Source organism: Eschrichtius robustus, chromosome 5 (genome assembly GCF_028021215.1).
Source record: "Eschrichtius robustus isolate mEscRob2 chromosome 5, mEscRob2.pri, whole genome shotgun sequence".
Lineage (NCBI taxonomy): Eukaryota > Metazoa > Chordata > Mammalia > Artiodactyla > Eschrichtiidae > Eschrichtius > Eschrichtius robustus.
The window spans coordinates 283031-411168 of NC_090828.1; the positions used below are offsets into that span (position 1 = coordinate 283031).

The following is a 128138-nucleotide window of genomic DNA, read 5'->3' on the forward strand; positions in this document are numbered from 1 at the left end:
AGCAGCCAAATCCAGACTCCAACTTCCTCCCCCTACCCCGCCCGCCCCCCCCCCCCCGCCCCCCGCCGACTTAGGGATGGCAGCTGCTTCCTCCAATTACTGTTACCTCAGTGCTCCCTTTTTGCTTTTTCAGCCCTGGAATGCCCTCAATTAAATTGTTACAATAACTAACAGTGGTTTCTACTTTGCTGGCTAACACAGTCCCTAGTACCCAGAGTAGAGTTCTCTTGCCACCCTCTGGCCCCCACGTGTCCTACCAAGGCGTCTCCAGTATGTGTCTGGCTCATCAGTTGCAGAGGTCTTGGTGAGGCAGACAGGAGGGATGTTCCGTGGGATGCTAGGATGACGATCCCTGGCCCGGGGACTGCGGAGAGCGAGCGTGTGTACATGGCCCAAGGCAGGGCCGGGACGGTGTGCTGCCAGCTCGGCCAAGTACCAACAGAACAAAGATTCTGGTGGTCCCTGCAGATTGGCACTGGCCAGATCAACAACTGCCTGCCACCTGCCAAGAGTGTACGTTCTGCTCTGGTAACCATGCCTTATTAGGAACAGCGGCTGCAGCGGGGGTCTCACCCACATCTTCAGTAAACCATACTCCTTAAGCCCGCCCACCTCTTCACAGGTATGTTAATGGGGTGTGCTAGGAACATCACCCCTGACCTTCCCGTCAAGGAGACATCCTGCCATTCGATTATGCCCTGGCAGGGAGAGGACACTCCAAGCCTTCCACCTGGCCCTTCCTACCGTGACGACCCTCACTCCACAGGTCAACGTGGCCATCCTGCCAGCCATTACGTCTGCCTATTTCAATGACACACTCAGGCACTGGGAAGATAACCACAGAGGGGCCTGTGGACCCATCCAGACAAATGTTACCTAAGCACCTGATTGCCGTGGGCCTTCGCTTTGACCAGACCAGTGGCATCCTGGACCTCTGGGAATCAGCAACAGTGCAGACTAGCACCCCACCCCCGAAACAAAGAGCTGGTGCCTCCTTTTCCCAGGCAGGCAGCCCTGGTGTGCGTGGGGCAAGATGGTGCAGGGAGAGGCAGGTCACAGGCCTTCCTCCAGAGCCGAAGGCGCCCCTCCAGCCAAGGACCCGAGTCTGTGCTTCATCTGGAAAATGGTTGCCCCGCTGTGCTCTCCCAACCCACCGTGACCAGGTTGGGTTTCTGGACCCTGACTGTTAACACTCATCAAGGGAACATCCTAAGAGCTGTTTAGTTCCCACAGGGCCTTGGCGCCCAAGCAGGCCTAGAGGGTGAAACTTCTGTTCCAAAGGAAGCGCCTTAAGCCTCTAGAAAGTGGCCCACAGCACTCTAACCACTTATCTTTCTTGTGAGCTTGGGGACCAACTTGTGATGCCATGACACAGCTGAGGCCCAAGGCTGTCCACCGACCAAGGTGTGGCAGGATCCCCAGGCCCGTGGCAGTGACACACCCCCTCTGGTCCACTGCACGTCCCCTTCAAAAGGCCACACAGGATGTACTTCTCATCTCCGGACATGATGTTGAAGTTCTATCGTTTCCCGAAAGGATGCATTCTCAAATGTTTGTTCCAAAAAATACTTTATTCATTAAACAATATATCCATAATCTATAACATGATCCAAAAATACAGATATACATCTTTACATTATTTAATAAAAAGATTTACAATATTATCTTTCCTTTACAAAGAGAACATCAATAATAATTCCTTGAAAATACAATGTAACATTCATGTTAAAGCTGCATCGTTTTGGATGAGATGTGGTATGATGAACACCACGAATACACACTAGGAAGGAACTTCACAGAACTCTCTCCTGAACGAGAACATTTTTCTTAGACGTCCCATTTTAAAATTCCTCTCGACACAGGTAATGAAGCCCAACCACTGTTCACTAGAACTTGAGGAAAGCCTGAAACCTTCCACGCCGTGACAAGCGTCCCAGCCCCGCACCGGGGCAGGCCCTGGCTGTGGCCACACGGGGAAGCTGCTCTTCAGACAGCGTTACTGCTCGACGCAGTCCCCGCCAAGGGCTGCCAGTGACGGGTCAGGAGGCAGGGCTGACACGCAGCCGGCCACTGTCCCCACACACCCCTGCAACCCCCTCACGCCCACCCCCGTCACTGCTGCTCGGGGCCGCGTCCGGCATCTGCTGCTCTGAGCACATGGGAAGCCACCCGGCTCACGTGGCCCTGCCAGCACCAGGTTCACGGCCACCTGCTCGGGGGCCCAGCCTGCAGTGGGGACAGTCACACAGGCCTCGGTGTCTGCGTCCCAGCCACGAGCCCCACGAGCTTGGCCACAGAGGCTGGGGGCTCAGTTTAACACCTGCTTTTACTGGTGCAGCATGTGTTCTCCTGCAGGAAAACGAGAGGATGTTTCTCCAACGGCCGACAGATAAGACAGCACTGGACACAAGGGAACGACTGTGCTTCTCCTCTGCACTAGAAACCTCTTCCCTCACAAGCCAGCCCCACAGCCACACAGCGCCGGTGCTCTCGCTCGCTCAGAAATGCTGCGATGGCCCAGGGCAGCCTCCTCCTTGGCGAGGGCCGGGCGGGGCTCCAGAGCGGCCTCCGGCATCAGCCCCGGACCCCGGCGAGCATCCCGATGAAGGCGGTGGGCCTCAGACGACGGCGCGAGCGGCGTGGGCTCCACCCGACCCCTCGGGCCAGGACGTTCCCGACCACGTGGCCACCACCTTCTGTCACAGGCAGCACTGGAGTTCGGGAAGGCCAAACGATGCTCTGGGGACTCTTTCTACTCTGCTCGTGTTTTCCGTTTTCTCCTAGGCTACGTGCATATTATTTTGGTGATATTATTGTAACCAGCAAAAAGTAAACACTAGAAACATACAAGCACAGAAACTTCAACAAGAAAAAAAAGGTCCACACGTGGGATGTTACACAGTGACAAGCAGGATGGTACCATCGGACTTTAAACAAAAGCTTAAGACAGAGAAGTCGGTCATCCTTCCTGGGAAACGACCGCGGCCTCAGGAAACCAGGTGACAATCCCAACTGAATCAGCCAGCAACCCGCATCCACAAACACCATCGCTTTCCCGCAGTAACAGCGGGGTGAAGTATTCACAGATGAAGTGCAAATATTAAATTAGCTTCTAAAGAATCACCACAAGCTTACTGTACTTACCTATCTTCTCCACAAAAACTGGTAAAAGAGTGAAGAAAAAGTTTTTTTCCACATTTATTCCCCACAATCCTTAAACACCTGTGTTAACAAAAACCTAAGTTATTAAATACCAACGCCCCTGGGTTTCCAGCCAATGCTGAGACTGAGGGTGCTGACAGCACTCGTCCGGACACAGCCCCCCTTCTCTGGGGCAGCAGAAGGGCATCGGTTCTAGAAAGCCGTGTGGCTCCGGGATCCTCCAGGGACAAGCTACAGCAGCGGCCGACCCCCTACCCCACCCCCAGCCCGAGACCGGACAGGCCACACGTGCTGAACCCAACTGCCCGCGGTCATCTGGGATCAAGTGCCACTCCGTCAGCTCCCTCCAGACAGGACAGAGTCGGACACGGGGCGCAGGCGACGCCCCACTGGGAAGCTGAGACGCAGACCTCGGCCACAGCCCGCTTTCATCTGCTGAATATTAACTAACTCTGCGGGGAGTGGCCCGGTCTAGGACACAGCCTCACAGGCTCCCTTCTGCTTTCTTTCCTCTCCTTGGTGAGTATTAGAAAATAGGAGGAGCATCTACAGTAACAAGGCCTCAGGAGGAAGCGGGTGTATCATTCCAGATGGCCTTCCTTATAAAGAAAACAAGGTTCTTCGAAATTGGGAATCTCAGCCCCAAGTCTGTCTCACGGACTTCCGGCCTGAAGACAGAAGCAGGTTTCCCCCTCCGTAAACGCACGCCGGAGGCTCTCAAGTCCAAGGACACCTGCAGAAGCCACGCTTTATGCACCATCATCACACACAGAATCCACACACCAAAGGTATGCAATCTCCCCCAACTACTACCAAAGAGACGGTTCAGAGTCGGTTTGGTGAACGCTGTTTAAAAAGGACGGACACTCTAGTTTCCTAGATTCATCCAGAACTGCTATTGTGGCACAAGAAATTCACAGACCACATCACATAATTGTCTCCTGATCTAAGCTGCTCCTCTGCTGTGCAAATGAACAGGTTTCAGATCAGCCCCTAGTGGCCTGGACTCACTTCATATTCACACAGACCACTATCTTCATGCTACCACGATAATTCACCTTCACAGTAAAAACGCCAGGAATTCCCAGGGAAGCAGAACACCAGCCCGTCTGCGGGGCCATCTCTTATCGTTCGCTAATGGAGAGCCGTTTACTCCAGAAAGTAAACCCCTCACAGAGGGAAGCGGGAGTCCAGGCGAAAAGGCAGCGCACAGCGAGGCTGAGACCCCTGCCCGCCCCGGGGAGAGCCGGCCCTTCCCAGGCCCGTCACCAGGCTCCACGTGCACCGCTCTCAGTGAGGGTCAGAGGTGCCTGTAGTGGCGCCGGGCTCTCGGGGAGCAGCCCCAGGAAACCACAGACAGATGACCAGGGCTCACACCTCCAGCTGCAAAGCGATGGCAGTGTACCAGGCACGCACACCCCTCGAAGTCCTGGGGCCACTCGCTGTGACCGCCATGCTTGGGGCCACGGGTCCGTACGAAAAGTCATGAGAATGGAGTCACTGTGGTAAGTCCCCTAGGGTCACTCCTCTGGGCAACAGGGCTCAGGTGGCTTCTTGTTTGTTTTAGGAAATATCCAGAATTACAACTGGCCATTGAGTTATTAAATATCATTGGAAACAAGGTCGTTTTAAAATGAAGATAAAATATTGCGACGTGAATGAAGGGATGTGTTAACGTGCTCTTCTGGTCCGGGCGTCCGCCTCTTCCTTACTTCTTCTTCCTCCTTTCCTGAACGCACCGTGGACAGAACCTGTGATGAGAAAGGCACAGTGAGGGGCCCTTTGCACGTGGGCGGCCAGACCCCGTCTCCAGGATGGCTGGACGCTGCTGAAACGGCACCAGGACAGAGACCCACAAACGCAGAGAGTGCAGCCTTCCCATCGGGGAAAACCCCCCACGCGGGCCATTCCATCCAGCACGTCTGTTCTGAAGTCGGTGGATAAGATACGGGTCGGCGAGCAGAATGGTGTTTACACACGAGCATTCCTCTCGACCAAGCTCATGGGTCCTCCCTGCGCGATGACAGCGCCACTGGGACTGAACGGGAGGCAAGCAGTCGAGCGGGACCCCTTAACCGGGCAGGAGCAGACCCCCGCCCGCCCCGCGGGGCTGAGCGGGCGCTGGTGACCCTGGGCAAGCAGGTTCCAGAGCCAGAGACACAGGGGGCTGCTCTTGGTCCCTCCTGGGCCCTGGCAGCCCCGTAACAGAAGGGAGGCAGCTGATCCCGTGTGATGCAGCTGCCCCGGCCCCGGCCACCAGCACCTGGTCCAGGCCAGCGAGTGAGCCCGGTCCTGCCGGGCCCCGGGGCGGAGGGCAACGCTGCACCAGCGCGCACAGCGTGCAGACTCCCAGACACGGGCTCAGGTCTCGGACCTAGGCGGGAAGCAGCCTGCTCTCTGCCATCTCCCAGGGGAGCCCAGGGGAGCCCAGGGGAGCCGGGAGTTAGACAGCGGCAGGCTGGGGCCGCGCCCCGGCTGCCTGGCTGGCTCTGCGCGTCCCGCCCTGTTCCCAGCAAGTGGTGGGCAGACCCTCTCCTCCCAGAAGGAAATGATTTTCCAGTGCCTACTAGACTCTTCCACCCAGAAGTCCCACAAACAACTCGAACCCACCACGTCCAAGTCAAACTCAAATCGCCCTCCCCGCCTCCTGTTCCCGGGACTTCACTTCAGCGCAGGTCAGCAAAACCAGACTTCTATGCACACCAAAGCTGCTGCTGCCCACTGAACACAGGACGGAACAGATGGAGCCACGACCCACGGCATGTCTTCTCGGTGGAACAGAAAGCCCGCGGCGCTGAGGGTGCCTGGCCTGCGCCCGGCCAAGGCCTGGCTAACGTTCTTCGTCTTTCGTCAGAGCTCCCCGGGAGGACTCCCCATTCCCTGTCTGCATCTGCGATCATCTCTGCCTCGCTCAAGAGTCAGAATGGCCGTGGTTTGGGGGAACAGGAAGTGCAGGTCACCCTTGATCAAGGCAGGGGTTGGAGCACCAACTCTTTGCACAGTTGAAAATCACATATAACTTACAGTAGGCCGTCCACACCCGCGGTTCCTCCACACCCGCAGATCCAACCCACGGGGGATCACGGAGCACGGCAGTATTTACCATTGAAAAATATCCGCATCTAAGTGGTTCAAACCCATGTTGCTCACGGGTCCCTACATTATGCAAACGTAATAAAAGCCGCGACCCCGCGTGAGGTGGGTGGGTGTCCCCTGCAGCTCGGCGCCGGGGACCAGGACCAGCCGCTCACCCAGTTCTCCAGGAAAGCCGGCGCCCATACTGACCATTTTCCTTTGGGCTTCGTGGTCAGGTCCACACAGGCGAAGTGAAACCACTCGATGGGGCACTGCAAGGCGAGGGAGGAGGTAGTCAGCCCCGCGCTCCGGGTGCCACCCTCCCCGAGGGCGCCACCCCAGGCCCCAGCGAGGCCCCACTCACGTCCGGGTTGTCACAGCCGATCATCTCCCCGTAGGACACCTGGTGGCACAGGCAGTAGGTGGGCTCGTTCGGGTCCACGGGCATGTCCAGCACGTCAGAGGGATGCACCGACAGGATGGTATCAGTGAACTCGGACCTGCGGGGAAACGACAGCGGTGAGCGGGGGGGTACGGGGACAAGCTGCCCCGGATGACGCCAGACAAGGCCGTGCACGAAGGCGTGGGAGGGTGTCGGGGGCAGGCGCTCACCACTTAGCGTCCAGACCAGTCGCCCCGGGGACCGGAACCATGCCCGGCCCCCGCCCAGCCCCCGCCCGACGGGGCCTGCTCCCCAAGCTCCGCCCCCAGCCTGGGTCAGCGCCCCCAGCCTCCCGTGGCCTCTCCCCGGCCGGGGCAGGCACACGTCACCACCACCAGTGGACACCTGGCAACGTCCGAGAACCCACCTGAGCCCATCCAGGCAGCCCAGGGGTCTAAGCGGCCCTGACCCCGCCAGCTCGCCCTGCACCTCCCCCACAGGAAGGGCCACCGCCTCGCCGCCAAAGCCACGGGAGCCCCTGCTCCCCTCGCCCGGCCCTGGCTCTAACCCCCAGGAGCCCACCACCACCTACCCAGCTGCCCACTGTCAGCAGGGCCGCCCTCACCTGCCCACGCCAGGGAAGCGGCCTGTCGCCCTGCACCCCCCAGCTGCCCTCTGGGCTCCACCCACAGCCCAGCCAGACCCCTGCACCATCCACACCGCCCTCCGATCCACTGCCTGCGGCTCGGCAGCTGCACACAGGGAAGGGCTCGTGGAATCGACTCTCATGTGTTTCGTTATTTAAAACAAAAGCCGCGAGCTCAGGCTGGTGTAGACAGACAGTACGTTCCCAACAGTACAGAAAGAAAACCCTCCCTCCCCCACCCCCAAAATGAAAAGTACAGGCGCAGATTCAAATGCGTACTTGCTAACCAAACACAGCAAGTCACACGAGGAACACGGCAAAGGGAAAGCTAAGACACGGCGGCCGCCGGGCGATCTGAATATACTGACCGGGGTGAAACGAAGAAAATCTGGTCCCCAAAGGGATTCACTGCTCACGTGCTCCCTGTGCACCAGAGTCTAGAAACACGCTGTGCCTTTGCGATCTGCCTCCCGGCCCAGCGAGGGCCCCGGCCGCACACCGTCCCTGACACAAGTACGCTCGGTGCCCGCGCAGCTGCCCCCCGGGACCCTCCCTCTGTGTGGGCCCTGCTCTCCGTCTCTGGGGATGTCGCGGAAACGCGTCCTGGCCCCTGTGCTTTCAAACTGCTTCAGGCGCAGCCGCGAGCAGGCCTTCGGGCTGGGGTGCTGTGTCACCATCCACGGGGTCCTGTCCTGCCGCCAGGGGCCTCCCTCCCAGGCGCCCCCCGGGGAATCAGTGCAAACCCTCACGGCAGGCACCCACCAGCGGACTCGCGCCTCTCCTGCGGTGCTTCCCGCCTCCGGCACAGACCTCGCCTCGCCTGCTGCATGCGTCTGCTTAAGGCTCGACCGCGCTGCACAGTTCCAGCTGCCGCGCAACCTGCGCCCATCACCCCGGGTTCAAGGGCACTGGCCGGGTGCGTGGCAGTAGGAGAGGCTGCAGGGCTTGTGGGGAACCCCCAACGAGGACACCCCCAGCCAGCGAGCAGGCCCGGGACCCCGCACCGCCGCCCCTCCAGTCTGACCTGGAGGGGGCTCCGGGGTGGGAGGGTGGAGGGAGCGGCCAGGAGGTCACGGGGGACGAGCCCACGAGGGCCCTTCTTGCTGGCCGAGCCCATCCCTGGGGCAGGCCAGGGTGACGCCCCAGGCAGCAGTGCTGCCCGTCTCTCCGGACCCCGGGATGTGGTGGGCACCCTTCAGCAGCCACCCCAGGGAGCCCCACACGCTTCGCCCCCCACGCGCGTCCCAGGCGCTTCAGGACACGCCCCCCAACAGGCACGGCTACTCATCCTCAGAAGGAACGGCCCCCACATCCACATGCAGATCCTGCCTGGCTCACGGGCCGTACAGACGGCAAGGACGCACCCGAGGTCTGGCGCTCGCCATTCGGGTGGCCCCCCTGTCTGGCCCCGCAGGGCGACAGGACCTGCCACTGACCCTGGAACTGCAGCAACACCCCAAGGCAGGCTGTGAAGCCACAGCGCCGGCAGACGGAGGACACTGGCCCGCACCCAGCCTGCGGGTGTCCTGTCCTCTCCAGACACCGCCCAGCCCCGTCCTGCCCCAATGGCCCCTGGGGACAGGGCGCTCCCGGTCACATGGCAGGGCGGGACTTCAGGGCGGGCCTCAGCACCCCCGGCCCCCTCTGTGTCACGGCACCGCCGCCCAGGGTGGCCATGGAGAGGAAACGGTTCACGCGGAAGCGCCGGGTCCAGCCTGACTTACCGAGGGCTCTGCCAACGTCGCCGCCCCTGACCAGCCCTTCTCACCTGCCGCCGCTGCGGCCAGTGCTACGAACAGCAGCCAGCGACACGCATGCCAGCCCTCGCAGTGAGGGGAAAGCTACGGGCCCGGCCGGGCTCCAGCGCGCCCGCAGAGACAGGGTCAGACACCCGGGTCACCCCCGAGGTCTGCGCCGCGGCCAGGCACGCGCCCGTCGGGGAGGCTCCCACTGCACCGGGGAGCCAGCGTCTTGTCCCTCCAAGGGGACTCATGGAGAGGAAGGGACACAGGAGGACACCTGCTCGTCCCCAGAGGAGGGCGGCATGACTCTGGGCCCTAAGCAGGAAGGAGCAGGAAGGCGCGGAACACTGCTGCCACCACGAGGTGAAAGACAAACCCGACAGACTGCTAAGGTCATACTTTAAAGACCCTGGACAGCTGTGGAGTGACACAGGCCAGATGCCCGAGGGCTGAGGAAGGGGCAGCAGCCGAGGGAGCAGGCCATCCACCTCCCGTGCTCGGCCGAGGCCCAGATGCCCACCGGGGACCACACCGACACTGCAGGACCCTGCACACACGGCCGTGACCCTACAGTCCGCTTCCTGACCCTGGGGCCATGCAGAGGCTGCAGAGTGACATCCCTGGTCTCTGAGCAGCCAGCCTCCTCCTCCAGAGCTCCGCAGGAAGGCCTCCACAGGGAGGAAAGCCAAGCACCGCCCACAGACGGCCATTGGGGCAGCAAAACAGACGCTCCGGCTTCTCCGTCAGGAGCCGGGAGGCCCCCTGCCACCTTCGCCACCCCGCCCCAAGCCTGCTCCATCTGCCTGGACCAAAGAAGGGCAAGCCATTCTGGGGGAGCGCAGAACTTTCCTCTCCACATGCCTCCAAGGCCAGACGACGAGACAAGCACATGACGTGAAAAAGCAGGAGTGGTAACCAGAGGAAAGCGGGCAGACAGAAGCAGATGCAGAGACGACCCAGATGTTAAAATTAGCAGAGAAGGGCTTTAAACACACATTATGAAGAAAATGTAAATAAGAGAGATGCAAATATGGAGACTTTTCAAAAAGGAACTAAAATCCGCAAAAAAAGGAATCAAATGGGTGCTCCAGAATGAAGACTACAGCACGCGGACTTACAGTTGACCCTTGACCAGGGCGGGTTTGAAGTGCGCGAACCCACTAACACACAGGTTTTCTTCAGTGGGTACATGGTACAGTGCTACGTGGCCCGTGGTTGGATGAACCCTCGGATGTGGCACCTCAGGCTCAGAGGGCTGACTGTAAGGTGATACACGGACTTCCAACTGCACGGAGGGCTGGTGCCCCCAGCCCCACATTGTTCAAGGGTCACCTGTAACGTTTATGGTCTCATCCATCTACAACAGACACAGCCTAACTGTTCCCACACAGTCAACAAACATCCCCCATAAGGCAGATGCTTTCAATCACCTCTGACACAGGTCTCATGGCCCAGCATTAAATGTCCTGCCAGATCTATAAAACCGGCTTCAGTAAGAACACACACAGGTCGATGCATTCCCCAGGGTCACCCTGCAGAGCAAACAAGAAGGAAATGCGCTGTCTAAATGCTCAACAAAGAAGCTCTCACAAGGGTTCACATCTCGTCAGCAACATCCAGACTCTGGAGAATGCTACAAGCCAAACAGCGCAGGTCCTTCAAGAAGGAAAATTATGAAGAAAAGAAAGGGATGGAGAAAAACTTACACATTAAAGAAACTTTACCTAAAAAAAGACCCTGACGAAATAACAGGTACTGAGCTGCCCTCCTACTATGAACAAGTAGAAAACTGGACAAGATACCTGAAGTAGAAGTTTCCAGACACTACACAGAAGGCAGCACAGGATAGCGTTCCTGAGAAGGTAAACAAGCCAGGTGAGACCTATGACCTTCTCAGCTTTCTGCATGGAGGCACTTTCCACACGCCAGTCCTTAGAGAGGAGCAAAGCCTGCATGTCTAGAAGGAGGGAAAAACCAAAGCTCAGGGAGGGTGAGGCTGCTGGAACCTGGGGGCAGGTGCTGGAAAGGAGGAAGCTACAGAGAGTGCACTCCGGAAACCTGCAAACAGATCCATTTGAGTTTTTAGCTAAAAATTAAGCTGCCTGTGCACAGAGTGACAATCCACAAGGCCAGGCAGAGAATACCAGGGACCCGTGAGCTGAACAATTCCCAGAGCTCACAGGCAGCCTGGGCGACATTCAAGTTCCAACCAGCCAGAATGGAAAGACCTCGTCAAACACCAAATACATTCAGAGGAGAACCCAGAAGGGTCACACCTTAGCAGGAGGGTTTAACCAAGCCTAGAGTAAAGGCTACTCTAACCTAGGGGTTGGCAAAATACAGCCTGCACTTGGCTGCCTTTTCTACAAATAAAGTGTTAATGAAACACAGTCACATCATTCATCTACATATTTTCTGTGGATGCTTTCAATATTCAACAGCAGAGTTGAGTGGTCACAACAGAGACAATATGGCCTACAAGCCTAAAATATTTACTATCTGGCATATTAAGAAAAAGGTTTTTTTTAACCAACGTTAAAAACGTGCCTACAGGGCTCCTCTGGTGGCGCAGTGGTTGAGAGTCCACCTGCCAATGCAGGGGACATGGGTTTGAGCCCTGGTCCGGGAGGATCCCACATGCCGCAGAGCAACTAAGCCCGTGCGCCACAACTACTGAGCCTGCGCTCTGGAGCCTGCGAACCACAACTACTGAGTGCACGTGCCACAACTACTGAAGCCCATGCGCCTAGAGCCCGTGCTCCACAGCAAGAGAAGCCACCACAGTGAGAGGCCTGTGCACCGCAACGAGGGGTAACCCCCGCTCACCGCAACTAGAGAGAGCCTGTGCGCAGCGGTGAAGACCCAACACAGCCAAAAATAAATTAAAAAAAAAAAAATGTGCCTACAAAGGATCAAGCTGCTCCACAGGTGATTAAACTGGTGACAAAAATTTAAATGAATTTTTTTTAATTAATTAATTTATTTATTTATGGCTGTGTTGTGTCTTCGTTTCTGTGCGAGGGCTTTCTCTAGTTGTGGAAAGCGGGGGCCACTCTTCATCGCGGTGCGTGGGCCTCTCACTATCGCGGCCTCTCTTGTTGAGGAGCACAGGCTCCAGACGCGCAGGCTCAGTAATTGTGGCTCATGGGCCCAGTTGCTCCGCGGCATGTGGGATCGTCCCAGACCAGGGCTCGAACCCGTGTCCCCTGCATTGGTAGGCAGATTCTCAACCACTGCGCCACCAGGGAAGCCCCTAAATGATTTTTTAAAATTCAACACCCATTAAACGAAGACAACAAAATCCTGATATTCAACCACATAACACTGACACTGTCTTAACATCGAGTCAAAAATTACTAGATGGGGGCTTCCCTGGTGTTGCAGTGGTTAAGAATCTGCCTGCCAATGCAGGGGACACGGCTTCAAGCCCTGGTCCGGGAAGATCCCACACGCCGCAGAGCAACTAAGCCAATGCGCCACAACGACTGAGCCCACGCACCACAACTACTGAAGCTTGTGCGCCTAGAGCCCATGCTCTGCAACGAGAAGCCACCACAATGAGAAGCCCATGCGCCGCAACGAAGAGCAGCTCCCGCTCGCCGCAACAAGAGAAAGCCCGTGTGCAGCAACAAAGACCCAATGCAGCCAAAAATAAATTAATTTTTAAAAAAATTACTAGACATGTGAAGGAGGAAGAAAATGTGATTTACAACCAGAGAAAAAGCAGTCAACAGAAACAGACCTGCCAAACTCATCAAAATGTATGCATTATATACTGTTCTTTGTATATCAATCATATCTTAATAAAGCGGCTTTAAAAAAAAAATGCAATAGACTTGGAAATGACACAGAATCAGAAGAGAAAGTTTTTTAAAAAGCTGTTGTAAAATGATATATTTGAAGACATAAAGGAAAGTATATGTGTAATAATAGACAGGGCAGGTATATAAAAAAAGAAACAAACAGAACTTCCTGAGAAGAAAATTTCTTAAATGAAAGATTCACTAAAGGAGATTAAGATTAAATTAGACAACAAGGAAGAAAAGACTTGAAGATAAAGTAATAGAAACTATCCAAATGGAAGCGTAGAAAGAAAATTTCTGACAAAATAATAAGCAGAGCCTCAGTGGTCTGTAGGAAAATATCAAGCTAACACACATATATGATTGGAGTCCCATAAAAAGGACAAAAGAGAGCAGAAAAAAAAATCTGAAAAACTGGCTGAAAAATTACAAATTTGATGCAAACTATAAACTAACAGTTCCCAGAAGCTCAATGAGCTCCAAACAGAAAACACACAAAAAACCCACACGAGGACACATCATAATTAAGTTGTTAAAAATCAAGTTGCTGTGGACTTCCCTGGTGGAGCAGTGGTTGAGAATCCGCCTGCCAATGCAGGGGACACGGGTTCGAGCCCTGGTCCGGGAAGATCTACATGCCGCGTGGAGCAACTAAGCCCATGCGCCACAACTACTGAGCCTGCACTCTGGAGCCTGCGAGCCGCAACTACTGAGCCTGCGTGCTGCCACTACTGAAGCCCGTGCGCCTAGAGCCCCTGCTCCACAACAAGAGAAGCCACCACAGTAAGAAGCTGCGCACCGCAACGAAGAGCAGCCCCTGCTCGCCACAACTAGAAAAAGCCCACGTGCAGCAATGAAGACCCAACACAACCAAAAATAATTAAATAAAACAAATAAATTTTTTAAAAAATCAAGTTGCTAAATGGAAACCTTAGAAACAGCAAAAATAAATAAAGCCACTTATATACAGAAGAACAAAGATAAGAATTACCACTAATTTCTCATCAGTATCAACGCAAGATGGAAAACAACAGGACATCTTTAGTGATGAAAGAAAAAAAGAAGTCAACCTAAAACTTTATATCCAACAAGAATATCCTTCAAAGATGGAAGTGAAATAAAGGTATTTTCAGAGAAACAAAACCAGAAAATTAATCACCATCAGCAAACCTGCACTGTAAAAAATGTTAAAGAAAGTTCTTCAGGCAGAAGAGAAATAATACCAGATGGAAATCTGCATCTACACATAGTGAAGGGCATTGGAAATGGTAAATATATGGACTAACTATAAAACTTTTTCTCATATTTTAAAATGTGTTTAAGATAAGCAATGATTTAGACCTAAAACAATAACAACAATATATTCAGAGACTTATGTCATATGTAGGAGTAAAATTTTTGATAATAGCAGAAACGACAAAAGGCAGAAAACAAAAGAATACCCATGTAGGCTCTTACATTAAACATGAAATAGTATAGTATTATTTGAAATTCTTTGTGATAAGTTAATGAAACAGGGTGTACACACTGGAATAGTCCTTAAAATGGAATACTGAGGAAATTCCCTGGTGGTCCAATGGTTAGGACACAGCACTTTCACTGCTGGGGACCTGGTTAGATCAGGGAACTAAGATCCCGCAAGCCATGCTGCACAGCCAAAAAACAAACAAACAAAAAACAAAAAAATAAAAAATAAATAAAATGAAAACCAAGACTTCTTTGAGATGCCATTGACACCCACTTAAAAAAAATGGAATACTGAAAAAATACACGATTAATCCAAAAGAAGACAGGAAAAGAACAGATGGGACAAGGAGACGACTAATAGCAAGATACTAAATTTAAAGCCAACCATATCACTAATTACATTAAATCTGGTCTAAATAGTGCAATGAAAAGGGAGAAATTTTCCGACTAGATAAAAAAGCAACACTCAATTATTTGCTGCTTTCAAGAAACTCACTCTAAATACAAAAACACAAATGTGGTGAAAGTAAAAGAATGAAAAAGGGAAAAAACACACCATGTAAAAACTCACTGCAAGACACCTGGAATGGCTATAGTAATATTAGACAAAACAGACTTCAAAACAAAGAATATTATGAAGGACAACAAAATAAATAATGATAAAGGAGTCAATTATTTTTAAAAAACCTAAATGTGTATGTACCTCCAAATAACAGAGCTTCAAAATACGTGAAGCAGAAACCCACACAGCAGGAGGAGAAATAGACAAATCCATGTCTAGAGTTGGTGATCTCAACACTCTTCTCTCAGTTAATTTATACAAGTAAACAGAGTATCTGTCAGGATACATAAAACTTGAACAGTGCTGTCAACCAAGTTATATAATTGACATCTACCCAACAACAGTAAGATACACATTGCTTTCAAGTATATATGGAACATTCAGAAAAACAGACCATAAACCATAACCCAAAACTTAATCACTTTCAGATGATTTCAATTACAGAAGTTCTCTGATCACAGCAAAATTAAATTAGAAATTGAAATTAGAAAGTTAGCTGGAAAATCTCAAACTATTTGGAAGCTGAGAAGCATACTTCTACATAAGCTATGGGTCAAAGAAAAATCACGAAAGAAAATTCTAAATATTCTGAATGGAATAAAAACATATCAAAATTTGTGTGATGCAGCTAAAACAGTAATTAGAAGAAAATTTATAGCTTTAAATATTTATATTAGAAAAGAAGGGAAGTATGAAAATCAATGATCTAAGCTACTTCCACCTTAAAAAGCTAGAAAAAGAAAAGCAAAGTAAATCCAAGCCAAGCAGAAGGACAGAAAGAATAAAGATATTAGCAGAAATAAGTGAAATAGAAAACAAACAGTAGAGAAAAAAATTAAAATCAATGAAACCAAAAGCTAGTTTTCTGAAAAGATCAAGGCAAAATGAGAGAAGACATAAATCATCAATTTCAGGTCTGAAAGATCGAGCATCAGTACAGAACCTACAACATCAGAAGAAAAATAAAGTAATATTATGAATAACCTGATGTCAATAAATGTGACAACTTATATGAAACAACAAATTCCTTGAAAGATGTAGATTACCAAAACTGACTCAAGAAGAAATAGAAAGGTTGACTAGTTCTATAATTTTAAAGAAGTTGAATACAGCATCAAACTGTACACTTAAAATGAGAACATTTTATTGTTATGTAAATTATTCCTTAATGAAGTTAATCTAAAACTTTAAAAAAAAAAAAGCAACAAGACTAAACTATAGGGTCCAGGAGTGCACGTGTCGGGGACAAAACTACAAAGAAAGAATGGAAGTGAACACCCTGTCTGTCTGGGTCTTGTGTGTCTGGGGCTGAGAAGTGGTGATTCTGACAGGGCACAGGGAAGGGCCCCCCAGGGAGCATTAGTCACCGACCAGGCAATGATTACAAGGATGTGCCTCTTACAGTAATTCGTTAAACTACACGTGTGTTGTGTGGTCTTCTGCATCTGTGCATTACTTTACAAAGACACTATTTGGATTTGTTTGTTTTTTTTTAAAGATAAAAGTTTAAACACCAGGTTTAAGAACCAAAACTTCTCTTTTGTCAAAAACTAACTCTTCTGAGCTCTCCCCATAACCATCAGAATCATCTCCACAGAAGCCACTTGGCATTTCAGCATCTTCTATGAAGCAATGTTACACTATCTTGGAGGACGAAGCAATCACATTCATATTCTATGAAGCTATCTTGGGGGGTAGGGAGTAGCAAGTGAGAGAGTGCTTTAAATGAAATATTCTGAAGTTCAAGTTAAATGACATGGATATTTAATAAATGCAGTCACACAATTTAAAAATGAATACATCTAAAACATGTATTTATATATAAAATGATCAACTGATGTGTATTCAACTACTAGGAAGTGGCTTAGCTTGAACCGCACCAAACATCACCGTGTCCCTTAAGAGGCAGGGCACGCAGTGGCTAAGAGAATGGGTTCTGGAGTCAGACCGCCTGGTGCAAACCCAACAGCTCCGAAGCCTCGGTCTCCACGACTGCAACACTGCTCCCTCAGGTTGCTGTGAGGACCAACTGACCCGACACGGGCAAAGCAGGAAGAGCTACAGCACACCTGGCACGGGCAAAGCAGGAGGAGATACAGCACACCCGGCACAGGTAAAGGAGGAAGAGCTACAGCACACCCGGCACGGGCAAAGCAGGAGGAGCTACGGCACACCCGGCGCGGGCAAAGCAGGAGGAGCTACGGCACACCCGGCGCGGGCAAAGCAGGAGGAGCTACGGCACACCCGGCGCGGGCAAAGCAGGAGGAGCTACGGCACACCCGGCACGGGTAAAGCAGGAGGAGCTACAGCACACCTCGCATAGGTAAGCACTTCCTCAGCCTAAGCAGTCACCGGTGCTTCCATCCTGAGCAAATACCAATGGTGTTCTTCAGGGAAAAAGAGAAAAAAAGCACCTCTCACCCTCCTTTATGCTTCTTCTTCTTTGGGGTGTCTTCTTCTGAGGTCCTCCTGCCACGACCCCGGGAGCCCCTCTTTTCTTTCTGACCTCGACCTTCTGAAACAACAAAGACCACAACTTTGTTCACAGATTTCATTGAAGCAGGACAAGATTTATCCAAATATGATATTTACCATAATGTTCCTAACACACTTATCAGACAAAATTCTTCAAAACTCCATAGTTAACAATAACAAAATGAAGACAAATTAACAGACTTGCTTTTTAGCCCCCGTCCTCCAGAGCTTTCGAAGTCGCTGCCCTCCATCTTGTCCTTCAGGTCCGCCTCGAAGCGAGCCAGGTCCGCATCAAGCCTCCGGATGTGCTTATCCACCTACACAGAAGGATGCTCACACATTCCGTTCGAAACTCAGAGCAAAACGCCTCAGGGTCACAAATGCTCCTGACGTCAAGCAGAAAGCAGCGTCTGGCCCTTAAATTGAGTCTAGAAGTAACAACACTCTGCTAGAACAAGGCCTGCTATTTCCAACTTGATGCAAGGGTCTTTTTTCCCCACATTCTGTTCCCCATCAACAGAATAAATCCTACTCAGGGAAAAAAACTTGAAGGCAGGCAACAATGAGAAACAGAGCCGTAGGATGCAATGAAGTAAAGGGCTGAGGACCTTGGATACTAGATCCTGACGTAAAATGTGAAGAGCTATGGGTTCGTCAACAGAAAATGACTGTTGAAGACGGAGTTCAGGACGGAGCTGGAAGGAAGGACCGCACAGGACAACTGCCCGTGACAGAGGGGCTCCTGTAGCGACAAGGACGTCACGAGACACAGCACCAGCTGGCTGGTGACAGCCGTCCAACACCGTCCATCACGGCCCCCGACTGGACATGAACCACAGTCCTAAGCTTCATTACACGTCAGAGAGAAAACGGACTGCCTTAAGGACGTTGATCACACCTAACTCCTTGGAAGACAGGCTGATTACTCAAAGGATTTAGCACTTTGGAGCATCAAAGTCCCACACACAGGCATTAAGCTCTCCTCCTAGAGGATTCTTTCTCAAACAAGACTGATTTCAGGCTTTAAGAAATCACTGTTTGTTTTATCGGGGGAGGCAAGGACGGGAGCCGCACTACAAGACCTCAGGTGCGTCGCAGAACGGCTTTGTGCCACCTTGCAAACCCCAAGAGAAGCGGACTTGAGAGGAAACTGGACAAAACCAATTCTAGGACTTTACCTAAAGCTGACAAAAACAAGCATTAAAAGTGTATATAAACGAACAAGCAAAACGGGCACAGGACACAAGCCCGCAGTAACGGTCCCAGGACGAGGCCTCCTCCAACGTGCACCTTCTCCGGCAGCATCGCTCTGCCGCAGCCCAGCCGCCACCTCGACGCCCCCTCGCTGCGTGAAAGGGAGGCGCGTGCGGGCGGGGAGGCCCCGCCCCCGCCCCCCCTCCCGCTCACCATCTCATAGGTCTGCATGGCCAGCTGCACCTTGTCGTCGCTGTACTCCCTGCACTTGCTGTAGGCGCTCTGGATCTTCTGCAGGTGCTCCACGCGCTGATCCGCGGACAGAGACTTCACCGTGGAGATATACTCTGCGGCCAGGATGTCGATCTCGGCTTTCTTGTCTGAGAGAGTAACGGGCGAAAAGCCAGGACACGCTCACCAGACTGGCAACCAATAAAGCCTGACAATGACAAGGGCCAGCAAAGAAGTGGCTGGCCCAAACTGGCCGCCGGTGGCGGGCACAGCCTTCCCAAACACTTTGGATCAGGGAGACAAGCAGACACCCCGACCAGGGCAGTGCGCCCATGACAGTCCCAACGTATGACACTGCCCCAGCAAGGGTTCATCGTGCCCTCTTGGACTCTCAAGTCTGAAGAGTCCATTTATTATTGTTTGAATAATGATGTGCTCACCTTACCTATGACCCGGCAGGCTACTCTCAGGTACATACCCTAAAGATTTAGAGGCCAGGGTACACATGGGAAAACATTCATAACTGCAGATAATAGAAAGCAACCCAAACGTCCCATCTACAGTAAAACAGATAAATAAGCTGTGGTCCATTCACACAACAGAACGCTACCCAGCAACAAAAAAAACATAACAACATCGGTTAATCCCACAAAAGGTGACACTGAGCAAGAAAAGCAAGACACAAAGGAAGACACACTGTATGATTCCATTGATGTTAAAGGCAAAGACAGACGCAACTCTTAACTCTTTGGTTTAGAGAGGTGAGAAAACCATTCTTGCAGGTGAAAACTCAGGGTGTACCCCTTGGGGAAGGGGGGCCTGCTCATGAGGATCACACAGGCCCCCAGGCACTAGAGGCTCCATTTCTCCATCTGGGGAGAGGTTCTCCGGGGGCTATTTGCTAAGCAATCTACAAATGTTTATGCTTATTTCTGAATATAAATGCTTTATCTCACCATAAAAGAAATCTCTGTATTCACTAGTCAGGAAGCTGTTCCTTAGTGAAAAACCACAGCTCTTCCAATCTTGCAAAACATGTGCCTAGCACAATGAGTGAAAAAGTGCCCATACCCAAGCACATCACCATGAAATGTAAAACCTCAGGGATAAAGAGAAAAGCCTAAAAGCTTCTAAATAGGAAAGGGAAAAAAAGATCACATATTCAAAGGATGAGAAATCCAAATGACATCAGACTTCTCAACAGCAACACAGAAGCTGGGAGACAATGCAGCAACGCCTGCCACATTCTGGGGGAAATGCCTGTCAATCTGGAATTCTATACCCAGCCAAACCATTCACTGCTGCATTTTCAGACATGCAATGGTATAAGAAATTTACCCTGCCGTAAATTTCTTCCTGGAAGCTCCCAGAGAAAAGGCTCCTCTGAAACAAACGGGCATATCAAGAAGTAGTATGTTTACAATCTGGGAAACAGGGCTCCATGCCGAAGAGGAACAAAGGGAGAGCCTAAGAATACCTAGGGCAAGGCGTGCGTGGCAGGCCCGGAAACAGTCGGCCCGGACAGGACCGCAGGACAGAGGCTCCAGGAGAGAGGTCTCCATGGAGAGCACACACAGAACTGGCAGGTAACCTGGTGCAGCAGGCACACTGAAAACGAGGAAAATAAAACCAACAAGCAAAGCATTAAGAACTCCAAGAAAAAGACAGTTACTCCAACAGGGCATGTGAGCACAACGTACGGTAAACCACCGACACAGCAGCCCAGGAAAGAAACAGCACCGCCGGACAGCCCAGCACCACCACAATTCAAATTCCAGTCCATTCCACCCAGGAGACGGGGGGAGGGAGCCGTGTGCGCATGAACCGAGCAGGGCACAACTGGAGACGTAAATCTTCACTTTTTGTAATAACTGAATAAATAAAGTCTAAAACCAAAAGGAAATAAAGTAAGAAACAGCAGCAAAAATGAACTGTTTGGAAATAGGGAGTTAAATACCAAAAGATCTAAAAGGACTAACTGTTTAAACTATGTACACATAGTTTGAAAATAGAAAATCTTTTAAAGGAGAGAAAAGGTAACAAATATTTTGACTGCGGGAGGGGATGACGATTATAAAGATGTGACATGGAGACGTGTAGGGACACAAGGGACTAAGTTTGACTTTAAAGACTCAGCACTAGGGGCTTCCCTGGTGGCGCAGTCGTTAAGAATCCACCTGCCAGTGCAGGGGACAGGGGTTCGAGCCCTGGTCCAGGAAGATCCCACATGCCACGGAGCAACTAAGCCCATGTGCCACGACTACTGAGCCTGCGCTCTAGAGCCCGTGAGCCACAACTACTGAGCCCACAAGCCACAACTACTGAAGCCCGTGTGCTGCAACTACTGAAGCCCGTGTGCCTAGAGCCCGTGCTCCACAACAAGAGAAGCCACCACAATAAGAAGCCCGCACTCCGCAACGAAGAGTAGCCCCCGCTTGCCGCAACTAGAGAAAAGCCCGCGCCCAGCAACGAAGACCCAACGCAGCTAAAAATAAATTAAAAAAAAAAAAAAAAAGACTCATCACTCTCTCTGACACACTACCCAACACCTGCGGCCCAGGGCTGGACAGCAGCCCCACTGCCCCAGGTGCCTGGAAGACCAGTGCGCCACCCCCAGGACCCTGGTGCTCCGCTCCTGGCCTTGGGGAGCTGCTCCCCACACCCTGGCTGTTCTGAAAGGTCTGAACCCACCTTCTGTCCTCTGGTCCAGCTCTCGCATCAGCTGGAAGTTCCTCTGAAGCTCACAGGGAAGGTTCTCGATACCTGAAACACAGACACACGCTTCTCAACAGCAGGGCAAAAACCCGCCTTCCAAGCTTCATACTTCAAGGCTACAAACAAGAAGCCCACTCTGGCTTCTGTTTCTGTTAGGGTTTGGAGAGAAGAAGAATCAAGGTATCTTTTTTCAGGGACGCGAGCCAAACATCGAAGACAGTGGGGAATCCAGTCCTCCCCTATTTCACACTGGTAACAGGCTGATGCGCTTCAGAACTTGTCAGAAACTCGAGAAATCTGAGGCGAACAGAGGGCAGAGGGGGGAAGATGCCTGTGCGACTCTCCCACTGCAGACCGCAGGCCACTCCTCCCCTGCAGACGCCCCGCCACAGAGAACAAGCCCAGACCCCGGGGTCCTCCTTGCTCTCCCCCCACTCTACTCTGAACTCAGGGCATTGGCTGGTGCCCACCAGGGCTGTGCGGTAGAACTTTATGCCAAGACAGAGCTTCCCGACACAGCAGGCACTGGCCACACGGGGCTACTGAGCACCTGAAATGGGGCCAGTACAACTGAGGGACTCAACTTCTCATTTTACTTGAATTTATTTAAAATCAAACAGACCTTGCGGGACAGCACAGGTAAGGACCCTGCCCCACACTGCTCTGCTGTCCGCATGGCCAGGCTCCTGGTCCAGGCCAAGCTCCCCACCTGCCCGCAGCCAGGACGGGCCCCCTCCACAGATGACCGCTCTAAGAGCCCTGTCTAATTGTACAAAGCTGCTGCTTAAGCCCCAGTGTTTCCCAGCTCATGCGGAGAGCAGCACAGACCCACCCACGGCCTCCAGGCCCACCACGCCCTCCCCGTGGGCTCCCCTGCTGTCCTACCAGGGCTCTCAAGACAGTGCCACCCCTGCACTCTCAGACCTGCTGGGCTCCTCCGTGACCTTTAAACTTCTGTGAACTTTTAAAAATTCGGTCTCTCCCATCTGAGAGCCAGTTCCAGGAAAACAGGGATCATGTCTGCTTTCTTGGCACACAGCAGGTGCTCAGGGAGTGAGCAGTGACCTCCGTCCGCAAGCCTGCACGTGGGTGTCCCGCACGGGACAGGAGTTGTGTTCCTCAGACCCTCCTCCTGGGGCCCCCTGGGCAGGCACCGGTCAGAGGAGGGTGAGCCGCAGCACCCCGAACAGGCACCTGGGTGTAGGCCTCTCCAGTGACGATGGTGCGGAAGCTCCTCCCTCCACGGTGCTCTCCGGCCCAGGACGCTGTGCTCAGGTTGGGCCACGCCTGGGAGACCCCCTTGGGGAGGGCTGGATCCCCACTGCCTTCCCTGGAGCCGGGGTTCACTCCCTACTCTCAGCAACCTCGGGTGGGGGGTCTGGGCGCCCAGGCCCGGATGACTGAAAATCGCCAGTGCAGCACAGGGCTCCAGAGCTACCAGGCAAAATCCCCACCAGCCCGCATCCCCAGGCCACGTCCCCGCCAGGGTCAGACTGGAGTCGGACCACAGGGCTCAAACGTGGGATCGCCACTCTCCAGCGAGTGACCTTGACAAGCAACTTAGCCTCTGACGCAGCGTCACCCCCGCTGTGAAATGCGGCCAATAACCACCTGCTCAGGAGTCCTCCAGAGGGTGCAACCTGTGTGACGCCTCGGGACGTTGGCCCACTGTGATGACCACTGCCTTGAACACCCTACCCACACGTCTAAGTAGCGCCCCCAACCCCCTGCGCAAAGACAGGTGCCCTCAGAGACCCTCCGCGCCATCATGCCTTGCAGATGCACGAACTGAGGCTTGGAAGCGACTCCCAGGTCACAGCACAAGCAGGCACAGAACCCAGAACCCTCAGGCCCTGGGCACCCCCAAACCCGGCCCAGAGTCCCAGGGGACTGGGACTCGACCACCTTAGTGGGTCCCCACGGTGGGGGCGGGTCCGGGAATGGGCGGGACGGGACTCGGAGGGGCGGGGCCTAGGCGGAGAGGGCGGGGCCGGGGCGGAGAGGGCGGGCCCGACGACGAAGTTGGCGGGGCCTAGTGAATGAGGGGCGGGGCCCAGCCAAGGAAAACGGGTCCTAGGTAGGAAAGAGTGAGGCCTATGGCGAAAGTGGGCGGGGCTGAGCCTGGGAGGGTGGAGCCGAGACGCGCGGGCCCCGCCCAGCACCCGCCGGCCCCGCCCCGCCGTGACGCACCTGGAATTGGCGCGGCCGTGACGGCGGGACCCCGCGCCGCACCTCCCGCGCCCCTCCCTCGTGGGCCCTCCCGCCCCGCGCGTGCCTCAGCCGCTCCCGCCGCCTCCGGGCCGTCCCGCCGCCCCCACGTGCCCCGGGGTCCGCGCGCGGAGCCTAGTGCGCGGGGGGCGGGCGCGGCGGGGGCGGCCCGGCCAGGGCGGTGGGCCTAGGGGGCGCGAGGGGCGCTTACTGTCCAGGTAGTGCTCCAAGTACATGGCAGTCGCCATCTTCGTCCGCGGCCGCGCTCTGGGTCTGCGCGGGCGGTGGCCCCGCGAGAGGCGGAGGCGGGGCCGGCGTGGTCACTATTAATGAGCCCCGCGCGCTGATTGGTCGTCTTCCGGGGCGGGGCGCCGTTTGAACCCGCCCCACGGCTTCCGGTCGGGGCCGCGCGAGGTGTCGCGCGGGAGCTGGGCGGTCCCGGCGGGGCGGGTGGAGCAGGTGTTGGGCAGCGGGGAGCTCGAGCGCGTCGCGACCCCAGGAGGAGCGGCCTCCGGGGCCCCGCGGACTCAGACCCCTGCGATTCCGGGGGTCGGCCGGGGGCAGTCGTTCATCACTGAAAATGCACGCTTAAAGGTACACCCTCCTCCGTGAACTCTTCACTAAACCCCAGGCAGATATTTAAGAGTGGAAACACGTTCATTGTTTTGGCAATTTTATCTTCATTGTAGAAATTCAAACTGTACAGGAATTTACAGTTTCCCAACCTCCCGAAGTTACAGGACTGTGATTATCTTGCTCACCTTTCAATCTAAATGATAGAAGTTTCGGTGCAACCTTTCTGGCCCCATTTAATGCTTGATGTGAAAATGCACACACGCGCGCTCGCGTACATAATTGCACTCTACCCACCTTTTTATTGTTTTAAGTAGATAAGTGTTTTTATTAATAGACTTTATCTTTAGAGCAGTTTATGGTTTTCAGAAAAATCGAGAAGGAAATAATAGAGTTCTTATACACCCCCTCCACACATACACACGGTTTCATTTGTTATAAACATTTTCCATGGGTGGGGTACATTTATTAAAATTGATGAAGCAATACTGATACATTATTATTCACTAAAGTCCATGGTTTACATTACGAATTATTGTGTTGTACAATTATGTTAAGTATCCACCATTACAGTATCATACAGAGTATTTGCACTGCCCTAAAACTCGTCTGCTTCTCCTATTCATCCCTCTCCCTGCCCCCGAACCCCTGGCAAATACTGATCTTTTCACTGTCTCTAGTTCTGCATTTTCCAGAATGTCATATAGTTGAAATCATACAGTATATAGCCCTTTCAGATTGGCTTCTTTCACTTAGTAATAGGCATTTTAAGTTTTCTCCATTCCTTTTCGTGGCTGGATGGCTCATTTCTTCTTAATGCTAAAGAATATTTCATTGTCTATATGTTCCACAATTTATCCATTCACCTATTATTTAGTTACCTGTTTTTGGCCATGCCGCGCAGCACACAGGATCTTAGGTCCCCAACCAGGGATTGAACCCACGCCCCCTGCAGTGGAAGCAGAGTCTTAACCACTGGACCACCAGGGAAGTCCCGCCATTAACCTACTGAAGACATGTTGGTTGCATCCAAGTTTTGTCAATTATGAATAAAGCTGCTATTATCATTCATGTTTTGGTTTTCATGTGGACATTTTTTTTAAACTCCTTTGGGTAAATACCAAGAACTGTAATTGCTGGGTCACACTGTAAGATTATGTTTAGTTTTGTAAAAAACCGCCAAACTGGGACTTCCCTGGTGGCGCAGTGGTTAAGAATACGCCTGCCAATGCAGGGGACACGGGTTCGAGCCCTGGTCCAGGAAGATCCCACATGCTGCGGAGCATCTAAGCCCCTGTGCCACTACTGAGCCTGCGCTCGAGGGCCCGCGAGCCACAACTACTGAAGCCTGCTCGCCTAGAGCCCATGATCTGCAACAAGAGAAGCCACCGCAATGAGAAGTCTGTGCACCACAACGAAGAGTAGCCCCCGCTCGCCACAACTAGAGAAAAGCCCGAGCATAGCAACAAAGACCCAATGCAGCCAAAAATAAAAACTAATTAATTAAAAAAAAAAAAGAACCCACTAAACTGTCTTCCAGAATGAGCTGTACTATTTTGCACTTCCACCAGCAATGAATGAGAGTTCCTGTTGCTCCACATCCTTGCCAGCATTTCGTGTTGTCAGTGTTTTGGATTTTGGCCATGCTAATAGATGTGTAGAGGTATCTCATTTTATTTCCAATTCCCTAATGACAAATGATGTTGGGCACCTTTTCACATGCATATTTGCTGCCTGTACATCTCTTTGGTGAGGTGTCTGTTCAGATCTTTTGCCCAGTTTTTAAATTGAGCTGTTGGTTTTCTTAATTGGTGTCACACTATCCACTTTTCTACCATTTACATTTTTAACTTAATACTCTTCATAAATTCTGGCCATGTTTTACTCAATTTTATGTCATTCTGTTTATTAGATATATTTCACAGTGTTAGTGTACCATACTTTAACAGACTCCTAATAGATGAACAATATTTTGATTGTTCCCAATCTTTCATTACCATAAATAGTGCTCTTGTGAACATTTGTTCATACACCTGTATGTATCTGTTCCAGTTATCTACTGCTGCAAAATAAAATACCTGAAAACTTCGTGGTTTAAAAGAAGCATTTTATTAGAGCTGACAATTTTTGTAGGTCAGGCACTCCAGCAAGGCTCAGTTAGATGATTCTTCTGTTCTGTGTGATGCGGTAGAGATCGCTGGTGTGGCTGGAAGGCTGCATTCAACTGGCCCAGGGACCAGAGCACCTACACGTTGCCTCTCCAGCCCAGTTGTGCTTCTTATGTGGCTGCTCAGGGCCTCTGGAGATTTCCAGGAGGCCCTGGTGGAAGCTGCCAGACTCTTGTGACCTCACCTTGGTCATCCCAGGACATCACCTCACCACATTCTATTGGTTGAGTCTGGGGCCAACCCAGACTCGAGGGGAAGGGAAAGTGGACCCCCACCTCTCAATGGGAGGAGTAGCGCAGTTGTGGCCATCTTAATCTGCCACATTGTCTTATTAGTTCTTTTTTTTTTTTTAATATTTATTTATTTATTTGGCTGTGCCGGTTCTTAGTTGCGGCATGCAGGTTCTTTGTTGCAGCGTGTGGGATCTAGTTTCCTGACCAGGGATTGAACCCGGGCCCCCTGCATTGGGAGCGTGCAGTCTTAACCACTGCACCTCCAGGAAAGTCCCGTCTTATTAGTTCTTCAAGATAGATTCTTAGAAATTGTATTGCTGGCTCAAAGGGTGTGTTCTAAGTGCTGATATTTCTAAATGCATTGCCCGAGGGGAAGGTTATACTGACACTCCTTTGAGTATGTTTCTACTTTTGTTAACCCTAGATTTCACCAGGCTTTATTATCTTTGCTTAACATGATAGGGAAAAAAAAAAAAAAAAAACCTCAGTGTTTTGTGTTTCTTTGATTTCAAGTGAGGCTAAACAGATTTTCACACATTTGTTGGCTGTTTGTAGTTCTTCTATCATTTTATGTCCTTTACTGTTATCGATGGGGAAATTGGTCTTCATGCCTTTCATCTAAAAAAAAATTCTTTATTATGAAGGGTAGTGGTCTTCCTGTATCATATAATGAAAATAACTCCTCCCAGATAGTGATGAATTCTCTTACAAAGACCGTTTTAGAAACTGCAAAAATGAGAGATGATTCCCTAACTATTGTCGACTGAAAAAAAACGCACAACCTAAAAGTTGAGAATTCAGCTTTATTTGTCAGACTTTCTGAGAGACTGCTCTGAGGAGGTAAGAGAGGAGCGAGGATATATGAGAGTTTTTGCAACAAAAACCGCGCAGTCGGAACATCAAAAGAGTACTGTAAATTAAAGGAAACCAGACACCTCAAGTTAATGGATTTAACACTTTTCTATGTATGGGAAAATTCAAGAGTCTGGGCTCACTGAAATCATTCCTCTGATGTGCACCTTAACTATCTAGGGCCAGGATCCGGCTTTTCTCCCTCCTGAATCCCCTCAGGGTGCACCGTCAAGGGTGTCTGCAGTAGCTGCCGGCTTGATGGCTGCAACATCCTTTGTTTACTAATGCGGCAGAGACTATTTTTCATCCATGCTTTTTCTTTCAGTATGTTGCAATACTTTAGATAAATCTTTGATAACAAATTTCAACCTTGGGACTATTGACAGTTTGGGACCAGTAAGTCTTTCCTGGAGTGGGGGGCGCCTCTCCTGTGCTTGGATGGCCGGCAACATCCCTGGCCTCCCCCACTAGATGCTTTTAGACCCCCCCCCCAAGCTGTGACAGTCAAAATGTCCCCCAGTCAAGAGCCAGTGCTTTGGGGGAAGGCTAAGCTACTCTAACAAAGAAACCCAACCAAAACCCACTAGCACAGAAGGAATTTTATTTCTTATGTAACAGTCCAGGGGCCAGGCAGCCATGCTCCGTGGGGTTCCTCAGGGACCCAGATTCCTTCCAGCGTGGCGTCTGCCCCCAAAGGGCCTTGCCATTGTCTTCATGGTCAAGGCTGGATTGCAAGAAGGTGGTGGGGGGGTTGGGGGAGAGGGAAAGTGCTCCGCCCACTGTCTGAAGGAGCACACACCACTGCTGCTCACATCTCATTGGCAGTAACGTAGCCACCTGGCCCCATCTACCTGCAGGGAGGGCTGAGCGATGGCATCTAACAGGGCAGTGATGTGCCCAGCACAATCTTATTCTTCTGGAAGTAGATGAGTGCTATGGACTGAATATCCCCCCCAAAAGTCATAGGCTGAATCCCTAAACCAACAATGTGACTGTATTTGAGAGATCATTAAGAGGAAGAGAAACCAGACCTCTCTCTCTCTGTCCACAGCTGTACGGTGTGAAGGCCATGTGAGGACACAGTGAGAAGGTGGCAACCTGCAACCCAGAGGGAGAACATCAACCCTCCTGGCACCTTGAACTTGGCCCTCCAGCCTCCAAAACCGTGAGGAAGATGTTCTGCTGTTTAAGCCACTCAGCCTGTGGCATTTTGCTCTTGCAACCCGGCTAAGACAGGGAGAGAGTCTTTGATGGGTAGTAGCAAAGTCTGACCAATTCCTGTGATGGAAGTTGCAGTAGGACAGTAAGAGAGCTATGGGGCCTCTTTTTTAATGGCAAGTCTCAAACTCACAAAAGCAGAGAGGACCTAACAAACTCCACATGCCCATCAGCCAGCTTCAGCAATTCCGGCCAGCTTCTGGCCCTTCACCGGCCCCAAGCACACTCAGGCCCAGCGCCCTAGCTGGCATTGCCTCCATGAAGCAGATGCCCTTGTGCCCGCTACCAGGCCTCCGTGGCAGTGGAGACTCGCACTGCTCAGGGCAGACTGTGCGGAGACGGTTCTCAGCATAGCAAGCACAGAGACGGATGTACAGATGCAAGGACTCTCCTGTACCTGCGTCAGGGATGTGAGGTCACGACTGCATGCATGGAGGTGCTGCAGTCACCCTGTGACCACGAGGGACAAGCTAAGAGAACTGGTAAGTTGTTGACCCAACATCTGACATCACTGAGTAGCAGAAACAGTTCTTGGCTGCCTAACTCTGGACTTTGTGTTATGTGAGATGATTAGATATCCTGGTGATTTAAGCCAGTTAGGCTGGCATTCTGGTACCTGCAGTCAAAGGCATGTTGGAAGAGGTGGAAGCAAAATTGCTTCCTGTATCTTTAATAAGAAATTTCACTGTACTTGTGCCAGTTTAGCAATTTCTGCCATCAAAAGGGCATCCCCCGCATACAAGGACCCAGCAGCCAGGCTCCCCGCATTTCCATGGGTGACCAGGAAGGCTATGTGGTCACAAGCTGAGGTATTGCACGTGTTCCTGCCTGTCTGCCTGGTAAGTTCATCCTACAGATGTGGTACAAGGCTGTCCTGGGACTTGCCCAACCCCAGGAGGGTTCTCTTGTGTACTGTAATCCCTAATCCCTTCATCCTTTTGAAGGCAAGGAGATGAAAATTTCAGAACAAGACTGATTATTCAAAGGCAATGTTAAGTACTAGTGTTTGTATCAATGACCTTTCACTAGGTTGTACCGCAGTAACAAAGGACCCCAAAGTCTCGGTGGACCCGGCATCACAACTGTTTATTTCTTGCTGGTGCCACCTGTCAGCTGCAGTGGCTGTAGCTTGGCTGTGGCTGTTTGTTCATTCCAAGGTCCAGGGTGAAAAAGCAGCCCTAATCGTGCACATGCTGTTCTCACACTGGCGGCAGGAAGGGGAGGGGTGACCCGCACAACAGCTTTTAAAGTTTCTTCCTGAAAGTCAGCTCTGGTTACTTTACAGATGCCTTGGAAGTCACAGGGCCAAGCTCAACATCAAGGAAAAAAGCCAATAATTGGGAATGATAGAATCTACCACCCTTCTGGAACCCACAACCAAATCAAGCAACGGTCCATCAGGAAAACGTCAAGCGACCATAGGTGTCTGGGGTCACGGGAAATCAGGGGCTTGCACCGAATGAGGTGGGGGAGGAAAGTCAGGGAAACTGTTGCCACGACCTCAGCCCAAGCACCGAGGTGGACGGTCTGGAGCTCGCGGGGGTCCGCTGCCGTCCCCAGCCCTGGAGAGCCCTCGCCCGTCTCTCGTCTGCAGCAGGGAAGCAGGTGCTTCACGAAGGCTCCCTGGAGAGCAGCCCTGAAGTTCACGGCCACGCTGCCGGCTGCCTCCGGATTTCTCCTCGGCAAACTCGAACGTTCCAGAGGCAGTTCTGGGAAACGCGGCTCCCAGCTTGGCACGGGCCGAACGCTGGTGTCCGCCCCAACCCCCTAGGTTGAGGTCTGACCCCACCGTTGACAGTACTTGGGGACAGGCCTCCGGGGCCATGAGGCCCAGAGGGCGGGACCCCTCGACGAGAAGGCGGCGGACGTGGTCTCACCTGGAACCGCCCCTAAGACGACAGCGGCCAACCTGACTGAGCGCTTCCCGGTGCCGGGGCGCCCGCCCTCAAGGCCCCCGCCGTCGGGAGTCGGCGGCGGGTGGGCCCCGAGGCCGCAGCCCCGAACTTTAGGAGCAGGGACGGGCGCCCGCGCCCATGACAGCGGCCCGCGCGGCAGAAGGCGCGCCCGGCTTCCGGCCCGCAAGAGGCGGTGCGACCGAGGCCCCGTCGGGCCCGTCGCGCCGCTTCCGCCGGACTAGTCCCAGCCAATCCGGCCCATCTGAGCCAATCCCGGCGCGCGCCGTGGGCGCCGGCCCATTGCAGCCAATGAGAGGTCCGGGCGGCCCGGCTGCGCTGGGGGCGGAGGCGGGAAGCGCGGCGATGGCGGGCAGGCGCGGCGCTCTCATTGTGCTGGAGGGTGTGGACCGCGCGGGGAAGAGCACGCAGAGCCGCAAGCTGGTAGACGCGCTGTGCGCCGCGGGCCACTGCGCCGAGCTGCTGCGCTTCCCGGGTGGGCGAGGCGGGCGCGGGGTTCCGGGATGTCGGGGGCCGGGGAGGGGATCCGGGGGCTACGGGGGCCTCGCCGGCTCCTGAGGACGAGAAGCGAAGGCCTCCTGCGCTGGACTCGCCCTCGTTTGTCCGCGGGTCGGAGCGCGGGGACTGGGCCCCCTGTGGTCCCCGAGCCTCAGTGGGACTAGTCTGTGGTTCTGTTTTTGCGCAGCTGCCCCGCGGCTGATGTGCATAAAGTCACGTGTTTAGTGAGTCTTGACGCATGTACACCCAGGAAAGCGTCTTCACAACCAAGAGAATGAGTGTATATGTGACCCCTGAAAGTTTCCTGGTGCTGCTTTGTAATCCAAGTCTCCGTTTTGTCTTGGGTTTCCCGCCCCCCGCCCTTGCATGGTTGTTTACCCTGTGAAGGGTTTTGTGTCATATTTTTAATTTTTTAAGGTAGAACATTGATCTTGAAAATGCTGTAAAAATATCAATACTTAATCAAGAGAAGTTCAAGGTTTACAAACAGGGGTAGGGGGATGGGGGGATGCTTTTTTAAATTTTCTTTTTTTTTTTTTTTTTTTTTGGCCACACTGTGGCATGTGGAACTTCACTGACCAGGGATTGAACCCGTGCCCCCTGCGAGTCTCAACCACCAGGAAGTCCGAAAGTGCTTTTTTTGAATATTTATCATTTTAATCTTTAAGCCAGCCAGTCTACAAATCTTACACAGTTGATCCTTGAACAACATGGGTTTGAACTGCAGTGGTCCACTTACATGCATATTCTTTTCAATAAACACCTACAGTACCACGCAGTCCTGGGTTGGTGGAATGCAAGAATGCAGAACCTCAGATATGGAGGGCCGACTCTGGGAGTTGAATACCCTTCTTTTGGTATCAAGGTGGCTCCTGGTGCCGGTCCCCCTGGGTTGGCAGTGCCTTTGCAGTTGCTGCTTCCTACCTGAGTTCCTTCTTCCTGAAGCGTTTTTCATCCCAGAGTGTCTGCACACTGCTGCCCTTTCTCAGGAAAAGGTGAACCTGTCTAAAGTTGTAAAATAAAACTCAAAGTTAGACTTGGGTCAGGGCCTGGAAATCTGGCACAAACTGTTAATGTGGATGGAGAGCCTGACGTCACTCTTGTGTGTTGCTCTCTTTTTTAGAAAGATCAACTGAAATTGGCAAGCTTCTGAGTTCCTACCTGGAAAAGAAGAGCGAGGTGGAGGACCACTCGGTGCACCTGCTCTTCTCTGCGAACCGCTGGGAACACGTGTAAACAACCTTGTCCTTCTGCCGCCCACCCCCCCCACCCCGCTTCTGTGCCTCCCCCTGGGACTCTGAGTGCAGCTCTTGCTTCTGAGTGGTTGAGAGTCATGCTGGAGACTGTACCTTTACAAGGTTCTTTTATGCACAGATCCCAAAGAGCACTAGTTAATGCTTTTTTTTCTCCCCCCCCCCCCCGCCCCTGGCTTTTTGTAATTAATAGACTGTAGGTAGTTTTAGATACACAGAAAAGAGTCCCCCATACCCCTGTCCCTTCCTCCTCGCCCAGAGCTGCTCTTATTTATGTCTTTGATGAACCAGTGTTGACACATCATTAAGTGAAGTTGAGTTTGTGTTGGGGTGTGCCCTCTCACGCCCTCTTTTTGATTTACATCATCTTGGTGGATTCCCTCTTCACCCAGCACAACTGTTGACGAAGTGCCTGTGGGGTACACTCTCAGGTGCTTCTGTTTCCATTTACACACGTATGTAGGTAACATATGTCATCGGAGGTGTTTTGTTTTAACGTGAACGAATGGGATCCTACCGTACAGATTCCCTCACGGCTGGCTTCCTAAGTCCGCCTCACGATCTCCACTCTTCCTCTTCTCTCCCGTCCCGGCGGCCTGCTCTCCGGAAAGGCTGCTCCACCTTGGATTAAGTGATGCCAGTGGACGGACGTTCAGGTGGTTGTGCCTTGTTCCCTCTCACAAGCAAGCTTGCACTACTCTCCTCTGGCTTTGGCTTAGCTGGTAGTCTAGTCTGGAAAGGCCTCCTCCTCCGTGTATTAGATGAAAATGAGGGCAGATTTACAATCTTTAACACATCTGGGGTTTATTGACGTAAATGTTGTGCTTTTCGCTTTTTGTGGATTTGTAGAAAAGTAACGTCAGAGCAACTGAAAATGAAAAACGGTTCTGACTCCATTCCCTAACTGCTGTCTGCTTCCAGGACACAGGCCTGCAAGTCTCTGGGCCATTTGTTCTGCCACAGCTCCCCCTTCTGATTATTCCAGCCACTGCCATCAGATCAGGTTTGCTGACACTTGAAAGTCGTTGGCTGACAGGTTGGATGCCGGGCAGCGCTGTGGCCCCTAGTACCCCTCAGGTCTGGTGTGCAGGGCGGGCCTGGGAATGGGTGCTCAGTTAACCTGGGCTGTTTTGAGTCCACCCTGGTGCTTGGAGCACTTTCTGAGGGAACTCTGGTTACTTCCTCAGCCCCTGGTTTTCTGCTCTTTTGCTGTGCTGCGTCTTTACTAGGTCAGCTGCTGGTCGTGGAAGTCATCTCCCCTCCCAGCTGCTGTGCGGTTTCCCTGGCACCGATTCCGGTAACGGCCTCCGCTTCCCTCCCCGGCTGTTTGCCAAAACCTACTGATCCTCTAGGGCCATCCAGGAATTAAATTCCTGGAAATGAGCAATATCTCTTACTTCCCATAGCAATTTAGCAATGTTCTTCTCTACCTATTTTTAAACTTTTTATTCTGAAATAGTTTCAATCAGACAGGAAAGCTGCGGGAGTAGCACCGAGAATTCCCGGTGCCCTTCCCCAAGCTTCACCCGTTAATAACATTTTGCCACATTTGCTTTACCATTTGCTCACTCTTTAAAAATCAAGGGCTATTTTATGAAATGCTGGGTTTACCTGATGTTTCCTCACGAGTAGATTTGGGTTTGCATTTTTGGTAGGAATACCGCAGAAGTGCCATTGGGTCCTCTTGAGGGCATCGTGGCAGGATGCGAGGCCACTTGGGTTTCCCCTGATGAGTGAGGGGGCTGCTGGCCAGGCTCTTCCACTAAGTGACTCTCTTTCCTGTTGTAAATAGTCAAAAGGGGAACTCATAAACCCATAAATATCCCCTTTCTATGAAACTCACCTCCTAGTTTGTGTTGGTTAGTCATCCTGCTGGAGTCCGTTATTGTGATTTTCTGATTCTGTCATTCCCTCCACACTGATCAGCTGGCATTCTGCGTAAGGAAGAGCTTTCCTGCCTTCCCCGTCCGTCCATCTGTCCGTCCATCGTCAGTACGGACTCTGAGTCATAAGCACTAGTGGTCGTCATTCTGCTGTTCGGATTGTCCCAGCCTTGGCCTGTGGGAATCCCTTCAGGCTGGCTCCTTCGTCCCTTGGACGTGTTCTTGGCATGGCAAGGTGTTCCGGCTCTCTGTGCCTTCTCCTGCGTTAGCCGGGGCCAGCTGTTCTCTCCGCTTTGTGGAGGGTGGACTTCAGAGACCGACGTCTGCTCCTCAGCGTCTGCACGTGTTCACGTCCCCCGCATCTGTCTGACCCCTGCCATCTCGTCCAGCACCCGGGCTCCTCTGCCCCGCCTGCCCTCCACGGGCTGGTTTTAGGATCACCGCCCCCACCTATGTAAAGCCTGCCTGGGGCTCACGGGTGGTTGCAGCTCTGTCGTTAGAACGAGGGCACATGGTGCTGTGTCCAAACATCTCAAGCACGCCTTTGCCCTTCCACTGTGTTCATTTGGGATATGGGTAGGTTCATTTGACTTTGCATACAATTTTAGGGGTTTTTTTCTTTTTTTTTTCCCCATTCTTGTTGAGTTCAGTTTTTGAATACGTAAAACATGAAATGGTTCTAAGGGTCAGAATCATACAGAAAGGTCACTGCCCTGCCCATCCCCTTTCCATCCAAGCCCTGCCCTCCCCTGTCGGTAAGCAGGCCCATTCACTTCTAAACAAAGTCAGCAGATACCTGTTGTCTTGACTCACCTTCTGTCGGATATAAAGGCAGCCACCTGTGTGCTCAGTGTGCTTTGCTTTGTGAGCAACGTGTCAGGAGGGCGTTTATGGGGCATCTTTCTCGTTCTCTGTACAGTTGCATCTTCTGTGCTCGTGCCGTATTCTACCAGCGCTCTGTTCACAAGATGAGGTAGTTTTAAGTGTTGATAATTTGCACTTAGGAATGACGCTGTGGTGGGAATCGCGTCTCACTGTCGGAGGCGCCCCTGCCGTGCTGTTCTGTGAGCTTCTCACCGTGACAGTAGCAGACGCCTTTTGTTCCCCGAGTACAAGCAGTGCTTCTGGCCGATGCCAAGCCTCTGTCTGCACCCACCTTGCTAAGGTCTCGGGGCCGGAGGGTGGTGGGGACCTGCTGCCTCCTGCTGGAGGGTGTCCTGGCTCCCAGGTGGACGCACGAGCATCCTTCATCACCTCCGGGCCACGTCCAGCCTTCCCTCCTGTTGGCCCGGCCCCTGCTCTCCCCGCAGGGCCCGGCCCCTCCTCTCCCCGCAGGGCCCAGCCCCTCCGCTCCCGGACAGCCGAGCTGCCTCTGGACAGCTGCCAATGCCAGTTGTATTTATCCCCTTTAGTGGAGTTGTCTTTTCGTGCTGGGCTTTGGTAGGAGTGAAGAGTCAGAGCCTTGGGGGATGGAAGTCAGGCTACAGATTGCTACCCGTGCATGATTCCTTCATCATGTTGGCTTCTGAATTGAATTGTGTCGTCAGGGTGATTTGAGCATGAGACTTCAGGGCCCACGAAGCCAGGACCATGGCTCACAGTAATTCTCTTTTTTGTAGGCCGCTAATTAAGGAGAAGCTGAGCCAGGGCGTCACCCTGGTCGTGGACAGGTACGCCTTTTCCGGGGTCGCCTTCACCAGCGCCAAGGAGGTGAGTGCAGCTCAGCCCCAGCGCGTGGTTTGTGCCTGGTGTGGACTCAGTGTGGTCCCTGTGGGCACAGAGCAGTCGCAGCACGAGTCTCTTCATGTCACTGCCTCCAGGGGTTTGAGATCCCCGTGTTCACCAGGTTAATTTGGTCTTTATTGACGAGAAGAGAGACCTTTTTTGTAGCTACAGGTTGTTTTCACAGATACAACTGCGTTTTTCATTTGGCCGATACATTTCACATGATACATTTACACAGATGGTCCATTGGCAGACCTGTTTCATCCAGCGTCTTGTTTTCGGAAAAGACGGTGAGAGTGTCTGGGTTGCTTTCATGCTGTGTTCCTGACCCCCTGTTCCAGGGAGCTGCTGTTTCACAGGCATAATGGCAGTGACTACACTGCCCTTTTTTCCTGCTTTTTATTTAAAAATTTTCAAACATACACCAGCAGAGAAAAGAAGCCACCCAGCACCGTCACCTGCCTCAGAACCTTCTGGTCTCTGTGACCCCCAGACACATCATCAGTCCCTTCATAAACATGTCGGTGCACATCCCCAAAGCAACTTTTCAGAACCCTCGTCTCACCCCATTCCGGAATGTCATCATTCAGTCAGTGCAGAGGTCCCAGCGCTCTCAGGAGCCGGGTGATCCGGCTTGTGTTTTTACAGCTCGATTGAATCAGAACCCAGCCAGTTAAGGTCCATTCTTTTTTTTTTTTTTTTTTTTTTTAATTATTTTATTTCATTTATTTTTGGCTGCATTGGGTCCTCGCCACTGTGCGCAGGCCTTCCCTAGTTGTGGCGAGTGGGGGCTGCTCTTCGCCACGGTGCACGGGCCTCTCACTGCAGTGGCCTCCCCTGTTGTGGAGCACGGGCTCCAGGCATGTGGGCCTCAGCAGCTGTGGCACGTGGGCTCAGTAGTTGTGGCTCGCAGGCTCTAGAGCGCAGGCTCAGCAGTTGTGGCACACGGGCCTAGTTGCTCCGTGGCATGTAGGATCTTCCCGGACCAGGGCTCGAACCCGTGTCCCCTGCATTGGCAGGCGGACTCCTAACCACTGCGCCACCAGGGAAGTCCACAAGGTCCATTCTTGAAACGTCTCTTGAATCTCTCGATACGTAGGTTCCTGCATCTCTTTTCTTCCTTCCGCTAAAATGTTTGAATTGTTTATTTTCCCAAGTCGCCCATCAAGAGGCCCAGCGTGCCTGGTTGTCTGCGTTTTGTGCTAACAGTCTTTATCGCGGTTAGTTCACGAAGCGCTGCACAATGGCAGCCTTCTAGCCCCGCCAGTCCTCCCGCACTAGCGAGCTGGGTCCTCCTTTAGGGCGGTCCCCCGAGGCACCGGCCACACGGCTCCGTCTGTGAAAAGCACGCGGGCTCGGGCAGGGCCGACGGGCCCCCTTCTCCCGTCAGGGCGTCCTGGCAGCACAAGGCTCTGGGCCCACAGCTGGGTTCTAACCCTAAATCTTCAGAGCTGTGTGGCTCTCTCTTCCTCTAGAAGTGGGGACACTATTTTTAGAGTCGCGAGGATGAATGAGATGGGACGTGCAGGAGACAGCACACGGGGCGCTGGCGAGCGTCTCCAGGATTGGGGTCCTCCCCTCTCTGTGGAAGGGGGTGACGCCCTGGCCCGTCTGCTGCCGCTGCTTGGCCAGAGGGTGTGGGGCGCACGCACGATGCCCTCGGTCCCGGGCCCTGAGTGACGCGTCCTGGGCCCCGGGGTGTTCTGTCCACTGTGTACGTATTCACACGTCAAAACACAGGAAGGTGATGGGAGAGAAAGCAAAACGCTGGAGACCTAAGGACAGAGCTGCTGCTGTGTAAGAACTCTCCCCTCAAACGTCAGCTCGCCTCTCCCCCTTTTTGATGAATTTTGAAACCAGGAGTGAGAGCGTGTTAGGCTGGCTCCGTAACGGTTGGGTTCTTCGTCGCCAGAATTTCTCTCTGGACTGGTGCAAGCAGGCGGACGTGGGCCTCCCCAAGCCGGACCTGGTCGTGTTCCTGCAGCTGCAGCTGCCGGAGGCCGCCGCGAGGGGCGAGTTCGGCCGTGAGCGCTACGAGAGCAGCCCTTTCCAGCAGCGGGCCCTGCAGCGCTTCCAGCAGCTCCTGGGAGACTCCAGTCTGCCGTGGAAGGTGGGCGCGGTGCCCGGGCCCTCCTGGGGGCGGCGCTTTCTGGTCCTGGGGTTGGTGCAGGACGTGGGTCGGTGCCCTGATGCTGGCCCAGGGCAGGGCTGCACGGGCAGCGGCTCCAGAGCAGCTGTCCCGTGCGGGGGACCCTGTGCCGAGCCGGCCGTCCAGCGGGCTCCCGTCCCCTGCTGGACGTCAGCTGTGCAAGGCCAGCGTCCAGAACGCCGAGTCCGTGGGGGTCAGGCGGCGGCACTTTCGCTCCCGTGTAACCGGCTCGAGCGTGGGGCCTCCCAGCCCCTCCACGTTGACTCCAGGCGCCAGGCAGCCCGCACCCGCCACAGCTGCCACCTCCCTGCTCTCCGTCCCCGCAGCCTGGCGCCCGCCCACCTCAGGGCACGTGCCCCGGCGCCCCGGCCCATCCTCCCTGCACGCGCCCGCCTGGCACGGCCGCTGCTCTCTCACTGCTGGCGGTGTCCTCGCCACTTGGGCAGGTTCCGGGGTTTGGGTTCTTGGCTCTGGCACCTCGTGCTTCTCCCTCGCCCTCCGGCTGTGCCTCCCCGCTGTCCTGCCCTGGGTGGTGCTGGTCTGTGGCCAGGGCCGGGGCTCCTCTGTGTGCAGGTGCGAAGTACGCCCTTGACCTTTCCGTTTGTCTCCTGTGTGCTCAGGGGGATGGAAGGAAGGGCGTGTCTTTCCCCAGAGGGAGGCTGCAGTGCGGTGCCTCAAATCCCCGTCACCTCTCTGCTGGCTGCTTCTATCAGCTACTGAATTCCAGAGCTTTCCTCTGTTTCTCGGGTTTTTTTTTTTTGGCTGTGCCATGCGGCCTGTGTGTGGGATTAGTTCCCCGACCAGGGATCGAACCCCTGCCCCCTGCATTGAGAGCACTGGACCGCCAGGGAAGTCCCTCTCTGTTTTTTTTTAACTAGTTCTACATGGTGTGAGTTCCTCTTGATTTATACTAGATTTCAGCACCTGCTAGGAACACGACAAGACTTAACAGCATCGGGAACGTGAAAGGGGAAGGCCAGCCGGCGCTCTCCTCTTCTTCCTGCACTGAGTTTTCGTCTTGTCTCGTTTCCCACAGCTCTAAGAACTTCCTTTAATGTTTCCTGTAGGGCAGGTCTCCTGGCATAGCATTCTCAGCTTTTGTTTATCTGAAAACTTATTTTTCAAATTTTTTTTTTAACAGTCACAAACTTACAGAAAAGTTTTAAGTACGATACAAGGAATTCTTCCCCAGGACCATTTGAGAATAAATTAGTAGCTGACACCCCCTCCCTGTCACAATGGGGCCAGTCACGTGGATCCGCTCCTAGTGCCTGACCCCCCTGGTCCCGCTAGTGACCCTTGTAACAAAGGACGTAGTTCACAGGCACACTCTCTGGCCTCCAGCCTGTGACTTTCTCAACCTTGACTTTTTTGAAGGTCGCAACAGTCGCTTTGTAGCCGAACCTCAGAATGACTTTGTGATTGGATCAGGTTGTGTGTCCTTGGTGGGCTGTCGCTGCCCCGTCACGGGCTGCGCGCCTTCGGTGTGTCGCGCTCCAGCGACGCTCCCCTTGACCTCTGGGTTAAGCGGTTCACGGTGAGGTCGCTCCGCGTCCCTCTGCGAGGTGGTGCTTTGAAGCCACGTAAAAACCTCGCTGCTCATAGATTTGCAGTTCGTTTATATGTTTACACTTGCACGGACTCATGTTTGTACGGCTTACTCACCAGCAACCCGTTTTCCTCGCAATTGGAGGCGCAGATGGCCCCAGGTCTGGCCCCTGGGTGACCCCCACCCCAGCCCCGGGGCCTTCTGATCAGTTCCCTTCACTTCCGGGCCCTTCCCGCTCCCGGCCCATTACGATCGAGCCCATTAGGCTCACCCTGTGCCTTCCCGGCCCAGCGTCCCGAGTTGTTCCTGGTTCCATTTTATGGAGAAAGAGATAGAGACGGTTATTTGGGCCCCCAGAGGACGAGGGGTATCCACGTACAGGTTCACACGGGAGGTGCCACGCACCGTGAGCTGCCTGGGTTGGTTCTGTACCAGAGCTCTGCCGCTGGGGCTGTGGACGGTAGGGTGACCTTCAGGCGGGGCAGGGGGGCCCGTGGGGAGGCGGTGTCGCTCCTGATAGACTTCGTGCAGCGGTTACAGCTGTCTGAGCATATCTACACCCTGGAGCTTTTCCAGAGTTTGCTGCCCCAGAGGCTGCCTAGAGGCTCTTGGCGCCCAGGGCCGAGCCTTGGCTGAGGAGGGGGCTCCCAGGCACGCCCACCCTCATGTGGCCCAGTACGTGTCCCTCCCTCCGGTGGAGAGTCGCTCCTCTCGTGGGCTGGCTCCCCGGTGACCGAAGGTCCACGGGTCGGCAAGGTGGGGCAGCCAGCTGTCGGGACGAAGCCCATCGTACCAGGGAGAGGAGTCGGACCCGAATTGGGCTCCCGGCAGAACTTGGGGTCCAGGCAGGTCCGGGCGCAGCCGTGGAGGGGCGGGAATGGGCGCTGCCCTCGCCGCCTCTGCTGGTGGCACCGGGGTCCCCTGGGGGTGAGCGTCTGGCCGGGGCTGCAGCCAGGGGGCCGGGCGGCTTGGTCCCAAGGACCCATCCAGCTCACTGTCCCCAGGGGAGGCCGGGGGTCAAGGACCCCGGAGGAGCGGAAGCCGTGCCCTCCGGAACCTGACCCGCCCGCTGAGAACATTAACCTGTCTCTCCCCCGCCCCTGTCCCCCCCCCCCCGCCCCGGCCCAGACAGTGGACGCCTCCAGGAGCATCGAGGACGTCCACCGGGAAATCCGCGTGCTGTCTGAGGGCGCCATGCGGGCCGCTGCACACAGGCCGCTGGGGCAGCTGTGGACGTAGAGGGACAGAACCCCCGTCTGCCATCCGCAAGGCAGGAGCCGCGTGTGCACAGCGACCGGGGGGCGAAGCAGGGCTCCCCGTGGAGCGGCCTGCGGGGCGGCCTTCTCCTGCCCTCACCTGTGCCCCGAAGATACTAATAAATTAGTTATTGTGTTCTGCTTACTGAAGTTTCACAGTGACTGTGTCCAGGCAGTTCCATCGGGGTCGCTGATCTCCTTGTGGACATCTTCAGACACCCGTAAAGATGAAATGAAAACGGCTGTGGGCAGCCCCGGGCCTGGCATGCATCAGCTGTGCCTGGGCTCTGAGCGCCGGCCTAACGTGCCGACCTCACAAGGCCTGACCGGGCTGCGTCCGAGCGGCGGCGCCCGTCTCCTCGGAGCACGCCCAGTGCTCGCTTTGCTCTTCCCTCTGTTAAGGTCTGAAATGCAGGCGTGTAGTCGCTGCATCCTGTGAAGTTACTCCAGGATGCAGTGGCCCTGCAGTGGACGGTGGGCAGAGCCCCCGTCTGCAGGGCACCACAGGTCTCAGCGCCCTTCTGTGCGTGCCAGGAGACTGGATTCCGAGCAGAACAAGAGGATGTGACAGTTTAAAGTGTCACAAGACAGTCTGACCAGGGCTTGGGGAAAACCCGCATGTGGCCAAGCGGGTCCCAGCTCAGCGGTGGCGCCCGCTCCCCGCACCGGGCAGGGTCCCTTCTCGTCCAGGTTGAATAGATGAGGCTGCCCATCCACAGGTGCTTGGCAGGTGGGGGCAGCCCAGCCCTCAAGGGAGGACAGAGGACACAAGCGCTGGGGGTGGCTGGAGCTGTGCACGCGGACGGCTGTGCGGTCAGTTCACAGCGGGTCCTGCTGATGGCACCAGGCTGGCCTCGGGCGTCTGTCCGTCTGAAGGGCCTGGCTGTGTCCACCCCGACGTGCAGCACATGCTCGAGGTCAGAACTCGGGGCCCGTGACCCAGTGACAGAAACAGTTGGGAACCGCTCGCAGAGTCAGACCACTTTCGTTCCGGAGTCCCAGGGTCACCCGTGGGCGTGGCCTGGCAACCCTCCCATCCACCTGCCTTTTGATCTTTCACACGACCAAGGCCACATCCTAGGTGAAGAAAACGAAACGTGGGGCGGGGGTCTTGAGAGTACCGGGCCGTCAGGGAGGCTGCATCGGCTGTGGACCTGGGTGGGATGCCCGGAGTGCGCCGGGCGGGCCCCCGAGTGGGAGCTGGGCACCAGACGAGAGTTCTCTGGCCCAGGCCAGGAGCGGGGCCACGGAGGCCCAACGCAGACCCTCTCAGGGCTCAGCCGTGCGGGCGGGGGCGGGCCGGAGCCCAGGGGAGGAGAGGCCAGAGCTGAGTGGGGCCCACGGGCAGCTGGATGGTGTGAAGACAGAAATGGTCCCGGAGGCCGCAAAATTAACGGGCCACTTAAACTTTCTTCAGTACGCCCAGCACGGGTTTTAAAACATCTCGCCAGGGCTGCGGCAGCCGGCACTGCCGAGGGGGCCGCGTGTCCAGAGGCGCCCTGACCCTCTGGCTTCCCCTAAAGAAGTCTGTTGGGCCCCACGGCCGGCAGAATGACAGCCCCCAGAGACATCCTCGTCCTGACCCCCGGAGCCTGTGAGTAGGGCGCCCACCTGGCCAAAGGGACCAGGAGGTGGGAGGCCACCCTGGATCGCCCGGGAGGTGGGAGGGGCCCACTCAGAGGAGACAATGCCGGCTCTGCGGGGGGTGCGGGGGGGGGGGGCAGGTGTTGATCCAGGGGACGCGGGGGCTTCTAGGAGCCGGAAAGGACAGGTAGCCAGTTCCCTGGGGCCCCAGGGGGACAGCCCTGCTGACCTCTGCCCGCCAGGGCCCTGGGAGGTAAGTGTTGTCTCTGGCCCCTGCGTGTGGAGGGCGTCGCAGCTCAAGAAGCCAACGCGGCCATTTCTAGAGGCCAGGACTCAGGTTCTGAGCCATGGCGCTTCCTGCTGTCCTGTCTGGCCTTGGTCCCCTTGCACCAGACTGGAGGGTGGGCGGGCAGGCGGAAGCGGGGAGCCGAGTGGGCCGGGGTCGCTCCGAGCGTCCCACCAGGACTTCCTGGCAGGGCGAGAGGCCCTTGTTCACATCCTTGGTGACCCGCTCGGGGGTGACCGGCTGAGGCACGGGGCGCCTACAGGGACACTGCCCAGGGAGCCAACACGCCTCCCGGCACCGCAGCTACTCCCTCCCGTCTATGAAAGAAGGAGAGCGTCTTCCCAAAACCAAGCTCCCCCGCAAACCACAGGAGCCAGAGAGAGTTGAGAGTCAGCGTGGCGGAACCAGGTCCGAACAGGAGGGCGCCGCTCGCTCAGGTCTGGGAACGAACGAGCTCAGCGCGTCCATCCACCAAGTCCTTCCTCAGACCCCTCGTGAGCTCAGAAAACACTTGTTCTCGCTCTTACCATGTCCAACTACAGCTCCGAGAAAATCAAGACACAGACGAACCTTGTTTTCTATTGAAACTGTTATTATTTGCCGTTAAGAATTGCGCACTATACAGCTAAGAGTGAATGCTCCTCAGTGAGCCTTTCCCGACGCACACAAGACAGAGCCCCCGCTGCTCAGGGGGGCCCCCACCTCCGCCGTCTGTGCCGCCAGCAGGAGCTGCAGCGAGACCCCCGGCCCCGCCAGCAGTGGCACAGCAGAAGGAATGGAAACCTTCCCACCCAACTCGACCTGAGGGATGACGGGGGATGAGGGGGAGACAGAATGGGAGACGGAGGGAAGAACTCACGGGGAGTGAGCCGGGGCTCTGCAAGGAAGGTCCCCGGGAAGAAGGCTGCCACCTCCTGGGCTCCCAAACCCCCGTCTGCTCTCCCTGGTGGGATGAAAGCCACTGCGCGGGGCGGTGCCCGGGGCCCAGAACACAGGTTTAAGGAGGCAGGTGCTGGCGTCCATCTGGAAGGTCTCCAGCGGCGCGAGGGGCAGAGGCACAAAGCTGAGGTTTGACCCTCCTGCCCCAAACCATCCGAAGCCTCGCTGACCGGGAGGTGGAGGAAGGCCCCGGGGAAGCTGGAGCAACAGGCAAGCAGCAGCTCGGGGGCCCCGCGGCCTCACCTGTGGCTCTGGCGGCGCGTCTGTCCCGGCGCCACCTGCACGGCGACGTCTTTGGGCCTCACCGCCCCCACCCCTTGCTCCTCTCCTCCCAACGCGAGGAGACCCGGGCCGTGGTTCCTCGGCCCCTTCTCCCGCCGCGATGGCCCTGGAGGCCGTGTCTTCGGAGCCTGGGCTCAGGACACGCCCAACAGAAGCCAGGTCCGTCACGAAACTTCAAACAGGACTTTAATTCCAAAGCGAACCCGGGCCTGGAGCCCAGGAGGAAGCGGGGCCGGGCAGGGCTGGCAGTGTGGCGGGAGAGCCCCTCGTGGGTGCCTGGCGCTTGGGTCTCCGGTGGCGCGGGCCTCTGTGTGGGCGGCGGACGGCGGGCGGGATGAGATGCGGCGGCCGAGCGCCCCTGCAGGGCCAGTGAGACCGTCCCCTAGCTGCAGGATCCTCAGAGGGACAAGATTTCAAAGTCTTCATCTTCTGAGTCGAAGAATCTTTCCAGTCGCTCTACGTCAGAAGAATCTAGAAGGAACATGACAAAACCTCACCAGGTGCCAGGCGTGGGTCAGTCTGGGGTGTGGGCCGAGGGACAAGGGCCCGTGTGAGCACACCCGCCCCACGAAGGAGCAGGTCCTGCCCAGCGCCTGACCGTCCAGGGTGGCCAGGGCGCGGAGGGAGGTCGGAGGATGCCAGGACTGCCCGGCTGAGGCGCCCTCCTCCCGGGCGGTGGGTCTGAGCAGGTGGGAGAGGGGTTCCTGCCCTGTGAGCATGGGGACGACGGCCTGGGTGGGTGAGGGCATGTGCGGCTGGGGGCAGACACGTCCCTCACCAGAGCCCAGAGGGAAGCAACGGGGGCCAGGAGGGCAAGAGTCCCATCCCAGGAGGGGTGCCCGCCCCCTGCACCAGCCAGGTCTGGTGGGGCATCTGTCCTGAGTCTGGCACTGGCACCCCGACCCCCGTGGTTCCCGTGAGGCCGCGGGCTGTGGTCCTCCCCAGGGTGGTCTCTACGTGCTCAGGGCCCCCCGGCGGGTCCCCTTTCCCCACGTGCCACGTGCTCGATGCACTCTGGGCGAGGCGCCCCCAAGCCCAGAGCCACCAGGCAGTGGGGACAGAGCTACCTATGCCACATCAGCACAGGAAGCCTGGCCTGTTCCAGCTCTCAGAACCAGGGGCCACGGGAGGAGCGCGGAGGGGCCGGGCGGGCTTGCAGGCGTGCTGCCCCACGCAGGTGGGAGGAGGGAGGGAGGCACCGGCAGCGTCCCTGGTCCCACTCACAAGGGGCCGCCGAGGGGCCGTGCAACGTGAAAAGCCAAAGGTGACTGGGACGGGACCTGGGGAGGCGGAGGGCAGGGCAGAAGCATCACGCAGGCAGCACCCCCAGCCTCAAGACAGGGGACGCCCCCGTCCCCACCTGAGACGGGGCCCTGGGGCGTCCGGACTCACCTAAGGACAAGTTCAGGACGTCAGGACAGGCCAGGTGGGAAGGCTGCCGCTCTACCAGCTCGAACATCGGCAGGGCGCCTCCAAGGAGGGACAGCTGTCAGCGGGGCACAGCGCGTCAGGGGCCCCGCGGGCGGAGCGAGGCGCCGTGCGCAGGCAGGAACCCCGCCGCCCCTCACCACCCCGACTCGGGACCGAAAGTCCCAGGGAGCCTCCAGCAGAGTCCGGCCCCGCGCCCTGATCCCAGCAGGGACGCACCTGGCGTCCAAGGGCCAGGCAAGGCGCGCAAGACGCTGTGCAGCCGAGCGCCAGCGGAGCAGGGGAGGAAGGACCCCCAGACCCGCACAGGGGCGGGGCCCCACCGACCTTTCTCACTTGCTGGCACCAGTCGTTAAAGTCGTCCTCGGTCCCACAGAAAAACCCCTGAAACCAAAGCCAGCGGTAAGCGGAGAGCGGCACACACGTCCAACCCGCCGGCCCCCGTGTGCGTCCTGGACGTGGTGGCCACCGCGCACCCGGCCCCCTTCGCCTCTCCAGCCCCTACGCCCCTCCGTGGGCTGCGTCCACGGCTCCACCCTCGCCCTCTGCCTGGACTAACCGGGCAGCGAGCCGGTCACGACGACAAGTCAGGGCAAAGCAGGGAGCTCGCTCCTCCCGTGCCGCTGGGGCTGGGCCGCAGGCCTCAGTGGCCCACAGCACGCACGGGGCACAACGGGATCAGTGGACCCCTCCCGAGGGGACACCAGGCGTGCGGACCCCGTCCCCCCTGGAGCTACCGTCTGCAGGACTCCAGGGTTGGGATGAGCTACTGGGAACGCTCAACCCGCCACGTGGAGAAAAAGAAACCGGGGAACCGCAGAGAGGCACTCGGGGCTCTGCTCAGGGCCCTGGTGCGAGGACACGCGGGTTGCGGCCGGAAGACGGAGGCCTGTTTCCCCAGAGCAGCCGTCCTCCGCAGCCCCGAGAGCTGGGATGCGTGCTCCCACCTGACCTGATGTTCACGAGCTCACGGGGGGGGGCTCCTGTGACAGCAGAGCCCCCACGCGCCAGCCCGCCGCCACCGACCTCAGGGCACGGCCGAGACCCATGGGCAGTGCGTCTGGGGTCATCCCTTCTCAGGACCAAGTGCCTCGTCGTGTCCACAACTCAGTTAATCACTCCCCTAGGGGTGTTATGATTCCTAGGTGTTTTTGGCCTCCTTCAAACATATTTTGAGAACAACCAACAATTCCAGCCTTGTAATCAAAAGAGAGAGAGCAAGGAGGTTCATTCTTAGGGACCACCTTGCAGATGCAGCTACTCTAAAAAGTAAAGGCGAACCGAGAAGCCCCGCGGGGGGTGTGCAGGGCAGCGACGCGGGACACTCACTCGCGCACACACGCCTGCCTGGGCCACACCTGAGGCTGCCAGCCCTTTGTGCTCTTTTGAGTTCTAAGCCACGTGATCACAATACTTATTCCAAGACGCTGAGATTACAGAAACGGGGATGCTCTCCTTCTCATCCTAAAGCAGCAGCAGGACTGGGCACAGATGCCTCGGGGCGCCCGGGCACAAGCGCGTGCAGCTGGCGGCAGCGGGACCAAGCGGCGGACGCACCACGGCGATGGACGGGTCGAGCTCCGCGATGCTCATCCTGCTGGGCGGGTGCTGGCAGTGGAAGCTCTCGTCCGGGATCGGGCAGTGCTCAGCGGCCTGCAGGGCTGGCTGCGTGGTGTGAGGGTCCAGGTAGATGAGTTCCTCACCTGGGCGGGCAGCAGGCAGGTCAGCGGGAGGCGGGCAGAGCTGCCTCACCACAGCCACCAGCGCCACGCGGCTGGACGGGAAAAGGGCACACGTCGCACCGGCCAGGTGGGGGCACGCTGCCTGTCAAGTGGGGGGGGGGGCTGCCCGAGAGACCACGCCCCTTCCTCCGACGTCACTGCAGACCCCACTCACCCACGTAGCCGATGAAGTAGCGGGCACTGTTGGGCTTCCCTCCAATCACGCCCAGGGACTGGGGCATCATGAAGCAGTGCTGCGGGGAGGAAGACAGGCCGGGCCGCTGAGCAAGGGGCTCCCCGCTCCCCCTGCAGCGCCAGGCATGGGCAACCGCAGACGGAAGACCAGACCCACAGGGTGCGGGTTCCGGACACCGAGGCTGCAGGTCCTCAGGAAAGCCCCGGGCAGCCGGAAGGGACAAGGGGAGGCTGGGGGGGCGGACAGGGTCGGCCCAGCCTGCATGCCGGGCGGACAGGAGTGGGGAGGGGCCGGCACCCCGCGGGGGCGGGGGGCAGAGATGGAGATGGGAGGCCAGCAGCACCACGTCAGCAAGACGAGCAAGGGCCCCAGGAGGTGGCAGCAGGGAAGAGCGAGCTGGTGGGGGCACGGGGGCCAGCGGGAGGGGTGGGGGCCGGGAGCCCACAGGGTGGTCAGAGGGCTGGACTGGGCAAGACGGTGACAACTGGGGCTTTCAGTAGGAAGCGGGGTCTCAGCCCCCCCGGTGGGCAGGGATGACAGGCGGGAGGGCACGGGCCAGCACAGACCCACCTTCAGTGTCTCCGCGTAGGCTGCGTTGATGTCCGTGAGCCCCAGGCGCAGCGGGATGAGCAGCACCAGGGGTCTCCATGGCGACGGCCTGCTGCTGACCTCGGCCCCAGCCGGGAACCCGTTACACTGTCGGTCAGAATCTGCAGGAAACGCTGCGGCCCCGGCACAAGGAAGGCTGCTCCTGCACAACCTTCCTGAAAAAGGGAGACGTGCTTTTATGGGCTAAACGAAGTAGGCAGAAGTTCACCCAAGAGAAACAGGTACAGAATTTACACTGTTAACAGGAAACGAGTATAAAAAAGTCAAGTACTTAAAGTACACCTCAAACTTGGAAAATAAAGTATAACACTAACCCTGCCGCCCAGAGGGAAAAAAATAAATTTGCACATTTTCTATGCGTTTAACTTAAATTTTTTATTGTGAAATAAAGCATACACACAAAATAATGCAAGAAAACATTTACGTGCACCTTAGAAGCAATAATAAAACAAGCACCACGGAGCCACCAGCCTAGTGGATGCAGCACTGACCCAGGGCCCCTCTGGTCCCCCCTAAGCAAGGAGAGCATCGAGCGATAACTTTTCTCCTTCCTTTTTCTTCTGTCTAAACACACTGGGTAATCCTTCAATAATCGGATTAACTACGGGGTTTAGTGGTAGGAGAGAGCCACTCCCGTACCCCAAGCACACCAGGCACCCCGTCCGTGGTTCCTAAACACCTTTCCCCACTAAAAGGAACCAAGGGGAAAATGGCTGATTCCAGGGATGGGGCAGGGAATGTACCAGGTGAGCCTGAGTCTAGTTAATGCCAGAAAGAGAACGCTGAACAACAAAAACGACAGGACTCTGTCAAACAGCCAGCCAAATTTGGGACAAGGAGTAAGTAATGACCATAAGGGGTAAAACACCTTGAATTAAAAATAGAATCCATGAAGCTGCTGACTCTAAAAATAGGTCTTCCAAATGTAAATAAGGAGAGGGAAGAGGGGAGAAAAGAGGGCTCTTCCCAAGAAGAGTGCCAACAGATAAATGTGGAAGGGATACATGCCCTAGAGAGACCACTGTTCCAGACCCGACGTAGTAAACCCTCAGTGCGCGTAACGTATCCCCTCCAGACCACTTGCGAGCCGCTAGGCACCAGGGGCGCGTCCTAAGCAGGTGACCGAGGCAGCGCTACTGACAGGGAGCAAGCCGTTTCCCGTGTCGCTCTGCCGCGGACACCACCACCAGGCATGCTCTTGGTCAACACGCCCGATCCAAACCTAAATGGGCCTGTGTCACGAAGCCTCCATAAACTCCAGGAGGCCCAGGCACATACATCTCCTCAATCGGCCTGCTCCTGAGGTGTGTCCTTGAACACATCTGTGGCCTAGTGAGTGACGTGCTCCTGAGTTCTCCCAGCCGCTCCAGCAAAGTAACGGAGCCAAGGAGAGGGTCGTGGGAACCTCCAATCCATAGCCAGTCTGTCGGAAGCACAGGTGACCACCTGGACTTGCCACTGGGGTCTTAAGTTGGGGGTGAGAGGGCAGTCTTGTGGGTCTGATGCCATCTCCAGGTGTGCAGACAGGGCCAGAACTGAGCTGAACTGCAGGATGCCCATTCATCTTCACTTCTTATGATCTGGTCACCAGTATTAAAGGTATGTGTTTTCTCCTGAGTTCAGTACACATCAGATTCTGATATGTAGTCTGTAAACTTGACTCTTTTTGACCCAAAAGCTAAGACAGAAGTTTGACATTTCTAGGTAATAAGAGTTTGTCCTTTTTTCTATCTATTCTTGCATTAATTTATATAAATGTCCCATGGACATTTTTGAAAAGGTATGCTCTGCCACCAGAATCTAGGGTTTGACACATGTTCTACTAAGCTCTCTTACTGTATTATTCAGATCCTTGTAACTTTATTTTTATATATTCGATCTGCCATACAGTCTCTCTTAATTTACTGTAAGTTTCGCTTCGCTGATTCTGAGGCTCTTTTGTGATGAGAACATTTTCCTTGCTGACTAGATGGTCACCACTAGCGCGGCCCCTCTGGTGTCTCTGGAACAAGAGCAGAGAAGTGGGGCTGTCGTTGCTGAGCTCGGGGCTCACTGCGTCCTCGCGTGGCCTGTCCCCTACAAACGCCCTGTTAGTAAGGGGTGGGTTTCCGGCTGCACCAGGCCCCCACTTGTAGTTTTCTAGCCCCATTAGCATTGTCAACGTGTCTAAATTCTCTGCTTTTCCATCAGGAGACCTCATGAACCCAGGTGCCCCTCAGAATTCTCAACACTTCCGGTAGCGCCTGGCGTGGCCAGAAGACAAGATGGCCAGGGCCAGTTTGAATCGCCCTTCTTCGTGGCGCATCAGGGCACACACCGGGCCTTGCAGCTGAACCCAGCACACGGGCGTCAATTATTTGTAAGGAAGACGCAGAAGCAGGGTGGGGCACCAAGTGGCCTTCTGCTCAGCCTGGCCGGCACCGCCCTCGAGGGCCCGCGGGCCAGGCAGGGAAGCGAGCTGCCCTGGTCCCGTCTGCCACGACACCGCGCTCTGGCTCACTTACTGATGTCCTCCATCACCACCGTGTTGTCCATCGCTACGTGAACGGCCAGGGCGCTCCACGTGTCGAAGACGGCGAGCTTCCTACCAGAGAGGGCAGAACACACTGAGGAGCCTTCACAGCTCGACCTGTGGCCTCTGCCGGCCGCTTCTTCTCGCCCGGGCCCCACGCTTGCCACACCCAGCCGCCACCGTGCAGGGAAGGTCCTGCGCAGGAGCCTGCCGGGGTGTCACTTCCCGATCAGGCTGGACACGGGCAGGAACCAGAACGTGAGCCCAGGTCTCGGACGCTGCCCGAGGCAGGCCCAGCCCCGCCTTATCCCCCAGGCCCCCTGAGCCAACGGCCGGCTTGAGTTCTCACAGAGAACCTGCGGGTGACGGAGAGCCCAGCAGGGAGTCCCCGTGCTGGGTGGGCCAATGTGGCCGAGGAATTACGGTTCTGAAAGAGGAGCAGACCGTGACCGAAGGCACGACGGGAGGGCCTCTGAGCTCACCTCGGGGGCTGCAGAGGGGCCCCCCAGGTGGGAGAGCACCCAGCGCACCTGGGGACACGGGTGGAGGGCGGAGGCCCCTGGTCTCCTGGTGGGAAGGCCAGAGCGGACGCCACCTGCAGGGCTCCACCGGCTACCTCCCTCCCCTCCCTCCCGGGCTCACCGAGGGCCAGGTGGGCCCCCCGTGCTGAGAGACACGGACACACAGGAGACCAGGTCCCAGGAGAGGCTGGCGCTCCAGGGGAGCTAAGTGCCTGGGGAAAGCACAGAGCCGGGGCAGAGGGGAGGGCGCTCCTCTGACGCAAGCGCAGGGAGGCCTGGGTGGGAGCGGCCTCGGCGCGGAGGCCCGGGGAGCAACGCGGCAGGCCTTGGGGGGGCTCCAGGCGAAGGGCAAAGCACCGCGGGGGGAGGACAGGGCCGGCACGCTGGCCTGTGCCTGCCGCCCTCCCGGGCGCAGTGGGGAACCCCGGGACAGCTGAGAGAGGAGGAACAGATGGCCACCGTCTGTTTCTTGAGGGTGACTCTGCTGCAGTTTGGAGGGAGGCGCCAGGATGGCAGAGAGAGGAGGCGGCGAGGGGGGGGGGCCTGGGCGGGGGCAAGGAGCACTGCTCAGAGCTCGGGCACATGCAGGCGGGGTGTGCTGAAGGGAAGAGGGGTCTGGCGTGACCCCAGCTTTTGGCCTGAGCCCCCAGAAGGGCGGTGCTGCGTCCCGTAGGGGCAGTGGGCTGCGCTGGAGGAGAGGGCGGGGCCAGCTCTGGGTCTGGGCTATTAGGTCAACGTGCCCCTCGGGCAGCCGAGGGGCACTGCCGAATGAGCGTCTGGATGTGAGTCTGGAGTTGGGACAAATCAGGAGCTGCGCGTGCGCAAACAGGAGCTGAAAAGCCGCAACCAAAGGCGCGAGACAAGCCCGCAGGGCTCAGCAGAGCAGGCGCCCAGATGGACAGAGGAGGACGGCTGAGCAGCCCAAGTTTCCAAGGAGCGCGGCAAGCACCCACACCAGGGGCTGCCTGCAGACGGCTGAGTACGTCGGGGCTGAAACTCAGCCCTGGGACGTGATGACGGAACTGACTGTGACCTCGACCGGGCTGCTTCAGGGCAGCGGGGCTGGGCCAGGACGCCAAAGGGCAGTGGGGGCTGGAAATCCCAGGGGCTGGGCAAGGAGACACAAAAGACAGTGGGCTTGGGGGTCAGCTGGAAGCTGCACAGGAAGCGGAGCCAGTGTCCTGGACCCCAGGAACGGACCCCAGCAGCAGGCGAGCAGGACGAGCAGGCTGGGCCCAGGGGCCAAGGGAGGCGCCCCCGGGGACTCCTGCAGGGCGGGAGTGGGCAGCAGGGGCGCGAGGCGGCTGCCCGGGGAGCCACGGCCCAGGACAGCGGTCTCAAGGGAGGGGGATGGGCGGGAACAGAGGCGGAGGCCCACGGCGGCCACGGGCTGCCTGCCTGAATGCTGTCGCCCCACGACCACTTCCCACTTCCCAGGCCACCAGACACCACGGCACAGGAGGGGACGCGGCACACAAGGAGCAAAGGCCCGATCCAGTGGCTGCATCCGGATGAAGGCATTCAGCCTCACTAGGAAGGGAAGTTCCAGTTCACAAGACCACCGGCACGGTCACCTCTGAGGACCCTCCTGAGGGTCCTGAAACGAGGACGAGACCCCTGTTTCCTTCAGCAGCACAGACTCAGGCGAGGCTGGGCGCCCAGGTACCCGTGCTGCCCCGGAGGGGGGGGGGGGGGCGCTCAGCACGTACTTGAGGACTTGGGCGACGGTGTTGGGCCCGTACCACTGGCCGATGGACTTGCCCTCGCCGACTCCCATTTGTGCTGCGGGAGACAGAGCCAGTCAGCGGCACGCGCACCCCGCCAACCCCACACCCCTCCCCGCGCCTCGCAGAGGCCCATCCCAGCACGTGCGGCGTGAGCAGCGCATCACAGGAAGCCTGCCTTGGGCACGAGCTCCTGACGGGCACAGGACGCTTCCTCCCCAAGGGAGAGGCTCCTCCTCAAGGTGCTCCCTCCCCACAGACCTCCACCGAGCAGCAGCCCTGGGGACACGGCTCAGGTGAGCGAGTTCAGGGCTCTACCCGCACCTCCGTCTACAGGTGGAAACACGACGCTCAGAAGCTGGATTAAGACAGAGGAGCGCCCGGACTCCCGGCCGGAGCCCGAGAGGACCGGCCTCCAAGGCCACCAAGTTGGTGTCCAGAGACGGGGCGCAGAGCAGCACTTCACCATGGGCCCAGGGCCGTCCCCACCCCGCTGGCCTGCGCCTCACGGCACAGCAGAGCTCTCGGGGACCCGACACCGCAGCGCCCCAAGGCACGGGGCCGGCGCGCCGCGACCCCCCACCTATCTGGTGGATGGAGTAGCAGCTGTCTTTCCTGTCCAGGAACGCGCGCAGGACGCTGAAGTAGCTGTCCGGCTGCCTCGCCCGCCGCGTCCACCTCCAGTCTACGGGAGACACGTGCGCAAGTTCAGTTTCACCAAAATACAGGCAAGAAGCCTTCAGTCTTCTAAGGCGCTCGTGGTATCCAAACCTCTTGCGAACCTTTCTAAATTTAAGAACCGAGTTCTCCGGGATTTCAAATACACAGATGCCAACACATCAAGACAAATCCATACAGAAAGGAGAGAATGGTTCAGTAGTTTAAAAATAATTTCTACAAGACAAACGTTTATCAGCATTTCTTTAAAGCCACTTTCTTCAATCAACGAGAACCACTGGGTCATCGCTGAAGAAAACCCCAAATCCTAAAGCGTCTCGTGGTGATCCACTTCCGCTGACCTCGCCCCACCATCCTCCTCGCTTCCTGAGGACGTGGCCGCCCCAGCGCTGACTCACCTCGGCCCAGGTGCCGGCACACCAGGGCTTGGGCAAAGATCATCTGTCCACACCGCAGCATACAGCCCCAGCCCGTATCCGAGGTGGGGCCGGTGCCCCCTGCCATGGACAGAGAGAGAGAGGCACTCACCGTCAGACCGAGGCCAAGAGCCCACGCACGGGTCACCTCCGTGTCAGGCGACACACGCCATTTGAACCTGCTCACGCCAAGGCTGCGTTTGCTGGGAAGTGAAACATCTTAACAACCCCCTCAAAATGGGCCAAGACGTGAACAAGTCACAGAGAGAAAAGAATGTCTGGAAGCATGGAAAGATGCTCAGCCTCATGAGAAACAGAGAACACGCCGTCCGCCGGCCAGGGCACAGGGAGACGCTGACGCCGGGCACCACGGTACCAGGTGTGCGTGAGACAGGCCCAAAGATGACAGGAAACAGGGCTGAGACCACGCGGGCCGCCGTGGGGGGGCTGCATCCTTTGCCCGTCCCTCCAGCAGCCCCTCCCGCACACAGGCGCAGGGGACAAGGCCCGCCTCCCGGGGCAGCAGCGGGATCGGGGTAGGCAGAGCCGGGTGCGCAGAAACAGCCCCCGCCCACGTGGACTCAGCCCCGCCCACCCACCCACGCCCCATACGGTGGGCTCCACGCGGCCAAGGCCGACACAGGCCACACGGCCGGCCGGGAGAGCCACCGCGCTCCACCCGATGGCTTTTCCAAACACAGGGCTGCCCTCCAGCCCGTCCTGCCCCTGTGCGTTCAGAGCCCTGTGGGTTCAGGACGCTGTAGGTCAGGGGTCCGTCCTCCTGACAGCACAGTGAGTGCGCCTCACAGGCCAGGCGACCCCGGCCCTGCGTCCAGGGCCAAGTAGGGGTGAAAGGACAACTTGCTGGATGAACCAACATTCCCCGAGCATGTCTGACAAGCCCTGTCGCTAGACACTAACCCTGGTGACAGTGGCCACATCCCCTAACTTCCAGCGTTCCCGGACGTCGAGCTCTGGGGGACGGATGGAAGCACATCTAGGAGTGGGACCAACTGAGACAGGCCACCAAGGCAGGGCCGTCTCCTGGTCCCGAACCTCCGGCCTGGGGTTCTCCGACTGGCAGAGGCCAGGCGCGGAGCCGGGCCCCATCTGTCTACCTCCAGGGGTACCACGAGGAGAACCACTTCAATGGAACATGCTTTCGTATTATGTGAAACCCGTCACATCCACCTTCAGCTCCCACCACAACTAGGTGTGGGAGATACTAGAAAAGGCAGCAGGTACAGAGCAAGGGCGTCCCAACATCCTGGCCCAACAGCAAGAAGCACGCTGTACAGCGACGACCCAGGCAACGCCAGATGCACAGGCATACGAGCCCCCCGGGAGCAGCAAACTGCAGCGCCACCGTGACGTGCCACACCGCCTCCCACCCCGTTCTGCTCTACGTTTCAAATGCCAGTCGTGACCCATTATCCAGATTTTAGGCCCCAGTAATAGAGTGTGGCCTACAGTCAGAAACATCACTGCCTCAGCAGAATCAGGAGCCCTGGGTTTGGAATCCAGCTCTACCACCACCAGGCACAAGACCTCAGCCGGTTTATTTAACTAGGGTTGCCTCAGGATGACACCAAGTGACAAGTACTTGACACAATGAAGTCAAAGCTAGAAACCTAAGTTTTCTGCTTGAACCACATGCACTTCACCCCACGTTGTAGCAGACAGTACTCACCGATGGCCGGGAAGTTCTTCCTGTATGTAAACCAAAGTCTCGACGCCACGTCGGCCAAGATCTCGTCCTTCTCTAGAGAGCGTTCGAGAGAAGAAACATGCACACACAGCCGTAAGTTTCTAGGGCACATGGTACAGAGAGATAGCAGATAACTAGCATCACCAAACAGTTCTTTCTGCAGACTGAGCACGCAGAGCACAGCAGGCTCCGGCAGGGCTGGTACCTGTGAAGATGCTGTACTTTCTACCCAGGATCCAAAGAGGCTCCGAGGTTTCGGGGAAATCTTCAAACTCGGCAAATCGGAGAGTGTCGTAGGTCAGAGTAGCTATGGAAACCAAAGACACACTCTGATGACAGTTCTATGATTTCATAAAACAATATCAGAGATCATTTATAGCATCTCCGTACACAGAGACCACGTGGAATTGTGCACCTCAGTGCACCAGCCACACCACTACACTGAGAAATCAAACACTCACGACCCGGCAGCGGCCCTGCACCCACTTCTTGAGCCTCTCAAATTCAAGACAGAGTCATTGTCTGGCAGACCCAAGGGTGAGAGACCAGCTGGGGGCCAGGCCCAGGGCACAGAAAGGAGGGGAAAAAAAGGCACCTGGTTTAAGCCCTTAGCTGTTTTAGATTTAACTCTAAAAAGATAAAAACACAAGAGCCCAAACCTTTATCTCTGTACATGAGGGCGGCCCCAGATGGCACAGAAGGTCGAGCAAGCTCTCCTGGCCGCCCCAGGGCTCCGAGGCCATCCTGACTTCTGGGTTAGGAGCCATAACGCAGTGAGCGGCAGAGGGGCAGAGCGCTACTCCTGGGAGGGACACTGACCTCCCGAAACCAGTGCAAAGCCCTCCAGGGCCCCGGGCGCCGCGAGGCCTGGAACCTGGGGGGGCGCACCCCGACTTCCTAAGGAGGTGCCGTGCTCACAGCCGCAGCCACCTGCTGTGCCTCCAAGCCCTGAGCGCCCCCTCTGTGAGCACCCCCTTCTGTGGGGCTTCCTCAAAGAAGCTCGAGAGGCCGCCTCCCTCCCGCCCCGGAGCTCCGGTGGAGGACACCCTCCCTCTGCACACGGCCCCGGAGGCGACAGAGCTCAGCCACTGCCCGCGAGGTGAGCGGCACACGGTGTGTCCCGGGTACCCCCATCTCCCCAGCTGCTGCCTCGCCAGCTCCACAGTGCTCTCTTACCCTTCACCTGCAACTCCATTCAACTCTTTGGAAAATCAAAGATATTAAATGCGTTTCCCCCACACCTGAGTTTATTTTTCAACAGCCCTACCTTTTGGTAAAAATGACATATGCTATTTATAAAAAAACAAACAAACAAACTCTGAAGACTACAAAATGTAAAAAATCACTCTCAGGGCTTCCCTGGTGGCGCGGTGGTTGAGAGTCTGCCTGCCAATGCAGGGGACATGGGTTCGAGCCCTGGTCTGGGGGGATCCCACGTGCCGCGGGGCGGCTGGGCCCGTGAGCCACAACTACTGAGCCTGCGCGTCTGGAGCCTGTGCTCCGCAACGAGAGAGGCCACGATAGTGAGAGGCCCGCGCACCGCGATGAGGAGTGGCCCCCGCTTGCCGCAACTAGAGGAAGCCCTCGCACAGAAACGAAGACCCAACACAGCCATAAATAAATAAATAAGTAAAAAATTTAAAAAAAAAAATGCCACCTTTCTCAATCTTCTATTTAAAAAAAAAAAAAAAATCGCTCTCAGCTTCATGCCCAGTACTGACTCTCCTTCCAGAAGCCTGTATGTGTAGATCCATAAATGAAGCCACGCCACACCTGTGGTTTCTTCGTCATCCTTTTCCACGCGGTGGTCACAGCGCCCCACCCAGACGTCTCAGGGCCTCACAATGTCCTGCTGCACGCACATCCCTGCCAGCCCACATCCCACAACCTCCCAGCTCCGGCCTTCACGGGCTGCAGTTCTCGAGCAGGCACTTAGCCCCTCGGTGTGGAAAGCCCCTCACCCATAAAACGGAACATGTAACAGGATGCCCTTGCAGCGCAGCGCTGAAGTGTCCCTGAAACCCTTCCCATGAGGGGCTCACGAGGAGGCTGGCAGACAAAAGGCTCCAAGGTCAGCTGGTATCACTAACATCAAGGACGAAGACAAGCAATTTTACTACACCCAAAAGGATTAACTGGATGCACAGCTAATTCACAGTCACAGGGTTGGGAAAGCAGCGCTCACTAAACGAACAAATCCGCATCAACAGAAGGCCCTGTGTTCACCGCTTCAAAAATGCTCAAACTGGGACTTCCCTGGTGGTCCAGTGGTTAAGAATATGCCTTCCAATACAGGGGACACGGGTTCGATCCCTGGTCGGGGTACTAAGATGTCATATGCCGCGGGGCAACTAAGCCTGCGCACCGCAACTACTGAGCCCGCGCGCTGCAACGAAAGATTCCCCGTACCGCAACTAAGACCCAACGCAGCCAGAAATAATTAATTAATTATTTTAAAAAAGGGATCTTCCCCCATGCAAAAAAAAAAAAATAGAATTCTCGAACGTTGGGAACCCAGACCCAGCTCTGCCTTTTTTCTTTTCACCGGAACTCCTACAGGGTCAGAGGAGTCGCGTGCTTCCAGAGCGAGCTCTGCCGCCCAGAGGGCGGGTGCAAGGCAGGGGCCCTGCTCTGATGTGTCTGCTTCTCCACACTTCCCCAGACGCTGTCGGCCAGGCCGCTTTGGGATCAGGAGTAAACAATTTAATGTCCAAGTTTCTCTCTCCCCTTTTTTACATAAGATTACTTGTTTCTGCAGGTGATTATAAAAACCGAGCTGAGATGAATTAAAGTTCTACCTTTTCAAGGAGCTGAAAACATCACGTGTCTCTGCTGCCCCTCGAAAGCCACCCCACATCTTCAGAAAGCACGGCCTTCTCTGACCTCGAGGCTTAAACGATACGTACACTCAAAACCCACAAAGGTTACTCCAAGGAAAAAGCACGCAAGCAAGACCTGATTTCAACGGACAGCACTGTGGGACAGCAACTCTCCCCCTGCTGGACCGAGACCCCACCCAGACTGCAGCCTTGAACTGAAGGCAGACATGCCTTCTAAACGCTGGAGGCTCTGGGCGACAGAGGGACGCGGCACGCATCAAAGGACCGTTGAGACACTCCTGAGAAACCTAGCTTCCCACAGTGAGGAAACTACCACCACGAGGGAGACAAGCAGATAAGGAAGAGAAGGAAACAAGGCTCGTTCTGAAAGCCAGGTGACGACGGCCGGCCGTCCTGCAGTAGAGGGGTTTTTTCATACCCAAAGACACCACATGCAAAGCAGGCACATTTCTCAGGGTACCGAGCCAACATTATAGGCAACAAAGCCAACTTCCAAGGGAAGGTAGCAACAGGTATCCTACCCATTAAGTTAGAACACATCACTGAGCTTCCTGCTGTAACTAACAAAATAACGGGCGGTGCAGTCTCAGCCTCAGCGTCTTCACTGCGTGAGGCACCTGAAGGGAAAAAATGGGCAGGTGGCAGCCGCAGGGCCCGGCAGCTCAGGCGCAGCCGGGAGGTGACAGTGCAGGTGGTCCCCGAGTCCCCTGGGCCCACACCTCCCTGCGCCTCCTGACGGCAGGACCACCCGAGTCCTGCCCCGTCGGGTGCGGGTCACACCTGCCTCTTGAACCAGCCGCAGACACCCCGCAGGCCCCGCTCCCGCTCTACGTGCCACACGGGGCACCGGGCGGAGCGTCCGAACAGCGCGCCCTGAACTTGACCGCGTACAGGGCCAGAAGTCCGATGCTCCCTCCTTGGGAACCCTCCGCGCCCGTTTCCTCGCTGGCAAAGCAGGAGCGGTGCTGCTTTCCTCGAGGCTCACGGGAGGAAGAAACACGTCAACACACACGAGGAGCTCTGATCCTCACTGGGTGGCGACGGGCAGCGCACGCGGGGCATCACTGAAGCGGGTAGGAGACCTCGTCTCCACAGCCCGCGACCACAGGGAGGTGCAACACGCGGGACGACGTCCACCGCCTGAGTGACTTTACCAGACCTGGACCCGGTAACGGAGCCCGCTCCCAAGGGCAGGGCCGCCGGCCACTTCCCGGGCTGCTTCACTGTCCTCAGGCTTCCACCCCGGAAACCAGCACAGAGTCCACGGACCTGCGGCGGCTTCAACCAGAAGAGCAGCGAGCGGAGGGCCTCATTCCTGGGCCGCTGTCAGAAAGTCCCCACGGGCCTGCGCAGAGGACGGGACCATCCCTCCCTCCCGACACCCAGCCGCGAGGCCACGGGCTGGGGCACCTGGACCGGACCCCCAGCTCCCTGACCTTCGGCTCAGCCTCTGTAACGGAGAAAGGAAAGACTTTTCTGAATTCCATTCACCTCCAGTGTTCAACTTTCTAATTTGTATTAAGATTTGATTTTGGAGACAGAGAACCCACACGCTAGCTGTATGACACCCGACTCAAATCTCTAAGCCTCAGTTTCCTCACCTACGAAATGGGGAGAAGCTGCCAGCTCTGCCCAGTGTGGTGAGAACACAGGACGGGCTCCAGCACCGTGGGCAACCCCCAACCATGGCTCTGAGCACCTCCTGTGCCTCTTCCTCGTGTGATCTCAGACCTCATTACTTACAAGATGAAATTAAATTCCCCCTTCCGTGAACCAAACAACACTTTTGTTTTATCACCGGTATTAATTTAGGCACAAATATGTATTCATGTTTGTGCAGAACAGAAAACATTACAGAACACCAGTCCACAAAAGACTCCAACAGAAAAACTGATATTTTCCATTTTAAAACTAAAGTTCACACTCACTAAGCTTCACAGAGACCGACCAACACGAGGAGCCCCCCCTCGAAGGTTCCTTCATCGACTCTGTTCTCAGACTGACCAGCTCCACTGGGGACTGAGGCCAGCAGCCTCTGCACTCCGCCCAGAAGGCTCCCTCGTCTCACACCCCAGCCCTGTGATAACCTCAGCACCTTCACATCCCACATCATTTCATTTGAAGTTCACACACCTCCTGAGTTAAAAGGAGCCCAACTTCCCAAAGAATGCCAGTCTCCAGATGCCCAGGTAATGATTTTAATTTTTTTTAATCTTTTTTTTAACTTAATTATTTTTTGTTATTAATTAATTAATTTTGGGCTGCACTGGGTCTTTGTCGCTGTGCACGGGCTTTCTCTAGTTGCGGCGAGCTGGGGCTACTTTTCGTTGCAGTACGCGGGCTTCTCATTGCGGTGGCTTCTCTTGTTGCAGAGGACGGGCTCTAGGCGCGCGGGCTCAGTAGTTGTGGCGCACGGGCTTAGTTGCCCCGCGGCATGTGGGATCTTCCCGGACCAGGGCTTGAACCCGTGTCCCCGGCACTGACAGGCGGATTCTTAACCACTGCGCCACCGGGGAAGTCCCATGATTTTAATTTGAAATAAGATGACACACAGAAGAAGCAAGACAGGTACCATCCACCTTGAGAAAGAAGCCTTTCAGAAACACTTTTCCCACCTGGTCACCTGGGTCCCAGACGCCTGATTTTCCACCTCTTCCTCCCTAGGGTGTCCCTGATCACACCCAGAAGAGGAAGTGGAAAGCCTTTTAACAGAATGGCAATTCCATTTTTAAAATGTTTCAATTTAATGTTATTAATGTGGTAGAAAATAGCAAACTGTGCTCAATAAATGTAACCAGAAGACTTAGTCCCAATTACATAACTCAACCAGGGAGAACCACAAAAATTATGCACCATTACTTTTCGTTTAGAGCTCTGTGTAATGTACCACATTTCAAAGACATTTCCCCAAAATGCTTATGTTTCTGAGAGATTATACTCCGTAAATACATGTATTATATATGCTTTATGAATAAAATTAAAAGAAGGGATCTTCCTTTCCTTCAGAAAATGCTTATGTTTAAGATAACAGGTTTTGGGGGCTTCCCTGGTGGCGCAGTGGTTGAGAATCTGCCTGCCAATGCAGGGGACACGGGTTCGAGCCCTGGTCTGGGAAGATCCCACATGCCGCGGAGCAACTGGGCCCGTGAGCCACAACTACTGAGCCTGAGCGTCTGGAGCCTCTGCTCCGCAACAAGAGAGGCCGCGATAGTGAGAGGGAGGCCCGCGCACCGTGATGAAGAGTGGCCCCCACTCGCCGCAACTGGAGAAAGCCCTCACACAGAAACGAAGACCCAACACAGCCAAAAATAAATAATAAATAAAAAATTTAAAATAAATACCAAAAACATAAAATCTGGAAAAAAGTTGAACACCTATGTAAAAAAAAAAAAGATAACAGGTTTGCAAATAATTAGTTTTTTCAAATCCCAAATAGTTTATATGAAAACGCTGGTGGTTCAGTTCTGAATGAAAAAAGGAAGGAAGGGAGGAAGGAGGATGGAAGGGAAGAAAAGCTGGAACTTCAGCGGCATGAGAATACTGCACACGCCGCTTCAGTGACCGCGCTGGACAGAGCGTCCACAGTGAGCCCCGCTGCCCTGCAGTGAGCTGCCCTCATCAGCCACACTTTACACCAACACACTGGACTTCCGTTACACACAGACTCTGCAGCCCAGGAACATCTACAGGACAAGGATGTGTGCGTTAACACCAATTCAAGTTCTGCTTCTTCGATCGCCAGCCACACACCAGACGCAATGCAAAGCACCGGAGATGAAGCACAAGACACCGGCTCTGTCCTCAAGGAACGGACAGCATGTGGATTTAAGTGCCAACTGGAGTGTTTCGTTTTGGCTGCGTTGGGTCTTCGTTGCTGCGCACGGGCTTTCCTATAGTTGCAGCGAGCGGGGGCCGCTCATCATCGCGGTGCGCAGGCTTCTCATTGCGGTCGCTTCTCTTGTTGCGGAGCACGGGCTCTAGGCGTGCAGGCTTCAGTAGTTGTGGCTCGTGGGCTCTAGAGCGCAGGCTCAGTAGTTGTGGCGCACGGGCTTAGTTGCTCCGCAGCATGGGGGATCCTCCCGGACCAGGGCTCGAACCCGTGTCCCCTGCATTGGCAGGCGGATTCCCAACCACTGCACCACCAGGGAAGCCCCTGGAGCGTGTTTGAACGGACAGTGCTTGGGGCCTGCCTGCCGCCTTCAGACCTCTACGCAGCAGCCCCAGGGCCCCATCCCCAGCTCTGTCTCTCTCCTCCCACACTCAGACCCTCAGTGACCTCGTCCAGAGTGGCCCCCGCACACTTCTACCTCCAGCCCCACCCTCCTCCCTCAGCTCCAGGCCTGAAGACCCAAGGCTCTCTGGATGTCACAACATGGACATCTAGCAGGTACCTCATGGTCACCATGTACAAGACCAAACCGCTAACAGCTCCCCACCAAGCGGGATCTCCCCAAGTCTCCCCACGTGAGTTTCTCAGCTCAAGCCATAAACCTCACACCACCTCCAACTCCTCCCTCTCCACCCCACCCTCACCACGTCCCACTGGTACAGCCCCACTGTCTCAACCTGCAGAGGCAGCCAGAGGTCAACGCCCTCTCCCCACGCTGACCGAGGCCTCCAAGGGCTCGCGCACGGCGTACTGCAACAGCCTCGTAACTGGTCTCCTGGCCTCGCCGTCGCCCGTCTGCAGGAGAGCAGCCTGAGCAAGTCGCGTTACTCCTCCTCTCAAAAGTCTCCGAAGCACCCCCAGCCAGCTCAGCCCAGCACCACGAGCCAACAAGGCCTCGCCTGGGCCGCATCACTGCTCCACCTTCAGCTCTCTCACCCCCACCCACTGTACCCTGGCCTCACTGGCCACTGGCTGCTCCCGGAGCAGGACACCTGCCCTCCGCCTGCACTGCTTCTGAGTCCTGGTCAAAAGTTACCTCTGTGGTGAGACCTTTCCGGGCCATCCTGGCGACTGCAAACCCCTCCTGCTTGACCCATGTCACCCTCCCACGAGCCACACCATGGGTGTCATGTCTAGCATGTCAGCCAGCACACGGTTTTTATCTATTTCGTTCACTTCTCTAGCCCCAGGGTCTAGAACAATGCCAGACACAAACCCACACTCAGTAATAAGTATAGTTATTGAATGGATGACCATAAAAACAACCAGGAACTGCATAACATCTGGCAAGGAAGGCAGAACCTGTAAGGACTCCAGGGGTCAGGGGAGGCTGGACCATTAATCATCCTAAAAGGTGGTACAGCACCACGTCAGAAAGAACACTCTCCACAACACCCTACAAATATCATATACGTTTTTACTAGCATCAAGAGAGGCCTTCAAACGCAAACACCTTTTCTGCTTTGAAGCAGTGATCAGTGTCCCATGAGGGTATCACCATGCGGCTACTCAACTTTAACATGATGGTTTTCACGTTTAACGTAAAACGACCATCACAAAACTGTGCCTTCCACCTTAACCGAGTCTCCCAAGTGAATGCTCTTAGGCACCCAAGCAGTCATAACCTAAAAGAAAGTAGCCAACTAAATAATTCTATTCCTTCCCCGACCCCGGGCCTAGTACTTTTCCTGTTTTGAACAACTTCACAATACATCTGGTTAACATCATCTTTCCGGAGTCATGGCTACCATTCTGTCCTACTACCTAACACACTTCAGTGACAAGATGCCACAAGTCACTGAAATATTGGCCATACACGTCTATATTACAGTTTCCAAACTGAGAGTTCACTAAGTTTACATTGCAGCTGCCAGGAAAAAAAAAAAAAAGCAAAAACAATGCCATCCAGAATGGTAGGTGAAATTAAACCAGAAGAAAGTTTTTACAGATGGGGGGATACTTGAACACAAATCACTCCCTACAAGTTATAAAAGAACTAAAACTGCTGTGGGATGAAAAAGAGGGCTTTTCAAGGTGTAAGAATGCTTTCAAGGATACTGGACAAAATCCAAAATAGCGTGCCAGCAAAAATTAAACAATTCTCCCCCCTGGAGCAGAAACATGATGAAACAGAGCAAAACAGCACATCCACAGATATACACATACGTACGTATACGCACACACCCTCCCCAGACCCCGCACACTTTGTGTTAGAGAGTTAAGACATGATGAGATGGATTCAGTCTGTCTTTTCAGTCACGGAAAACGCTTAGATCATCTACTGATCACTGAATTTGAAAAAAAACAAAAATGCGTATGTTTTGAGTGGTGGAGCATGTTGCTCGCCTCCAGCCCACCCCCGTAACTTTATAAGAGTTAAAGTCTCCCCTTCGTAACTCCTAACGAAAGGACAAAAGCTTCCCCACCGCAGTGTCATGGACCGGCTCCGCCCTGCCCCCAGCACCGCTTGGCGTCCCGACCCGCCGTCCCGGACGTCGCGCTGCCTCGATCGTCCGAGCCGGCCGCGGACCCGGGAGACCGGCGGCCGGGGCGCTGAGGGCGGCCCAGAAAAGCGCGAGACACGCAAACTGGGCTGTCAGACCCGCGCCGGCCTCCCGGGGACGCCTCCCGCGCCCCGCTCCGCCCCAGGGCCCCGCTCCGCCGCGCGCCCAGGCCGCGCAGGCGAAGCCCCGGCCCAGGCCCCGGCGCCAAGCGGCCCGGCGAGCGCCGCCCCGGTCCCCCCGCGCCCCGCCGGCCCTCACCTGCGTCCATCTTCCCTCCAGAGCCGCCGACTGAGCGCGGCGTCGCTCCGACGGTTCCGCAGAGCGACGCGACGGGCCGCCGCCGTGGCCAATCCGGACGGAACGGGCGCGGGCGCGGGCGGGGCCGGAAGTACGCGACGGAAGTGCGCCGCCGCCATCTTGGCGTACGGCGGACCCAGCGCGGAGGCCCGGGCCCGCGCGCTCGGCTCCACGGCGGCCTGCGTCGTGCTTCCGGGGATCCCACCAGCGAGCCGCCGGGGCAGCTAAAGCAGGCGCGAGCGGGCAGCAGGGCACCGGGGCGGGAGCGTGAGCCCGTCGTGCCCTCAGGCCCGCCGGCGCGGCCATCTTGCCGTACGGATGCCCCCCGCGCGCCATGTCTCCACAGGGCGCTGCCGGTCCGGGGCGCCCCCGCCCACCCCAGACGCCGCGAGCCGTGGGCTGCGCCCCGCCAGGTGCCGGGTATCCAGGGCACGCCGAGGGCCGGGCCTGGCGGCCGGGCGGCGGGCGGCCGGGCGCCGCCATCTTGCCGTACGGCGGGAGCTGCGGGGCTGGCTCCCACGTCCCGCAGCCGTGTCGCCGCGCGCCCTCCCCTCGGGGCGGTCCCGCCCGGGGCTCGGCGCGGCGAGACGAGGGCCGGAGCCTGGCGGCGGCGCGGCGGCCCGAGGCCCGAGATGGTGATCTGCTGCGCGGCCGCGAACTGCTCCAACCGGCAGGGCAAGGGGGAAAAGCGCGCCGTCTCCTTCCACAGGTAACCGGGCCCCGCCCGCCGCCGCCGGCCCGCCGCCCGCGCGGCCCGCGGGCCACGCCCCCGCCCGGCCCGGCTCGGCCCGGCCCGGCCCCGCGGGGAGACTGAGGCCGCGCGGCCCGGTCGGACGCGGGGTCGCTCAGGGCGCGGGCCCCGGGCCGGTCCCGCGAGTGAGTCAGCGCGGCGCTGTGTGACCTTGGCCCGGCCGGCGTCTCTGGGCCGGGCGCCTCGGGCCACCGCGGCCGGCGGCTTCCATCCGTGGCCACCCGACCCCCGCGACCCTCGGCCGCCGGTGCGCGCCCCATGCCCACTCGGAGGCCGCCCGGCGCCCACGCCGCGGCCTCGGCAGCCCCTCCACCACCCCGTGGCCACCCTGCGCCCCATGGGTTCGGGTTGGCGCCGCCAGTCTCCAGAAACGGTGTGTTCTGGAAACGCGCTTCCTTCGGTCGGTTGTCGTCTTGCGTTTGCTGTGACTTTTCTGCTTTTTTCGTCGCGGGGGAGCCCGTCTTGATCTCTGCGATCAGAGATGTGGCCGAGCAAATGTGCCTCATGGATTAACACGCGCTCCAGACGCTGTGTCCTAGAAGGGGCCTCGCGGTCGGCCTCGGGGAAGGTAGCCCTGCCGCGCGGAGGTGAGTCCCGGGAGGTCCCTGGCAGCATCCAGCGTGGGGCCGGCCCAGCCCGCTCCTCGCCGGGGCTTAGCTGCGAGCCGTGGAGGGCTCCGTTCCGTGGGCGCCCACGGAAACCGGCCCGAGGCAGGGCAGGGACTGGCCTTCTCTCTGGCCTGGCCTGCTTCGTGGAGGCTCTGGAATTCAGCCCGTTACAGCGAGTCCTTTTCTACGACTTCCACGCTGGAGGTACCAGAACCGTGAGCAGAAGAAACTCCACCTTAAAAACCTCCTCCCGGATACTTTTCTGTTTTCCTTTTGATGTTGCGGGATGGTGTTCAAGTTTTGAAAACCTGGAGGACATTTGTTGTGTAGTCTTACTGAAAGTTCATGGTGGTTTGCGTGAAGTCCTCAGTCGTTACAACCTATCAAGATAGTAACAGCAGGTTGTTTCAGCGGTCAGCCAGCATGCTTACTTGAGTTTCCTTCAGAGCCCTTAGTTTTGTTACTGTATTTGAAAACGGAGGCAAAGCATTGCAGAGAAGGCTGCTGTTGGCATTCATAATGGCCGAGGACGTGGGAACTGGGGGTGGAGGGGAGCTTCAGGTAACGGGCTCCCAAAGCAGTGAGGAAATTTAGAGGGTCCTGCTGCTTGGAGCTTCGTGAGGAGTTGGTGTCCCCGCGGTCCTGATCCCCAGCAGCGTCAGGTGGCTTAGGTGACCTCAGGTGCAGCAGAACAGCCCTCCGGAATGGCCGCCCCACTCCCACCCTCGTATGTGTAGTTTCGCCAGAGTTTTCTAAGTAGACATCTTGCCTGAATGAGAAAAAAAATGATCATTAAGTGTCTTTTTCAGTATCTGCCAGGGACTGGTTGCTTTTCAGAGGGAGCCGCAGAGCCGTGGCTGTTGAGTCTCGCCTGCTCTGCGAGCTGGTCTCGTGTCCTCGGCTCCTCGAGCCGCAGCTGGGGCACGTGGGGGTGTCTGGGATGCTCTCCTGGCCTCTTGCTCCCATCTCTGCTGTCTGACGCTTGGCTTGACTTCTAAATGGGGGGGGAGGGGCAACCATCTTCCTTTGAGCATCCCAAGTCCTGTATCCCAGGCACACCAGGAGGGTTGGCCAGCTATGAGCTTCTAGGAACTATTTCCAGGGCTTCCTGAAGCGTTTCCCGCTGTGTGATGCCATCTGGTGCTGTCTCTCCAAGGATTCTGTATCCCTGCAGGGCATTTATCACAGCCTGGGAGGAGGTATTCACCTTCTCTCTTTATCCACCCTACGGACTGTAAGCTTCTTAAGGGCAGACAGTGCGTCTTTCATCTTTCTATTTCAGTAATAAGTTGCAAGTAGAAGGTATTCCTTAGTTCTTTGTTAAGTTTTTAAATGGGTAAAGTCAGCACAGGTTTGGGTGTTTGCAAATACACTTGTTCTGCTTTTATAGTTGATAGTAGTAGGGGGAGGCACTTAATTATTTTTTTCTAATTTGTCATTTGTCTTGCAGATTCCCCCTAAAGGACTCAAAACGTCTGATCCAGTGGTTGAAGGCTGTTCAGAGGGATAACTGGACGCCCACTAAGTATTCTTTCCTCTGTAGTGAACATTTCACCAAAGATAGCTTCTCCAAGAGACTGGAGGATCAACACCGCCTGCTCAAGCCCACGGCCGTGCCGTCCATCTTCCACCTGGCTGAGAAGAAAAGGGGGCCCGGAGGCCATGGCCGCCCCCGGAGAAAGGACGCCAGGAAGGCCTCGGGGGGTCTGAGGGCACATGCAAGTGACATTGCCGACGGGAAGGCAGCTGCAGGGTCGTCGTCGTCGTCCTCGAGTGAAAGCCTGATGGCCAAGCCCGAGTCCCGCAAGCTGAAGCGGGGCGCGTCACAGGGCAGAACCGCAGCCAGGGCCACCCGGGAGGCCGCCGGTCCGCAGCGGGCCCGACAGCCTCCGGAAGGACACGCAGATGCCAGTCCGGCCTCCGCCACCGCGTCCGGCAGCCGGGGAGAAGCCAACGCTTGTGCTGTGGATGCCGGCGACGAGAACGCCACCTCCCCGGACGGGGGCCTGGTGGACAGGAGCGGCATTTCCGTGGATGACTTTACCCCCCCGGGGTCCGGGGCCTGCAAGTTCATCGGCTCGCTTCATTCCTACAGTTTCTCCTCCAAGCACGCCCGCGAGAGGCCGGCCGTCCCCCGGGAGCCCGTGGACCGCAAGAGGCCGAAGAGAGACGCCGAGCCCGGCTGCAGCGGGAGCAGCCCGGGGCCCGACAAGGGGCCGGCGCAGAGCCCGCCACGCGCGCCCCCCACGGCGAGCTCATCGCTCACGGCCACGCCGCAGAAGCCCACGCAGGGCCCCTCGGCGCCTCCGACCGACGTGACCCCGAAGCCGGCGGCCGAGGCCGTGCAGAGCGAGCACAGCGACGCCAGCCCCATGTCCATCAACGAGGTCATCCTGTCGGCGTCGGGGGCCTGCAAGCTCATCGACTCGCTGCACTCCTACTGCTTCTCCTCCCGCCAGAGCAAGAGCCAGGTGTGCTGCCTGCAGGAGCAGGTGGAGAAGAAGAACGGCGAGCTGAGGGCCCTGCGCCAGAGGGTCAGCCGCTCGGACAGCCAGGTGCGCGAGCTGCGGGAGAAGCTGGACCGGCTGCGGCGGCTGAGCGTCCCCCACCTGAGCAGCCTGCTGGCCCCCGGCCGCGGTCAGTACCCGGGCCTGGCGCCCGCGCGGCTGGGGTTCGCGAGCACGGGGCCTGCGCCGCGCGGTGCCTCCCGAGAGGGGAGCCAGGCTGGCGAGCTCGCCTCGCCGGCTGGGCTCCAGAGCACTCGGGAGGTGGCTGTAGCTGGGAGCTTTAGCCGGTGAGCAAGGAGGGGTGGGAGACCCAGAACCACGGTGGTGGGCCCTGGACGGCTGGTCCTCCGCCCCACCGGGGTCCCTTCCTGTCGCAGACCTCCCGCAGACAGAAATTGCTGACGAGTTAGGGTTGAAACGTAAGCTTAGACAGACGTGGTGAGCCATTAGAAAGATCGCAGGAGACTCTTAAAATCACGAGGAGGTTCTTTCCAGTTGGGTTGTGATGAATATTCTGACGTTAAAGCACTTTGAACGTTAATAATAACTTTTTAAAAATTTTAAACACTTATTCGAGTAGAGTATGTTCTCTCGTAAGAACACTGCAGAAATACATCGGCTAAGAAGTGGTGAAAATTCTCCTTTCCCACTCACCTCCCCACTTTTATTCCTGGTTGCCGTTAAAATTTAGTGTGTAATCTTAGACTTTTTTAAATGCTTTTTAAAAAATATATTTATTTATTTGGCTGCGTCGGGTCTTAGTTGCGGCACGTGGGATCTTTAGTTGTGGCATGTGGGCTTCTTAGTTGCAGCATGCCAACTTTTAGTTGCGGCATGCCTGCGGGATCTAGTTCCCTGACCAGGGATCGAACCCAAGTCTCCTGCATTGGGAGCGTGGAGTCTTAGCCACCGGACCACCAGGGAATTCCATATTTTTTTATGCTTTCACTTACATGTTTTTGTGTCTATTATACAAATAGGTTGGATATATATTTCATACATTACTGCTTATGTTTCTGCTTTTCCTCCTAGTCTACTATTTATTTCTTGTAGAATCAGTTTTGAGGTTAGTATCTTTTGCCTGTTACGTGTATAAAGGTGGAAACCATTTTCCTACCACGTCGTGCGTTTAGTCTGCATCAGCGTTTGTCTTCCAGGTTGTAATTAACACTGCAGGTGAGAAAAGGCTCCAGTGTGTGACAGGCTGTTCAGGGCTTCCTGGACCCCCCAGGTCAACAACCATCAGCACAACCAAAAACAAAAGCACAACCCAAAGCCATCCTGATGTACTGGTCAGAGTTACACGCTACATTCTCCTGTTATTTCAAAGTGTTTTTTGTAGTTTCTCGTACCTGGTATTACTTCTTGGTACCTTTTTCTGCTCCTCTTGGTCAGACGCCCCAAAGTTTGTCACTATTGCAGGTGTTTCCAAACAGCTTGCATTGATCAGGTCTCCGTTGTTGTTTCTGCTTCCTTCTTCCTGACTTCTTTTTGCTTTCTTGGGTTTTATAGCTGTTCTGGCTCCTGGAGGGAAGTGCATAACGTCTTCGGGGACAGTTTATGTTTCCCGGTACCTGCAGTGGAGGCTGGATCCCTCCTTCTGTCCCTTTGACTCTGCGCCACAGACCCGCCTCCTGTCGCTCTCCTTGCCCTTAGTTTCTAAAGAGTTTGTAATTTCAGTCTTGATTCTCTCTAACTTGAGTTGTTTAGGAGGGTGTTGTGGTTTTCAAGTGGATGGATTGGGGGAAGGGAGTTAATTTTTTGTGTTATTGTTAAGGTTCAGTGACTTAAAGATACATGCTTTATAGAATCTTCTGAGGTTTCATTGTGGCTCAGTACGCTCTGTGTTTGTGACTGTTTCCTTACAGCTTGAGAAGAATGTGTCCTGTCCATCGATTGGTTACATTGTTCTGTCGGGCTGAGGCTGGATCTAGCTTATTTTATTGGTCAACTGATCTGTTTCCTAACTTATTGTATCCACTGATCTGTTGATTTTTAAGAGGTGAGGTAGGTCTGTCACTGTGATTCCTGAGGTGCCATTGCTTCTTGAATGTTCAGTTTAACTGTATTTATAGACCGTGTTATTAGATACGTGAGTATGCCTGCGTGTTACCAAACAGAAAAGCCTATTTTGTCCCATTTAAAGTTTTACTTGTCTCCTTATTTTCAACCTTTTTATATCCCTTTATTTTGTAGCTATATTTTAGCTCAATCTGAGAGCCTTTATATATATATATATATATGTATATATGTGTATATATATATATATATATATATATATATATATATGTAAAGTAATTTAATCCATTTACAACTGGGATTATTGATAAATTGAAACTTGGGCCTGCCTCTTAATTTTATTTTTTAATTTGTTAGGCTTTCTCATTGCTTCTCTTTCTATTCTGATGGGTGTCTGTCAGCCTTCATCCTGTCTTTCTGTAAATGCTTGAGTTGATCGGCTCCTGTGCCCCCTCCCCCAGTGCAGGTCGTCTCTGATCTGAGCTCCATATCCTCATCTCCCCAGTAGATGCACGTACACGTGGTATTGGTTACTTTATTCACCATGATTTATTGTTACCAGTTTTTCCCTCTTTTGGGGAAATAGTTAATGATTTGGGGGGAACTCAAATGACAGAGAAATTTTGAGAGGAATCCAGTTTGAGATGCTTCATAGGTGCTGATGCCAGAGAGCCAGCACCCAGCCTCTTGAGGTTGCATGTGTGTGCCTGCAGAGGCGGGGGAAAAAGGTGTTGTAGAAAGGGGGGTGCTTTGCTGGGCTGCAGCAGCTCTGATCAGAATGGAGAAAGGATGGCTGACTCGGCCACATGGGGTCACTGGTGACCACAGTCTCCGTGGAGTGGTGGGAATGGAGCTGGGTGTAGAGCCGGTGAAGGGAGGGGCCGGTGAGGGTGGCTGGGGACCAGGCACTTTAAGAGGTTGAGCTGTGGGGACAGTGGGCAGTAGCCAGAGGGGAGCACGGCTCCACAGGGAGGTTTTGTGTGTCGGATGGGGACGAGGGAGCAGGTGTCTGCTGGGGCCCAGATGGGCAGGGAGAGCCGTGAGGACGGAGGGGAGCGCGCTGGGCCCTGAGGAGGGGCGGGGGGGGGGGGGTGCTGCACCTCTGCTCCCGGGCTCCCTTGGGTGCAGGGAGAGGCTGCAGGAGGAGCTGGGCCGGGGCAGTGGGAGGGGCGGGAGGGAGAGAGGCCACCCAGGGCCCCGCTCAGCGCCACGGTCACCGCCTCCGGCTCTCCTTGGCGTCTGCTCCCTTGACCGTTCCCAGTGTGCTTATGACTTCGTTCATCAGTGAAGGAACCTTCTGGTGGTTTTATAGGGTGTGTTGAAGGGACTGTACACTTGTTTATTCAGTCCATGACCTTCAGCCAGTCCCATTTTTTTGGACAGAGTCCCTGAAGCAGAGAAGCCCGGCCAGTGGGCCTGCAGGTTCCGGGCTCTGGGAAGTTTGCCCTCCAGAGAGCTGGTGCTGAGTGGCATTCCCACAGGATGGGGCGCTCTGTCCCTGAGCCCGTGCTGAGTCCAGGCATCATGCTGCACCAGGCCGCGTTGCTGGCCTTTCTGTGAACCAGTGAGGATGAACATCTTTCCATGTTCATCCCCTCTCCGTCCTTCCCTGCCCGTGCCATTCCCGCCTTGCTCACTGACCTGTGAATGTCCCTGATATGACAAGGATGTCCACTATCAAGTGTGATTCAGCCATGCCCTCAGTTTTAATTTAATACTTGCTCCAAAAATATCTCAGTTTTCTTCCCGCTCTTTTATTCATTATACAGACAGTTCTTGAGCTAATCTGGAGTTTTAAAAGCTTTTTATTGTGGAAATCTTGAACATGTACAAATTAAGCAGAAAAGTATAATAACTCCCTTGTACCTACCCCTTAGCTTCAACATTTATCAGTATTCTGATATTCTTATTTCATCTATATTTCTACTTACTCCCTACCTTCCATTGATTATTTTCTGATTAATAGAGGTTTTTTTTAGGAAAGTTTGAGATTTACAGAAAAATTCAGCAGATAGTACAGGAAATTCCCCCACAGTTGCCCCTGCTACTAACATCTTGCATTTCCACTTGTGTTAGTGTGGTTCGTTCATTACAAGTTATGAACCCATATACATACGTTGTTATTAACTAAGTCCACAGTTTACTTTCAGGTTCGCTGCCTTATACTTGGATTTTTTTCGTCCACTGACAAACCATTGTTAACAAGAAAGAATATCTTTCAAAGATACAAATCTCAAGAGGATTTTATTTAAGACCAACTCAGTAGAATGAAGTAAAAGATTCGGTGGGTAGAAATTTTGTGATTTCAAACCATTGAAGATGAATCATTGCTGGGCAAGAAAAACACGGCTGGGAAAGGGACAAAAAGAGGAATCTTTCAAACAAACACAAACACAGGAGCACCGGCCTCCCCACTGAAGGCCTGGGGAGGAAGGCGACCACTGCACGCATCTGAGTCCCGGCCAGGGTCTGTGCGCCCCTGGAGATGCTCGGGCAGGTCAGCCCGCAGGACGCCTTATACTTGGATTTTGACAGATACATAAGCACGTGTATCCTCATTACAATATCATAGAGTATTTTCACTGCCCTAAAAACCTCTCCGTCCACTGTTCATGCCTTTCCTCCCAATCCTTGGCAGTCACTGATCTTTAGACTGTTTCTGTAGTTTTGCCTTTTCTAGGATGTTGTGTGATTGGGATGTCTGGTTGCTATGAACCAGAGCATGCAGCCTTTTCAGGGTGGCTTCTTTCACTTAGTATATATTTAGGGTTCCTCTGTCGTTTTATGGCTTGATAGTTCATTTCTTTTTCGTTGTTGTTCCTTTTCTTATATTGAGTTAAAGTACAAATAACAAAAAATTTATCTTCTTAACAATTTGTCAGTGTGCAGTTCAGTGGCATTAAATACATTCACGTTGTTGAGCAGCCGTCACCACCACCCATCCCCATAACTCATGTAAATCTGAAACTCTATACCAGCTAAACAATATCCCTTCCTCTCCCCTCGCCTAGCCATTGCCAGCCACCATTCTACTTTCTGTCTCCATGATTTTGACTCATGTAAGTGACATGGTACAGTATTTGTCCGTCTGTGATTAGCTGTTTAATTAGCCTGGTGCCCACAAAGTGCATCCAGGTTGTAGCATACTGCAGAATTTTCTTCCGTTGTGTGGATGGACCACATTTTGTTTAGCCACTCATCCATCAATGGACATTTGGGTTGCTTCCACCCACTGGCTCTTGCGAATAATGCTGCTATGAATGTGGGTGTACAAGTGACTTTTCAAGACCTGACTTTCAATTCTTTCAGGTGTATACCCAGAAGTGGGATTGCTGGTTCATATGGTAGTTCTGTGTTTAATTTTTTGAGGAACTTCCATACTATTTTCCATAATGAATACACCACGTTACATGCCTGCCGACAGCGCACAAGAGTTCCCGTTTCTCTGCATCCTTACCAGCACTTGTTTTCTGTGTTTTTGATAATAGCCATCCTCATGGGTGTGGGGTGATATCTCACTGTGGTTTTCATTTGCATCTCTCTAATGATTAGTCACATTGAACATCTTTTCATGTGTATATTGGCCATTCGTATATCTTCTTTGGAGAAATGTCTGTTCAAGTCCTTTGCCCATTTTTCAATCAGGTTATTTGGGTTTTTTTGTTGTTGTTTAGTTTTAGGAGTTCTCTATATAGTCTAGGTATTGATCTCTTGTCAGAAATATGATTTGCAAATATTTTCTCCCGTTCTGTAGGTTGCCTTTTTATCGTGTGAATATTGCCTTTTGATATACAAATTATAGCAATTTTCTTAAACTCCAGTTTGTCTATTTTTTCTTTTGTTACCTGTACCTTTGTTGTCATATCCAAGAAATCATTGTCAAGTCCAGTGTCGTGAAGCTTTCATCCTATGTTTTCTTCTAAGAGTTTTATTACTTTAGGTCTTACGTTTAGGTCCTTCATCCATTTTGAGTTAGTTTTTACATATGGTGTTAGATAACCGTATACCGGACCAGTTAGAGCCCACCTTCGTTCTTTGGCACGTGGATGTCCAGCTTTCCCAGGACCGTTTGTTGAAAACACTGTCCTTTCTCCACCGAATGGTCTTAGCACTCTTGTCAAAAATCATTTGACCATATATGTGGGGGTTTATTTCTGGCTTCTCTCTTCTGTTCCGCTGGTTTATATACGTCTTCATGCCAATATCACACTGTTTTGAATTACTGTAGTAAGTTTTGAAATCAGGAAATGTGAGTTCTCCAGTTTTGTTTTTTTTCAGGATTGTTTTGGCTATTCTCAGTCCTTTGAGATTCCATATGAATTTTAGGATGGGTTTTTTTATTTCTGCAAAAAACATTGGGATTTTGAGAGAGAGAGCACTGAATCTGTAGATTGCTTTGGTTAATATTGACGTTTAACAATATTAAGCCTTCCAGTGCATGAGTATGGGATGTGTGTCCATTAATTTATGTTTTCTTTAATTGCCTTCTGAAGTGTTTTGTAGTTTTCATTGTACAGGTCTTTCACCTCCGTGGTTAAGTTAATTTCAAAGTATTTTATTCTTTTTGATGCTATTATAAATGGGATTGTTTCTGTAATCTCCTTTTCAGATTGTTCATGTTCATGGTTTGTGTATAGAAATGCAACTGATGTTTGTGTGTTGACTTTGTATCTTGCTAATTTGATGAATTCATTTATTAGATCCAACAGCTTTTTTTTTTTTTTTTCCTAAAGGATTACCAAATTACCTTAGCTGGCTCACCATGAATCACCATGGGTTTATTGATGTTTTGTTTTGTTTTGTTTTTAATTGAAGTATAGCTGATTTACAATATTGTGTTAGTTTCAGGTATACAGCAAAGTGATTCAGTCTTTTTTTTTTTTCAGATTATTTTCCATTATAGGTTGTTACAGGATACTGAATATAGTTCCCTGTGCTATACAGTAAATCCTTGTTGCTTATTTATTTTATATGTAGTAGCATATATCTGTTAATCCCATAGTCCTAATTTATCCCTCCTCCCCTCCCTTTCCCCTTTGATAACCAGAAGTTAGCTTTCTATGTCTGTGAGTCTGTTTCTATTTTATATATAGATTCATTTCTATTATTTTTTAGATTCCACACATAAGTAATATCACGTAATGTTTGTCTTTCTCTGTCTGACTTATTATGTTATTTTCTAGGTCCATCCATGTTGCTGCAAATGGCAGTATTTCATTCTTTTTTATGGACAAGTAATATTCCATTGTGTACATATATACCACATTTCTTTTTAAACCATTTGTCTGCTGATGGGTACTTGGGTTGTTTCCATGTCTTGGCTATTGTAAATAGGGCTGCTATGAACATTGGGGTGCATGTATCCTTTTGAATTAGAGTTTTCATCTTTTCCAGATATATGCCAGGGAGTGGGATTGCTGGATCCTATGGTTGCTCTATTTTTAGTTTTTTAAGGAACCTCCATATTGTTTTCCATTGTGGCTACACCAATATACATTCCCACCGACAGTGTAGGAGGGTTCCCTTTTCTCCCCACAGTCTCCAGCATTTATTATTTGCAGACTTTTTGTTGATGACCATTCTGACCGGTGTGAGGTGATACCTCATCGTGGTTTTGATTTGCATTTCTCTAATAATTAGCAGTGTTGAGCACCTTTTCATGTGCCTGTTGGCCATTTGTATGTCTTCTTTGGAGAAATGTCTTTTTAGGTATTCTGCCTATTTTTGGATCGGGTTGTTTGTTTTTTGATATTGAGTTATATGACCTATAATCTAATAGCTTTTTTGTGCAGTGTTTAGGATTTTCTACATATGAGGTCGTGTTATCTCAGATAATTTTACTTCTTACTTTCCAATTTGGATTCCTTTTATTTCTTTTTCTTGCCTAATTGCTCTGGCTAGAACTTCGAGTACTATGTTGAATAGAAGAGGTGAGGTGGGCAGCCTTGCCTTGTTCCTGATCTTCGAGGAAAAGCTTCAGTCTTTCATCATTGATTATTATGTTCGCTATGGGCTTTTCATATATGGCTTTTATAGTGTTGAGGTAGTTTTCTTCTATCCCTATTTTGTTGAGTTTTTTTGTCATGGAAGAGTGTTGAATTTTGTCAAATGCTTTTTCTGCATCGAGATGATCATGTGTTCTTTTCCCTTCATTTTGTTGGTGTGGCATATTACACTGATCGATATTTGTATGTTGAACTATCCTTGCATTCCAGGAATAAATCCCACGTTGTCACAGTATGTAATTCTTTAATATGATGCTAACTTCAGTTTGCTAGTATTTTGTTGAGGATTTTTGCATCAGTATTCAGAAGGAATATTGGCCTGTAGTTTTCTTTCCTTGGAGTATCTTTGTCTGGCATTGGTATCAAGGTTATTCAGGCCTCAATACAATGAGTTAGAAATGTTTCCTCCTCTTCAATTTTTTTGGAAACGTTTGAGAAGGATTGTTGTTAGTTCTTCTTAAAATGTTCAGTAGAATTCACCAGTGAAGCCATCAGGTCCAGGGCTCATCTTTGTCAGGAGGTTTTTGATTACTGATTCAATCTCCTTACTAGTTGTAGGTGTATTCAGCTTTTCTATTTGTTTGTGATTTAGTCTTAGTAGGTTTTGTGTTTCTAGGAATTTGTCCATTTCATCTAGGTTATCCGGTTTGTTGGCATGCAATTGTCCATAGTCCTTTCATAGTCCTTTTTAGTTCTGTAGAATTAGTAGTAATGTCCCTACTTTCATTTCTATTTTTAGTAATTTGAGTCTTCTCTCTTTTTTTCTTCGTGCATCTAGCTAGAGGTTTGTTGAATTTGTTCATCTTTTCAAAGATGGTTCTCCTATTTTTAAATTAGGTTGTTTTATTATTGTTTTAAGAGTTCTTTGTGTATTTTGGGTACAAGTCCTTTTTTGTTTTACTTCTTTATGTAATAAAGTTAAATATATGAAAATATATGGGATAGAAATGGTAGGAAAAAACCAAACATGGGTTAGGAACATGAATTTTTCTAAAACTAGGGTCCAAAGAAGGAGGCAGGGAAGGTGACGAGTGCAGCTTTTAGGCAGGGTGGGGGGCGTCGGAGGGGTTGGTAGGGGTTGGCTAATATAGCCTCCCAGTCTGTAGCTTGTCTTTTTATTCTCTTTTTATTTTATTCTCTTAACAGCATCTTGCAAAACAGAAATTTTTAAGTTTAATAAAGTCCTTATCAGTTTTTTTCTTACATGGATTGTGCTTTTGGTGTTGTATCTAAAAACTCATTGCCAAGTAAGGTCACGTAGATTTTTTCCTATGTCTCTTTAAGGAGTTTTGCACTTTAACGTTTTACATCGAGGCCTGTGATCCATCCTGAGTTAATTTTTGTAAAAGGTGTGAGGTCTGTGTCTAGATGCTTTTTTCAGTCCAGTCATCCAGTTCCAGCACCATTTGTTGAATAGACTGTTCTTTCTCCGTTGTATTGCCTTTGCTCCTCTGTAAAAAATCAGTTGCCTCTGTTTGTGGTGGTCTAGTTCTGAACTCTGTTTTGTTCCACTGATTGATGTATCTGTTCTTTCGCCAATACCACGTTTTATTGATGATTGTAGCTCTATAATAGGTCTTGAAATAGGGTACTGTGAGTTCTCCAACTTTATTCTTTTCCATCAATACTGTGCTGGCTATTCAGGGTCTTCTGCCTCTCCATATGAACTTTAGAATCAGTTTGTCAGTATCCACAAAATGATTGATGAGATTTTGATTGGGATTGTGTTGAATCAATAGATCAAGTTGGGCAGAATTGACCATCTTAACAATATTGAATCTTCCAATCTAGGAACATAGAATATCCATCCATTTATTTAGATCTTCTTTTATTTCTTTCATCAGTTTTGTAGTTTTCCTTATAAATCTTTACATATTCTGTTAGATTTGTACTTGAATATTTCCTTCTTTTTTTGGCAGAAGTATAAATGTTATTTTTTTTTTAATTTCAAATTCCAGTTGTTTATTGCTAGTATATAGGAAAACAATTGACTTTAGTACATTAGCATTATATCCTGCAACCTTGCTATAATTGCTGATTAACTCTAGTAGTTTTTTTGTGGATCCTTTAGGATTTTCTACAGACAGTCATGTCATCTGAGAACAAAGACAGTTTTATTTTTCTGTCTCACTCTGTGTACCTTTTATTTCCTTTTCTTCTCTTATAGCATCAACTGGGACTTCCAGTTCATTGTTTGAGTGGGGAGGGGGCATCCTTGCCTTGTTTCTGATCTTCGTAGGGAAGCTTTGAGTTTCTCACCATGAGTATGGCATTAACTGTAGCATTTTTTTGGTTTTGGGGGGGTTTCTTGGCCACACCATGCGGCTTGCATGATCTTAGGTCCCTGACCAGGGATTGAACCTGCACCCTCCCCTCAGCAGTGAAAGCACGGAGTCCTAACCACTGGACTGCCAGGGAATTCCCATCTGTAGGGTTTTTTAAATAGACGTTCTTTATCAAGTTGAGGAAGTTCCCCCTTTATTCCTAGTTTATTGAGAGTTTTTTCATGAAAAGTGATTTTGTCACTTTTTCTGCATCCATTGATATGATCATTTGAGTTTTCTTCTTTAGCCTGTTGATGTGACGGAGTGTATTAACTGATTTTAGAGTGCTGAACCAGCCTTGTATACTGGAATAAACCCACATGGTCATGGTGTATAATTTTTTTTTTTTTTTTAAACGTTGTTAGATGCCATTTGCTCGTGTTAAGGAGTTTTGCATCTATGTTGATGAGAGATATTTGTAGTTTTCCTTTCTTGTAATGTCTCGGTCTGGTTTTGGAATTAGGGTGATGCTGGCCTCAATTGAATGACTTAGGGGGTAGTCCCTCTGCTTCTGCCTTCCAGAAGAGATTGTAAAGAAGAGGTAAAATGTTTTCCTTAAGTGTTTGGTAGAATTCACCAATATTCTAGAAACCCATCTAGGCCTGGTACTTTCTGTTTTAGAAGGTTATTAATTATTGATTCAATTTCTCTAATAGAGATAGGCCTATTCAGATTATCTATTTCTCCTGGTATAAATTTTGCTAGTATGTGTCTCTCAAGGAATTGATCCATTTCACCTAAATTATCAAATTTGTAGGCATAAAGTTGTTCATAGTATGCCTTTTTAACCTTTTAATGTCCATGGGATAGTAGTGATGTTCCTCTTTTATTTATAATATTGGTAATTTGTGTCTTCTCTCTTTTTTTCCTTAGTTAACCAGGCTAGAGTTTTATCAATTTTATTGATCTTTTTGAAAAACCAATCTTGGATTTTGTTGATTTTCTTTTTTTCCCTGTTTTCAATTTCATTAGTTTCTGCTCTAATTTTTTTTCCTTTTCTTCTGCTTGCTTTCAACTTAATTGCTTTTCTTTCTCTACTTTCCTAATGTGAAAACTTAGATTATTAATTTCAGATACTACTTTTCTAATATACATTTCCCTCTAAGTATTGTTTTTTCTGCATCCCACAAATTTTGATAAGTTGTATTTTCATTTCCATTTAGTTTAAGTGTTTTTTATTTCTCTTGAGGCTTCCTTCTTGACCCACTTTGTTCTTAGAAGTGTCTTGTTTAATCTCCAAGTATTTTGGAATCTTTCAGGTATCTTGCTGTTACTGATTTAATTCCAGTGATCTGAGAACGTATTTTCTATGATTTCTGTTCTGTTAAATGTGTTAAGATGTGTTCTGTGGCCCAGAATGTGGCCTGTCATGGTGAATGTTTCTTGTGAGCTTGAGCTTGAGCAGAGTGTGTGTTCTGCTGTTGTTGATTGAACTAGTGGTTAGTCAGGGATCTTTAGAGAAATAGAACCAGTAGTGTGTGTGTGTGTGTGTACACACAGAAATTTATTACAGGAATTGGCTCCCACCATTATGTATGGCAAGCTCGAGAACTAGGAAACCCTGTGGAGTAATTCAGTCCCTGTTCAAAGGCCTGGGAGGGGGTAGGGAAGTCCTGGTCCATCTGAAGGCCCCAGGACAGGAGATGGTGCCCCAGCTAAAACAGAGAGAGCAAGTTTGCCCCTCTTCAGCCTTTTTATTCTGTTGAGGCCCTCAAGGCCCACCCACATTGGGAGGGCCATCAGCTTTACTGAGTGCACCAATTCAGATGCTAATCTCTTCTGCAAACACCTTCACAGACACACCCTGAAATGTTTTACCAGCTAGTTGGGCATTCTCTTAGCCCAGTCAAGTTGACACCTAAAATTAGCCACCATAGTGGTCCATAGAGATCAGTTATATTCAGTTGATTGATGAGTTCATCTGTGTCCTTGCTGATTTTCTGCCTGCTGGATCTGTCCTTTCCTTGTAGTGTGTTGAAGTCTCCAGCTGTGATAGTGGGTTTGTGTATTTCTCCTTGCAGTTCTGTCGGGCTTTGTCTCATGTATTTTGATGCTCTGTTGTTAGGTACATAAGCATTGAGGATTATTAATCTTCTTGGAGACTTGGCCTCTTGGTTATTATATACTATTGCTGCTCTTTACCCCTGGTAATTTTTCTAGTCCTAATGTCTGCTTTCCGGCTATTCCAGCTGTCTTTTGATTCTTGTCAGCATGATATATCTTTCTACATCCCTTTACTTTTAATCTGTCTTTATATTTAAGGTGGGTCTCTTATAGACAACATATAGTGGGTCTTTTTTTTTTTCAATCTGCTCTAATGGTCTCCATCTTTTGATGGGTGGTCTTAGGCCACTCAAATATAAACTGGTCATTGCTTCAGCTGGATTGATGTCTATCATGTTTGTGACTGCTTTCCATTTGCTTCTTTTGTTTTCTTCCTCTCCTTTTCAGCCTTCTCTGTTTTTAATTGAGCATTTTATTTGATTTCATTTTCTCTCCTTTCTTAGCATATCAATTATACTTCTTTTAAAAAAGTTTTTTAGTGGTTGTCCGAAAGTTTGCAATATACATTTACAGCTAATCTGTGTCCACTTTCAAATAACACTACACTGCTTCACAGGTAGTGTAGGTGCCTTTAACAGAGTGTCCCTTATGAAATTGCTGTCATTCATTTCACTTATGCTATAATCACCCTGTTACTACTAAAAATTTGAACAAACCTTTGTCTATTGTGTCAATTAAGAATAAGAAAAGGGAGCATTTTATTTTTACCTTCATTTATTCCTTCTCCCTGAAGAACTTTTAATATTTCATGCAGGGCATGTCTGCTGGCAGTGAATTCTCTCAGCTTTTGTTTGAAAAAGTCTTTATTTCCTCTTTACTTTTGAAGGATAGTTTCACTGGATGTAGGACTCTACACTTTTCCTGCTTGCATGTCTTCTAACGAGAAGTCCACTGTAATTCTTATCGTTTTAACTCTGTAGATGAGGTTTTTTCCCCTCTGGCCTCTTTCAAGATTCTCTGTCTTTCGTTCTCTGCAGTCTGAATATGATATGCCTAGATGTAGATTTTTTGGTATTTATTGTGCTTGGTATTGTCTGAGCTTCCTGGATCTGTGGTTTGGTGTCTGTCATTAATTTTGAAAAATTCTCAGCTCTTTTTACTTCACATATTTCTTTATCTCCTTTCTTCTTCTCTATTCCTATCATGCATACGTATCACTTTTTTATTGTTGCACATTTCCCTGATATTCTGTTCTCGTTCTTTTTTCTTTTTGCATTTCAGTTGGGGAAGTTTCCATGGACATATCTTCAGATTCTCTCTTTCCTCAGCCTTGTCCATCAGTGTTTTTGATTATTTGTCCACATTTCCTCTCTCCTCTGATGTTACTCATCTCTTCTTGCATGGTGTCCACTTTTTCAGTTAGCATCCTTAGCATATTAATCTGATAATTCCAGAATTTCTTCCATATCTGAGTCAGGCTCTGTCTCTTCAGACTGTGTTTTTTTTTTTTTTTTTTTCTTGCTTTTTAGCATACCATGTAATTTTTTGGAGAGGTGGATATGGTGTCATGTATCACAGTGGAAACTGACATAGATGGGCTCTCGGCGTGAAGTGTCACCATAACCTGACTAGCGATTGGGCAGCGTCTCATCTCTCCAGCTGTAGGTACCAAGTCTTCAGATTCCTCCATGTCCTTATTTTTTGTCTCCCCTCTTGTCTTTGGGTTTCTCTGAAGACTGTTTTCATAGAGTCCGTACCTTGGGGCATTTTCCCCTGTAATCCTGTTGTTATGCTGGAGCCCTGAGTCTTGGTGAGGGGGAAGGGAAGCATTTTATAATCTTATGATTAAATTTCAGCCTTTTAGTGGCCTGTATTCCTGGGCTGTGACCTTCACAAGTGTTTCTTCCCCTTCTTTCCCCTCCCTGGGGTAAGACCGGAAGGCCAGCGGGCCGAGTGGGGAAGAGCCCTTCCCCCAGGTGAGATCAAGCTCTGGTGAAGTCTTTTCACTGCAGAACAGGCCTTTGTTTTGGAGAATGCTCTGGGCTTATTTCAACATGGTTCCCTTCCCCTACCCCTGCCAAGGACCCAGGTGATTTTTTTCTTGGCTTTTTGTGATGAGAACTTGGTGGGTTTCTGGAAATAAACACCGTGGAAGTGCGGGGCCTGCAGGACTGTGGCCCCACAGATGCTTACTCTCTCAGTCTCGCGCACTCAGCCCGGCATCTGGTCCAGGGTTCCCGCCAGCTTCTGCTCCAGGTGAGCACGTTTCTGCAGGTTTGGGGGAGACATCTGTGGCCGCACTTCTCTGATGGGTCCAAGGACAGTCATTGATTTTCAGTTCTTTCAGTGTTTTTCTTGTAAAGACAGGAGTTATGACTTCTAAGCTCTACGTGTCAGAGTGGAAGATGGCGGCCCCTCCCCTGTTGAGTTTATTTTGCGGGAAAGCTGCCCATTTTAGTAACTGCCACCTTAACAAATCCACTTATTAATTCTAATAGTTTCTCAGTTGAGACTTTTGGATTAACTAGATAACCAACCATAACATTTACCCGCAAATAATAATAATTTGGCCTCTTTTTATGTCTTTTGTATTTTATAGAAAATATGCTCTATTTTCTGTCATTTCCTTTTTCCCCCTGTGTGCATGGGTGCCTTTCCATTTCCTGGGTGATGAAGTGAAGGCCTTGCCATCGTTTTAAAAGAACAGTTTCCCCTGGGGTGCCCGTCCAGTGGGAACCAGCCGGACCATGTGTGCTGCGTGTATGCCCTCTCTGCCTGGGACAGCCAGCACTGGCTGGGCCACCTGGGCTCTGTACCCTATGTGTGTGCAGTTGGCGTCATTTTCTCTGTGCCCTGGTGGGAATGCTGGCATCAACGCAAAGCGATGTGGGCGTGGGTGGCACCAGGAAGGCATCGGTCCCTAGGTCCCAATGGACGGGTGTGCTCATTTCCTGCCCCTGGGGGTCCTGGGCCTGTCTGCTGACACATTTGCCAGGAGACACAGAAGGGGACACGGCAGGAGTTTCCAGAGTGTGTGTTCCAGAAAGAGCCTTTGCTGCGTGCTTGGCCCACGTGCTTTCCCTGTTGAACAGGGCAGTCCCCTCTGGTCATCAGTGGGAGCAGCGGAGGGTGCAGGCCCCACTCCTGGCTCTGTTCCACACGGTTCGCCCCTCTGGCCTGTCTGACTTTCATAAATTCACCTTGACCTCCAAAGCCCCTCTCAGCTCTAAGATTTGGTCGTCTCTGGTCTGTCCTTGTCTTCCACTTTCTCCTGAGGAATCCCCTTTTATCATGGAACTACAGTTCCCAGAATGCATCCTTCAGGTTTGGCAGTCACTTCCTGTCGAGCTGCTAACAGCCAGGTGCAAACATTTCCCGTGTATTGGCAGAAAACAACCTTGAAGAACCTTGACGGTGTCTGGAGGGTAGAAAACTTAGGGATGGGTAAGCCTGCTTTCACTGTCTTGAGCCAAAAAAAATGAAAATTTAAATTTCTTGGAGAAAATTTAAATTTTTGTTTTTGCATTTTGGTTGAGATCTTAATAAAAGAAAAATCAAATCGGGGGAAAAAAATGCATAGAAAAGCCTGTCTGGTTTACTTGAAGAGGTTGAAAGTGGCAAGTAGGCTAGATTTCCTATTTATTATACTTCTCATTTGTTTGACTTTTAAATTCATTTTATTTTTGTTTCTCTAATGAAGTATAACTTAGAGTTAAATACACAAATCTTAAGGATATAGTTGGATGGATTCTGGCATATGTATAGGCTCATGTCACTTGACCTTTGGATTTTAGAAGTATCCTGTTGCTCTTTCTGCCCTGCAACACTTCAGTGCACACAAGGAGCTGGCAGTGGCTCCCCAGCGGTGGCAGCTCGGCGTGGGGGCGGGGCAGCCAACCTTCGGGGACTTGCCCACGCCCACCTGTTGACTGTTGTCCACGGTGAAGTTCATTACGATTAAGAGCAAGTGACAGCAGCCCAGGAGGACTGGATTTGAAGCGTTTCTCGGAGCAGAGCCAGGTGTCGGACCTTCTGGGTTGTAACCGTGCGCTCGGGCCGCACCAGGAGTCTCCTGACGTTTATTTAACAACATGCCCCTTCCTTTCCAAGCAAGCGCTCCATTTCTACTCACAGTATTTCTTCTGGCTTTTAAAAGAAGAGTCATCTTAGAATTTTCTAGTCTTTTTTACTATGCAGTCTTACAAACACACTGCTGCCCCTTCCACTTTCTCAGTGTGATGACAGTGTCCATCACAGGTGAGCTCCGTGCTCAGCGACAGCCGACACCTGAGCGAGGGTTCTGTTTCCCGAGGACTCAAGGAACCTCGGCTCGGGAAGGCTCCACATGGCCTCGTGTGCACCATCCGGCCCTGCCGAGTCCGCGGATGAGCGCGTGTGGGGCTGAGTCTCCTGGAGGTGGGGAGCAAGGCCCTCAGCAGTCACCCCACCCTGCCTGCTCTTCCCGAAACACCCTGCCACCCTCTGTCCAGGGGCCTGTGCCTGGCTGAGTCCGCCTCTTTGGTGGTTCTGACCCGTGCTGGTGGCAGTGTCCACCTTGGCTCGTGTGGCCCATACCGCCGCCCTGACAGTGCCAACCCCCCAGGACGCCAGCTGCACCTGGACTTCTCCCCCCGCCTCCCCCCCCCAACCTTCTGTCCTCATTCACTCCCTAACCTACGTCACATCTTAAGCCTCGCTTCCCATGTTCTGGTTTTGGCGACTCTCCTCCCGGTGTCTGACTTCCACCCTCAGTCCCCTTGGCCACCTCCCTGGTCCCCATCCCCGGGACTGGTCAGCCCCGCCTTTCACCTCACCTGGCTGAGGTTTGCACACCCAGCTCCTCCCCTGCCTGAGCCTGGTGAGTGGTAGCCTTCGCTCAGACCCGGCCCAGGGCCGCTACCCCGGAACGAGGAGGGCAGGCGGGACCAGTGGTGGTGGGCCGCCAGCCAGCGCTGCCATCTCGTCCCATGACCCTGCAGGTGTACACCGCGCGGTCCGGGCCCGCCTCAGGCCCTCCAGCCCAACTCTCCCGGGACGAGCTGGGCTCTGCGTATGTCGGCCAGCCGCCCCCATGCCCCGTCCCACCCATTCGAGAGCAGCTGGGCTCTTGTCCCTTCAGAGGACCCTCCGTGGAACCCTTTCCCACCTGTGCTCCTCCTGTCTCGTCCCCGCGTCCCTGAGGCAGTTCCTGCGTCTTGCTGGAGTTTCTTATAAGAACATCCTCTCTTGCCTCCTAGCAAACGAGGGTGCAGTGGAGACCCCCCAGGTCCATCTTTAATCCGTCTTTGCTCCGCCTCCCCCCACCTTCCAGGTGCCGGTGTTGCGGCGAGTCCCTGGGCCCCTGGGGGCTGGGGACGGCTGAGCACCCCTGCAGTAGACTTCACAGTCTCTGCAGCCCCGTTCTCCCGCTGGACCGGCTGTGCTCTCCTCCTCGTGGACCGCCACAACTGCGTCCTTACAGGCCTCTCCCGGCAGGTCCTGGGGCTGTTCCTCCTGCACTGTTCAGGCTGCTGGTTTCGTGTTGACATCAGGGCAGCGGGCCTGTCCGTACGCGGGCAGCGTCCCTGTGTCCAGAGCAGCTCCCTGTGCATCTCAGAGAGTGCAGAAAGCTCCTTCCTCACTTAGAAACCCAGCTGAGGGCAGCTGCAATGTCCCTTGACACTCTGGAAGCCATTGGTTCAGGTTGCAGGGGGGTTGCTGGTGTCACCAGCCTCTCACTCAGGCTGGAAGAGAGAAGGGACGAGAGGCCGCGAGGGGGGCACTCACGGGCCCTGACCCTGGGGCCAGGGGAGCGCCGGGCCCTCCACAAGCCCTGTGTCGTGAGGCCAAGGCTGTGACAGCTCACGGACCGGGACCGCTGGGGACGAGGGGGTGGGACTCACCACAGCCTGTTCTTGTTTTAATTTGAACACATGTTTAGAAACCGGGATATTTTACCCCCAAAGTCAATATTTCTGGTTTCTCTTAAAATACCAGAATACCTGCAACAGAGAGCCTGTCCTTGCGGGGCAGCAGTCCCCCTGCGGGGACCCGAGACCCAGGAGGCGAGGCCGCCCCGTGCTGTTGTCGCACGGCCAGCAGGCCAGGGAAAGGCGGGCGTCTCTGCTTTCTTTTGATGCCTGTTTGTTTCACGGAAGTTTCACCTCCTAACGTTTCTACTGAGGTAGCATTTACACGAGTGAGACAGCTTAGGTGTCCCCTGGATGAGGTTTGACGGGTGCAGACCTCTCAGCCAGCTCCCCTGGGCTCTTTTGTGCCTCCGACTCCCCTCCCGGAGATCCGCGGGCCTGATCTAGACGTTCTTACAAGTGGAGTCGTGGAATGTGTACGCTTTTGTGTCTGGCGTCTCTTTCGTGACATGTTTTTAAGGAATATCTGTACTGTTTTAATTTCTAGTCTCTCATTGTGATCGGACAGTATGGTGGGAACTCTTTTCAGTTTTTGAAACTTACAGGTTTTCTCTGACCCCTTGTAAGGTAAGTCTTCATGAGTCTTTCAGAGGAACTTGAAGGAGTATTCTTTAGTTTTAAGCTACAAAGTTCAGTGTATGTCAGGACCACCTCATTAATTATATTGTATAGGCTTTCTATTTCATTATTTGAATATTATTCACTTGGACATAGAGAGACATGAATGGAGATTTCCTTTAGTTTCTTTCTATCAACATCTGAGCGTCTTCAGTAATGTCTGCTTTATAAACATCGCTGCCGGCATTTGGTGCATGCGTATTCACACATAATCGCCATGGTGACCTGCGCCCTTCGCATTCTGAGAAGCTGTTCCTTGTCTGCTTGAATGCGTCTTGGCTTGAACTTCATTTTACCTGATTTTAGGGTCATGACGCCTGATTTCCTGCTGCTTGCCTTTGTATCTCTTATTTACAGCAAGTGTTGAGGATCTTGCTTTGTGATTCATTCTGAAGAGCTTTTTCTTTCAACATGTGACTTCAGGTGTGTTTGGTGTTAGTTCTTAGTGCTTTATAGTGTGCCTGCTGTGTTTTGTTTTTAAAGTAAATCTTTCCCGCATGGTCTGTTCTTAGTTGGGCAGCCTCGGGGCCACGGACTCTCCATGAGGGACCGGCCGGCCTGCCCTGCCCCCCGGGCTCCCACTTCTCCCACGGTCTCTGTGTGCGGCTGGGGCACCCCCCACCCATGCCCTGTGCTCACCTCTGCTGTCCCGTGGAACGTGTTCAGGACTTACTGCAACTCCTCTGCCACCATCTCCCATCGCCTTTTGGGGAAGTCTGTCTTCTAGGAACACCCTCAGGGAGAACTCACAGGACAGCATTCCCTGAGTGTTGAAAACTGGCCTTTCCAGTGCTGTCAACAGGAATGTGGTGTGAGTTCCTACCTAATTTTAAATTTTCTACTAAACGTATTAAAAAGGTAAAGAGAAACAAGTGAAGTTAACTTTAGTAAATTATTTAACTCAATATTATATAAAACATTATTATTTCAACGTGTAACCACCAGTACTTGAAAATTGCTGATTTACGTGAAGTTCCTTTTTTTGGACTGAGTTTTTGAAATTCAGTGTGTGTCTTACACTTAGAGCGTGTCTCAGCGGACCAGCCACCTTTCACAGGCTCAGTGTTGGATGGCCCGGCCTGTACCTGGACGGCAGGCAGGGCTCTGGTGGCCTCAGGATCCTCGGATCTGCGTTCCCTCCCCGCGTCCCTGGGGAGCCTGCCACCCGTGTTGCGGTGCAGAATGCTGCTCTGCTTTCTCTGTGGACCTGCCCTCCTGGCATTTCCTACAAATCGGATCGTGCACCGAGTGGCCTTCAGCGTCCGCCTTCCCTCTCTCAGCGTGCATTTTCAAGGTCGTCCACGTTTTCAAGGTCGTCCTCATCTAGAGCTTCCCTCCTTTTTTTAAAAAAAATTTATTAGATTTATTTATTTTTGTTTGCGTTGGGTCTTCTTTGCTGCGTGCGGGCTTTCTCTAGTTGTGGCGAGCGGGGGCTGCTCTTGGTTACAGCGCACAGGCTTCTCATTGCGGTGGCTTCTCTCCTTGCGGAGCACGGGCTCTAGGTGCACGGGCTTCAGTAGTTGTGGCACGCGGGCTCAGTAGTTGTGGCTCGTGGGCTCAGTAGTTGTGGCTTGTGGGCTCTAGAGCGCAGACTCAGTAGTTGTGGCACACGGGCTTAGTTGCTCTGCGGCATGTGGGATCCTCCCGGACCAGGGCTCGAACCCGTGTCCCCTGCATTAGCAGGCAGATTCTTAACCACTGTGCCACCAGGGAAGCCCAGAGCTTCCCTCCTTTTTGTGTCCAAGTTGCACTCTGTGTCTGCGTGATCTGTTTATTCCCTCGACGTTGGAGGACATTTGGGATGTCCCAGATGAGCCTCGTGTTCAGGTCTCGGGTGGGCGTGTTTCCGTCTCTCTCGGGTGCTCCGAGGGCAGGATTGCCGCCCGGTCGTGGCTTCCTACCCTTCGTGCCGCCTCCCTCGCGGCCGCGGGGGCCACCCTCCTCTACCACCAGCTGCTTCCTGCAGCCAGAGGCCTCGGCCCTTCTGCTCAGACCTCCAGGCTCTGCTCAGAGTCAAGGCCGGAGCCCTTCCAGGGGCTCACAAGGCTCTCCCAGCCGGCCCTCCCCAGCCACGCTGGCTGCCTGTTCCTGCCCAGCAAGGCCAGCCCGCCTTGTGTCTGCGGGAACTTGTGTCTGCAGCTTGTCCGCCCCCCCCGAGCAGCCGCCGGCTCCAGTCCCCAGCGCGGGCTCTGCTCCCCGCCCACCAGGGGCCAAACTTGCCCCGCTTAGTAAGATCGCAGAAGGTCCCCACAGCCCCCAGGTCCCTTTCCGGCTCATCACCTAGTGTCCGGGAGGTTCCGCCCCTTCTACTTCTCCTTGTGTCCAGCCGGCTCCCCTCGCCGGGACGAGTGTCTGTCTCCCGTCCGCTGGCTGCTGGGCCCCTCTCCCTGGACGATCGTGTGGCACGTCGCACGGATGAATGAATGAGCCATGCGTCCCCGAGAGTCAGCAGCAGCAGGGTCTGCTGGAGCCCAGACTGATGATTCGGAAGCTCTGTTCTTTGCTTCCATCAAAGATTGTAACTAGAAGCCTGATGTAAATTTCTTTTGCTGTCTAATTATGAAGGTTTGATGAGTCAAGGCTCCGGTGTTGCCATCCTCGCTTTCTAACTTTCCACGGGCAGTTTGAAAAGGAAGTACCGGAAGAGATAGCCAGGTTGGAGAAGAAGGGGAGTTTCACCCCGCCCCACCCCCCGAAGCCTGCCCGTTTTTTGCCTCGTGAGGCTCAGAAGTCACAGGTGTGAGTCCCTGTTCCCCACCCTCTGGTTTGCGCCGCATGCCCAGGCCTGGCTGGGAGCTCGGCCCTCCTCCGTGGTTCCCAGTTGTTCTTAGATGCTGTCTGTTGCTTCTCCACCACCAGAGCCCTTCGAGCTCCTTTTCCCCTGGGTGTCATTCTCCCAGACTGCTTTCAATCTAGTCGAAGGTTGTGTGATTTTAGAGGCCGAGATGCTTCCGGAACTCCCATACCCTTGGTGTGTGTGACTGGGGAGCGGGTTCCTTTGCTCTGGCATTTTGGAGCTTGTTGATAGAACCCAGAAATCAGTAGTGTGGCCTTGGGAATTCCCTGGTGGTCCAGTGGTTAGGACTCCGCACTTCCACTGCCAGGGCCCCGGGTTCAACTCCTGGTAGGGAAACTAAGATCCCGCAAGCCCCATGGTGCGGCCAAGAAAAAAAAGTAGTGTAGCCTCCCACGCGGCTCAGCTGACACCGGCCTCTCTCCTCTTCTGCTTTTGCTTAGTATTGCTTGCACTGTTTGCCTGAAAGCACTTGGGTTTGAGGCGTGACAGGGTGTGGGAAGCAGGCGTACCGGGAGGAGCACTTTGGCTGCATCTGGGACTCAGACCACCTGTCCCTGTGCCCCTGGTGGGCCAGGTGCGGGCGCCAGCCCCGCCTTCCCGTGGTCTCAGGGCGAGTCCACCGTACACGGCGGGCGTGAGAATCGCGTGAGCCCGTTTCTGAAAAGCTGCTCAGCAGCACGTGGTCCTTAGTCAGCCTCCATCCCCTGACTGCTGGCCAGTAGGACTGGGGCGTGGGGCTGGGCTTGCTGCCTGGGAGCCCCTGGCAGTGGGAGCGGCCACCTGACCCTCGCCCGCGGTCCTGTCGCTGGGGCCTTGCCACCTGGCTCCTCCCCATTCAAGGCCTTGCTGTCATCCTTCACTCTTCAGTGACGGTGGGTCCTTCTGAGGGTCCTTTCCGTTTGGGTAATGGTCTAAAGGAGGCCCACCGGGAGCCGCTGGGGCAGACCCTCGGCTTCTCCCGGGAAGCTGAGTCCACAGTCGCGTCTCGCCCGCACCGTGCGCTATCATGTCTTGCTGGCCCCGAAGCCCCCCGCTCCGCTCCCCGCATCTTCCTTCTGCCCTTCACCTCCATCGCCAGGCCGCCGTGCCAGGGCACGCTCACCCGGCGTGGGGCCTGGTGTTGCCGCTTTCCCAGCCCTCCTCGGAGGCCCCGGGGCCTCTGGGCTCTCCTTGCCCTCCAGGCCCTCTCCTTCTCTTCTCTGTGTCGGGCTGCTGCAGGGCTCCAAAGCTGCATCTGGCAAGATGACATTTGCTAATTGCTTGGCCTTTTTCTCCCCCTCTTGACAGGTGGCTGGTGGCGTGTTCAGGGCCCCGCAGGGTGAGCTGCAGTGACTGGGGCCTGCCCCAGTACGGAGTGTGAGTATCCGCACAAAGCTCCCCGGGGACCGCTGGCGGCAGCCGCTGACGCCCTCTTCCTTCCATCCTCAGAGCCCCCCAAAATGAACCCCGTGGTGGAGCCACTGTCCTGGATGCTGGGCACCTGGCTGTCAGACCCGCCGGGAGCCGGGACCTTCCCGACCCTGCAGCCCTTCCACTACCTGGAGGAGGTGCACATCTCGCACGTGGGCCAGCCCATGCTGAACTTCTCGTGAGTCCGCCTGCCGCACTGCTCTCTGAGATGAGACAGGTGAACGCCAGGTGGGAAGGTACAGAGGGCACCTGGTGGTCTGTTTCCGAAAGGTGCCCTCTTCCTGCCCTGCACCGGCACCTGAGACACACACTGGATGGAAATGGTACCTTCTTGTGTCTTAGACAACGTGAAGGTGACCACAGAATCTCAGGCTCGGTAATCCAAACGTGGAGATAAGTGCGTGTGCTCAATTAAATCCTTCATCTCCTGCGGTATTCCTGTGTGGAAATCAGTCACCCCAAGATTACTGAAAATAGGGGCCCCGGCTTTCATTTAGTCCTACCCCTGAGCCAGCCGAGGGCTCAGAGAAGCTGGTGTATCGTGGCTCTCAGATTCGTAGCGTGCAGCAAAGCTTTTCCCTGCCACTCCTGAGGAAGCGGGTCGCAGGGCAGGGCGGCTAGGTGGGGGCACCCCGGGGCGTGGGGTGGTGGGGAGGTGGCGGAGGATACATTGTCTCATACCTTTTTGCATTATTCTTGACTGAATGGGTGAAGGGAAAGAATATCCTGCACATAAACAAAAGGTGGAAATTCTGGGTAATGCAGAATAACCCCTAATAGAAAGCAGTCTTTTTAAACTATGAGCTGTAACCCATTAGAGACATTTATGACTAGCATTAATTAATTTTCTTTTAATGCTGGTCACTCAGTTTTGTGACTAACATTAAAGAAAAATGAAATAGAATAGAAAATACGTATTTTGGTCAATGTCGTGGTCTACATGTATGTAGTAGAAGTATTTCTCAGTGAGGGGTTGTGGTCGCAAGAGGGCGTGTAAGCCGTAGCCACACCACCAGCCTGTCAGAAGCTCATCCGCAGCGGCCGTAGATTCCCCCACGTCGTGCTGGTGAGACTGTAAGCGTTGGTGTTGAAGTTGTGAGTCAGTGCTCTCGGGTCGAGGGGCAGCTCTTACCACCACCGTGAACTTGCAGCCACCTTACCACCACCGTGAACTTGCAGTGGTGGCCGGGTGATAAGACGCTGACTCATCGCCTGCTCTGTTCTCCTACCCTATGAATTAACTGGGCTCCTAAGCAAGATAATAGCTCAGAAGAGGGAAGGCCTGGCATTGGCTGGGACTTTACTGTGTGGGTGGAGGGCTTAGGCCGAGAAGTGTGTGCGGTGCTGGGGCTGAAAAGGCCTTGGTGGGAGGATGGGGAGGGAGGAGAGACAGGGGAGCGGGGGTGCCCGCACCTGTCGTCTCCCGTGTCTCCGCACGGCGCCCTTTACACGTGTCTGTGTTTCCACGCAGTGCTTCACGTTCAGTGGGTGGGACGCTTGCCAAGTGAGGAGGGGGCGGGCCACAGTCTGGCATGTGCTCTGGTGGGCACCTGGTACCTGGGCTTCACCTGTCGCATTACCCGTCCAGGTTCAACGCCTTCCACCCGGACACCCACAAGCCCATGCACAGGGAGTGTGGCTTCATCCGCCTGGAGCCCGACACCAACAAGGTGGCCTTCGTCAGCGCCCAGAACACAGGTACTCCCCTTGCCGGCCTGCCTTCCACCCACGTGCCCTGCGTGCTGCCAGCAGGTGGGGTGGCATCTGCCCCCCGATTTCGATGTGACCGCAGACGTGGCCCCGTGCGTGCCTTTCAGGGTGGACAGTGTCGGGCCTTTGGACGGCTCAGGGGGAGCTGGAGAGTGGGGGGCCGGCAGGTGGGGGGCTGCGGGAGTGGCTCTGTGGGAACAGGCCGGCTTCATCTCCGGCCCTCTGCGCTCACATCTGTGCTGTCGCTCAGCTTCCCATGCAGGTGGGGCTCTGGGGGTACCTAGACCAGGGAGCAAAAGTTATGTCTGGAAGTTTGCTTTGCCCCCAGGGGGAATTCATCCTAAAATAGTTAACCAGGTTCATGAATTCGAAATTACTCAACACCCACCTACGTGACCCTTAACCTTGCTCACTGGCTCAAGTGAGCGCTCACTTCCAGGAAGCAGGTGGACAGTCAGGGCCAGCCGAGCCGCCCAGGGTATTGGCAGCCTGGAAATCGGTGGGCAGCCAGAGGGGCGTCCATTCCCCTGGCCTCGTGTCCCTCCTGTCAGATCGCTGGGGGGAGTGGGAGGGCCAGGGTCAGGGCGACCCCCAGAGATCACCTGCCCTGGCTGCAGGAGGAGTTGTGTCTTTTCCCTCTTGATACCTGGGGGGTCATCGCAGGTGACTGGGCAGTTATTGCCTCGATGGCCGTGACGTTCAGATTGGTTGAGCCCTTGATTGCAAAGGAGGGTGGTCAGCGCAGGGCAGCCGGGAGCCCCGGGCAGGCTGCGTGGACTGACGGTGTCTCTTGCAGGCATCGTGGAGGTGGAGGAGGGCGAGGTGAACGGGCAGGAGCTGTGCATCGCGTCCCACTCCATTGCCAGGATCTCCTTCGCCAAGGAGCCCCACGTGGAGCAGGTGAGGCCAGGTGGGACCGCGCGGCACCCCTGCCTTTGCACTCCATCCTGGAGGCCTGGCTGTCTCCTGTCACCTGGTTCTTTCTCGCGCTCACACAGGCCGTGATGTGATTATCTATCCCTGCTCGTGCGCGGTTGGCTGTCCTCAGGTTTGTTGAACAATTATGTCCCCACCAGCATTGCATGGGGGGGACCTTGTTCCCTACTCCTTGACCAGTGCGGTGTGTTTTCAGGATTTCTGATTTTTTTAATCTGATAAATAAAAGGTGGTATCTCATTGGTGTTTTAAATTTAACTTATGAGTGAGGGGGCATTCTTCGTGCTCACTGGTTGTTTGTATTTCTTGTTCCGATACTTGATGTTCAGAGTCATTGCCTGTTTTTCTGCGAGGTGTCATTTTCTTGTTGATTTCTGGGAGATTTTTTATGTTCTGTGGATATCAATCTGTCGTCCGCTGTATCTGTGACAACACCCCCATCCGGTGACTTAGGTTAGCCTGATTGACGATGTCTTCTACCCACAGGCTGTACATCTTTCTCTAGTTGCCTCTCGGGGTCTTTTCCTAAATGCCGTATGAATTTGGGCTCTTGCTCAGGAAGATGTCTTCTGCTCCAAAAGGATAAAATTATTCTTCCATTTTCTTGTGCTGTCGCAGCTTTCCTTTTTTACGCGTAGACCGTTAGTCTCTCTTACTTTTATTTTCACGTGATGGGCGCCAGAGACCCCGCAGGTAGCCGCGCACAGCAGCACGGGGGTGCGCTGCAGGGATTTCGGATCTTATTCGGTGTATTTCAGTAGATACCAAAGTTGGTTTCTTTATGGCGTCAACCACAGAGGCCTTGGACACTCCATGGTGGAGTCTTAAGTGCTTTGTGGTTCTTGTTGCCACTCTGTAGCCCTGCCCTGCAGCAGCGCACACCCTGTCCCGGGCTGGGCCTTGAACTTAGGCCGTCCTGGTGGCTACCGAGTGGCGTTGCAGTGAGGTGTTAATTACCTTTTTTCCCAGTGATGAGTGATGTGGCTCAGCCTTTCAACATGCTTATGTGCCGTTGTATTGTTTGTTTCATGACCTGAGCGTTCAAATCCTTTGTCCTTTTTCTCCAGCAGCTTGTTTGCCTTATCTTGGAGCTGTAAGAGTTTGTTACGTATTCTGGACACAAGTCCTTTATCAGGTAGTCGTGTTGATAAGACTGTGCTCTCAACTTAAAACTTACCATTTCATTGCTTTAACAAAATGTTTTACTTTTGATGAAGTTCTGTTATCAGTTTTTTCTCTTACAGTTTGTGCTTTTTGTGCCCTGTCTTAACATTTTTTGCCTAACACCCACTTTCACCTGCATTTTCTTCAAGAATTTTTACAGTGTCTCCTTTTGCTTTAAGGTTTATTATTTGGGAATTTATATTTTTGTATGGTGTGAAGTAGGGGTCAAGATGCTTTCATTTTTTCCTAGATAGATATCCAGTTGTGCCAGCACTATTTTCTTTATTTTTATTGTATTTTATTTTTTTACAATTTTATTTATTTTTGGCTGCGTTGGGTCTTTGTTGCTGCTCATGGGCTTTCTCTAGTTGTGGCAAGCGGGGGGCTACTCTTCGTTGCAGTACGCAGACTTCTCCTTGTGGTGGCTTCTCTTGTTGTGGAGCACGGGCTCTAGGCGCACAGGCTTTAATAGTTGTGGCACGTGGGCTCAGTAGTTGTGGCTCGCGGGCTCTAGAGCGCAGGCTCAGTAATTGTGGCACACGGGCTTAGTTGCTTCACGGCACGTGATCTTCCTGGACCAGGGACCGAATCCGTGTCCCCTGCATTGGCAGGCGGATTCTTATCCACTGTGCCACCAGTGAAGTCGCCCAGCACCATTTTTTAAAAAGAAAATTATCCTTAATTTGTTGAAGTATGTAGGTGGCTTTATTGAAAATCAACTCATTATATTTATGTGGCTCTTTTCCTGGACTCTGTTCTATCCCATTGATCTCTAAGCTGTCTTTACAGCAGTACCACGCTGTCTTGATTGCGATAGCTTTGTATTAATCCTTGAAATCGGGTAATATAAGTTACCCAATTTTTTTCTTTTTCTTTTTCCAAAATTGGCTGTCCAGGATCTTTCTCATTTCCATATGAATTTCAGAATCAGCTTGTGAATTTCTAGAAAAAATTTTACTGGGATTGCTTGAGTTTCTAGATGAACGTGGGGAACTGCCATCTTCAGCAAACTTAGTCTTGTGATCAGTATCAGGTAAATGTCTACATTTATTTAGGTTTTTTCCACCCTAAATTGTTTTGCAGTTTTCAATGTACAAGCCGTACACATATTTTGTTAAATTTTTCCTAATTTCATGGTTTTAGATGCTATTATAAGTGATTTTTAAAATTTTTCCAATTATTTGTTTGTAGTATATGGAAATAAAATTGATATTTGTAGATTGATCTTATATAACCTTCTTAAATTCACTTATTTATTTTAGTAGTTTTTTAACAGATTCCTTAGGATTTTCTGCATAGACAATCATATCATTTGCTATTATAGACAGTACCTTTTCCATTCTGATGCCTTTTATTTCTTTTCCTGCATTAACTGCACTGGATAGGACCACCAGTATAGTATTCAGTAAAAGTAGTGGGAATAGACGTTGGTACCTTGTTCTCTGTCTTAGGAGCAGGTGTTCAGTCTTTCACCACTGGGTGTGATGTTAGCTTGCTAGTTTTTTTTTTATTGAAGTATAATTGATTTACAATATTGTGTTAGTTTCTGGTGTACAGCAAAGTGGTTCGGTTATGCATATATATGTGTATATTCTTTTTTTAATTCTTTTCAGTTATAGTTTATTGTAATATATTGAATATAGGTCCCTGTGCTATACAGTAAATCCTTGTTGTTTATTATATATGGTTGTATGGCTAGTTTTAAAAAATCATAAATGGGTATTAAGTTCTGACAGATGCTCATGATGAATTACAGTAATAGGTTTTCTGATGTTGAGCCAACCATGCATTCTTCAGATAAACCCCTTTTGATTGTGATGATCTGTCATTTTTTATATTACCGGATTTATGTATTACTGAAATATGTAAATTGGAAAATTTTTGTGTCATATTATTTATTTTATTCTAATCATTCCAGGTTTAATTTCTTCCTCTTTGTTTTGTTTTTTGTTTGTTTGTTTGTTTGGTTTGTGGGGGGGGTGCTTCTTAAAGGAAAAATTTGGATCATTGATATTTAACCCTTTTTAAAAATAAATTTCTTTCTTTCTTTATTTTTGGCTATGTTGGGTCTTCGTTGCTGCACGCAGGCTTTCTCTAGTTGGGGCGAGCAGGGGCTACTCTTCGTTGCGGTGCGCGGGCTTCTCATTGTGGTGGCTTCTCTTGTTGCGGAGCACGGGCTCTAGGCGCATGGGCTTCAGTAGTTGTGGCTCAAGGGCTCAGTAGTTGTGGCTCTCAGACTCCAGAGCGCCGGCTCAGTAATTGTGGCACACGGGCTTAGTTGCTCTGTGGCATGTGGGATCTTCCCGGACCAGGGATCAAACCCGTGTCCCCTGCATTGGCAGGTGATTCTTAACCACTGCGCCACCAGGGAAGTCCTTAACCCATTTTTATTATTTTTATCCTCACTCAAAATATTTTATTTCTCCAATGATTTTGTTTCCTTGAACAGGATTATTTAGAAGAATGTTACTTATTTTCCAACTATTGGAGGACTTTCTTGCTATGATTTCTAATTCAGTTCTATAAAACCCAGAGAACGTGGTCTGTTTGAAAGTTATTCTATGCCCTGTATATGATCTAACTTGGTGAATATTTCATATGCACTCAGAATGAATAAGTATTTGACAATTGTTGGCTGTAGTGGACTGAAAATGCCAGTTAGGTCAAACTGATTGATAATGTCATCAGATTTTCTATATACTAGAGGATTTGGGGGTGGGGGGGTTCTTCGTTGTATCTAATTACTGAGAGGTATTAAAATCTCCAGTTATGACTGAAGATATTTCAGTTCTTTTCTTTGGTTCCATCTTTGCTTCATAATTTTGAAGCTCTGTAATTTAGATGCATACAGATGATATATGCATTATATTTCTGAAGTGTCCTTTATAGCTTGTAATATTATACCTGGAAATCTGCTTTGTCTGATACTAATGTAACCGCACCTGCTTTCTTATGCTTATCATTTATACAGTATATCTTTTTTCCTACCCTTTTCACATTCAAATTGTGTCTCTATACTTACAGTACATTTCTTATAGAGTCTTGCTTTTTTTCTCTAGTCAGAAAATTCTGTATTTTAATTGGAGTATTTAGTTCATTTATGTTTAACATAAGTATTTGTATGGGTGGTTGTACATCCACCATCTTGATTTGTCTGCTTCTTTCTTGGCTTTGTTCCTCTTTTGTTCCTTCAGTATGTTTTCTTGGGTTAACTAAGTATTTTTAGCATTCTGTTTTATTTCTTCTATTAGCTTAACTGTATCTTTTTTTTTAATAGTTAACTTAAGGCTAACAATATGCATGCTAAATTTATCAAAGTCTGTTTATAATCAGTGATACACTGTTACATTTCCCACTTCACGTGTGTGTTAATCTTACAGCTGTGTAGAATTACCTTTATCCTCCTTTTGTGCTGTTGTCATCATACCTTTTACATATAAAAAGTATCCACATACATTATAAACCTTCACACTAGGATTTTTGCTTTAAATAATCGGTTGACTTTCAAAGAAATTACAGTTGGGGGGGGCAGGGGAGTAATCTCTTATAGTTACCCACTTAGTTTCTCTTTGTGTTGCTCTTTTCTCCTTCTGTAGAGTTTCCTGTGGTATCATTTCCCTTCATTCTAAACCTGCATTAGTGGCATTTCTTGTAGTATAGGTCTGGCAATATTTCTTTTGAGTTTATTTCACCCCCAACTTTTTTTTCTTCTTCAGTATTTTTTATTGTGGAAAAATAGATACATAAAACTTAATTATCTTAACCATTTTTAAGGTTACACTTAAATATATTCACATTGTTAATCATCTCCAGAACACATTCACCTTGCAAAACTGAAACTCGGGCCCACTAAACAGTAGCTCCCTGTCCTCTCCTCCCCTGACCCCCTGGCAGCCACTTCTCTACTTTCCATCTCTCTGATTTTGACCTCTTAGGTACCTCACATCAGTGGAATCATACAGTTATTTTTCTTTTTGCATCTGGCTTATTTCACTGAGCACAATGTCCTCAAGGTTCATCCATGTTGTAGCCTGGGTCAGAATTTCCCTTCTTTTTAAGGCTCAGTAGTATTCCAGTGTATGGATGGACCACATTTGCTTTTCCATTCATCCATCAATGGATAACTGAGTTGCTTCCACCTTTTAGCTATTGTGAATGAAGCTGCTGTGAACATGGGTGTACAGATATCTCTTCAAGACCTGCTTTCAGTTCTTTGGGGTGTATACCCAGAAGAGGAATTGCTGGGTCACGTGGTTAATTTTATTTTTAATTTTTTGAGGACCCGCCACTTTACCTGCACCGTTTTACATTCCCATCAACAGTGCACAATCACTTTACCTGCACCATTTTACATTCCCATCAACAGTGCACAGGGGTTCCAATTCATCTGCATTCTCATCATTTGCTGTTTTCTGGTTTTTTGATATCACTCATCCTAATGGGTGTGAGGTGGTATCTCATTGTAGTTTTGATTTGCATTTCCCTAAATGATAGCGATATTGAGCAACTTTTCACGTGCTTCTTGGCCATTTGTATATCGTTTTTGTAAAAATGTCTATTCAAATCCTTTGCCCATTTTTGAATTGGGTTGTTTGTTTTTGCTGTTGTTGAATTTTAGGAGTTCTCTGTTATTCTGTTTATGAATCCCTTATCAGATATATGATCGGCAAATATTTCTCTTATTTTGTGGGTTGTATTTTTTCTCTGTAAATAGTATCTTTTGATGCACAAAAGTTTTTAATTTTCATGAATTACAGTTTGTCTGCTTTTTCTTCATTGGCTATAAATTGGTATCCAGGAAAGCATTGCCAAATCCGATGGCATTACACTTTCCCTATGTTTTCTTCTAAGAGTTTTTATAGTTTTAGCTCTTACCTTCAAGGCTGTGATTCGTTTTGAGGGTTTTTTTTGTTCACTCGTTTTTTGTATTAATGTTAGGTAAGGGTACGGTTTCATTCTTTGGCAAGGGGATATCCAGTTTTCCCAGCACCATTTATTGAAAAGGCTGTCCTTTCCTCATTGAATGGTCTTGGCAACCTGGTTGAAAATCATTTGATAACATATGCAAGGATTTATTTCTGGGCTCTCAAAACTGTTCCATTGGTCTGTATGTCTGTTTGTATGCCAGTGTCACGCTGTTTTGGTCACTGTCATTTTGTAGTAAGTTTTGAAATCTGTTGAGAGTCCCTTGAGATTCCATATGAATTTTAGGATGGATTTTTCTATTTCTACAAAACATATCATTGGCATTTTGATTTGAATTTTGTTAATTCTGTAGGTCTCTTTGGGTAGTATTTGTTTCTTAATGATATTAAGTCTTCCAATCCATGAACATGGGATGTGTTTCCATTTATTTATGTCTTCTTTAATTTCTTTCTGGAATGTTTTGTATTGGGTTGGCCAAAATGTTCGTTCATTTTTTTCCTTAAGAGGGCTCTTCTAGCACTTAGTTGTCTTTAACGTCATCCAAAACAATTTTGTTAGATTGTGCGTGACAGCTGTCATACCAGCGTGCATTTATAAAAAGACTTATTGGGACTCCCCTGGTGGCACAGTGGTTAAGAATCCGCCTGCCAATGCAGGGTACATGGGTTCGAGCCCTGACCTGGGAAGATCCCACATACTGTGGAGCAACTAAGCCTGTGCACCACAACTACTGAGCCTGCCCTCTAGAGCCCGCGAGCCACAACTACTGAGCCCGCGTGCCACAACTACTGAAGCCTGCGTGCCTAGAGCCCGTGCCCTGCAACAAGAGAAGCCACCACAATGAGAAGCCCGCACACCGCAACGAAGAGTAGCCCCCGCTCGCCACAACTAGAGGAAAGCCCGAGCGCAGCAACAAAGACCCAACGCGGCCAAATAAATAAATAAGTAAATACTTATCAAAATTGGTGAATTTTTGTATAGCCATTTTAATATCGAAGATGGAAGAAAAAAGCAACATTTTGAGCATATTATGCTTTATTATTTCAAGAAAGGTAAAAATGCAACCGAAATGCAAAAAAAGGATTTGTGCCATATATGGAGAAGGTGCTGTGACTGATCAAACGTGTCAAAAGTGGTTTGCAAAGTTTCACGCTGGAGATTTCTCGCTGGACAATGCTCCACGGTCGGGTAGACCAGTTGAAGTTGATGGTGATCAAATCGAGACATTAATTAGGAACAATCAGCGTTATACCACGCGGGAGATAGCCGACATACTCAAAATATCCAAATCAAGCGCTGAAAATCATTTGCACCAGCTTGGTTATGTTCATCACTTTGATGTTTGGGTTCCACGTAAGTTAAGCAAAAAAAAACCTTCTTGACCGTGTTTCCACGTGCGATTCTCTACTTAAATGTAATGAAAGTGTTCCGTTTTTAAAACAAATTGTGACAGGTGATGAAAAGTGGATACTGTACAATAATGTGGAAGGGAAGAGATCGTGGGGCAAGGGAAATAAACGACCACCAACCACACCAAAGTCCGGTCTGAAGGTGATGTTGTGTATATGGTGGTACTGGAAGGGGGTCCTGTATTATGAGCTCCTTCTGGAAAACCAGACGATTCATTCCAACAAGTACTACTGCCAGTTAGACCAACTGAAAGCAGCACTCAACAAAAAGTGTCCAGAATTAGTCAACAGAAAATGCATAATCTTCCATCAGGATTATGCAAGACGGCATGTTTCTTTGATGACCAGGCAAAAACTGTTACATCTTGGCTGGGAAGTTCTGATTCATCCATCGTATTCACCAGACGTTGTACCTTCGGATTTCCATTTATTTAGGTCTTCACAAAATTCTCTTAATGGAAAAAATTTCAATTCCCTTGAAGACTGTAAAAGGCACCTGGAACAGTTCTTTGCTCAAAAAGGTAAAAAGTTTTGGGAAGGTGAGATTATGAAGGTGCCTGAAAAATGGCAGAAGGTAGTGGAACAAAAGGGTGAAAACGTCGTTCAATAAAGTTCTTGGTAAAAATGAAAAATGTGTCTTTTATTTTTACTTAAACACCGAAGGCACTTTTTGGCCAGCCCAGTATATGTGAAATTTAAAAAAAAGAAAGAAAACTCACAGAAACAGAGTAGAATGCTGGTTACGGGGGCTCAGGTGGGGGAAATGGGCAGGTGTTGCTCAGTGGGTGTGAACGTCCAGGTGTAAGATGGACAGTGCGGCACTAGAGTTGACAGGGCTCTGTTGTATTAGTGAAATTTGCTAAGAGGAAAAAGACATAACTGTGAGGTGATGGATGTATTAACTGACCTTATCGCGGTAAACATTTCGCCATATACACACGTATCAAATCATCATGTTTCAACTTAAACCTATACTGTGTTACATGTCAGTTATATCTCAATAAAGCAGGGGGCAAAGGAGGGGAAAGGAGCCGGTATTGGCAGCAATCAGCCTGCATCTGTTCTAATTCTTTTTTTTTTTAATTGGAGTAGAGTTGCTGTACCATGTTGTGTTAGTTTCTGCTGTACAGTGAAGTGAGTCAGCTGTATATGTACATACATCCCCTCCCTCTTGCAAGTCAGTGAGAGAAACATGAGGCCTGCACTGTCTGTAATTCTCCAGCAGTGTCCTGATGTCCTTGTTTATCAAACTCAGCCCCTTTCTTCGTGACTCAGCCCCCTCCTTGATGCCTCAAGTGTTGTACGGGGTGGCTTCTCGGTATTTTATTTTAGGACCTAAAACAAAGTCAAATCCATCTTACTCTCTCCTGGCCTTTCCTTCTCCACCTTTTCCCTACTGGAAAAGACATAACAGGAACAAGAAAAAAAAAAACAGTTTGAGAAGTCATTAAAACATCAAGAAGTTCTCACATCAAGCTTCTTCTCTCTGCAGTAATATTTCTCTTTGGTCTGTGCAGTCGAGGAAAAGTGAGCACACTTGGCTAAAGTAAGAACTCGTGTTGTTGTCAAGATGGCCTCTGTCCCTGTGCTCAGAGGCTCCTTGGCCTCCTAACCTGCCTTTGCCGTGGGAGTTGGGCCCCAGCTGCGCGGGCTTCTCTCCAGAATGCGGCCCCCGCAGCTTCCGCTTACCCAGTGGCCCCGACAGGCTCCGCTTTGACGGTTGAAAGGCAATCAGTTGCTTCCAGCCCCACCTTGTTTAAACCTGTTTAAACGAGGGTCAGTCTGCAGCTCAGGTGGATTCTCATCCTGAGGGTAGACGTGGCGTGACCTCGGGATCACTGCCAGCAGAGGCCGTGGGCACCGCGAGAGGTCTGGTTCTGAGCCTGAGCGATGTCATCTACGACCTGCCTCAACTTTAAGTTCTTCCAAATAACTTTCATTTGAAGTGGAAAATAGCACAAGAAATTTCATCCAAGAGGCCGCCAAGCCCAGAGAAACCTAACAGGTGGTTCCCGGGCACGGGGGCACGCTGCAGGAGCGGTGTTGTCGCTGAGGGCACCACGCTGGACACAGCCCCGAGCGTGTGCTGCGGCGGCCGGGCAGCCCTCACACAGCCTCTCGCTGGGACCTGGGGAGGTCGTGGGGGACCAGCGTCTCCGCCGTGGGGTCTCCCCCGTGACCGTCTCCCGCCTTCTGCTGCCCTGCGTCTTGCCGCCCGGTGGCTGTTACAGGATGTTCACAGACTTCGGCACGAAGAAGCAGAGCCGAAGGCCGAGGGAGAGGCGGCCCTCGGTTCAGCGCGCGGTGAAATGGGCTGCGTCCTCGCGGCGTGGCCAGCAGCCGGCGCGGCAGCACGGAGGCGGCACGGGGGGTGCAGGGCCGCGCCGGAAGCCAGGTCGTCCGTCCTCAGGTGCGGCTTTTCGGGGGTGACCGCAGCCTCGGCCCGTCGGGCGGGCTCCGTGTGAGAGATACGCAGTGTCTCCCCTGTAACGTGGAAAGGCTCACGGGGCGCGGGGGGCCCGCCGTCGGGTCCCCGGGGAGGCATTTCCCTTGCCCCCGCCCGCGCTGCCCCGGCACGTGTGGCGCCGGGCGTCCGGCGTGAGGGCGAGAGCCCGTGTCCCGCGTCGGCGGTGGGGCGTCCGGGGAGCGGGCCCCCAGCGGGCCGCGGGCTCTGAGGCCAGGCAGCCGCTGTCCTGCGGAAGCTGAGCGCGTGGCCCGTGGCGCGGGCAACGCGGGCTTTGTTTCTCTCCGCTGCACTTCTGCTTCCTCTGCACAGTGGTCTCAAGGGTAAGAGCCTTGACTTTGTTTTTCAATTAAATTCCAGAACAAAGGCCGTGGAGTTGAAGAAGCGAGCCCAGTGTGAGAATGTTGGCCCGCCACCCGTCTGCTTTCTGTTTGTCCGCCTCGTCTGGGGCTGTGCCCCCCCCCCCCACGTCCTGCCCTCTGCAGCCCTCTCCCGTCCTCAGCGGTTACCGTGGCGAGGACAGCGCGTTGACCTTTGACACCTGTGGACGGTGGCAAGGACCTTAGGACAGGGCCGCTCGGACCACCACGCGGGGTGGTCCCTGGGGCTCAGGGTGGCAATTCTGAGGCACCGGGTCTGGGGCGGAGCCTGAGACTCTGCATTTCCAGCAGCCGCCCAAGTGGGGCTGGTGCCTGGAGCCCACCGAGTAGCAGGGACGTGGGACACTGACTCTGTGTCCTCCTCCCGCCTCTGCGTCTGCCGTCACGTGTTGTAGCTACGCATGCACACGAGACCCCACGAGGCTGGATACATGACAGCTCACCCTCACTTCCAGCCTCGGGTTCCGCACAGTTTTCCACGCGTTCACCCCTCCTGCTGCTCTTCCTTCGTTCCTGCATCTCTGCTTCCACCCTTTTCCTTAAAACCTGAAGAACTTCCTCTAGTGTTTTGTGTAAAGAAGGGGGGAGTCCTGCTGGCGGTGAATTCTCTGTGGGTTTTTTGTCTCAAAATGTCTTTATTTTGCCTTCACTTTTGAAGGGTATTTTCACTGCAGCCAGAATGCCAGGGGGACAGTTATTTTCATTGCTTTGAAGATGTCCTTCCATTGTCTTCTAGTTTCCATCTCTTCTGTTGAATTTCTTGAATTCTAGACATCACGCATGAAAACCGTGGGTGACTTGAGGCCTTGTTTGATGTTGTCTCCCACCAAAGGGCAGTTCTTGCACTTCTGCTGGTTTGTCCAGGAAGGGCAGATCCTGTCCACAGAGACAGCACTACTTTGAAACTGGACTTCCCAGTCTGTTTCTGGGGAACTCTTACTCCTGGGGTGCGGCCCTGAGGGGGTCCTGACCGACAGCCGGGTGGTTTTCCGCGGCCCCTCCTTCTAGACGCCTCCTCCTAGCGGTTCCAGGGGGTGGCCCGTGCCGTGCAGCCCCATGGGTCGGGCGCACCCACCCGGCTCCCCAGCCTCTGAGAGGGGACGGCTGCTCTGAGCTGGGTCTCTCCCCTGCACGCCCTTCCCCCTGAGGCCTTGGCCTTGCAGCCTGGCTGCTTTAAACAGGCTCTGGAATCTGGCTTTCCTCTCTTCTCTGCCCGAAGGTCGCTGGGGCCTGGCCAGCAGGGGTTCTGGCGCTCGTGGGCCCCCACCCCTGCCAGTTCTGGCGCCAGGTAGCCACCCCTGGAGGCGGCTTCCACAGTCGTCGGGCTTTCACCCTCTGCTCACAGACATTCCAGGCAAACCCGTTTTCTCATCGGGGGCTCGGATGCTGCAGATCTGTGTTCCTGTTAGAAACAGCTGCCGTAATTGGCCCTGATGAATCGGGGGTTCCAAAAGTGCTGGTACCGAGTCTTCTGAGAACACATCTGACATCAGTTCAAGCTGTGTGGAGAGGGATGCGCTGGACAGTCGGCCCCTAGTCAGACGGCGAGACTGACGCCCGTGCTCACCTCGGTCTTTTGGGAACAGCTGAGCAGCAGGGAGAGGGCGCGGGGCCAGGGCTCAGGACGCCCGTCACGGCTGCCGGCCGAGTGTCTGGCACCCCCTGGCGGGGACACTGCCTGGCTCACAAGCCCCTGACCACTGAGGTGAAACGTTGCAGCTGCCGCGGGAGCGTGTGGCCTGTGGTGGCACCTCAGCGGTTGTTGAATCTTTGGAAGGTAAAATTAAGGTGTTTTGTATTTGTTTTGTTCTGCTCAGATTACCCGAAAATTCAGGCTGAATTCCGAAGGCAAACTTGAACAGACGGTCTCCATGGCAACCACTACTCAGCCCCTGACTCAGCATCTGCACGTCACCTACAAGAAGGTGACCCCATGACCCCAGGTAGAGCTGAGTCCCGGCGGGGCCGGCCTGTGTGGTGACACTTCGGCTTCTCAGCAGACGCCGCAGCAGGTGTGGGTGTGGCCACAGGTCACCATGGGTTCAAGGGTGTTGCCACGTGTTCCTGTAATGGCACAGAAAAACCAAATAAAAGGCCTTTATTTTTATGGCTGAGCATTTTGAATATTATCACTTGCGTAGAGTACGTTTCTTTCATCTGCTGGTGACTATTTGTTTTCAGAGTCATTTCCCTAAAAAATTAAAAAAGGGTGACTCTCCTTTCCTTCGTGCAATTTTGACAAGATCTGAAGATATTTATAAATCTACGGTAGTCAGTAACAAGGTGAAGACAAAGGTAGGACAAAAAGGATTGCAGTTAATTTTCCTTTATTTTTAAAGAGCTGGGAGTATAAGGACCCCATTTCCATATGGACGAAGGGTGTTCCCAAGGCAAGAGGATAGTAGTGAATTTATCATCATTCTGTAAATTTGATTTATTCTCGGCAATATAACATCGCCTTCATTTGTTTGTTTACGATGGAAGTTTCCAGACATACACTGACCCCTGGACCTCAGCCGGTTCCAGCTCCTGCCAGCGTGTGGCCACACCGGTGCTTCCGTCTGCTCTTCCCCCCTTTCTGTGGCTGGAGCATCTTAAAGCGAATTCCACACACAGTGTCACTTCTCTCGAACGCTTCAGCATGTGTGTAAAAGCAAAACAGAGCCTTTCTCCTTTCCTGAGCACAGCACGGTATCAGGAGCCTCACCAGGAACGTAGACACGGGGTGAAAGGAGGCCGCGCTCAAGAGCAGGGGTCAGTGTCTTCAGCCATACATCCCCTTGTCACACACCCTGGGGGCAAAAGGCACCACCGCGGGGGTTGTCAGTACCTGGGAGCGCAGAGGAGGGACCGGGGCTGGTGCTGAACCCTCAGAAGAGCATGGCCGGAGTGCGAGGAAGGCGGCCGGCCCCCTGCGTGCAGGGTGGACGTGGTGGCCGGGCTGGGCTCGCCGAGAGAGTCAGGTCAGCAGAGACTCAGGCACAGTTCGTCCCTCCAGCTGCGAACCTGGGAAACCGGACAAGTTACTTGCCTCTGAAAGTCAATGACAGGAGAGGAGTGGATGGACACTCCCTTTCCAAAAGGGAGACATAGGAAAGAAGAAGGCGTGACAGGTCCTGAGCAAGTCCAAAACCTTAAGGCTTAAGAGGAACGATCCTCTGTGGCTCCGTGTCTGTCCTCCGGGCCCCCCTGGGGTGGTCCTGCGCCCCCCCCACCCCTCGCCCCAGCTTTGCCGGGTGCAGCCGTCACCACAGTTCTCAGGGGTTGGAGTCGTGTGCCTGCGGCTCTCCCCAGGTTCTGCCCACCAGGGGTCGCCCTAGCGGGGGCTCTGCACCCCTTGCAGGGTGTGGGTCTCTGCCTGGGTCATGAACCTGAGGCTCCAGGTGGCTCCGTCCTTCAAAACTGAGGGAAGGTAGCAAGGCCTCCAGGGCTTTTGCATTCTGCATGCTGGCAGAGATGGTACCATGTGGAAGCCAAACACCGATTCCAGCCAAGTTTGCAGCTGTGCCCTCCAGGGGGGGCCGCCACGTCTGCTGTGGCACAGGAATGTGGGGAGCAGAGCCTTATCCTCTGGGCCTTGGATGGAAGGGTCACCCCCACAATCTCTGAAATGCCTTTGAAGACATTTTTCCATTGTGTGGACTTAGGCTTCTGTTCAGGTGGCTGCCTGGTCTCCCTTTGTGTGGGTAACTAGCTCGTGACAGATCGGTACTAACCTCCGTGTCAGGTCCTCCCACACGTCCTGATCTGTCTCAACAAGCTTTCTTACTACTTTCAATATCAATAGACTGAGGATTTTCCACATTTTTAAGGTCTGCCTCCTTTTTGGTTAACAATTCTGTCCTTAAGTCTTCTTGCATTTTACTCTTAAGTATTCAAGAGGAACAAGGCCCCTCATGCTTCAACACTTACACTTTGCTTGGAAATTTCCAGGCAAATAACCAATTTCATTGCTCACAAGTTCTACCTTCCACAAAACTAGGACACACAGTTCAGCCAAGCTCTTTGTCCCTTTTTAAGAAAGATTGCCTTTCCTCCAGTTTCCAATGACCTCCATTTCCATCTGAGATCTCAGCAGACTGGCCTTTACACCTGTGAAAATTAGTAAAGGGAAAGCTCTCGAAACCGGAGTGGGGAGGGAATTCCCTGGTTGTCCAGTGGTTAGGACTCTGAGGTCTCACTGCCAAGGGCCTGGGTTCAATCCCTGGTCGAGGAACTAAGATCCCACAAGCGATGCAGCACGGCCAAAAACAAAAAACAAAAAATAATGGAGTGGGGAGGCCACAAGAGGGAGCGCTCACCAGCTCCACTGGATGTCAGCACAGATCCCAACAGGAGGAGACCACCTGGCCTCTTAGGCCAGAAGCCCTTTACCACCATCAGGAGGAAGGAAGATTTTCTCCCTGCCTGGCAACAGCCCAGCCAATGAAAAGCCACCACACTTTAGACCCCCATTTTCCTCCAATGGACTTTTTTGCTTATAACAGCCCCTCCCACCTTACCTTCTCCATAAAAGAGTTTCCTCTCCTTTGTCCTACTGGACTTGCCTGTGGACTTGTGCCACAGTTACCTGTCCTGAAACACAAATCTTTGCTGTTCCATAATAAACCCGTTTTGTTGGTTAAAAACTGGCTGTTTCATTGTTTTAGATGAACACATCCCATATATCTACCAACATTCTGTTCAGCATTACAGATTCTCTCAGAACACTGAGGCTTTCTCCACCGCTCTCTTTTCTTCCTGGGTCACCAGAATTGCCCTGAACAGTCCATTCACAGCAGTGGAGGCTTTTTCTAACATTCATCTTAAAACTCTTCCAACCTCTGATTTCCAAAGCCACTTCCACATTTTTAGATATTTGTTACTTCTTGGTAACAACTTTCTGACTTAGTCCTTCAGGCTGCTATAACAAAAATAACCATCCACTGGGTGGCTTGTAAACAACCGAAATTTACTTGTCCCGGTTCTAGAGGCTGGAAGCCCAAGATCAGGTTGCTGGCTGATTAGGTGGCAAGGGCTACTTGCTTATGGACGGCCGTCTCCACTGTGACCTCACATGCAGAAAGGCTGAGCTAGCTCTCTGGAGTCTGCGTTATGCAGGCACTCGTTCCAATCATGAGGGTGGAGCCTGTATGACCTAGTCACCTCCCAAAGTCCCCACCTTCTCCTACCATCACTTTGGGGGTTAGGATTTCAACATACGAATTTGAGGGAAAACACATTCAGACCATAGCTCCAAGGGAGCCTGGAGGATGGGACCAGAGCTGTCTCTGCTGCTGGAATGAGGCTGAGAGGAGCTGGGAGCATCAAGGAAGCCCCACTCTCTCCCTCCTGCATCCCAGGCTGCTGCCTGCTCACAGCTGGAAGCGGGCTAGGAGGGCAGCACCCAGAGCGGAGCAGAAAGGGTGGGGCTGAGAGCTGAGAGATGAAAAGCAAATAACTGACATGGTCACCTGGTCCTCCTCTTCCTCCTCCCGCCCCCCATGCCACTGATTGTTGGGAAGCTGGGAGGCGTCCCCAGTCTGGATCCTGGGTTCCTCTGGGCTCCTCGTGGTGTCTGAATTGTTCCTCTAACCCCTCTGTTTGCTGTAGTCTGGAGGTTGGATCACACTTCCTAAGGGCTGTCCGGGTCTTCCTGTGCGGCATCTGCCTGTCTCACGTGGCTGATGCTAAACTTAACAGGCTCAGACAGTGCGGCCTGCCCTCTTTATTCTCAGCGTCTATCAACCGGCCCACCCGTGGGTGAACCCGCCTGAACCAGCTCCCCCATCAGAGCTGCCGAAGGGCCGTCTTCTAAGCCTGTCCTGCATTCAGTGGCGGAATTCTCCGAAGATCTTCCATCCATCCAATTAGGCTCAGTTTGGTTCCTCTGAAATAAGTTCACACCAGAAAGCCAGTGGAAACGCTTCTCTCTTCCCCTTTGATCATCGGGTTTTAGAACAAGTGTGCCAGGGACAACGGTGCTGGCCGCCCGACCAGGCTTCTCACACCACACACCCCCCCACCGCCCCTCCTGCTTCTGTTATGAACCCAGTACTTTTTGTATGTTCGACGTGAGCTAGGCAAGTCCAGTCTTTTTCTTTGACAGATGGGAGGGGCCCACATGATGTGATAGTTGGCTGGATGGAGCCCCTCAAGCCCCTGATGGCCTCTGTGCCCACTTCCTGCCTCAGAACCTCCTTCTTTCCAGTGGGGGTGGGACTGAGAGGCCCCGGGCAGAACTGGAAAATCCCTTTATAAATTATTTTCTCACTTATTTCCACTTTACTATTTGAGATCTCATTGCAGAGATCACAACCCTTCACTCTCAACTCCTTTAGCATGGGATACATGCATTTTTTAAGAAAGAAACAAAATTGTGCATCCACACTTAGGTTTCCAATTCAAATTTTAAGATTATAAAATTTTTTACTTAAATTCTTTGATTTTACCTCTTTTAAGATGAAAATCCTGTTTATCATTATTTGCTTTCTCCTACAGGATACGTATGATTATTTGAGAATAATAATATTGTTATTAACAATAAGACTACTGATTGAAGTTTGACTTTTTTGCTGTTTTTACAGCTTTCTCATTGAAGATGTAAGGTTAAAATATAGTTGGAATAACTGATTTCTCTGGGTGCTTATGTCACCAACTTGATAGAGAAACTCATTTGTTTAATTTTTAAAAATTGACTGTTTTCTTAAGTTAGCTTTGCTTATGCAAAACATCCTACGTGACCCTATTGTCAAAAGTGTAAAACAAGGGACTTCCCTGGTGGCGCAGTGGTTAAGAATCCGCCTGCCAATGCAGGGGACACAGGTTCGAGCCCTAGTCAGGGAAGATCCCACATGCCGTGGAGCAACTAAGCCCGTGCGCCACAACTACTGAGCCTGTGCTCTAGAGCCTGTGAGCCACAACTACTGAAGCCCATGTGCCTAGAGCCCATGCTCCACAACAAGAGAAGCCACCGCAATGAGAAGCCTGCACACCACAACAAAGAGTAACCCCCACTCCTCACAACTAGAGAAAGCCCGCACACAGCAACAAAGACCCAACACAGCCAAAAATAAATGAATAAACATAAATAAATAAATAATTTTTTTTTTTTTTAAAGTGTAAAACAAGATAAATTTTGCTCCACGTGGGTGTATAGCCCAACTGCTGAGTGCTCCACCAGGCAGCCCTGCCATAGTTTTTCCAGCAGACACCCTGATGCTGGGCATCTGGGTTGGTTCCAGTCTTTTGCTGATCAAATAATGTCACAATGAATAACTTTATGTACATGGCATTTTGGACTTTGGCCAGCGTAGCTCTGGGATACATTTCCAGAAGTAGCCATTCCAAGGGTAAATGCATCTATGACTTATCCAAGTGTTGCCCCTCCCCCAAGGGACTGTGCCATTTTGCTTCCCAGCAGTGTTGTGTGAGGGGACTTGCCTCCACCAACAAGAGTCTGTTGTCAGATTTGGATCTGGGCCAACCTGATCTGTGAGAAATGAGATCGTCCACGCATTTCTTTTTTTGGTTGCGCCACACCGCACGCAGGATCTTAGTTTCCCAACCAGGGATTGAACCCGCGCCCCCTGCAGTGGAAGAAGCGTGGAGTGTTAACCACCGGACCACCAGGGAAGTCCCTGCATTTCTCTTTTTTTGTCTTTTTCTTCTCGACTTTCGAAGCTTTTAAGTTCTTTCGAATTATAAACATTAATCCTAGTATTCCTGATTTTCAGTGACCACCTTTCATGGAGGTGAAATGCACGGTTACAACATGAACTTCACTATTCCACAGTGTCCACAGGTGTACAGTTGAGTGGTATTTAGTACATTCTCGGTGTCGTGCAACCATCAACTCTGTCTACTTCCAGGACACTTCTGTCACCCCAAGGAGAAACCCCGTACCCATTTAGCCACTCCCACTCTACGCCCCGCCCCTGACAGCACTGCTCTGCTTCCTGTCTCAAGTTGCAGATACTTTTGAAAATGTTAAATGTTACATTTTTTTTTTTTTCCCCAGCAAGTATTTTGTCTTTTCTTGCTCCTGGATTTTAAATCATGTTGAGGAAGATTCTGCTCACTCCCCAGTTACAAAGAAATTCACCCATTGTTTCTAGAACTTGTTTCATTTTTCATGCTTGGCTCTTGGATCCATTTGGAATTTGTCTTGTGTCTAGTGTGACATACGCATTCGATTTGGTCTCTTTCTGAGCGTTAACTGGTTGTCACGTTTGCTCACAAGCCCAGCTCTTCCCACCTCATCATGGACTTGGTTCTCCAGGCACTCGGGTCTGTCTCTGGGGGGCCCCGTGAACCCTGCGCCTGCCTGCCTGCCTGCATTTAGCCTGGGGCCTGGTGGTCCAACACCAGACTCAGAGGCAGAGGCCTAGACCCTCCTCGTTTCTCTTCTTTGAAGGGTTTTCCCCGCTGTTTTTGCCCTTCCCCCCCACCCCCCCACTTCATATGAACTTTATAATTAGCTTGTTTAGATCCAGAGGGGGAAAAACGTTCTGGTACTTTCATAAGGATTACGTTAAATTTACAAAGCTACTTATAGAGAACTGTCTTATGAGATCGTCTTCCTCTGGAACATGGGATTTCTTCTGTCCTTCCAAGTCCAGGGTGTCTCTGAGGTACCTTCAGAGTTTGCCTCACATAGGGTTTCACATTTCTCACTCCGTTTATACCCCGAAATGTCATCTTCTGTTGTTGTTGGAAATGGGGCATCTCCTGTACTGCAGCCTCTAACCCAGTGTCCACGCAGATGCCTGGTCTCTCTGAGTGACCGTAAATCTGCTGCTTCCCTGACTCAGCGTCTGTAACATCACTTTCCCAGGCTGGAAACGTACCAAGGGATCGATCCTAGTGACGGAAGCAGGGTGGCAAAGGGACCTTCCTCTCTCCTCCCGCCCCCTTCCTTCCCTCTCGCCATCTGCCAGACTTCTCACTGCGAGCGCCCCTGGGTCCCGTGCAGACAGAGCAGGCAGAGCTTGGAGAGGTGATGGGCTTGCAGGGGTGGCCGCCCCCCGGGAGGAAGCTGAGGAGAGGTGTCCTGTGGGGGGCCCTGGGGCCAGGAGGTGGGCGATGGGGGGAGGGGGGCAGCACCCCTTGTGCACGGCAACCTCGCCTTTGGGCTCTTCCCCAGGAGGCTGGATGGGGAAGGGAAGACTCTAGCGGCCGTGTGGTCCACCCTGTGTCGTACAGAAAGGGAACCGGGGCTGAGAGAGGCTGCGTCCAGCACCGTGTGCCTGCTGCCAGGCCAGAGGCGGGGGGCGGGGGCGGGGGGGGGAGGGGGACTGAGGAGCGTGGGAGCAGCTGCTGGTGCACACACGGTGGCAGCACGTGCAGGCGTGTATGCGTGCGGGCCCGGTGTGGCACAGGGCAGCACAAGTCGGCCTGGTGAGGGAAGACGTGCGCCTGTGCTCCATCACGTCAGGCCGGCCTGCCATCTGTCGGGTCCCTGGCAGTCGCAGGAGGACGGGCACAAGGAGCAGACGGGGTCACCCTCCACGGCTGCGGAGCTTTATTGGGATCGGACAAGCACACCATCCTTCTCGGTCGTGGGCTCCCGCGTCCACAGGACCCTGCCACGCAGAGGCCCACCCCCGGTGCACAGGGGACACGCCCTCCCTCTAGAAACGGGTTCAGCAGCCACCACACGAGCCTTAGGCCCCACGCGCGGAGCCAGTAACACTCCACAGCTCCCCCAGCCTCGGGAGTCGCCTCCAGGCCCGCGTCCAGGACCCCTGCCTGGGAGCACCGCGGCCAGCTCACGTCCTGACCTGGGAAGCCCACACGGATGGGGCCCGGCGTCGAGTGAGAACTTGGCGCTCCCGGCCCCCTTCCTTCAGGGCCTGGGACGCGACCCTGACTTTCTGGCTCTAGAAAGAAGGGGACCAGCGGGGGTTCCGGGAGAGGGGGAACGATGGGGAAGGGCCCCCCATTGGCCCTGAAGCCCAGCTCCAGGGCCAGGAAGCCCCCCACTTCCCTATCCAGAGGGCCTGGGTCTGTGGAGGAGGGGCTCAGGGCAGGGCTTCCAGCTTCGACATGGGGCTCCGAGGGTCTTCCCGGCTTGGGTGGGGCAGAGGGTGATGCTTTCGGGGGCCGAGGGCCTCCTGGGTACGGGGGCCGGGCTGCGGCCCCTGCCCAAGCCGGCAGCTCATCTCTCCGGCAGCAGCGTGAAGAATGCAGCCTTCAGGAAGCGGCCGAAGCCGCAGAGCGCGGCCACGAGCCAGTGCGAGCGGAGGCCGGGGTCGGTGCTGACCACGCACTTGAGCACATCCGTCTGGGAGGGAAGAGGGGGCAGTTAGAGAGTGGAGCGGAGAGGGTGCGGCCCGTGCCCCGCCCGGTGTCAGCCAAGTCTCCTGAGGGAATGCTCGAGGCCGTCTGGGAAGGCTTGTGGTCCAGCTGGATGGAAGGCTCCAGCATGGGACCCGACCCAACAGGTGGATTCAGACGGTGAGAGGGGAGGGAGGGGAGCCTGCTGGGCCCCCAGCCATGGGACCAGCTCCCGGCTCGGCCACCTGCTGACATCCCAGCGTCCTTCCGCAGGTGCCGTGGAGCCTGGGGTGCCAGGGAAGGACAAATCCCTTAGGACAGGAGCAGGAACTGAGCTTTCCAGAAGCCCAGTGAACGGCCACTCCTTACTTCCTTATTTCTTTCTAGTTCTGCTGAGAAATGAAGTACTATCCCTACAGCTTGACCTTTGGCCGTGGTGTCAATCAGTGTCCTGGCTGCCCCGGTGCCCAGCCTCAGCCGGGCTCCAGGACAGGACGGCAGGATGGGACAGCAGGAGGCCCGGAGCCACGTGAATCATCCAGGAGGTGACGCCCTCCCCGCCCAGTGCCGCCTTCAGATGAGACCACAGCCCTGGTTGCCCCTCACCGCCCCCCCGTCGCTCCAATCCCAGCAAAGGGCTGAGCTCCGTCCCCTCGGCCAGTGTGCTTCGCACACCTTTGCCCACCACCCATTTTACAGAGGAGAAAACAGCTCTCCTACAGGTGGGGCTGCCCCGCAGCCCCTGAGGCCTGACCAGGTGATCGGGGGCATGGAGACTCTGACACCATCCCTGGGGGCGGGGGGCGGGTTTTAGCTCCGGAGTCGGGGGTGGTCAGACCCAGAGGGCCCGCACTGGAGCTGGGCTGCAGGAGCCGTCCTGGGCCGGGCAGCCCCGGCCTCGCCCCTCCTCCAGCCCCATCACCCCTGCCACTGCCGGCACTCAGGCATTCGACCACCGCCCCCTTCCTGGCACCGCCACATTCCCTCACCCATCCACCGCGTCTCCGCAGCCAGGTTGCCAGGGTCTTGCGCACGAACTCCCCGAGGCAGTCCACGAGGGCGTGGACCAGGGCGGGCTGGGCCTGTCGCACGCAGTCCACGGCCAGCCCCGCAGCCACTGAGTACAGGGACACGACCTTGCCCCAGGTGGTTCCTGCAGGGAGAGAGATGGGTGCTGGTCACCAAAGGCCACCAAGACCGGCTCGAGGCCAGCCCGCAGGGTCACGTGGGGGGGCTGAGCCTTTCTGAGCCACACCCCTGCCATTCCGCTGGTGACTGGGGTCGACACCCGGGGCAGCCTCAACCCACAGCTCCCACCAGCCGGGGAGCTCGGTCAGCTGGCTGCTGGGCAAGTCCCGGCCACCGTCTGCTGCAGGTCAGTCCTGCCACCATCACGGGTCGTTCTCAGGTGGGACGTCTCGAGCCTGCGTTACACACCTGCACACCTTGCACCTGCACACCTGGGCCAGGGCCTGGCGATGCCCCTGCACAGCCCAGTATCTGCTGGAGGAAGTGATGGAGCAGAAAGGCAAAGAGGGGGCCGAGCAGGTCAAGGGGGCTCAGTGACTTGGCACTGGATGTGATAAACAGGAAGGAGCTTCCATCTGCACCTGCCCCCAGCGCAGCCCTGCGAGGACAGCAGGATGTTCTCCATGTAAAGAAGCTGAGGCCCCGGGAGGAACGGCCTTCCCCAGACCACCAAGCTACTGGGGGCAGAACTGAGATGGAGCCCACCTGGGAGGAAAAACAGACGAATGACAATCTGGGGAACAGTGCTTGCCAGTCGTATAAGGTTCCTTAATATAGAAAGAGATTTTATAAATCAATGAGAAAAAGAGAGAAACCTTTCAAAGGAAATACGAACACAATACAAACAGCTGATTCACAAAAGAAAAAGTATTAACAGTACACTAGACATATGAAAGATGCTCACCCTCACTGACAAACAAAGAAGTGTAAATTAAAACGAGATGTAAATTATAGTCTATCAGACTAAAAATTCCAAGTGGCAATGTGAGGATCCACGTAACTCTGCAGCCTGGTAACTGTGATGAGGAAGACAGCTGGAGGGCACCCGGCACCACCTGTGAAAGGACACAAACATGGGTGCCCCGCCTCAGTCCTCGAAGGAAGCAGCACAGGCAGGGAGGAAGCATGCCCCTCAACCCATGTTCACACCACAACTGGGACAGTCTGTCATAAGAGCACAAGTCAGTGCGAATAAATCCCTGTTCACAGTCGCCAAAAGGTGGAAATGACAAAACATAAAGAAGCGGTGAATTGAAAAGCACAATGTGGCCCAGCCACACAATGGAATGATATTTGGCCTCAAGGGGGAAGGAAGCACTGACAGGGCCACAACCTGATGAACCTTGAAAACATCGCGCTCAGTGAAAGAAGCAGACTCGAAAGGCCACACGTATCATATGAGTCCATTCCTATGAAATGTGCAGGACTGTCAGATCCGTGGAGACAGAAAGCAGACCAGTGGTCACTGGGGGCTGCAGGAGGGGGCCAGGCAGTGACAGCTTAATGGGAATGGGTGTTCTTCCCACTGACAAAGAACCTGGAGAGGTGGTGGTTGCACGATATTGTGGATGCATTCAACGCCACTGAATCGTACACTTTAAAATGGTTAATTGGGACTTCCCTGGCAGTCTAGTGGTTAGGACTCCGTGCTTCCACTGCAGGGGGCATGGGTTCAATCCTTGGTCGGGGAACTAAGATCCCACATGCCGCGTGGTGTAGCCAGTAAATAAATAAATAAATAAATAAATAAAATGGTTAATTGTATGTCATGTGAATTTCACCTCAATGAAAAGAAAATTTTAAAACCCCGTAAATCAGGCCAGGCCACTCCCCAAACCCTCCTGTTACTGTCCCTTCCCATCTCCTTCAAAGTAAATCCAAGTCTGAAGTCCCACCTGAGCCGGCCGCTGGCCCCTCTGAGGCCCCCTTGTCCCGCCACCTGGCCTCATGCACGCTATTCCAGCCTCACCCCCAGGGCTCTGCTCGAGGTCCCCCCTCTAAGGGCCACTCAGGCCATGACGGCATCGGGTCCTGGTGACGCTGCCGTCACACCACGCTCCCCATTTACCAGCTGCTCGTGGGTGCCAGCCCTGGCGGGCTCTGTGCTGCTCACAGCTGTGCCCTTGGCACCCCCAGGCTTGGCGTCCAGCAGGTACCCAACACCACCGGGGGCAGGTGAAGGGTCAGCGTGGCAGGGCGGGGATCAAGAGAGTGAACACGCGTTCTGTGGTGCTGTGTGGAGAGGTGAGCTCCACGTGACGGCCACGTTTTACCTGGAGAGGAAAGCCCTGGTCCGGAAGGTGCCGGCAGGGTGGTCTCTGGGAGGTGGGGCTCAGGTATGTCCTATTTTCTTTGAGCTCTTTGTGTTCTTTTTTATGGAGATATAATCTCACTAGCGTAAATTCATCCTTTTAAAGTGTGAGATCCAGTGTTTTTAGCATATTGACAATGTTGTACAACCATCACCACTATCGAATTCCAGACATTTTCACTCCGAATCACTGTCCCCGGGAGCAATCATGCCCGTCACCCCAGCCCTGGCAACCTCTCATCTACTTTGTCTCTATGGATTACCTGTTCTGGACATTTCACGTGAATGCAGTCACACAGTATGTCCCACTTTGTGTCTGACTCCGTTCACTGAGCAAAATGTTTTCAGGGTTCCTCCGTGCTGTCCTGGTGTCGGCACCTCATTCCTTTTTACGGCCGAATAATGTTCCATCGAGTGGATGGACCACCCATCAGGAAACAAACACGTGGGCTGCTGGCCCCTCCGGCTGTGGGGGTACACGGCTCTGAACACTCGTGTGCAAGCCCTTGTGTGAACATGTGGCTTCCTTTCTCAGGGGTCAAAACCGAGGAGCGGAACTGCTGGGTCAGGGGGTGACCCCGTCAGTTACCATTGGAGAAGCTGCCGGACCACTTCACGCCCTGACTCTTCACAGCCTCACCCGTGCTGGGTTCTCTGGCCTTTTGCCTTGAGTGCCCCAGTGGGCGCGAGGTGGCATCTTGTTGTGGTGTGATGTGCGTCTCCCTGGTGACTGATGAGGCTGAGCAACTTCTCGTGCACGTGCTGGCTGTTCACACACCTTCCCTGACGAGATGCCTATTCAGACCCTTTGCTCTTTTTAAAGTGAGGTGGTCTTTTTAGTACTGATTTCTGAGAGCTCTTTATCTCATGTATTCTCTGATCTTTCCATGGTGAAATATTTTGCTCTCGTAATGAGAAGAAAAAAATGAAAACACTTGCCAACTTTCAGTTTTTCCACTGAAGGGAACTGAGAAGCGCCTTCAGCCAAGACGCAGCCGGGAACAGCGCCCCCTGCCTCTGCCTTCGCGGGGGGCTCAGCCACGTGGGGGGGCCACCTGGAACCCTGCCCTGCCGTCCTCGAGCCGTCCACGTCCCCGGCCACAGCCAGAGCAGGTGAGGGGCCGGCCGGGAGGAGGAGGGGGAGGAAGGCCCAGCCCGGGGGGTCAGCGAGTGCAAGACCCAGCTGCTTGGGAGAGGCTGCGGGCAGAGACGGGCAGGGCCGGCAAGCATCTGATGGCTGGAGCTCGCCTGGTGGCAAGGGGGCCTGAGGACCAGGAAGGCTGGGATGAGCAAGGGCTGAAGGGAGACCTCGGGCGGGCGGGAAGCGGGAGGGTGCCTGGGGCGGCCACGGGCTGGTCAGGGGGATGGTCTGAGAGCCAATCGGCGGCAGAAGGGGTGGACCCGCAGCGCTATGCTCCGTGGAGCCTGCTTCTGCACCCCGTTCAGGTGGCTCTGAGGTCCACGGAGGTTAAGAAGCCACTTGCAGGTCACACAGCCCACGAGGGGGTGGGCGCCCCACAGCACTGGAGGGGCAGGTGGCGGTGTGGAGGCCGCCACGAGAAAAAGGTAGAGCCAGCTGGGTGGGGCGGGGATGCTTGGTTGCAGAGAAGTACATCCTGCTCCGGTTTCAAGCGAAAAATCACGGGATTTAAACTGAACTCCCCAAGTGGAAGAAGCCGCGGTGCCCTGTGCCCATTCACACGGCCACACCTTCCTCCCCGCCCCTCCCCCTCCCCGCCCTGTCCTTCCAGAACCCAGAGCCCTTCTGGGCACGTCTCCGGCCTGTCCCGCACCGAGCAAGCCGGGCAGGCAGGGTGGGTGCTTCGTCCCGGCTGCCGGCCCTCTGTCCCTGCCCACACGCCAGCCACCTCCCCAGGCCCAGCCGTCCCCGCCCCCTCAGTCCCAAACACCAGCCGGCCGGAGCCGCAATCTCAGAGATGACCCTTCCTTTTAAAGCCAGCCCTCGGCTCGTAAGCCAGCCGCCCGCCCACCCGACAGCGGAGACAGACACCGGTGGCCACCCACGCGCCAGCGTCAGGCCGGATGGGAGCCCAGGGAGGGCCCAGGGTGGCTGTCAGCTTCCTTCCCCGGCCTGCCCAGGTCACCGCGAGGGCACCCAGGTCAGGACTGCCAGATGCTCCTGGGCAGCCCACGCCTCTCACCAGCCCCCTCCCTCCCAGGCACTCCCCCGTGAAGTCCTGGCCACCGTGGCCGCCGCTGGGAAGTCAGTGCCGACCCAGTGCCGCCCTGGAGGCTGGGTCCGGCAGCCAGTGGTCCCGTGTCCCTGCCACACTGGCCTGCCCACCAGGGGTTGGAGGAGCCTCCTCGAGAGGGGACAGTGCAGGGCAACACCCAGAGGGTGTGGTCAGCGGGCTGGGGGCCCTCTGATGGGATGCGGCAGCCCCAGCCCCTCCACCGGCCTCCTTTGTTCTGCCGGTGGGCGGAGGTCCCCCATGGGGCGGGGGCTGCGGCTCGCGGCGCCCTCTGCCCCAAAGCCCTGCTGCTGTCCCAACCCTCCGATGGCTAAGCAAAGGCAAGGGGTGCTCCGAGGTCACACTGCTGGTCGGCGACAGACCCAAAGCCACCTCACAGAAGGGGCCTGTCCTCCGCAAAGCCCTTCCCACCCTCGATGCCACGTGGCCACTCACACCCCCACTCCACCAGGATGCAGCCCGGGAACACTCTGGCTCTGGGGCCCCCAAGCTCCCCCTCCCTGAGGGCTGGGACTGGCCATCCCGTCCATCACAGGGTCCCCAGGCCCAGGGCAGCGCCAGACCGTGCTGGGGAAACCTCGGTGGGGTCGGCTGATGGAGCAGGTGCTGCACTGGGGTGGGGGCTTTGGTCACCTGGATGGCCAGCAGCGCCTGGCACCTGCTACGTACCAGGACACAGGACCGGGGTGGACACGCAGAGCAGGGGCACCAGAACAGGGCACGAGGTCACGGGTGGGGAGACAAGATCTGTGGACCACAGGGAGCCCAGCAGCGTTCCCAGGACGGGGCGTGGGAACGAGAGGGGGTTTTGGGGGATGAGTCCTATAGTTTCCTGTGAGCCTGGAGGCAGGTGTGCAGACAGGAAGCAGCACGAGCTGAACTCAGGGCGAGGGCACAAGGAGGAGAAGCAGGAGATGTCACCTGCTCCCAGGGCCCAGATGGAGGCTCGGGAGATTCTCAGGTGACTGTGGGCCAGCCAGGTGAGACAGGTGTGTCAGCATTCTCCAAACGTGTCCCGGTGAGCCACTCCACCAGGGACTCCCACTCTAGTGCAGCCCTCCCACTATGGGGGCTGTTCTGCGACTTGCCTCTGACCAACAGACTCAGGCTCAGTGACACCGTGACTTCTTACGGCAAAAGAGCCTGGCGGTGCCCACCTGGGCTGCTTGGGACCTGGGGCCACGCTGTGAGAAGCCCAAGCCCCACAGGACACGTACAGGCCACACGCAGAACAGCCCCGCCCCACTCCAGCCAACAGTCACCACCAAGTGGCAGCCTGCGACACGCACCCCAGCCAGGGCTTCCGGTCACTGCAGCCCCAGGACCGCACAAGAGGCCCGTGCCAGCTGCCCAGCAGGCCCACTGTCCTTGGACCCAGGGAGGGTCCCCTGAGAGCCCACCCAGCACTGCAGCCCCGGCCCTGACCCACAGACCCTGGGCCATGCCAGCAGTGTGGGCCCCCTGGACACACAGGCCTACCTGCAGAAAAGATCTGGGCTGCCACAGCCAGGAAGGCGTCGGTCACCACGGTCTCGGACTGCAGGGAGATGTTCAGCTGGCGGGCTACGTTGCGGTAGACGCTGGGCCGGATCAGCTCCAGCTCGTCCGCTGCGCGGTCACACAGGCGGGTCAGAGGTGGTCACACGGGCCTGGGGCCAGCCCACTCCTCAGCCTGTGGCCACAGCTGGGGACCCTGATCGCAGCCCTACTCCTGACCCCCCGACCTGTCACATTCCCACCCACGAGACACCACCCCCAGAGCCCCCGGGGACAAGACCAGGGAGGTGCGGTGGGCTCCCCCAGACCTGCCTCTGGGGCCTGTCCCCTCTGCCGAGCCAGCCACGCCCCCCCCTCCCCCCAGGGCAGAGCCGGCTGGGCCAGTGGGGCGGGAATCCCAGCCGTGCCTGATGAGTGACTCACAGCCCACAGCGAGCTGCACGGGCGGGCGGGCGTGCAGTAGTCTGACAGGCAAGCAACCAGAGCCCAACATGGGTGTGGACCGTGCCAGCGACCCCACGCAGGTGGGGAGCCCGGCTGCCGCCTCAGAAGGGCGTCCTCGCTCAGGCCCCAGCACCATTCAGTGAACCAAGAAAAGGAGCCACTACCCGGGGCCACCAGCACCACACAGGGTCAGACCTGGGCTCCCGGGGCCAAGCGGGGGTATCTGGATGGGACGGCCGCACTTGGCAGTGGGAGGCCCTCTCAAGGGCGCTGTCTGCACGTGTGCCCGCTGCAGCGCCCCTGGCAGTGATGTGCCCGCCGCAGTGCCCTGGCAGTGATGTGCCGGGAATCCCACACAGCCCTCGGACTGGGCGTCCCCCAACCCAGCCGCCTCTCCGCCAAAGCAAACAGGAAAATGCTTCCGACTGGAGGTCCAGGCGATAAGGGCTCCGAGTCAGCCATGGGGCAGATGCACTCCATCTAATTAATTAAGATCTGGAACCAGAGCAGGACTTAGGGGAGGCTGGCAGACGATGGGGAAGGGAGCGTGGAAACTCCCAGGGCTGGCCTGGCTGTTCCCACGTACATACCCTGGGGTCTACCGGGGACTGACCCCAGCTCGACCCGGGCCTCTTCCTGTTTGCTGCTGCCCCAGGAGCTGGGCGTCTGTGCTCAGGAGGAGCTGGAGGTACGCTGGGGGCAGGGAGACAGCTCCAGGCCATGACGGGTGGGGAAGGGGCGGTCACGCTGAGCAGCTGCAAGGGCGGATGCTTTGGGGGTCCAAGCCATCTCCCTCCAGGGTCCCCTTAGCCATCTCGCAGGAACTGAACCCCAGGGACTGGCCGTGGTGAGGCCGGATGCTGGAGAAGGGCCTGAAGGCCTGGCCCCTGAGAGGGCCAGCGCAGGGCACTTAGCTGGATCTGCTCCTCCAGCCCAGGCTGGAAGCATCCCAGGCTCTCTGGGTCTGAGGTCACAGTGCTGAAGGGACAGATACCGGCCCGGTCTGATTAGCAGAGCCCAAAGCAGGGCTTTTCAGAAAGTTCAAACAGTAGGGATCCCGGGCCCAAGGTAGAGGCAGCCCCGAGCCCCTGCTCGCAGGCAAGGAGATGGAGCTGGGGGCGGGCAGGGTCGCAGAGGAGGCCGGGACAGAGGCAGGACCTTCTCCTGGCCACTCCAGGGGCTCTTGGGAGGTCAAGACACCATATTCACCAGGACCCTCTGGAACGCTCCCCCAGTGTTGTCCCCACAGCCCAACTGGAAGAAATGGCTTGGGCGCTGACCTCAGGGGAGTCCAGGCACTCTGGGCCTTTGGCTGATCCCCCAAACCCCGCTTGCTCCCCTCCCCTGAGACCCAGGCGGGATACCGCCCCCCTGGCAGCCCTCTGCAATGGCCCCTCGGCATCTGTGTGTCTCCCCCCGACCCCAACACTCCTGTGCAGGCCAGGTCTACGCAACCCTGCCCCCAGGGTCCACACAAAACAGGGGCAAGCAGACACGCGAGCCAGCCTGAGAAGGGGAGGGCATCCCCTTTCATGGGGTGCTCCCGCCGACCAGGGCTCCTGGGCCAGTCTCTCCGCACTCTGCCTGGAGAGCCACCTGGTCAGGGCTCCATCTGCGCTGCCACACCTCCCCGTGTGCACACGCGGGGTGGAACTGTCACACTGGATGGGGCAGGGCTGGGCAACCTCAGTCCCCGTGGAGAGGCGGGCTGACTGAGTCAGCTGGGCCGGTCCCTCCCTCTCTGGGGTCCTTAGAGAAGGTGGAGACAGTTACCGGGCTGTGTGTGACCCCAGAGTCAAGTACCTCCAGGTGTCCACTCAACAAGCCATCCAGGTGAGATCTTGGGCTACCCAGCCTCACGGTGGCTCAGCTCTCCTGGGGCGCTAAATTTCACAGGGAGCCCTAAGAGGCCTCCAAATCAAGAGAAAAGAGCAACCCACGGCAGGATTTGAGCCAGTAACTGCAAGGACCTATTTTCCAAAACAAACATCAGGACACGTGGTCCGACAAAGGATTTTTGTGCCCAGCTGAGTACAAGGGTCACTCTGGAAGTTTAGCCACCAAAACATCATGCTTCCCGGAGCTGTCTATTCTTTATTGCCAGAGTGTCTGAAATCCGGGCTGAGCAGGCAAATGCGGGGAGGTCTTTGGCGGTACACAGGCGAGCCTGAGGGGGGAACTGCAAGAGTAGGGGTGCTGGAGGGATCATCGGTCTGGGTGCGCCAGCCTTGTGCGCCGGGTTACTCAGGGCACCCCGGACCAGCCCCCTCCCTGCCCCAGAGGGGAGACCGAGGCCCAGCAGGGGCGGGTGCCGGCGCGGTCACCGGCGGGCGGGCCCGTGCAGGGACAGCTGTACCCCGAGGCGCAGCGGGGCCGCCCCGCCGGCCGGCTTTGGGGGGGAAGCCTGGGATCCCCCCGCCCGCCGAGGCCCGCACTTACCCAGGCGCAGCAGCACCGCGCACACTTCGGCCAGGCGGCCGCCGGGGGCGGGCGCGGCGCGCTCCGGCGCGCTCCAGGCGAGGCCGGCGCGCAGCAGCCGCGCGTGCACGAACTCCCGGCCGAGCGCCTTGGCCTGGGCCACCAGCTCCTTGTCGGTGGGCGAGCGGTCAAAGGCGTCCATGATCTCGGCGGCGAAGACCGAGGAGCGCCGCAGCACCTCCATGGCGGGGACGCGGGCGGGGGGCGCCGCACCTGCGGGCAGAGAGTGCTCAGACGGGCCCGCCCCGCCGCCCCGGCCTGGCTGGCGGAGGGGAAGGTCGGCCGCGCGAGGAGGGCGGGCAGCGGGGCGCGGGGAAGGGGCGCGACGTGCGCCTAGATCGCGTGCGTGCGCCGGGCCGGAGCGCACAGGGAGGCCGGGCCGGCGCGGCTCCGGGGAAGGGCTTCGGCCAGCTGCGGGTAAGCGTTCCTGTTTGTGCCCCAAATCTTTCAAAGCGCGGTGTCACCTTCTTTTAGATGCCGAGCTCAATCACAAAGATCCCCACGGGTGCCGGGGATAGGAAGGACCTCGGGGAAATGGCGATTGGCTCTGGGGCCGCCGTGCCCGCGCTCGAAGACGAGTGGGCGGGGGGCATGGCCCGACCTGCTCCCAACCGGCGGCTGCCGGGACCCCGGCCCGGCCCAGCGTCCGGGGCCACCACCCACCTCCGCGCCTCGCCGTCCTCAGTGTTTGTCCCCGGCCTCGCCGTTCCCATGGCGCGGCCCGCCCTGCTCACCTCTCCCGCCGCATGTCTCGGGCGCGGGGGCTGGGGAGGAGTGCTGGCCTCAGTATCTGCTGGCCGCCGTCTCCGCAGATCTGGATCCTTCCATTCAAACTGGCGAGGACGCGCGCCCCGCCCCGGCGCCCGCCCTGTCCACGCCCGAGCCGGGCTGGAGCGCTGAGGGCGCGGGGTCTCGGGCCCTCCGGGGGCTCCGGCGGCGTCGTCGGGGGCGAGGGGAGTGCGGGCAGCACAGCGCAACTTTCCGCCAGCGAGAGGCGAGGCTTGGGGCTTTGCCTTCTAAGGGAAAGGCAACCCCGGGGCGGAGCCACGGCCAGAGCTTCCCCACCGCCTCCCCGCTTAAGGAGGACCGAGCGAGTTCCCGGTATGCGCTCAAGGAGGGCCACGGGGCAGGAGCTGTCCCCCACTGTCCCAGTGATTAGAACCTAGCTCTGGCACCAGCCTCCTGGATTCACAGCCGGCTTCATTATCGTATTGATTCCTAGAGGTTCTTTATATATTCTGGATGCTGTGTCCCTGATCTTACACATGGCTTGGTATTATAGATGGATACTTGGATTTGCATTGTATGCAAGGTATTGCAAATATCTTCTGCCATTCTGTGGTTTGCTATTGCTTATATTGAACAGGAGTTTTCTCAGTGAAGTCCAATTTATCAATCTTTTCTCATGTTTGTGCTTTTTTATTAGGATATTCTCCCGTGTTTTCTTCTGGAAGCTTAATTGTTTTAGCATTCACATTTAGATCTATGATGGATCACAGATTAATTCTTATGAATATTGTGGTAGGGGGTCAGAGTTCATTTTTTCCATATGGATATCCAGTAGACCATCATCGGTTATTGAAAGGGCCATCATCTTTCCACTGAATTGGAGAAGAGTCCCCATTATAAAGCAAGTGTCTGTGTATGTGAGGGTCTGTTCTGGACTCTTTTCTATCCCACTGGTCTATTTCTCTATCCTTTTTTTTTTTTTTTTTTTGGTATGTGGGATCTTAGTTCTGTGACCAGGGATCGAACCCATGCCCTCTGCCTAGGAAGCACAGAGTCTTAACCGCTGGACCACTAGGGAAGTCCCTATTTCACTATCCTTGAATCAACATCTCTATCCTTGAAACAACAGGATGAACCCACTTGCCTTAATTCACATATATACAACACTTCACCCAATAGCTGTTGAATACAAGTTCTTTCCCTGTGCACATAGGATGTTAAACAAAATAGACCATATCCTGGGCCATGAAGTCTCAACAAATTTCAAAGGATTGAAATGATACAAGTGTGTCCTCTCTGAATTAAACTAAAACTCAAAAACAGGAAAACTATCAGAAAGCCTCCAAGTACGTGGAAATTAAATATCACACTTCTAAATAATCAGTGGGTCAAATAGTAAATCACAAGGGAAGTCGTAAAATATTTTGAAGTGAACTGCAGTGAAAACATGACATATCAAATGCTGTGGGATATAGGTAAAGCAGTGCTTCAAGGAAAATTTATAGCTTTAGAAGAGAGGTTAAAATTAATGCTCTAAGCTCCAATTCAAGAAGCTAGAAAAAGAACAACAAATTAAATCTAAAGGTGAGAGGAAATAAAAATAAAAGCAGAAATTAATGAAACAAAGCAAAAAGCAGGGAAACTCAACCAAGCCAAAAGAGATTAATAGAATGGATAATCCCCTGGAAAGAATGGGTAAAAAGAAAACACAAATTCCAATGTCAGGAATGAAAAAGAGGACATCACCACAGATACTACAAACATTAAAAAGCTAATAAGAGTATATTATGAACAACTTTATGACAGCAATTTGAAATTTAAATGAAACAATTTACCCAAACTGACGCTAGAAGCAATAGAAAATCTGGATACCCTATAACAATTAAATAAATTTAATTCATAATTTAAAATCTTCCCACAAAGAAAATTCTAGGTTCAGATGGTTTCACTGAGGAATTCCTCTAAACAGTTGAAGAAATATCACTGACCTTACACAAACCTGCACAGAGAATAGAAAATGAGAGAACATCTCCCATCTCATTTTGTGAGGCCAACATATCATTGATACTGACACCCATCAGGAAGCTGTCGAACCTCTGTCTGCCTTGGCTTCCCCGTCTGTAGAATAGAGAAAATAATAATACCTACATTTTGTGGACCAAATTAGTTAATC

General features: G+C 53.4%; 5 protein-coding genes across 10 annotated transcripts; 2 read left to right on the forward strand and 3 right to left on the reverse strand.

Annotated features, from left to right (window-relative positions):
• Window positions 1-2110: 2110 nt before the first annotated feature.
• ING5 (inhibitor of growth family member 5) lies at window positions 2111-23946 on the reverse strand. Its single transcript, XM_068544032.1, has 8 exons — window positions 23874-23946; window positions 21431-21502; window positions 18722-18888; window positions 17520-17631; window positions 17261-17354; window positions 6602-6737; window positions 6448-6509; window positions 2111-4913 (listed from the first exon to the last, which is right to left on the reverse strand). Exons 1-8 carry the CDS (start codon window positions 23908-23910, stop codon window positions 4871-4873), a joined length of 723 nt encoding a protein of 240 aa, XP_068400133.1. The 5' UTR covers window positions 23911-23946; the 3' UTR covers window positions 2111-4870.
• A 6977-nt stretch (window positions 23947-30923) lies between these two features.
• Window positions 30924-41077, forward strand: DTYMK (deoxythymidylate kinase). Of its 2 annotated transcripts, none has more exons than XM_068544040.1 (5): window positions 30924-31094; window positions 32241-32349; window positions 35873-35963; window positions 37891-38088; window positions 40809-41077. In XM_068544040.1, the coding sequence occupies exons 1-5, from the start codon at window positions 30965-30967 to the stop codon at window positions 41058-41060; spliced, it is 780 nt and encodes a 259-aa protein (XP_068400141.1). In that variant the 5' UTR covers window positions 30924-30964; the 3' UTR covers window positions 41061-41077. The 2 variants fall into 2 exon arrangements, with proteins under 2 accessions (XP_068400141.1, XP_068400142.1); XM_068544041.1 differs by having other exon boundaries at window positions 30925-31094; window positions 40805-41077.
• Window positions 41078-43387: 2310 nt separating this feature from the next.
• On the reverse strand, window positions 43388-65111 carry ATG4B (autophagy related 4B cysteine peptidase). Of its 2 annotated transcripts, XM_068544038.1 has the most exons (13): window positions 65028-65111; window positions 55742-55843; window positions 55519-55590; window positions 53811-53909; window positions 53318-53419; window positions 52720-52792; window positions 50482-50561; window positions 47939-48132; window positions 47348-47426; window positions 47009-47154; window positions 45779-45835; window positions 45416-45509; window positions 43388-44494 (listed from the first exon to the last, which is right to left on the reverse strand). In XM_068544038.1, exons 1-13 carry the CDS (start codon window positions 65035-65037, stop codon window positions 44421-44423), a joined length of 1182 nt encoding a protein of 393 aa, XP_068400139.1. In that variant the 5' UTR covers window positions 65038-65111; the 3' UTR covers window positions 43388-44420. The 2 variants fall into 2 exon arrangements, with proteins under 2 accessions (XP_068400139.1, XP_068400140.1); XM_068544039.1 differs by lacking the exon at window positions 65028-65111 and having other exon boundaries at window positions 55519-55637; window positions 55742-55845.
• A 90-nt stretch (window positions 65112-65201) lies between these two features.
• On the forward strand, window positions 65202-107114 carry THAP4 (THAP domain containing 4). 4 transcript variants are annotated; one of them, XM_068544034.1, is made up of 6 exons: window positions 65202-65775; window positions 67876-69062; window positions 92037-92196; window positions 93607-93716; window positions 94525-94628; window positions 106825-107114. In XM_068544034.1, exons 1-6 carry the CDS (start codon window positions 65699-65701, stop codon window positions 106942-106944), a joined length of 1758 nt encoding a protein of 585 aa, XP_068400135.1. In that variant the 5' UTR covers window positions 65202-65698; the 3' UTR covers window positions 106945-107114. The 4 variants fall into 4 exon arrangements, with proteins under 4 accessions (XP_068400135.1, XP_068400136.1, XP_068400137.1 ...); XM_068544035.1 differs by lacking the exon at window positions 65202-65775 and adding an exon at window positions 66167-66190; XM_068544036.1 differs by lacking the exon at window positions 65202-65775 and adding an exon at window positions 66342-66404.
• A 7372-nt stretch (window positions 107115-114486) lies between these two features.
• Window positions 114487-126059, reverse strand: BOK (BCL2 family apoptosis regulator BOK). The gene is made up of 5 exons (XM_068544042.1): window positions 125971-126059; window positions 125198-125449; window positions 122297-122425; window positions 116254-116417; window positions 114487-115271 (listed from the first exon to the last, which is right to left on the reverse strand). The coding sequence occupies exons 2-5, from the start codon at window positions 125418-125420 to the stop codon at window positions 115146-115148; spliced, it is 642 nt and encodes a 213-aa protein (XP_068400143.1). The 5' UTR covers window positions 125421-125449; window positions 125971-126059; the 3' UTR covers window positions 114487-115145.
• Window positions 126060-128138: the final 2079 nt, after the last annotated feature.

Bases quoted from the DNA above. Each gene is read 5' to 3' on its own strand.
- ING5 (XM_068544032.1), bottom strand. From the start codon at position 23,910: ATGGCGACTGCCATGTACTTGGAGCACTACCTGGACA. The intron at 21,503-23,873 runs GTAAGCGCCCCT...TCTGTGTTTCAG, and splicing joins CTTGGAGCACTACCTGGACA to GTATCGAGAACCTTCCCTGT. The intron at 4,914-6,447 runs GTCAGTATGGGC...TTCTCATCACAG, and splicing joins ACGAAGCCCAAAGGAAAATG to GTTCTGTCCACGGTGCGTTC.
- DTYMK (XM_068544040.1), top strand. From the start codon at position 30,965: ATGGCGGGCAGGCGCGGCGCTCTCATTGTGCTGGAGGGTGTGGACCGC. The intron at 35,964-37,890 runs GTGAGTGCAGCT...CTTCGTCGCCAG, and splicing joins CCTTCACCAGCGCCAAGGAG to AATTTCTCTCTGGACTGGTG. The intron at 38,089-40,808 runs GTGGGCGCGGTG...CGGCCCAGACAG, and splicing joins ACTCCAGTCTGCCGTGGAAG to TGGACGCCTCCAGGAGCATC.
- ATG4B (XM_068544038.1), bottom strand. The intron at 52,793-53,317 runs GTGGGGGGTCGC...TGTCTCCCGCAG, and splicing joins CTACTCCATCCACCAGATAG to CACAAATGGGAGTCGGCGAG. The intron at 47,155-47,347 runs GTGAGTGGGGTC...CTGCCCGCCCAG, and splicing joins CTACTTCATCGGCTACGTGG to GTGAGGAACTCATCTACCTG.
- THAP4 (XM_068544034.1), top strand. From the start codon at position 65,699: ATGGTGATCTGCTGCGCGGCCGCGAACTGCTCCAACCGGCAGGGCAAG. The intron at 93,717-94,524 runs GTACTCCCCTTG...TGTCTCTTGCAG, and splicing joins CGTCAGCGCCCAGAACACAG to GCATCGTGGAGGTGGAGGAG. The intron at 94,629-106,824 runs GTGAGGCCAGGT...TGTTCTGCTCAG, and splicing joins AGGAGCCCCACGTGGAGCAG to ATTACCCGAAAATTCAGGCT.
- BOK (XM_068544042.1), bottom strand. From the start codon at position 125,420: ATGGAGGTGCTGCGGCGCTCCTCGGTCTTCGCCGCCGAGATCATGGAC. The intron at 122,426-125,197 runs GTAAGTGCGGGC...GTGACCGCGCAG, and splicing joins CGCGGTGCTGCTGCGCCTGG to CGGACGAGCTGGAGCTGATC. The intron at 116,418-122,296 runs GTAGGCCTGTGT...CTCTCCCTGCAG, and splicing joins AGCCCAGATCTTTTCTGCAG to GAACCACCTGGGGCAAGGTC.